Source organism: Camelus ferus, chromosome 10, assembly GCF_009834535.1.
Source record: "Camelus ferus isolate YT-003-E chromosome 10, BCGSAC_Cfer_1.0, whole genome shotgun sequence".
Lineage (NCBI taxonomy): Eukaryota > Metazoa > Chordata > Mammalia > Artiodactyla > Camelidae > Camelus > Camelus ferus.
In genome coordinates, this window is record NC_045705.1 from 63687230 (window position 1) to 63809005 (window position 121776).

The 121776-nt window shown below is 50.5% G+C and overlaps 17 protein-coding genes and 2 non-coding genes across 38 annotated transcripts; 5 read left to right on the forward strand and 14 right to left on the reverse strand.

The window, feature by feature from the left end:
- Window positions 1–3285: 3285 nt before the first annotated feature.
- EEF1G (eukaryotic translation elongation factor 1 gamma) lies at window positions 3286–12420 on the reverse strand. The gene is made up of 10 exons (XM_006181760.3): window positions 12269–12420; window positions 11009–11167; window positions 10307–10370; window positions 10006–10148; window positions 9331–9474; window positions 7410–7539; window positions 6823–7027; window positions 3981–4153; window positions 3761–3885; window positions 3286–3523 (listed from the first exon to the last, which is right to left on the reverse strand). Exons 1-10 carry the CDS (start codon window positions 12278–12280, stop codon window positions 3365–3367), a joined length of 1314 nt encoding a protein of 437 aa, XP_006181822.1. The 5' UTR covers window positions 12281–12420; the 3' UTR covers window positions 3286–3364.
- Window positions 12421–13408: 988 nt separating this feature from the next.
- TUT1 (terminal uridylyl transferase 1, U6 snRNA-specific) lies at window positions 13409–26628 on the reverse strand. The gene is made up of 9 exons (XM_006181761.2): window positions 26469–26628; window positions 24852–25042; window positions 18241–18556; window positions 17958–18058; window positions 16267–16736; window positions 15569–15678; window positions 15294–15404; window positions 15024–15116; window positions 13409–14621 (listed from the first exon to the last, which is right to left on the reverse strand). The coding sequence occupies exons 1-9, from the start codon at window positions 26548–26550 to the stop codon at window positions 13471–13473; spliced, it is 2625 nt and encodes an 874-aa protein (XP_006181823.1). The 5' UTR covers window positions 26551–26628; the 3' UTR covers window positions 13409–13470.
- Window positions 26629–28248: 1620 nt separating this feature from the next.
- MTA2 (metastasis associated 1 family member 2) lies at window positions 28249–36660 on the reverse strand. Of its 2 annotated transcripts, none has more exons than XM_032489592.1 (18): window positions 36172–36660; window positions 35358–35425; window positions 34893–34986; window positions 33209–33326; window positions 33020–33083; window positions 32717–32834; window positions 32324–32426; window positions 32025–32124; window positions 31680–31868; window positions 31507–31581; window positions 31330–31388; window positions 31061–31158; window positions 30800–30939; window positions 30306–30534; window positions 30021–30110; window positions 29542–29660; window positions 29307–29449; window positions 28249–29089 (listed from the first exon to the last, which is right to left on the reverse strand). In XM_032489592.1, exons 1-18 carry the CDS (start codon window positions 36197–36199, stop codon window positions 28924–28926), a joined length of 2001 nt encoding a protein of 666 aa, XP_032345483.1. In that variant the 5' UTR covers window positions 36200–36660; the 3' UTR covers window positions 28249–28923. The 2 variants fall into 2 exon arrangements, with proteins under 2 accessions (XP_032345483.1, XP_006181824.1); XM_006181762.3 differs by lacking the exon at window positions 36172–36660 and adding an exon at window positions 35778–35843.
- Window positions 36661–36969: 309 nt separating this feature from the next.
- EML3 (EMAP like 3) lies at window positions 36970–46576 on the reverse strand. 4 transcript variants are annotated; one of them, XM_032489590.1, is made up of 22 exons: window positions 46054–46576; window positions 45059–45230; window positions 44720–44980; window positions 44515–44625; window positions 43386–43453; window positions 43091–43214; window positions 42698–42868; window positions 42436–42505; window positions 42239–42349; window positions 41897–41992; window positions 41372–41527; window positions 41062–41203; window positions 40474–40625; window positions 40261–40386; window positions 40041–40172; window positions 39519–39586; window positions 38895–38983; window positions 38726–38823; window positions 38519–38606; window positions 37915–38013; window positions 37507–37637; window positions 36970–37420 (listed from the first exon to the last, which is right to left on the reverse strand). In XM_032489590.1, the coding sequence occupies exons 1-22, from the start codon at window positions 46073–46075 to the stop codon at window positions 37217–37219; spliced, it is 2691 nt and encodes an 896-aa protein (XP_032345481.1). In that variant the 5' UTR covers window positions 46076–46576; the 3' UTR covers window positions 36970–37216. The 4 variants fall into 4 exon arrangements, with proteins under 4 accessions (XP_032345481.1, XP_032345482.1, XP_032345480.1 ...); XM_032489591.1 differs by having other exon boundaries at window positions 44720–44977; window positions 46054–46575; XM_032489589.1 differs by having other exon boundaries at window positions 43386–43456; window positions 44720–44977; window positions 46054–46575.
- On the forward strand, window positions 45424–48744 carry ROM1 (retinal outer segment membrane protein 1). 4 transcript variants are annotated; one of them, XM_032489593.1, is made up of 4 exons: window positions 45424–45555; window positions 46890–47488; window positions 47863–48109; window positions 48216–48744. In XM_032489593.1, the coding sequence occupies exons 2-4, from the start codon at window positions 46899–46901 to the stop codon at window positions 48432–48434; spliced, it is 1056 nt and encodes a 351-aa protein (XP_032345484.1). In that variant the 5' UTR covers window positions 45424–45555; window positions 46890–46898; the 3' UTR covers window positions 48435–48744. The 4 variants fall into 4 exon arrangements, with proteins under 4 accessions (XP_032345484.1, XP_032345487.1, XP_032345486.1 ...); XM_032489596.1 differs by lacking the exon at window positions 45424–45555 and adding an exon at window positions 46477–46583; XM_032489595.1 differs by lacking the exon at window positions 45424–45555 and adding an exon at window positions 46572–46711.
- A 144-nt stretch (window positions 48745–48888) lies between these two features.
- B3GAT3 (beta-1,3-glucuronyltransferase 3) lies at window positions 48889–53443 on the reverse strand. The gene is made up of 5 exons (XM_032489597.1): window positions 53240–53443; window positions 51927–52101; window positions 50253–50613; window positions 49798–50088; window positions 48889–49394 (listed from the first exon to the last, which is right to left on the reverse strand). The coding sequence occupies exons 1-5, from the start codon at window positions 53319–53321 to the stop codon at window positions 49296–49298; spliced, it is 1008 nt and encodes a 335-aa protein (XP_032345488.1). The 5' UTR covers window positions 53322–53443; the 3' UTR covers window positions 48889–49295.
- A 1218-nt stretch (window positions 53444–54661) lies between these two features.
- Window positions 54662–69480, reverse strand: GANAB (glucosidase II alpha subunit). Of its 4 annotated transcripts, XM_006181763.3 has the most exons (25): window positions 69383–69423; window positions 66643–66747; window positions 66386–66494; window positions 66046–66173; window positions 63343–63522; window positions 62780–62845; window positions 61908–61977; window positions 61646–61733; window positions 61463–61559; window positions 61032–61212; window positions 60287–60440; window positions 59844–60079; window positions 59635–59761; window positions 59452–59531; window positions 59057–59200; window positions 58860–58956; window positions 58486–58587; window positions 58067–58310; window positions 57120–57184; window positions 56841–56917; window positions 56656–56730; window positions 56366–56479; window positions 56131–56243; window positions 55867–55967; window positions 54662–55750 (listed from the first exon to the last, which is right to left on the reverse strand). In XM_006181763.3, the coding sequence occupies exons 1-25, from the start codon at window positions 69418–69420 to the stop codon at window positions 55644–55646; spliced, it is 2898 nt and encodes a 965-aa protein (XP_006181825.1). In that variant the 5' UTR covers window positions 69421–69423; the 3' UTR covers window positions 54662–55643. The 4 variants fall into 4 exon arrangements, with proteins under 4 accessions (XP_006181825.1, XP_006181826.1, XP_032345489.1 ...); XM_006181764.3 differs by lacking the exon at window positions 62780–62845 and having other exon boundaries at window positions 54665–55750; window positions 69383–69480; XM_032489598.1 differs by lacking the exons at window positions 66386–66494; window positions 69383–69423 and having other exon boundaries at window positions 54665–55750.
- Window positions 69481–69668: 188 nt separating this feature from the next.
- On the reverse strand, window positions 69669–74329 carry INTS5 (integrator complex subunit 5). Its single transcript, XM_006181767.2, has 2 exons — window positions 74172–74329; window positions 69669–72817 (listed from the first exon to the last, which is right to left on the reverse strand). The coding sequence occupies exons 1-2, from the start codon at window positions 74303–74305 to the stop codon at window positions 69838–69840; spliced, it is 3114 nt and encodes a 1037-aa protein (XP_006181829.2). The 5' UTR covers window positions 74306–74329; the 3' UTR covers window positions 69669–69837.
- A 4037-nt stretch (window positions 74330–78366) lies between these two features.
- Window positions 78367–81064, reverse strand: C10H11orf98 (chromosome 10 C11orf98 homolog). Its single transcript, XM_006181769.3, has 4 exons — window positions 80935–81064; window positions 80654–80778; window positions 79135–79232; window positions 78367–79051 (listed from the first exon to the last, which is right to left on the reverse strand). The coding sequence occupies exons 1-4, from the start codon at window positions 80971–80973 to the stop codon at window positions 78942–78944; spliced, it is 372 nt and encodes a 123-aa protein (XP_006181831.1). The 5' UTR covers window positions 80974–81064; the 3' UTR covers window positions 78367–78941.
- Window positions 81065–81108: 44 nt separating this feature from the next.
- On the forward strand, window positions 81109–82549 carry CSKMT (citrate synthase lysine methyltransferase). Its single transcript, XM_032489600.1, has 3 exons — window positions 81109–81141; window positions 81432–81707; window positions 81877–82549. The coding sequence occupies exons 2-3, from the start codon at window positions 81641–81643 to the stop codon at window positions 82530–82532; spliced, it is 723 nt and encodes a 240-aa protein (XP_032345491.1). The 5' UTR covers window positions 81109–81141; window positions 81432–81640; the 3' UTR covers window positions 82533–82549.
- On the forward strand, window positions 81206–81356 carry LOC116666773. The gene has a single exon (XR_004323667.1). It is a non-coding gene; the product is annotated as a small nucleolar RNA SNORA57 (small nucleolar RNA).
- A 264-nt stretch (window positions 82550–82813) lies between the features above and the next one.
- On the reverse strand, window positions 82814–84364 carry LBHD1 (LBH domain containing 1). The gene is made up of 3 exons (XM_006181802.3): window positions 84044–84364; window positions 83803–83965; window positions 82814–83196 (listed from the first exon to the last, which is right to left on the reverse strand). The coding sequence occupies exons 1-3, from the start codon at window positions 84191–84193 to the stop codon at window positions 82814–82816; spliced, it is 696 nt and encodes a 231-aa protein (XP_006181864.1). The 5' UTR covers window positions 84194–84364.
- Window positions 84365–85320: 956 nt separating this feature from the next.
- LOC102506044 (ubiquinol-cytochrome-c reductase complex assembly factor 3) lies at window positions 85321–86273 on the forward strand. The gene is made up of 2 exons (XM_006181803.3): window positions 85321–85517; window positions 85608–86273. The coding sequence occupies exons 1-2, from the start codon at window positions 85398–85400 to the stop codon at window positions 85755–85757; spliced, it is 270 nt and encodes an 89-aa protein (XP_006181865.2). The 5' UTR covers window positions 85321–85397; the 3' UTR covers window positions 85758–86273.
- Window positions 86274–87844: 1571 nt separating this feature from the next.
- Window positions 87845–90487, reverse strand: UBXN1 (UBX domain protein 1). 2 transcript variants are annotated; one of them, XM_014556800.2, is made up of 10 exons: window positions 90411–90487; window positions 90223–90310; window positions 90043–90096; window positions 89860–89954; window positions 89692–89761; window positions 89261–89452; window positions 89115–89166; window positions 88881–88997; window positions 88166–88358; window positions 87845–87984 (listed from the first exon to the last, which is right to left on the reverse strand). In XM_014556800.2, exons 2-10 carry the CDS (start codon window positions 90279–90281, stop codon window positions 87935–87937), a joined length of 882 nt encoding a protein of 293 aa, XP_014412286.1. In that variant the 5' UTR covers window positions 90282–90310; window positions 90411–90487; the 3' UTR covers window positions 87845–87934. The 2 variants fall into 2 exon arrangements, with proteins under 2 accessions (XP_014412286.1, XP_006181833.1); XM_006181771.3 differs by having other exon boundaries at window positions 89848–89954.
- Window positions 90488–91408: 921 nt separating this feature from the next.
- Window positions 91409–94951, reverse strand: LRRN4CL (LRRN4 C-terminal like). The gene is made up of 2 exons (XM_032489601.1): window positions 94394–94951; window positions 91409–93864 (listed from the first exon to the last, which is right to left on the reverse strand). The coding sequence occupies exon 2, from the start codon at window positions 93857–93859 to the stop codon at window positions 93158–93160; it is 702 nt and encodes a 233-aa protein (XP_032345492.1). The 5' UTR covers window positions 93860–93864; window positions 94394–94951; the 3' UTR covers window positions 91409–93157.
- A 262-nt stretch (window positions 94952–95213) lies between these two features.
- On the reverse strand, window positions 95214–106723 carry BSCL2 (BSCL2 lipid droplet biogenesis associated, seipin). Of its 7 annotated transcripts, none has more exons than XM_032489620.1 (12): window positions 106295–106723; window positions 104247–104466; window positions 102493–102809; window positions 101259–101340; window positions 98253–98396; window positions 97106–97240; window positions 96810–96907; window positions 96240–96381; window positions 96028–96094; window positions 95767–95856; window positions 95586–95666; window positions 95214–95443 (listed from the first exon to the last, which is right to left on the reverse strand). In XM_032489620.1, exons 2-12 carry the CDS (start codon window positions 104337–104339, stop codon window positions 95307–95309), a joined length of 1386 nt encoding a protein of 461 aa, XP_032345511.1. In that variant the 5' UTR covers window positions 104340–104466; window positions 106295–106723; the 3' UTR covers window positions 95214–95306. The 7 variants fall into 7 exon arrangements, with proteins under 7 accessions (XP_032345511.1, XP_014412285.1, XP_014412284.1 ...); XM_014556799.2 differs by having other exon boundaries at window positions 95214–95449; window positions 95767–95847; window positions 106295–106721; XM_014556798.2 differs by having other exon boundaries at window positions 95214–95449; window positions 95767–95853; window positions 106295–106721.
- On the forward strand, window positions 103644–106286 carry GNG3 (G protein subunit gamma 3). Of its 2 annotated transcripts, XM_032489629.1 has the most exons (4): window positions 103644–103873; window positions 104855–105075; window positions 105464–105563; window positions 105841–106286. In XM_032489629.1, the coding sequence occupies exons 3-4, from the start codon at window positions 105465–105467 to the stop codon at window positions 105967–105969; spliced, it is 228 nt and encodes a 75-aa protein (XP_032345520.1). In that variant the 5' UTR covers window positions 103644–103873; window positions 104855–105075; window position 105464; the 3' UTR covers window positions 105970–106286. The 2 variants fall into 2 exon arrangements, with proteins under 2 accessions (XP_032345520.1, XP_006181835.1); XM_006181773.3 differs by lacking the exon at window positions 103644–103873 and having other exon boundaries at window positions 104800–105075; window positions 105841–106048.
- Window positions 106724–108378: 1655 nt separating the features above from the next.
- Window positions 108379–108480, reverse strand: LOC116666756. Its single transcript, XR_004323650.1, has one exon. It is a non-coding gene; the product is annotated as a U6 spliceosomal RNA (small nuclear RNA).
- Window positions 108481–109246: 766 nt separating this feature from the next.
- On the reverse strand, window positions 109247–121506 carry HNRNPUL2 (heterogeneous nuclear ribonucleoprotein U like 2). Of its 2 annotated transcripts, XM_032489602.1 has the most exons (14): window positions 120529–121496; window positions 118487–118622; window positions 118113–118189; window positions 117783–117922; window positions 117386–117476; window positions 117187–117299; window positions 116691–116954; window positions 116402–116524; window positions 115900–116028; window positions 115201–115369; window positions 113580–113780; window positions 112458–112531; window positions 112086–112193; window positions 109247–111972 (listed from the first exon to the last, which is right to left on the reverse strand). In XM_032489602.1, the coding sequence occupies exons 1-14, from the start codon at window positions 121067–121069 to the stop codon at window positions 111892–111894; spliced, it is 2247 nt and encodes a 748-aa protein (XP_032345493.1). In that variant the 5' UTR covers window positions 121070–121496; the 3' UTR covers window positions 109247–111891. The 2 variants fall into 2 exon arrangements, 1 of the variants encoding a protein (XP_032345493.1); XR_004323404.1 differs by lacking the exon at window positions 112458–112531 and having other exon boundaries at window positions 111931–111972; window positions 120529–121506.
- Window positions 121507–121776: the final 270 nt, after the last annotated feature.

The following is a 121776-nucleotide window of genomic DNA, read 5'->3' on the forward strand; positions in this document are numbered from 1 at the left end:
CACCATGGATACCTTTGCCATTGAACCAGCCCCACCTAGCCAAGGTATTCTCTGTCTGATGAGAGATTCAAGTGAATTTAAGGGCTCTCTCCAGGAACTGCCATTATCCCCCACTCCACCCATCCCTTGGGTGCCGAGGCACTGGGACACCCCAGTCATTGCACTGGAGTAAACCAACAGCCTCTCCTCCGGGAGCCATGCCAGCCTGATTAGAGCAAACAGACAAGAGCAGGTGGCATAGTTTCTCTAACCTTTCAGGAGCGCCAATATTTTAGCTCCCTAGTGTTAGGGAAAGAATAAAGAGGGTGAGTACCCCAGAATTACATTCAAACCCACAGAGAACCAAAGCAAGTTGGGGGAAGTTACAGTGCCCTGTAGGTAACACTGATGGGGTGAGCTAGGGAAGCCACAGCCCCCCAGGAAAACCCATCAGATGGGGGGTGGGGGGAAGTTTTGGGTTCTGAGGACAGAGTGCTGGTTGCCATGAAAACCACAGTATTAATTTCAGAAATGACTGGGTGGAGTCTGCAAAGCACTTCATTCCTCTCCAGTCAACATTCTAGACACTTCCCCCCCCCCCCCACCGTTCAAAAGGGGAAGTGGCACATTTGGGGCATGTGGGCAGCTGGTGGGATGGGTCTGACCCAGTGTGCAGCTGTCCAGCTCTGGCTCCGGCTCCACACAGGACATGAAGAAAAGACAATCTAGGTCTTTCTCGGAAGAACGTTGAAGGCTTCTGATTTTTTAATAAGTGACTTAAGCAGAAGCGCCAACAAAGCTAAAATAAATAGCTGCTTATAACCAGTATCTACTGGTTTATCTCTAAGCTAAACCAAGTCCCCGCCTCCCATTCACACTTCAGCCTCTGTAAAGATGTTATCAGCAATCGAATGCACCTCTGAGCCCCGGCCCTCTCACCAGTTTCTCATCCTCCCTTTCTGGAGACTCTGAGATTTTTGCCCCGTAAGTGGATGAAATAGCCTCCTCCTTCCCCCAACCTACCCCATTGCTCCAAGATCAAGCCTTGTCCTCAGCCCTCGACCACAGCACCCCTTCCCCTTCTTCCCCGCGACCCCAGCCCCTGCCCGCCCGCGCCGCACGGCGGGCGCGGGGATGCCAGCTCTAGGTGGCTCGCAAGTGGCACGAGCCTCCGCGGCACGTCGGGAAAACTGCCCAGCTTCGGGAGAGGTCCCCACGGCGCAGGCTCTCACTGGCTGCCTGTGGCGAGCTGGGCGGGGCCGGGAGCGCCCCCGCCCCGCGCCGGGAGGAGCGGGGAAGGGGGCGGGGCTCCAGCGAGCAGCGCGGGGCCCCAGCCGGATCCTGGAGGGCTCGAGTCCCCAGCCTGTGGCGGTTCGGTGACTCAGGGCTCCCCAGGGCAGGGCGGGGACCGAACCCGCTCCAGAAGTACTCCCTCTTTCCCCGCCCCACATCTGCCGCTAGAAACTCCGGCTGTTAACCTTTTTCTGCCCACCCCACACCCCCGCTCCCCGCTGGGTAGGGGCCCTCCCATCTCACCCCTCTGCCTTTGGAGGGCAACAGCAAGCCTTCCTGAGGCAGCAGCGCTCTCCCCTTGGGCCTCCCACCCCACCTCCGGTTTGTGGGTCCTGGCCCTCCCCCAAGACCAGGCCTGGCCTCATCCAACCTGGCCACACTCCTCGGCATCAAACCGCCAGAGCTAGAGGCACAAGAGGCAGGACGTGTGGATGAGTCACTCTTCCTGCAGAGGGAGGCTAGGAGGCGGTCCAGGCCCCCCAGGCCAGACCCCAGTCCACATGGGCTGCCAGGCCCGCTGCTGCCCACCCCGCAGGACCACCCTCCTTTTCCTGGGCCTCTCAGGCCTCCCTCTCAAACCTACTTTGCACAGCTTGCTCTCTCCTGCCTCAATCTTCAGCTACTGGAAAGATTAAGGATACCAGGAAGGGAGCGATTACACAAGCTAAGGAGCAAAAGGCGGGTGAGAAATGGAATCCGGGAGGGGAGCTTGGCAGATTCTGAGGCCCCAGCAGCCAGCTCAGGGCACACCCATCCAGCACCTAGCATTTTTAAATCAGATCCTATCCAAGAGCAGCCCAAACGCTCAGAAGCAAGACAGGTAACAAGTTTGGATCCAACTCAAGACACAACCACCAGGGAGCAAACTCTCAGCAAGAAATCAAACCCCCCCCCCAGCTGGATTTCAAACCACAACTCTCCCCAGCAGTCAAGGTACCAGCTAGATTACAGCCCTGCCCCCTCATGAGCTACCAGCCACCAACCTGTACCTAGGAAGATCTTCTTCCTCTCCCTGGCCGAGACCCCACTCACTTTCTGCTTGGACTAAGGGGGTGGGAGAAAATAACCACAGAAAACCATAACCTGGAGACCAAACACACACAAGCCTAGCAAACATACTTAGGCTGCGGGTGGGGAATGACTGTTTCTGCATTTGCCTCAAAATGCAAATCAAACTAGGTTTCCAACCTCACTTGAGCTGTTCAATTTACAGGGAGATCTTCCATGCTCTTCAGAAAAGACAGAGTAGGGGCAAGGATTTCTTAAAAGGGTATAATAAAAATTAAGCTCAAAGGAGAAAACAGCAACCATTGGCCTGAGTAGGGTTGTTAAATGTCGTTCATGACCGCTCTACATTCCAGGAGCAGCAGGGCGTGTTTAGTGTACAGGCTGCAGTGACACCCACTGGGTTCAAAACTCTGCCTCCACCCCCCAAGCTGTACGGTCACAGGCAAGCTACTTACATTCCGAACCCCACTGCCTTGTTAGAAAGTAGGGACACCCCAGGTTAAGGCCCATAGGCCAGTGTGTGTTCTAAGGAGCCTGTGCCTAGTCTTGCTGCTTGTCTGAAGGACTGAAACTCTGACTTGGGTACTGCCGCTGACCCCCTTCACAGCACAGCTGTGGGAAGTCAAGTTAAGTCGCTCTGCATTGCTGGCTCTCATCTCAGCCCATCAGCAGGTACTTTCTCCCTTCACAGGGGAGGTCTGGAATCTGGTCCCTAGGGAAGAGGTAGAAGATGGTGACACAGACCTCCTGTCACCATCTCCTATCTGCATCCAATTTTCCCCAGCTAGGCTAGAAGACAGTCATCACAGTGGAGGTAGGGCAATTTAAAAAAAAAAAAAAAAAAAAAAAAAAACTCAAAACCGAGAAGAGGGCTTTCTTTCTGCTCTTCTGAAGACTTCTCTCCTGCACAGGAAGGCTCTGCAGGTACAGACGATATCCTGCTCCAACACATCTACTCCCCTTTGAAGAAGCCGTCACCCACAAAGGAGGCTGGACAGGAAAGGGTTCAATGTTCAGTTTCCTTTAATGACCCCCATTCTCCCTGAAGGGCAGGTGCAGACAGCTAGGCGATGGCAAGAAATGTTCACTTGAAGATCTTGCCCTGATTGAAGGCTTTGCCCACATGCTGGAAGTCCCCCTCCCAGGAAAAGTATTCTCGAACCAGCGTCTGGGTTTCCTCACTTCCAGGATCCAGTTTCCGCCATGTGTACGACTCATAGTCCACCTGCCAATCTGGACTCAGCTGGGGAGAAAAAGCCAGGTAAGAAGCATGTGGTCAGGTTATTGGACACTGCCCCACACCTGTTACTTCCAGCTCAGACATTGGTGATCAGATGCCAGGACTCCTGTGAACAGGACAGCTTCTTATGGACACACTCCTTGAACTCTCCACAATGCCCATAGGTTCAGGAATCCAAGTGTACTCCCCGTATCCTCACCCACACTAAAGAGACGGATTCCTTCCCTGCACCTTCCTCACCGGAAAAGCAAGCTCCTGGCCTCGGAAGACCCAGACCCCAGAAATGGAGCTGCTATTGTTGGTTCCAAAGAGAATGACACTGGCAAAGGCATTCTTCCTCAGCTTGTCCAATCGCTGGAACATTCCTGAAGAGCAAGGAAGAACATTCAGCCTTTGAAATCAGATCACCCACTACCTAGTTTGTCCTCCCTGCATCTTCCCAGAGCCACCCTCTTCTCACCAGTGATGAGGTTGCAGCTCATGAAGGTCTGAGTGAGCTCTTCAGGGAAGCGGTACTCGGAGTACCACAGGGACCAGCCATCCTTATCGAAGTGCTCCCAAAAGTACGGCAGCGCCACAGAGAGCGTGTCCTCGTTGGAGTACTTGCGCTTAAATTCATCCAACACAAAGGTACTGAATGGAGGGGGAAAAGCCAGGAGATCAAGGTGGAGAAGATCATACTGAGGCAACAAAAGGGTTGCCAGGCTAACAGAAGCTAAGGGCGTTTTTGCTCAAATGTACTGCTTTAAAGAGTCACTGGACTGGCAGGTATACATCACCGCTGGAGGAAGGAGAGCTGGGGGGTATGAACAGGGGCCCAGGGCATTCCCCACAGCCTAAGTATGTATGCTAGGCAGTGGAGGGTAGGACCCAGGAGGGCTGGAAGATCTGCCACATGAAAGACATAGTGAGCTGCTGCCCCCTGGTGGAGACACAGTGAGGACTCTTTTTCCTGGCCGGCCCCTCCTGGGGCTCTTTTCCATGAGTCACACTCAGTTCCTGACTCACCCAAGTTAAGTCTCTGTCCCCATCACAGGGGCCTCTTCAGGTTACACACACTACAATATGACAGCAATGTAAGCGGGTGGGCATTTTCAAAGGGCCTCCGCCCCAAATCCTACACCCATGTCCTTTAGTCACTCTGCCCAGAAGCATGTTCAGATGTTGAAAAACCCTCAGGTTCAGGTTATCTTTGATGCAATCTGGCACACTGAACCAAGACCTCCAGCACCAACATAGGAGAAGCTCCCCCACCATGGTAGGGGTACTGTTTTTTCTTTCTTTCCAATTATAAAAACACACGCTAATTGAAGAAAATCATTCACAATGCCAGAAAACAAGATAACTAATATTTTAGTGTATTTCCCACTGTTGATTATCCAAAGATGATACATATAGTTCTGTGCTTTACCCATTTGCTCATTTAATACTGTGTCTGCCTACCGAGAATGTTTTGCAAATGGTTTAATGACTACTCTCCTATTGCATGAATGTGCCATAAATCTAATAAATCCCCTTCCTGAATGTTTAATTGATTCAATTATTCATTAATATAAATAATGCCAAACCCTAAAGTCAGGCTGTTACCTTCCTTCCCTTTACAGATAAGGTTAAGTGGTGTGACCTGCTTACTGTTACGATGTAGCAGAGAACCTACCCATGAATTCTGTCCTAGGTTCCTTCCCAAGTGTACATCAGAAACCTCTCCTGAAGAGATGTGACACCTCAACCACCCAAAGAGTGGGACTGGGATTTTTGCTTCACTCCCCTCCTGAACTGTTTGAACTTTATTATTCATGACCATGTGTCCATTTTTAACTCCAAAACCAACCACAGGCTCTAAACAGCTCCTGAAACAAATGTAGCTGGAAGGCCTTAAAAGAACTACAATTAACTCTGGGCAAGTGATAGTCTTGTCTTTGAAGGCATTACCTTGTGTCATTAAGAATCCTGGGGAGAATAATCTAGGCAGCCTAGGAGAGCACCACAGTAATGCAACCAGTAATAAACATTCCCAAAACCATATAAAAAATGCAGTTTGTTAAAGATTTTAAGTTTACTGCCTGATTTATTTGTTGCCCAGAGTATACAGACCTAAAATACATGAAAATCTCTAACTAATAATGAACTTGTCTACGTTACAACAGCATATATAATTTGGGTTGGTTATCACAGCTTACTTACACATACCAAAAATCCTGCTCAACGTTGACCCGACCCTGTGCTAGGTTCAAGGTAAATCACTTCAGTTCAGAAAGAAATACATTTTTAAAGAGCAGTGGCGTTGGGAGCCTCTTGTATGAACTGCCTGGGAGTAAGAGCTCTCAGCTACGCCCCAAGCTGCTCCCAAAACAGGGAAGCAGCGTTTCCTAATGGTAACATCCAGTACTGTGATGCTTCGCCATTTACAACTGAGCACACTTATGCCCACCACCAATGCCTGCTCCTTCATCCCACATACAAATCACTCCAAAATGGGGAGGTCAAACACTGCTGAACCCCAAGAGACCAACGAATGAAAGGGTGGACAGCATTGGGAAAGGCAGAGTGAGTGGACAAAAAAAAGTAGAGTGAAGAGAGAAGTGACATGACCATGGAAAAGACATTTCTCATAGTGCTTGAAATTCTAGTAAGGTGACCTGGGGCAGTGACTGAAGATAGTAGAGAACTGGGCAAGTACTGGGTGTCCCCCACTTTTTTCACACTAAAATCCTCCCCTTTACTATATGCTTTCTTCCAAGAACCCTCTACAGTGATTGGAAAGAGGAAACAAATGACCACACCATCTATTTCCTTCTCCTTGATGGGTGTAACTCTCCCAGTCTGGGACACGAAGCAGACAGGCACTATGTAACTACGGTCATCATCCTTTCTCTTAGCAATTCCTATATAGTCTGATGCATCAAAACAACAATCAGAGGATACTGATGTGGTGTCTGCTGCCTCAGCAAAGCCGGCCCAGCAGCGCAGAAGCAAGATCTTATCAAGCGTGCGCAAGACCAATCAATTCACCATCAATTCACCTCCACACGGAACTCTGGGCCAGTCTGCTTTCCTTGCTAGAAAGGGAGCTCTGATATTCCCAAATATCGATGCATTTGGAACCTGCTACCCGCTTCCAAAATTTACCCAATTCTTGATGATAAATTCAGGAAGTTGCTTTATTTACAACTAAAATGCATCTTTCAATTTTGTACGGACAACCTAAAATTCTAGTTAGGCTCTAGCAGTGTGAGGGGGACACACATAGGTGAGCACAGGCCTTCCTGGGTCCCATGCCCCCTACATTCTGACACCCTTACCTCTTTGGCAGGTGAGCAAAGGGATCCTTGGCCTTTGGCTCAGCAGCCAGCGCCTGCTCACATTCATCCATCTCCTCCTCAGGAGCAGGGGCAGCTGCCTTTTTCTCTTCTTTCCGCTCAGCCTGGGGCTTCTGCTTCTCTTCTCGAGAACCCTTCTCTTTCCGTGGGGTGTCCTTTTTAGGCTGGCTCTCCGCAAACTTTTTAGCTGGTGCAGAGGAAGGGAGAAAAGTCCATGTCTGGCCTCTTTCCATATCCCTTCAAAACCAGGCACCAGCAGGGTAATAGAGAACTGCTGGGTGGGACGACCGAGGGACCCAGACTCCACTGCCCCTGCCACCAGTCAACTTACGTCCTTGAGCAAGTACACAAACCTCAGCAACAAATACACAAGCATCATAGTTCTACACGAATGAATGAGACTACGTGTGCGTATAGGACAAGTGTCATAAAATATTAGTTGCTATATGTGATACCCCACATTCCGTGGGTCCACATAACCCAAAAGCTAGACAGGAAATCAAGGCGTTAAGACTGAGCAAACCAGCCCCTGACTCTGGCCACATCCTCCTCTACCTCCTCCAACTTACCATCAAATTGAGCCATCTTCTCACAGAGCTTCACCTCCCCCAAGACAGCCCGGAACTGGGGCTGGTTAATGCAGGTTAGAAACCAGCGGTTGGTGTTGGGGAAGGCCTGGCGGAAAGAAGGTTCCAGGACCTGCCAGGAGGGAAGAGTGGAAACAAAGTCAGTGGACGAAAAGATCCAGATGAGCTTCCGGCCAGAAACTAGACTCTTGTTTCTTTCTACACCAAAGCTCTAGCGTCCTCTCAGCCCCCAGAAAGCACCTCCGAGACACCATCTTTCCCCGGAGGGCTACTGCCCATTTACCTTCCAAATCTTTCTTGCAGTCCGGTCCAATGTAACAAATGCCTGGTCCCATCCTCCATTTACTATGAATCAACCTGGTAGGAGTATTTATATGGTGCCTAACTACTTTTACAAAGCCACTTCACACCTACAATTTCATGTGTCAATAAAACTTTAAAAGGTTGGGACCAGCGGAGGGCTATCAACTACTCATTTTGCCAAATAATGAAAATGATCTACACGAACTACATGGTACGTGATATACAGATGTCACCAAATTTCAGAAAGTAAATATTCAACAGCAATGAAGTTTATTTCAGAATAACGGTCAGCCCTTTAACTTAAATTTAGCTTTGTGAAATATTCATTGACCATTTTTTAGTTTGCCAAGATCAGAGGGAAAATAATCCTGACACGAGTACACAGCAGTGAGTTCTGTAATGTTGGTTCTACAGCGCGAGGGCTCAAATTCTACTCCACGGCTTTCAAGCTACATGCTCTTGGACAGGTCACATTTCTCTCACCCACACAACAGGCAGAGACTCACTGAGATGGTCCCTGTGTGGCCCTGGCACAGGCTCTGCCACGAAGTGGGTGCTTTTCCCTTTGCTGTCATCACATTACTGTTCTGGAGCAGCATTACTCCCAGGGCTGCTGTTTACGAATCAGCAATGTGTCATCTTCTTTAATCAATAACCTCAACAACGATTATTACTACCCTGGTTTTACAGCTTCCAGAGGGAAAAATCAGGACTAAAGGAATTCACACACACACAGCCCCCTTCTACCTACAACCGGTAAGTAATGAAGCCAGGAACTAACCCTAGTTCTGCCTCCAAAGATCTACTACCCCTACCTCTGTCTTCACAATTAAGCACAACCGGGCTTCCGTAGAAATGAGAACAAACTAATCATCTTAGCTTCCAAACAGAAACTAAGGGCAACAGAACAGTATTAAACTTCTCAGAAGGAAGGAAAGCAGTCATGGCGTAAGCAGATAGGGAAGGGGGTCCTCGAAGGAGAACCAGGCATGACTTTCTTAACGTAAGAGAAGCCATTTTTCAGCCTAAGACATTTTGCGGGTCTGAAACTGGCTGTAATGCTTGTTCTTTAACAGGTCTTAGTAAGTAATGAACTTAAGGAAACAGAAAAATGCAGGAACGAACTTACCAGGCAAGAGAAGTAACAACAGCAAAGATAGTAAAGACTAGCCTGAAGCGCTCAGTCACCAGATGGCCTGGAACCTAAGGGATGATCATAATGACGACCTTTCCTGACCCTCCTGACTTAGATCAGCCAAAGCATGGACTCTGGCATCACCCAAGTCCCACCAGGAGTATGCATGTACCCTCAGCAAAAGGTCCCCAGCTTTGCTGTTGCGTAAGATCTCCAGTGTTTTCCTTACTTGCTCCAAGTAATACTCTTTTCTGATCTTTGGTTCAGTTGTGTCTTTTGGCTCAACACTCACCATGAGGAGAGTCGTTTTCAGGTAACAGTAGTACGCAATCCTGGAATTCCCACAAACTAGCTGTTACCTCAGACTCCCTCTCATCAGCCAAATAGAGGGTAACCTGGCAGACTTGTTACTTTGTTTCTAATGCCCACCTACCCTCTGCCAACCAGATTCTTTATAAACTTCACCTGTTTATAGAGCCACAAGAGGGTGCAGACAACTGTGATGTCAGCCAGCGTCACACGTTCGCCCACAAGAAAAGTCCTCGTCTTCAAGTGAGCATCCAGCAGCCCCAGAATCCGCCTCACCTCCTCCTTTGCATTCTCTGTGGCCTATTGATTTAAAATGATAAGACTTAGCGGTGGTTACCAATCCCTGTCCCCATCCTCCTCCTCCAACAATATAACTAAGGTAGCTGAGTCCTGAGTCCTGACTCACCCCAACCCTTTCAATGGAGTCAGATTCAAGGATCATTCCAAATGTATCACAAACGAAGCTCTCAATGTTACACTTCTTGGTGCAGTCTGCCTGCATCTCCCGCTGTACTGACTGTAGTCAAATATCTTTGAATTTTAGAAAGAACTTTAGAGGCCATCTGGTCTAACCACTCTCCTACCATTTGGTGTAAACTTTCTACAGCAGATATCTCTCGTCAGACCTCCCACCTCCACTGGATCCGTCTGACAAAGAATTCAGATACCATCAACAGCCCAGCGCTCCAAACTTACACCCCAAAGATTAGGTATTTATTATCCATATATTCTGGCATTGCTTTTCCTCAACACTTTCTATCTCTCACTCCCTGATACGCAGAAGCTGAGGCCATCCCTGCCCTTGGCTTCTCCCTGAGTTTCAAGGCTCACCTGCTTGTTGTAGTGCATGATGCCCAAGGTGGGAAACACCCAGGTACTGGCTGGGGGCACTATGTCGCTATCAGCAAAGCTCACCCACTGCACCACCTGGGCTGCTGCCTCTGGAGTACTTCCCCGCAGCTCCTCATTGCTCACTGCAGAGGCAGAACATAAAGGTCAGAATGCTGGGGTTATGCCAAAACCAAACTAGGTCCCTGAAAATTCCTCTCCCTGTTCACTCCAGCTCACCTTCACCCTCTCCCACACCGCACCACCTCCAGACCCACCCATCCCCACATCCACGGCAAATTACCATAGTAGGCAATGGCATTGCTCTCAAACACACAGAATCCATCATCACCCTCAAATGCTGGAACCTGTGGACAAGGCAGTCAAAAGAAAACACACAGTAATTTCTCACTAGTCAGCCAAGGAACTGAACTGTTTCGAATAAAAGTTTTTATATCAAGCTGACAACCCTTGCTAACCAAACTCTTGATACTATCTGAAACTCAGGAACCAAAACTGAGTAACTTGCTATCCCTTACATAAGGGACCCAAAAGATTCAGACATTATTAGATATTTGTAGAAAATCCCTCAACCAAAGGAGCAAAGGCAAGAAACCAAGTCTTACATCTGCCTACATCATTCACAGTACTATGGTGTTCCCCACACTGCACTTGACATCTCTGCGCCTAGCACAGATATTTATCTATCTCCGGAAGCCCCTTGGGGCAAGAATCACCCTCACGGTAAATATTTGATATATTTCCACTGAAACCATTTAGTCAAAACTCATTCTCTCCCACAAATACAAAACCTGTGAATTTTACAGGATGTTACAACTGTCTCAGAGTAAGTTGTTGTTAAATCTCTGAAATGTGAGGGGGAAGAAAAAAAAGAAACATGAAAAGCTAGGTCCCTTTTAAAGATGGAGGTCATCTTCAGAGTGATAGAATCTCAGGGCTCCTTCGGTTCTCAGGATCAAAGGCCTCTCTCCACTTCCCTACTCACCTTGCCCGCAGGAAATTTACGGAGAAATTCGGGGGTGCGGTTCGTTTGGCCAAAATGGAAGTGGGGTGGTGCGGAGAGCACGCGGACCTGAGCCCCGCTGTACTGAGAGGCAATGAGGGCCTTGAAAGCCCTCCAGTTTTCAGGATATGTGTACAGGGTCTGTGGGGAAAAGACAGGGATTAAAATATTAATGACTAGAAGGGTCCCGGTCCTCAATGTTCCCAGGGGATGACTTCCCTGAGTAATCCCAAGCTGTTTCAACTCACTTTTACTCCCTCTGGTGAATCAAGTTCTTCAGTATCTGTTGTCATGTGTAACCAGAGTCCTCCAACATACCGAGGACAGAACTACACACCAACTGCTAAATAAAGCTTGCTGACAGATTTGACCTTCCATAAGGACGTCTCTAGAAGCATCCTCTTCCTCTCCACTACATCTTCAAAAAATCCAGAACTTCTAGCTCCCTCAGACTCCATCTGCCGACACACACACACCCCTCCCTTCCCAGATCCCTTGTTCATTCATTCATGGTTACCGAGCGCCTGCCTGCTCTACTGCTGAGCCGCTCACCCTTCAAAAGTATCAGCCCTGTTTCCAAGACACACACACCGACCAAGCCATTTCCAAGTTACCTTCGGAATAGCCACGGAGAGACCGAATGACATCTTCTCTTCCTAAGTCAACTCGGTCTCCCTAAAAAACCTTTCATTCCTTGTCAAGCATACCATCCCTCCGGTCCTGTCCCGCAGTGAGTTCCCTGGTGTTGCCTTCTCTCCTTCTATTAACGTGGCCAGCGGGGCCCGACTGGGCTGACTCCACCGTCCGAAGGCTCCTCTCGCTCCCACACCTCCCTGCCGGACGACCCTTAACCATGGCCAGCCGTACCTGCCCACAAAGACCCTCCTCTTCACCCTGTGCCTGCTGCTGCCCCACAAAACGATCGCAAAAGTTCTGTCAACCTGCCCGGACCCCACATCTCGACTCAGCAATGAACCCGAACCCCTTACTCAGGCTCCAGACGCTCAGGATCCGGCATCTCTTTCTCCTCCACCCCAGACCCTTCCACCTTTTTGGCCTCTGAGAGCCCCAGACTCAGTTCCCCTCCGGGGCCTGGAAGCCCTACTCTCCAACAGTACGGTCTCCAGACCCCGGATCAGTTCCCCACTCGGCTCCAGAATCCCTCTGACGCCGACTGGCCCTCCTCGGGCAGAGGATGGCCTCGGATAGGGTGACCTGGGTCGCCAGAGCCGGCAAACTTACCCCAGCCGCCATGGTGATTCCGCAGAGAAAGGGGGTGGGGCTCTCCGCGCTGCCGCAAAGTAAGCCGTCAGGGAGAGAAGGGAGGGGGGAAGGGGAGAGCCGTGGAGAAACAGCAGCCGGAAAGCGAGGACGGCATAGACGGCATACGCACGACAGTTCGGTATCCCTCGGCGGCCGAATGGAAAAAGAAGGGGGTGGGGCCTGCTGGCCGGCGCGGAAAGAGCTCGCGCCTGCGCGGTGGGGCATGGCCAATCGGAGTCTGTCTGTGGAGGTGGAAGACGGGGAGGGAAGGAAGACTGTGAGAACTAGCCGGAAAGCCGCCCCTCTGTAGCTACGTGGCACAACTGCCAGTCTGGCATAGCGCCGGGTCCCAGAGGCGTTTCCCTCAGGCTCGCGGGGCCCACGGTGATTTGATGGCGGTCCTGCTGGACCCCTAACATCATGATGTGGGACACGCACAGGAGCGGAAACAACTGCATGAAGGTGGTGGGGTGCCAAGTTCCTTTTCTTCCCGTTCTAGAGAGGTGATACATCTAATCAGAGTCCGAGTCTGAAGCCCCCTGTAAAAGTGAGGGTTTTTTCCCCATTAAACCACTCTGCAACTTCGGGATGCTGTTCTGCGAGAAGGGCACTAGTCCCAGGGCCTGCAACAGGGGAGGGGCTGAGGGAGAACACAGCCACATCCTTTCCACCTCCTGTCACCCTTTAGGGGCTGACAGTTCAATTGATGGGTTGCCTTTTACCCACGCTTGGATCTGAAAATCTTTTACCCAATTTAAGAACAGGATGAATTCTCCTGTTAGGTGAGAGAATGGAGAACCCTGACCCCAAATTTCAAGCACTGTCTTCATTCATAAATTTGGGCAACAAGATAGATGTGGAAGCAAACTTGGCTCTCCTGACAGGTGCGTTTCAAGCCACCACCCAGCACTCCATCTTTGGAGTACTCGACTGCGTGGGATCCAGGTGCCAGACACACTCATCCTGGGCACTCCCTGCAAACTGTGGTAAACGTTCTGGACACAAGCTGAGAGAACCTGTTTTACGGTGGCCAGAGAAGGCACCTCTGAGAAGGCTGCAGTAAGGTCTGGGGAAGGGGAGGACCGGACAGAAGGAGGATGATTGATTACCAGGTGGAAATCAGGAAACTATAGCGTTTATTAATAAACTATCAGCTTTATTGCCCTTTAGGGCCCCCATCTTCACTTGAGGAGATTCCGAAGTGCTTGAGGGAGGAAAACCTGTAAGAAATGATGGAGATCGGGGAACAGGCCTTGAGAATCCTGGAGTGGGGTCACAGTGAGAGTCTGGTCAGCCTGGGAGGCAGATGCCACAAAGGTCAGGAGCGGCTCAGCCTCTGGCCTCTGTTCAGCACTGCTCAGTCCTCTCAGCTCCCGAGTTACCCGCGCCTCAGTTGCCAGCCATCCTGCTCCTGTGCCAGCACTGCCTCCATCTCCCTCCTTGGTTTGCTGCTGCAAACGTCTCCGGGCACGCCGCCGCCCCTGCCATACTCGGTGCCACAAGGCACAGCGCCAGCTCACTGAGGAAAGCGAAGCCCCCTTCTCTGTCTCGCCCTCAGACCCTTCTTGGGTGGCCTCAGGTCTTTTGGGCCCCTGCTCAGCCAGCGCTGCAGGGCCTGACTGCCCCTCTTCTCCAGTGGCTGGATGCTTTCTGGTTGTCAGGGGCAGCTCCCCTGGCTGCCCAGGGCTCCGCATGGCCCAGTCCTGCACTGTCTCCCCAACCTCTATCACCATTTCTTCCACCCCATCTTCACCGTGGTCCCCTGCACATCCCTGCTGCTCCTCCTGCCCCTCCTCACAGCTATTTTTCTCACTGTCTAGTTTCAATCGTTTGCTTGTTCCTCCCTGGGGAGATTCCCCAGTTCCAACTCCCTCTGACCGCAGTCTCTTGGTTCCCTGTTCTATATGGCACCCCAGTGCTTCCCTTAACACCTGGACCAGGGCAGCAGTGAGCTGGGTGAAGGGAGCCGGGGGTAAAGGGATGGGTGTTGCAGACAGCAGGGAGCTAGGGGAGCTGGGCTGCAGAAGGGGAAGCAGCCCCCAGTCCCGACCCCGGGAGGAACGGCGCTGGTACTGGAGGCTTCGGCAGTAATTGGCTGCTGCTCGGCAGCAGTTCTGTAGCCGCCCAGCCACCCGGCTGGTCACATTGGCTGCCACATTGTGACTCAGGTCAAAAGGGTCCTGGAGATTCATGGGGCCAAGGCGCAGGCCCTCCCAGAGATTAGAGGGCAGGCCCCCTGCCACAGGCAATGCCTGACCCTCCCGCAGGGACAGCAGTGAGCCACGAAGATCCCAACAAGAGACGCAGGAGAAGAACTGGGCCAGCAGGGAACCTGGAGGAGGAGGAAGACCAGGGAAAAGGGGTCATTTAGAGGCCAGAACTGAGGTCAGCCCTGCACCAGAGCCATTCCCTTCTTTTTCTCGCCCAAGTGGCTGAGAAGAGTGCCAGAGCCAGGCTCCTCCAATCCCTATAAACAAGAAGTCAAACCTGTCTCCCATGCCTCCCAGTACTGCTCCTTCCCCTTACTGGCCTTGACAACCTTGGTAACCTTGGGCAAGCCACTTAATTACTCCAAGGCATGGTTTCTTTATCTGTAAAGTGGCAAGAACAATATTAGCTATCCCACGAGGCTGCTGTGAGAACCAGGCCTGGCACACAGTAACTGTGTGATGTATGTTACCCACTGTTGTGATTAGCATCATTTATTAGTTTCTAACAGGCTCCCCAAACTCACTCAGGGGCTCTTTGTTGGTGCTGGGCTCCAGTCTTGAGGCATCCCTGGGGAAACTACAGTCCCAGCCATCAACCTCCACCTGTTCGCCCTCACCTACGAAAGTGAAAATGGTGAGGGTCAGCCTGCAAGCAGGAAGACTGAGAAGGAAGGGTGTGGAAATGGGGGTGATAGCAGAGATCTCATTCCCAGGGAAGCTCAGTGTGTCTAAGTGAGATGAAGAAGACAGATGAAGCTAAGGAGATAGGGCGGGTAGAAGTTGGGTTGCTGTACCTGCTTTCTGGGTGAGCTGGGACACTGTGGGCAACACAGGAGGGTCCCTGGTCTGAAGGAAATAGATCACGAGCAAGGTCAAAGCGTAGTTATTGAGAAGTGGGCCACTCCCTGGGTAAATAATTAATAATTCCAGTTAGATTAGAGGTGTTTCTGCTCTCTTCATAGGCAGCTTTCTGAACCCCAGCTCCTGGACCTACCTTCCTCCTCTCCCTGAATCCCTGCCTTTGCCCCGACACCAACACTGCCCCAAGCCTGTCCTGACTCATTCTCACCTGACAGTCCTCGACCCTGAGCCCAGCAGCGCAGAGTGTACACAAGGGGCCGTACTCGCCCATCCAGCTCAGAGCAGAGACTCAGGAAGCGGGAGTTATGCAGCGCCAGCCTGGGACAGAGAGGAGTCAAGGGTGTTAGGGCTCAGGATCCTATCACCCCTACCCCAGCTCTTATTCCAGACTTGTGTAATGGGGGCCAGCTGGAATAAGGCCAAAAGAGGGTTTCCCACAGTGTCTTCTGACATGGTCTGGCCAGAGTGTGTACAAAAGAATGTCAAATGTGTTTGGGAAACACTACATCCTACAAATGTCTTGGACAGTCACAGAGCATGTTATTACAAGACTGATCAGAGCCTTCACTATGCAAAGAAACAAAGATAGGAAGAGGGGAGAAAGGAAGGAAAGGAGAAAGAGGGGGTAAGAGGAAGTGGGGGAGAGGGAGGAAAGGGAGAAACCCGTCGTGTTTAACTTAGCATTTCCCAAACTATCCAACCACGGAACTCTTTCCTAAATCCTTAAAAACAGTATCCCAAGAAACACACATTCTGAACATTGAAATGAAAGCCAGACATGAGATGAGTGTCAAAAAGACAGGACCAAACAAGGACAACCTCAAGACTCAGTGGGTGCAGGGGTCCCTCCTCACCCACCCTAGAGTGCCCAGCTTGCCCACCTCCCCACCTCCTAAACAGAGGTACCGATTACTGAAGGAGATGTCACCATGGAGACCCGAAGGACGATGGCAGAACTTGACCACAGGGCGTCGGGCAGAGGGCACAGTGTGGACTCGGTACACTCCAGGGACACAGCCCCGAAGAATGGATCCCACCAGCTCCAGCATGCCCCCCACTTCTGATTTCTCCCCCTTCAGGGCCTCTGCCAGTTCCACGGCCTTCCCCAGGTCCCCCTCTCCTGGGTCCTCCAGCAGTGGTGAGGCTGGAGGCAGGGAATGGGGAGACGCGACGGTCTCAGAGGCCAAAGCAGAGTCTGGGGTCCGGGGTGCCCGGGAGGAAGAAGGAACTTCAAAGTCCAGGGCTTCTGAGTCTTGGGGAGAAGCTGGAGGCTGTGAGTCTGGAGGAGAGGTTGGGGTGCAGGCCAGGGCTTGAGGGTCCAGTGGAGATGCCAGGGCTGAGTCCAAGGATGGAGACTGTGGAGCCTTGGGGGCTGGCTGGGGATGGAAACAAGCTGAGTAAATGCCTCTCCTGCTGTCGCCTAACTGGGGAACATTCCAGCCCCAAGATATATCTATTACTGACTCTTATGGGCCAGGCCCTATTCTAAAGGCCTTAGAGTATTAATTCATTTAATCCTCATGAGCCCTTTTTAAAATTAACCTTTTTATGCCATGAAATAAATGGTCTGTATTCTACAAAAATATTATGTCATGAAAAATTAAAAAAAGCAGTGGAACTCTTTCAGATTGAAGAAGACTAAAAAGACGACACAGCTATCCACTGTCAGGGTAGCTGACAAAACAAGTATGGAACGTAGATTCATTTTGTAAAGCGCTTTTATATTTTACCACTGTAACATTTCCTCAACTCGAGCGTTGTAATGTGGTTATACACTGGAGTACCTTTGTTCTTAGGTAATACACACAAGAACATTAAGGACCAAAGGGGCATGATGTATGCAACCTACTGTCAAATGATTCAGAAAATATAAACTGTGAGTGTGTGTGTGTGTGTGTGTGTGGAGGGAGAGAGAGAATGAAAAAAGAAATAAAAAAAAAAAACCTTTTGTGGGAGGGGTAAATGGGAACCCTGTACATTCTGCTCAATTTAGCTGTGAACCTGCAAATAGTGTATTTAAAAACTTGGGCTTAGCATGCACAAGGTCCTAGATTCAACCTCCAGTACTTCCATTAAAAATAAATGGATAAATCAATAAACCCTATTAGCTCCCCCCACCACCAAGAACCAAAACAAAACAAAACAAAATAACCCTTTCCTATTCCCAAGGCAGAATCTGTACATTAGATGTTAGAAAAATACAGATAAGCAAAAACATGGGGGGGGGGTGTATATGTATACATACATATACACACACATACAATAATGGGTTATGTATATGTTATAATATCTTATTGGAGATTTATATATATATATATGTATGTATATGTATATATTCCACCCACCCCAATAAGATATGATACACGCCATTTTGAAATCTGGCTTTCTTCCTGTTACAAGTGCCATCTATCTCATGTCAATTTATTTCATCCTATCCAATACCCACACACATTCACATCTCTCCAGTTACAATAACACTTTCAGGCAGGTCCTATCCCCATTCTACAGATGAGGAACTAAGGCATGAGATAAGTGCTTGCCAAGAGTCACATGGCCATTCCCACTGCCTCTTCACAGCTGCCGCCCTGGTCACATACCTGGGGCTCTTCCAAGTCCCCCAGATCCAGGAAGAGGTCAAGATCACAGCCATGGACATCAAAGCTGTTTATGGAAGAGCCAAAAGGATGGACCACACAGCCTGGGTGCAAAGCAGAGAAGAAAGGTCAAGAGACACTGCAGGGACTAACTAGTGGAAGAACATAACAGGGCACAGAGATGGAAAAGCAAGTAAATGAACACTGCTGGCTGAGGGAGGACAGGGGATGCAGACAGCGAAGGAAGGACAGGGAGGGCTCAGACACGATGAGGGAGGCGACTCACCAGGGAAGAACTCTGTGAAGACCTCCTGCATCAGGGCCACCACGAGGCTCCGAAGCTGCCGCTCAGCCTCGGAGAGCTCCCTCAGCCCCACCAGCTTCACCATCTGTGCCCCCACGTCCGGAGCCTCAGCTAGTGCTTTAGCCAGCTGGTGACTATCGGGGGCGGCTCCTTTAGGGGACTTGGAGGCTGGGCTCTGAAACTCTTTCTGCTCCCGTGGCCGGACCCTCAGGCGATGGCCCCCCAGGCTGTGCTGAGGCTGTGACAGGACAGCTTCCCGGGTAGCCACGTCCCCCATCTCCACGATGGCAAACACTCCCTGTCAAACCACAACAGGGACAGGGATGATGGTTCTGGAACCAAGAATCCAAACACATGGTCTAACCGTGGGTGAGAATCTTTAAAATGGGGACCACCCTATAAATTGGGAATGTCTGTTTGCTGTTTCCATAACAACAGGGAACATATTTGGGGAAACAATTATCTCCCTCACTCCTATCCCACACATTTTATTCTCTACCAGGTCTGCTTCTGAAAACCTCATTTTACCTATTTCATCATCCCCTACTCTTCCCAATGACATTTCACTGCTTATACTATGACTCATCCCCTAACTTTTCCTGCTTTAATAAGACTCTTTTAATATTAAGAATCCATGTAATGATCACTGTGTTAGGCATAAATATAAACACGTAAGTTCTATCTTCAACAAACTTACTATTTAGGAGTAACAGCAATATGACAGCAGTGTTGCTATTTGGTTGAATTTAATGATACTCATTGGACCATTTTTTTAAGGTAAAATGTTAGCAGGAGCACAAAAAAATATGACTACTTTGGGACAGAAGTCTGTATTATTTTATATTCTCTTCAGTGGTAAAGCTAGAACCTTATCCTGCTTATAAAAAGGTACCCACTATGGTAATCAAGACAGTGTGGTAGTACTGACAAACCTTTAGCTAGATTCACCAAGAAAAAAGAGAGAAGGCTCTGATAAATGAAATAAGAAGCAAAAGAGAAAAAATAGCAATGGATACCACAGAAAACAAACAGTAAGAGAATATTATAAACAGCTATACACCAACAAATTGGACAACCTAGAAGGGACAAATTCTTAAAATCACACAACCTTCCAAGACTAAATCATGGAGAAATGGAAAATCTGAATAGACTGATCACTAGCAAGAAGACTGAAACAGTCCTTGAAAAGCTCCCCCGCAAAAAGAGTCCAGGACCAGACAGTTTCACAGGTGAATTCAACCAAACAAAGATTTACTATCTATCCTTCTCAAACTATTCCCAAAAATTGAAGAGGAGGGAACTTTTCCTAACTTATTTTTCAAGGCCAACATCACCCATACCAAAACCAAAGAACACACACACAAAAAATTAGAGGCTAATATCTCTGAGTAACGTAGATGCAAAAATCTTCAACAAAATATTACCAAATTGAATATAATAGTACATTGAAAGGATCATACACCAGAATCACACGGGATTTATTTCAGGGATGCAGGGATAGTTCAACATCCACAAATCAATCAACATGACACATACTTTAACAAACTGAAACGTAAAAATTATATGGTCACCTCAACAGATGCAGAAAAAGCATTTGATAAGATTCAACACCCATTTATGATTAAAAACTCTTAGTAAAGTGGGTACAGAAGGAATGTACCTCAGCGTAATAAAGGTCATATATGACAAAACCACAGCTAACATCATACTCAATGGTGAAAAACTGAAAGGTATCCCTCTAAAATCAAGAATAAGACAAGGATGCCCACTCTTATTCAACATAGTATTGGAAGTCCTAGCCAGAGCAATTAGGCAAGAAAAAGAAATAAAAAGTATCCAACTGGAAAGGAGAAGCAAAACTGTCACTATTTGTGGATGACATGACTTTACATATAGAAAACCTTAAAGACTCCACCAAAAAAATTAGAAATAATAAATGGCTACAGTAAAGGTGCAGAGTACAAAAGTCAACGTATAAAAATCTGTTGTGCTTCTATATGCTAACAATGAGCCAGCAGAAAGAGAAATTAAGAAAATAATCCCATTGACAATCACAAAAAAAAGAATAAAACACCTAGGAATAAATTTAACCAAGTAGGTGAAAGACCTGTACACTGAAAACTATAAGAGTATTAAAAGAAACTGAACACACAAATAAGTGGAAAGACATTCCATGCTCATGGATCGCAAGAATTAACATTGTTAAAAATCCTAAAGCAATCTACAGATTCAATGCAATCCTTATCAAAATCTCAAGGAGATTTTTCACAAAAACAGAACAAAAAATTCTAAAATGTACATGGAACCACAAATGACCTCAAATAGCCAAAGCAATTCTGGAAAATAAAAAAAAAGAAGAACAAAGCTGGAAGCATCACACTCCCTGATTTTGCACTATATTACAAAGTCATAGTAGGCAAAAAAAAAAAAAAATCCTATTAGCAGAAAAACAGGCACATAGATCAATGGAACAGAATTGAGGACCCAGAAATAAACCCATGTGTATATGGACAATTAATTTACAACAAGGAGCAAAGAACATATAACGAAGAAAGAATAGTCTCTTCAATAAATGGCTGTTGTGAAAACTTGACAGCCACATGCAAAAAAAATGAAACTAGACCACTATCTCACACCATACACAAAAATCAACTCAAAATAGATTAAACACTTGAATGTAACACCTGAAACCATAAAACTCCTAGAAGAAAACAAAGGCAGTATACTCTTTGACATTGGTCTTAACAATATCTTTCTAGATATGTCTCCTTGGGCAAGGGAAACAAAAGCAAAAACAAACAAATGGGACTACATCAAACTAAAAAGCTTCTACAGAGCAAAGGAAACCATCAACAAAATAAAAAGACAACCCAGCAAATGGGAAAAGGTATTTGCAAATGATATATCTGATAAAGGATTAATATCTCGCTGGGAAAGGTATATAGCTCAGTGGTAGAGCACATGCTTAGCATGCACAAGGTTCTGGGTTCAATCCCCAGTACCTCCATTTAAATAAATAAACCTTATTACCCCCCACCAAAAAAAAAACAAAAACAAACAAACAAAAAAAAACCTAAACATCTCAATTGAAAAATAAGCAGAGGTGGGGGGGGAAAGTTAAAAAAAAAAAAAAGCAAGAGAGGCAGAAGAGACATTTTTCCAAAGACATACAGATGGCCAACAGTTACATGAAAATATATTCAATGTCACTAATCATCAAGGAAATGCAAGTGTAAACTACAATGAGATATCACCTCATGCCTATTAGAATGGCTACTATAAAAAAAAAAAGGCAAGAATTAAATGTGGGTGAGGATGTGGAGAAAAGAGAACCCTCGTGCACTGTTGGTAATATAAAAGTAGTGCAGCCACTATGGAAGACAACATAGAGATTCCTCAAAAATTTAAAATAAACCTACTATACAATCCAGCAATTCCACTCCTGGGTATTATCCAAAGAAAGCAAAAACACTAATTCGAAAACATATATGCAATCCTATGTTAGCATTATTTACAATATCCAACATATGGAAACAACCTATGTGCCATTTAATGGATGAATGGATAAAGAAGATGAGTATATATACAATGGAATACTACTCAGCTATTAAAAAAAAAAAGAAACAAATCTTGCCATTTGCAGTAACGTGGATGGACCTTGATCTCACCCTAAATGAAATAAGACAGAGATAGACGAATACTGTATGACTTCACTCCTATGTGGAATATAAAAACAAACAAACAAAATTAATGAAAAAACAAAAACAAACACATAGATACAGAGAAGAGTACTGATTACCAGAGGGGAAGGAGGTACAAAATGGGTAAAGGGAATCAACTGTATACTGATGGATGGAGGTACAAAATGGGTAAAGGGAATCAACTGTATACTGATGGATGGAAACTAAATTTTTGGTGGTGATCATGCTGTAGGGTACACAAAAATAGAAATAAATAGAAATATAATGTTGGAGGAGGGTATAGCTCAGTGGTTGAGCACATGCTTAGCATGCACAAGGTCCTGGGTTCAATCCCCAGTACCTCCATTAAAAAAAAATTTTTTTTAATAAATTAAAAAAAAGAAATACAATGTTGTACATGTAAAACATATAATGTTATAAACCAATGTTACCTCAATTTTTAAAATTTTAATTAAAAATTATGACTGTGGTACAGGCATAAAGACAGACATTCAGATGACAGGAATGTAACTGAGACTCCAGAAATAAACCCATACATGTATGACCAACTGATTTTCAACAAAGGTGCTAAGACCATTCAAATGGGGAACGAATAGTCTCCTCAAAACGTGGTGCTGGGACAACTGGATCATCACGTGCAAAAGAATGATGTTGGACCCCTACGTCACACCATATACAAAAAATTAACCAGGTGACAGCTTCGCCAGCACCCAGTCCTCAATCTCATGTGGAGAATGACAGATAATGGGTATGCAGTTTCTTTTGGGGGTGCTAAAAGACATTCTGGAATCATACCACATGAGGGTTGCCGAACCTTGTACATATACTAACCACCACCAAATTGTACACTTTATTATTTTAATTTATGCTGTGTAAGTCATGTCTCAATTGAAAATAAAAGGGAGGGTACCCTTTCTACCCTTACTTCTACCCTATGCCAAATAGCACAAAGAACCACAGGGAACCTAAGGAGAAGGGCAGCCACCTGAACCCTCCCAGGCCAATTTTCTGACTCTGAGGAATCACACAGCTCACCATATTGCAGTACTACACCAAGTTTGCAGCCAAAGCCTTAGCTAGAAATTAAGTGTCTCTTTGCTTGGCCTTGTCTTTGTGCACATATTTCTCTCAAGAATCGCAAAGAAGGCATCAGGGAGGGCAAGATTAGCAGATTCAGGAGCTTGTGCCCCAGACATTTTTCTCGTCTCAACAGCAGCATCCCCAGGTAGAGCCACCATTTAATGAGGGCCTATTACAAACCAAGTTCATACAAGCTATTTCCAAGTCTCATAAGACTCCTACAACAAAGTATGTATTATTGTTCCCTTTTTACAAATTAAAAAATTACAAATTACTAAAATTCAGAGAGGTTAAGTAACTTGTGACTGCCCCCCAAGTAGGGATTCCCCCAAATCTCCAACTTCCCAGTGATGATCTCGAGGAAATGTTGTGGAGACTAAGTAAGATAGTGTATGTAAAGTACTTGCCACATAATTGGTGCATAATTGCTTAATAAAAATTGTAGTCATTATTGTCACAATCAGAAGCCTCAAAAACTTGAGCTTTAAGTTCAGGAAAAGTTCTTTCTTTACAACTGAAATAAATTTGAGCAAAAATGGGGGCACTGAGCTTTCTGAAGAAGTCACCTGGGACAGCCACTGCCAACTGCTCACCAATATATATTCTCCCATTTTTCCCTTACTAACAGAACCCTAATTTTTGTTCAGAGGGGCAAAGTGCCCTGCTAAAAAAACTTCATTTCCCAGACTTCCCTGTAGCTAGGAGTAACCATGTGATAGTTCTGGCCAATGAAATATAAGGAGACAGCTGCTGAAAAGGCCTCTGGAAAAGGTATTTTCCTGGGAAATAAAGTAAAGAGGGGTGGGTGTCAGACTCAGCTGACACTAGCCTTTTATACCCTGCCCTTCAACCTTCTCCTTCTTCTTGCCTGAAGATATGGAAGCAGCATTATCACAACTATGAAGTGAGAGCCAATGCCAATAATGACAGAGCAGGAGAACGGTAAAACCCTGGATGGCCCAGGTCTGGACTTCTTGTTGTAAGAGAACAATTAAGCCCTTTTTGTTTGAGCCACTGTAGGTCAGTTGATGAATGCAGTCCCTAAGAAAAACAGACCCCACCCCATCCCAAGAGAAGACCTGGGCTGCTAAGTAGATTTGGGATCACCTAAGCCACACCTACAAAACCAGAGTGTAGCCTCAGAATTATAATACGACCACAGAGCACAGACCCACAACAGTGAACTTTTTCCAGGGGACTAAAGAGACTCCGACAAAAGGTCAGCATGGAAGCAAAACAAAAGGATCACAAAGAATAAGTCTGTTTGTCTTGCACTGTCCAGAGGACACGCTGTTCTAACCAGATAACTCAGTACCTCTCAGCATAAGTTAAACTGCTGGCTGGATTATCACCAGTCTCTTATAAGGTTAGGCTAGATCTCCTGATAATGTGGTCTTAAAGCACCCACTTCACTGCAGTAGCTATTCATTTAATTGTCTACTTTCTTCATTGGACTGTAAGGCATGTGCAAGCAGGGACCATGTCTATCCTCTTCACTACTCAGAATGCAGCTCTAAGCACAGTTCACAGTACAAAGTTAGCAGTTCATTAAGTATTTGGCAAATAAAAGATTGAATAAATAAATGACCAACAAGTTCCCCAATAACTAATTCTGGTGAACTGATAACATCCAAACAGGGGTAGGGGGTGAGGGTGAGAGACTCACAGAGCCAGACTAGCCCAAGTACTGGGGTATCCATCAAGGGCAATCCAGATTAGGAACCAGCAGAAACAAGCTACAGTTTCTCTCTTGTTTCTTTTGGTATGCAGGACACCTGACTCATTCTTTGCCCCCAGAGCCATTCATTCTACCTTATCCTTGTCCATGACAACACTGGCCACAGGTCCAAATGCCTGGAAGTACTCAGAGAGCTGAGTAGAATCCACATCCCGGGGAAAGCCACTGACAAACACACTTCGAAGTCCCTGGGCTTTTCGGGCAGCTCGTAATTCCACCAGGTGCCGGTGCTTCCGACCTCCCAGGTGGGCATCTAGGCTGGGTCCTGCAAAGACAAGCATGAGACAAAAACATCCAAATGGCTCTTCAGCACACCTGCATAGCCATATCCTACGGATTCTTCCAAGCCATAGAAAGTGTGACCTTTGAATAACAAAGTCCTGGCTCTTCAGCTTCCTCTCTTGTCCGTCCATTCGTCTGCATGGTGCATTGTTAGTGATTCCCAGGAGAACTGGCTATACACGAGGGTATTTCTTTTTTTTTCTTGGGGGGGTGGTAATTAGTTTTTTTTTTTTAACAAAGGCACTGAGGATTGAACCCAGGACTTCATGCATGCTAAGCACACACTACCATTGAGCTATATACCCTCTCTCCCTTTTATCCCCAAGTATTTATTTCTTAAACCATCTATAAGTGCTAAGTAAAGCAACACCTGCACATTGTAAAGAAATTAACAGATAACTTATCCAGGTCATATAAAAAAGAACTAAATACATCAAGACCCTAGACTAGTTCCCATTTATCATTTCTGGGTATAGTATAGAGATTACATATGCAAGATCAGAAGTCACACTACCCCAAAATCAAATCCCAGCTCTTTCAAGCTATGTGAGATTTGGGGAAGTTACTTAACCTCAATGTGTATGTCTCCTCAGATATAAAAGCAGACAACAATAGTACCTACCACGTAAGTATTATTCATATATAGCCCTTTGCAAGAAGTCTGATACATGGTGAATGTGGGAAAACTTAGCTGCTATTTATTTTTTATTACACTTTGGGTCAGCTGCTTGATATCATCAATGTGTATGTGGGGCCAGGGAAGACTATCCTGGATTTCTGGCCTGCCCGACTGGACAATGGTAGTGCCATTCACAAAGGAAAAGAATAGAAGAGCATGTTTAGGGGAGATTATGATTCCAGACTTCAAAAGCGGAATTTGAGGTTTCACTAAGCCCCTCGCGCTGTCATAAAAAGACCTTGTCTCCTTTACCAAACCCACGTTCCGGACATGCATACCATGCTTCTTCACCAATCTCTGCCTTTGGGAAGCTCTTCTGTAGGGCTTCCCTCAACTACTATCTTCTCTGTGATTCCGCAGCTTTCCAAACTCATCTATTGGGCATTGGAATTGCCGTCTAGATGGTGAGCTCCTTCATCTCTAAATCCCCTTTCCCCACCCGGAGCCCAGCGGAGTACCAGGCGCAAAGGGGATGTCCAATAGATGACAATTAAAGAGGGAATAAAATAACGAAACTTTCGTCGTGGAGATTTCGAATACCAAGAAGATGGAGCGTAAGGTGGTGGGACTCTCCCCAGTCTGTAATTCCGTTGGACGGCGGAGTGAAAAGAGAGGTGAGACCCTACCAACAGACTTGACAAGAACTATGACCTACAACCCTAACTTTTCGCTAGGACCCAAAGACGAAAGCCCACAAACACACACCCCCCCCTCACTAGCCACCGCTTACGGTTGGCTGTAGTGACGTGGCAGAGGCAGCAGCGGAAACCCCCACGAGGCAGCGGTTCGACATCCGAATCCACCGCAGCCATCGCGACCCTTCGGCACTAACAAAATGCAACCACTTCGGCCACGACCGGAACTCACTCCTACAAATTGCCAAGCGCTGGAAAGCAACTTCCGCCCGTCCAATAGGAAGTGACGTAGAAGTCGGCCAATCGCGCGGCACACTCTTCCGAAAACCGACTTCTTTCCACTCAGGGTTCCGCTTCCAGCCCGTGCTAAATATCTGCCGGCTTTAGGAAGACGGTCTACGGTGCTTATCTGCATTCGGCAAGCCAGTTGGTGTGCTCTGAGCTGTTCAGGCGTTGATTGGCTCAAAGAGCATGAATATTCATAAAGCAGCCGCAAAGGCAGGCGCCGGGTTCTGTGCGCGGCCCGCTCCTTTGACAGCCGGCTGTTTCGTTGCTAGGTAGTGGTGGGCAGTCTGTGCCCCTCCTTCAAGGGGCAATAGAGACCCATGCGGCTGTATCAACCCCATATTAACTTGGCGAATAAAGGCGGAGGATGAGCAGCCTCCACGAAGCACGGGCTGTCCCTAGACTCCCAACCTCCTCAAGGCTGTTACTTTCTCCTTCAGCCGTCGGTCCTCTCCCAGAATGGGTGTTCTGCGACCTCTTTCTAGCCCTGGTTGAAGAGCTCTGCCCCCATCTGGCACCTTCCGGGCTCCACGGGGCCACAGCCAGTTGGCTTTCTTTCTGCGATAGCGTGCTGCATGGAGTGTACTCACCAGGCGCAAGAACCACTGGCCCACTTAAAATGCATGCGGCGGAAACTATGATGGCAACTGAATGAAGACGTTGGAGTGTGCTGCTTTCCCCAAGACTGTTATAGTGGCCAGTTCCTCCCACACTACCGAGGTGCTGGCTGAGGCCCTAGGGACAGGGACCGTGAGATAGAAGGGCCTATCAGCTGGGCTAAGTAGTAGCTCTTGGTGTGTTTGATCAGCCCACAGCTTTGGACTGTGGAACGAGCAACTGACTTAAGGCAGACATCTCAAGGTCTGTAACCTTGAGTAAGTCACAATTGCTGAGGCTGTTCCCCATCTCTAAAGAAAGTGCTCAAGGAGAACAAAGTCGGCCTAACTTCTTGTTCTCTCTCCTAAGGTACTCCTCCTGTTGAGACTGGTTTAAGCGTCTAATCTGTCTCCCACACCTAAAAAAGCAGGAAACAGCACTAGACTGAGCCCCTATATCAAGGCAGTTGCTGAAGCTGGCCTTGGGGATACTTGAAGCAGTAGTCTCTGCAAATACACCACAGAGCTAGATGGTGTGATCCTACATTATCCCCAAAGTGGGCTACATCTTGCTCTGGCCTCTAGCAACTCCCAGAATCCCCTACATAAAATTTACGGAGAGGGGAGTGAGAGTTGGGAAATAAAGAAGCACCTTCACACACACTCCTATGGAAGCCGTCAGCCATTCTGAGAACCAGCTCATCCCAACTGGTTTTAATGAATCTGAGCCACGATGGTGCTTGGGCACCAGTACCATAGGGAGCTGGGGAGCAGTTTGGATCCAACAAGAAAGCAAGATGGAGCAGGTCACATGTCCAGGCTGCATATCTCATAAACCTGTACTCAGGGCAAGCCCCATCTGTACCTTCTCTACCGTCCTTTGTTCTTTATTTTCCCAAAAACACATGCCTCCAGCACACACACACACACACACACACACAAACACACACACACACAACACACACACACAGCAGAGAATAGCTGAGCCAGGAAGAGCTGAAGAAAACAGCTTTTTATTTGTTACTATAAGAACCAGTTACAGAATCCAAGGTTAAAAAAAACGGACAAAAGATCTTTATTTCTGAGAATTGGCGTACAAAAGGCAGAAGGGGCAAGGGGAGGGAAGGAAAGAGTGAGCATAGGCTGGGATTGATGCCAGCTTAGGGGTCTCAAACTCCAATTAGGAAGGTCCGGACACCGGACAGGAAGAAAAACCCCCAATTAGAAAAAAAAACCAAAAAGACAGACATGGCAGTCATGGCAGTGCACGCCCCCCTCCCTCAGCCAGATACCACCACCTGATATCTGTTTACTCTTCCCCTCTCCCATCCCCTTTCACAAAGGGAGGCAAAACTTTTTAAAAATTTTAAAAAACCCTCCCCCCAAAACTGTCCAAGACAACTGTGGGTCCTACCCCCCAAAACAGGCTAGGTTCCCACAATGGGCCAAGTTCTGGTTGTCTGCCCTCCATCACTAGGCATGGAGAAGCACTGGAAGGGGACAAGCCTCGAAGTGGTAACACTAGAGGGCGCCCAACCCCTCCAAAGACACACTACTTGCTCCCTCCCTCCCTCCTTCCTTCTTCCCTTTGATGCTAGAGGGAAGGGAGGCTGGGTGCCCTGTGCACCCACCCTCTAGCTTTCAGCCCACCTCCCTTCCCCACAGATGCTCAATCCTCCAGGACAATGGGCTCGTTGGTGCTGGCAGGATGTGAGGATGGAGGAAGAGGGACTGGGGCCCGCACTGCAATCAGCGGTGGCTTCACCTTCAGAGGCAGGTTGGGCCGGCGGGCAGCTCGCCGCATTTCCAGGTGGGTCAGAGCCTTCCGTAGGGCTCTGGCCAGGAAAAGAAGAGGGCAACAGAGAAAGCAAAGACCTTCAAGGTGAAATTCCACATTCCACACTGCAATTCCACCTTCCAGCCCATTCTTTCGGAGCATCCCCACCCTGCACCGAGTCTTCCTGGAGCTGGTCTTGCTCAGATACTCCTATTTCCCATAGCCACCAATCTGGCTTGTCAACCTCTCCACCCCTCCCATGGTGGGCTCCCTACCTGGTATCTTTTGTGGCCACAAACACCACAGGATTGGGGGCATCAGCTGGGTTGAGTTTCTGTCGCTTGGCTGCTGGCTGTGAGCTTGAGCGAATCCCTGAGGCCAGAGGCCTTCCATTGGCAGAGAAGGGGACTCCTGCCATCTGGAAAAGGGCGAGAGAGGGGATTCTCAGACACCTAGCATAAATAAAAGCCCACCCAACTCAACTTGGCCCACTCCAGTCTGTCAACTCACAGTCTCATAGGCCCGTTTCACCATAATGCCCCCCAGGCCCCGGTTCTGGGTCAGCTGGTTTCTGTTGATCGGTGTCTTAGTACCTCGAGGTGTTTTTGGTTTCAGAGGTGCCTGGGCCACTGTCAGAAAAACATAAAGGCAACCTTAGAGAACTTTCATACCTCTTCTTCTCTATGCAGTTTCCCTGGGCATCCCCAAAAGTAGTGATGGGAGAGGGATCTAGCAAGCAATTACCAGTACTACAAAAGTCATATGAGTATGATCTTATTAATCAGTATATAGTTATACTGGAGAGCTTATCAAAAAACATTTTAACCTACAAAAGTACAGTCTATTAGACTAAATCTTTTTGGACTTAATGGGAAAGAAAAAAGCAGGGGAAGAGAAGGGTCTTGATAATAATAGGACTGATATCTGTTACTTTAGCCAGACACCACCCTATACGCACCCTGTATCCAGTCTAGTTCTCCTTCCCTTACCCAGATCTTTGACGATAGTTGCCAAGGGGAGCCGCACCAGAGGGTGAATCTTCAATGGAGTCTTGGCAGCCTTAGGAAGTCGAATGGAGCCTGGAGAACAAAGATGAAAGCATTTGAAGGGGGCTTCACTATTCAGGTCTCTTTTGGGGCCAGGAGCCATGTCTAATCTCCTGGACAAACCCTTGTGGCCTACTATCCCTACTGTCATTACACATCCAGAGAAACACCGGTCTCTGGCCAAAGCAACCCCAAACCTGCCACTAGCCCCGGCACTCCTGCCCTTACACTCTGCCTTGATGGCATTGGCATTGATAGGGGCGTAGGGGCGTCGGGCAGCCCTCCTCGGCTGTAACAGGTCCCTGCACATGCGTCTGGCAAGACGGGTCAGCTTCGTGGTCTGGAGCAGGAATGTTTGCCTGTTCTTAGCCAGCAGCTTGGCCCGGTTGGCGCTGGTTGTATAAGGGGAGAGACTTTGGGCTTCGGGTCTGGACAAATGACCTCTTGAGTGTGGCTCCTGTAAGGACAGAGGTAAAAAGGAGAACACAGATAGACACCCAGGCTTCCTTCTTCCATTCTCTGCAGAGGGCATTTTATTCCTGCCTGATCTCTTTGTTGCCGTCCTGACCCACCTGGCTCCCTGACTTCTATCAAGTACCACCTCCCCCTACCCCTAGGCAAACAAACCATCACCTTATTGGAGTTGGGTGTTCTGGCCTTCGCCCAAAGCTCACATCAATAAGCTTACTGCTCTCCCCGGCCTATCCCCCATCAATCCTTACTGTGGTGCCCCGAGCAGCCCCCTCAAGCTGGGTTGGAGTCTTCAGTCCCCCGTACTTCTTCCAGTAGATCCAACAGGAAGCACACAGGCGACACTGCATGTTGGGTGGGCCCCAGGCGTACCACTGGGCAGACTGTGTGGCTGCAAGAGCATGGAGAGAAGGAAAGGTTGAGGGTAAATGCCACTGGAGCCTCTCAGGTTCTCGGGCCAGAGAAAACACCCTGCTCACCCCCCAGTATCCCTTTCCCACCCTGGAACTCACTGTGGCAACTCTCGCAAGTCAGGCCCTTCTGGAATCCAGCCCCATTCATGCCAGGTTTTGAGCCCACAGAGATGATCTGGTTAGGGTTTGGTTTGGTGCTAAAAGGGGAAGCAGAGGGGGAGAAACCAGGAACTGGTCAAGGAGAAGAATCCATTTCTACTTTGTCTCTATAACAATTTGACCCCATCTCCTGCCCACCTCCAATCACTAAGGAAAGCACAGGTTAGGGGCAGAGAAGGGAAACACGCCTCTCTCCCCATCACACTCACTAGGTGGGTATGTAGACTTGTTTTAGCTTGCTGTCTGCTTCAGCAGCTTTCAATCTTTTCTGCAGGAAGGAGAAAAATTAAAAATAGCTCAGATTATCTCAGCAGGGAGGATGTCATCAACTTCAAAGACAGAGGTGAGCAGGAGGTCTCTGGTCCAGCCTCCCCAGCCAACCTTACCTGCTGAATATAGCGGTCTGTGGTCTTCCACATGTAGTAAAACTGAACTATGCTGGCCAGTGACTTCCAGGGTAGCTAAGGACGTAGAGGGAAGGATGAGCTCTATCTGCCCCAGGTCCTGGTTCCCTCACCTGTCATCTCTTCCACTGCTCCTCCCAGCGCCATCCACTTACAAAGTCCTGGCGAATATCATTGAAATCCTTCCCGTACTTCTCCAGGGCCTCCTCAAACAGCATGGCCTCTGAGGCTGACCATTCCTCCATCTCATCCCGACACAGCACTGGACCCCCCTGGGGCACCAGGGTTGACATGGCCTTAGCCAGGTCATAGCCATTCCTCTGCAGTGTATCCATTGCGTGAAACTACAGGAGAGGCGGCAAACAATGGTGATGACCTGAAACCCTCAGCACCACTCTCCTGCTGCTCTTTAAACATTCCCACTCCCCCAGAGACACCCTCCTCTCTGCAAAGTCCCCACAGAGCCCAGCCTTCCCAACTACCCACCAACTTCTGCTCACCAGGGTGATATCTCGGGAGGCGGCAGCTGCACTCATGTGCAAGCTTGGCTGCCGAATGGAGCTGCTGCAATCTAGGGCTCTTGCGAAGGTCCCCACAGCTCTGAGGGAGAGAGTGAGAAGTCAAGAGGGAAAGAAGAAAGCGCGAGTGGGCTGAGGAGCTAAGCCAGATGAGAAAAAAAAAAAAAAAAAGGAAAACATCCATGCCAAAAATAAGTAAATAAAGTCCATCTTGAAGAACATGACTCAGAACTATGTCCACACCTCCCCCGGCCCATCTCCCCCATCCACCCACCCCTCACCGGGCCACCACGAGAAACTGATCAATCTGCCGGTCTGTGAGAGGGTTGTCTGGGTCCCAGACTTTCATCTCCATCTTTTGTTGGTTCCGATTATCAGATTCCCCTAGGGAACAGGGAAATGGTATCATGAGGGAGAATAAAAGGTGTCTTTGACACTCACAGTAACACCTCACTCTTCCTCGACTCCTCCTTGGATTCTATCAGCCACCTTCAACTCTCAGCCTTCTCTACCCAACGTGCCCATCCACCTCTTTCAGGTTCCTAAGGTCCCACCCTGTCACGGTCACAGCAAAAAGGCATGCAGACTGCACCACAAAACTTCAGGGCACACCATGCAGAGACTATGATGTTAGACAACCCAGTAGCTATGAATAAGTCTGTCACGTTGCATACCCTCTGCCAGGCGATCTGGGATCTCAGCTTGGTATTTGCAACCAACTCGGATCTCCCCTTGGTCAGCTAGAAGCGTCTTCTGCACAGGGTCAAACACCAGTGAGTAAAAAAAGCAGTCCTGGAGATGGAGAAGAGAGAAGGTAAGCAGAGTAGCAATCCTCAGAGGCAGGGGGCAGTAGGGTGTATCCAGAGTCCCCGAGACGGGCACTCTGTCAACCTGTACCTCACCACAGCCTGACTTTCTTCCTACCTCTTGGGGCAATACCCACTCCCCTCCCTCTTCTCCGTACACCTCTTTCTCACCTCCTTTTCCAGGTACTGGCTCAAGATATCTGTCTCATTCAAGAGGGTCACACTGCATTTCCCCCTACAGGAGAGAAGTCAAGAAAACCCTGGTGAGCTCCTCCTTACCTCTGCGCAGCATCGCCAGTACACTAGGGCCTCCTTCTAAGTAAGTGCACGTAGGCCACAGTGGCCCTGATTAGACTTTACCTTATGTGGGTAGCTGGTAACGACTCAAATTGGCGAGAAAGAAAAAGCTCCCGGTGCTTCAGTTGATGTCGCTGCTGTTCCGACACCCCTGGCTGCTTTGATTCCTCCTCAAACTCCCCTGGGATATTAAGGAGAAAGAAACGGAGTCAGAAACCAATTCAGAAAGAAGCCACTTTAGAATCTCTAACCCAGGGAAAACATTTCCTATCTCACTTGTTTTCCTCACATTTCCCAGGCACCTGCCTTCATACCCTTACCTTTCCTGCTTAGCCTTCTCCCCGTTACAGATGCTCCCAACTCTCCATCACTAGTGCTCTTAGAGAAGAGCTGCTGAGAGTACAACGAATGCCACAGAAATACACCCCAGTCCCAGGTGCCAATGCTCAGACACCACTCATACAGCACAAAACTGCCCATACCAGGCCCAGCAAGAGTATCACACTTCTCTCTTTTTAGCTCAACTAGGCTGGGGTCGAGAAATCCAGTAAGATGAAAATGCACCACACAAGACTGTGTTTACCAGTTCCTCTGCAAATTTCAGGAGACTCTGCTCTTAAACATCGCATGCAAGCCTAACTATCCCTTGTCTTCTACTTGGCTAATAACTGTTTGTGGGGGCTTTCAAGGACAGTATCTCATAAGACAGCACCAACACCTTCCTCCCCAAGGAGCTGCAACTTGCCTTGAAACCCTGGTGAAAAGGGTTAACTTTGGCTGGGTGCCAACCAAACAGGGAGGGGGCAGAAAAGCCACAAGCCCAGGCTCATTGGTGCATTGTTCCCAACCTCAGGGAGAAAGGGGGGTCAGGGGTGTGCCTTAGGCTCCACCCCTTGCCTGTGTGCTCCGGAAACCCTGTGCTAGGGACCACACCCCCTACACCCTTTCTGATTGGACAAGGCCAAGGTCAGCCCCTGCCAGATGGGACTAGAAACCCCAGTGGGCCAGAGAACTTGGTAGGCTCAGCTCCTCGTTAACCCCTTCATGCCCAAATGCAAAGCCTAACTTGCCCAAAGGAAGATAATTTAGGAAGGAAGAATAAGAGGAGGAAAGTCAAAGCAGTAAAGGAAAAAGAAACTAAGGAAAACTGAAGGATATATATTTAAAAAGAAGATGAAAGTGGAAAGAGAAGAAGGAGAGGGTAAAAGGGAAAAATGTAGAATGGAGTAGCAAGGAAGCCAGGATAGGTGAGAAAGAGGAAAAGCGCTAAACTTACCTAGCTTCCTGTTCTTTCCCATCAATACATTCTTATCACCTCGTGATCACAAAATAACACTGCTTCCCTATTATTCAACCTTCTAAGTACATTCTTTTCCTCTCACTTTGACATCATGGTCACCACCCATTATCCTAACATACCCAAAACTGTCCCCCAAGAATCCTGCTTCTCTAAAGCTCTTCCTCATCCCCTATTTAAATACTATCATCTCTTTTATATACACCAGTTCACATAGACACACTCACACACAAACCAAATTCTGGCTTTCCTTATCATGGTCTCTCCACCCTGCTTCCAAACCAACATGTAAAAACAGGCCTCCCTCTGCAGACCAGGCATTTCCCACCCCAAAACTCACATCTCTTCCTTGGGCATGCTACCAAGAGAAACACCTGCGGGGACATGCCCAGGCCTCAGATCATGGGCAAGGGGAGACAGAGGCCGAGGGTAGGGTACGAAGATACTCACTGGCATTACTATCAGCCAGGCTGTTGAGGCTACTAGAAATGTCCCTTCGCCGGAAAAGGCACACAACCTTTGCTTCCACATTTCCATTTGCAGTCTAAGGGGAGAAAAAATGGTGGTGAAAACTATTCATTTGAAAGTGGAAATGAATAAGAAAAAACTAACAACGGTGAACAAATTTCTAAGGGATGTAAGAAAAACCCAAAAAAGTATGAATAAAAAGATTTACACTTAAGGACAGACTTCCAAATCCCTTTCCTTAGCCCCCAAGAAATAGAACAGTAAAGTTCCTACTAAGCTCTCAGTAGCCTTTCCTGAATACGTGGAATGAATGAATGAATATGAATGGGTACTCCTATAGGATAGGGTTGGTGTTCTTTCTCTCTCTCTCTCTCTCTCTCCTTGAAGTTAGAGACCTCCGAAGAAACAGACCACGGGGTGGGGGGGGCAGGACTCTGCTCCACTCACCTTGTTGAGCTCTTCAATCCTTCTAACCAGGTAAGGATTGCTGGAGGAGTTCTCAAAATAGACGTAATCTGTAGGAGGGGGTGGGGAAGAACCGGGAAGATCAGAGGAGTAGGTGGGAGAGCCGTGCACCAGGGTAGGAGGAGCGAAAGTAGGCCTGAGAGTGGACCAAAACTAGATAAGGGTCTGGGTAGAGAGGACGCTGAAATGTGGAAGTGGAGAGAGTAACAGAAATTAAGGGAGAGATGCCCCACCCCCACCCTTAACCACCTAGTTCTAAAATCAGATACTTCACTAAACAGTGAGCCGTAAGAAGGAGACAAGAAGCAGGGGGATCCCAGGCAGTTCCCTTAACTCAGCGATGAAGTCGCACCCTGGTCTCGGGCAAGAGAGAGGTTGCTCACTCTAGCGCAGGGCCCCCACCTTTGCGAAATGAGGCGCACAGTAACGCCTGGGGAGAGGAAACCTCCGGCGGCTCCCCCGCAGGTGGCAAAGCGGTCTCCCCGGCCCTTCGCGCCCACTGCCTGCCCTGTCAGCTCCTTCGGAACCACTTTCCCAAGTCCACTCCCCGACCCCGGCGGCCCCAGATGCAGCCGAGAGTGCCGTCGGGCTGCCCGAAGCCTCTCCCGGAGTCGGAGCTCGGCCGCGTCGCGGTCCCTGCGCCCCCGCTCCCTGTGCTCCTGGTTCCGGTTCCGGTCCGCGCTCGGGACCACGCCGCCCCACAGGCGGCTCCCCACGCCGCCCGCTGCAGAGCGTCTCCGGTCCCGGCCCCAACCTCTCCTGCCCCAGGCCCCCAGCCCCTACACCCAGTACTTACCCCCCACTCGGTACATGTTGGCCGCCATGGCCGTTCCCGCCGCCGCCTCCGGCCGCACAAAGGAGTCCGGGAGGCTCGCGGGGGCAGGGCTCCAAGAGAAGCCCCGAGCGAGGGGCTGGCGCTTCGCCGAAGTCTCGGTCGGGCCCGCTCAGCCGGCACCTCCGCAGCCTCAGCCGTCGCGGTTCATCCCGGCCCGCGCTGTCGCCGCCGCCTCTACAGCCTCACGCCCGGGACGCAGGGGCCGGCGCCGGTCCGCTCGGCTTCTTCCGGAACGAGCTCGGGTCCCGCCGGACCGGAGCCAGGCTTCAGCTCCCCCCGCCCTCGTCGAGCCCCACCAGACGTTGGGCTCTGCCGGCAGCCGCGAAAGCTTGCCCTGCCCGCTTCGGCGTTCGCCTCCTTCCGGTACACCTTCGCCGGATCCGGAGAACAAGGCCCAGCGGTCGGCTCCAGTCGGAGAGCGAGACCCCAAAGTTCGGCTACTTCCGGAAACAGTTCGGCTCCCTCCGCCCGACAGCTGCCCGGCGCTCGGTTATTTCCGTTGTTGCTCGGCCCCGCCTCTGAGGGCCGGAGGGGAGTTGGGCTTAACTCTCTCCTGGCCCGAGCCCTGCAGCTCTAGCTGCGGCCCCAAAAGACTCCAAGCGCTTTTGCGCTTCGCAGGGTTATTTGCAAGTGGCTTCACCTGTTATTTGCATGAAAGGTCTACGCTCCCTCACCCTTTCCGCTTTCCCCTTTTCCTTCATCCCCACCCGTACAGAGCCCCGAGGCGCCCAGCCGCGCGCCCCACAAAAGGACCGGGAGGAGACTTTGCTTTTGGTTTATTGCCCCTCAGCAGGCAGCGGGAGTCAGGGCCCAGGCTGGGGCTGCCCGGCTCAGCCACCGGGTCTATACAGTGTGTGCAGGGGTGCCGTTCGCCCCCTCCAGGGAAATGCATTTTCGGGAATGTCTCGAAGTCGAGGACAGAGTCGGCCCCGGTCCTGGGGGATTTGGGTGGGGCGGCGCCACGCTGCAAGGCCGGTGGGTCCCGTCGGGTCCCGTTCGGCAGCGGTCAGACGTCGAGAGAGGAGGCGGGGGACAGGGAGGGGGTTCGAGAAGGCGTGGCGGGCGCCGGCCCCGCGCCCCCAGCACCCAGCACTCGCCACTGGAAGATGCTGGCGTCCTTGCCGCCCAGCGAGACGAGGTGCGAATCGTCGTGCGTGAACCGGACGCTGGTCACGTGGCTGCCGTGACCACCGTACACGAGGCTCGGCGCCTGGGCAGGAGGGAAGGTCGAGCTGCAGCAACTGCGGGAGACCCCAGGCCCCACCACCTGACCCCGGAGGCCCCGGGAGGCCTCACCTTGGCGCGCGCGCACGGGTACTGGAAGAGGTGCACTTTGCAGAAGTCGTCGGCCACAGCCACCACGCGCTCGTTGTGAGAGCGGCACAGGGAGTTGATGTCCGTTCCATCCGAGCCATCCGGCCACACACCTACCACAGCGGCTGGCCTCAGCTCGGCCTCCCCCACTTCCCGCCACCCACCGCCCAGAGCTGCACCACTTCCGGCGCTCAGGCAGCCCAGCCACCCACCCGCTGCGTTCCAGGCAATCTTTCCCAGTCCCCAAGGCCGGCCTGAAGGGCCTCCTGGGCTGGACCTGCCGGTTTCTTGACGCCCACCCCACTAACACATGCCCAGCATTCCGAGCCCGAGGCGGGCTGCACCTTGCCCCTCCCAACGGCTCCCGCAGGGTTCCGAGGCCCTGCTCACCGTAGACGTGGAAGCCTAGCACGCAGGTGTACGTAGCCCACTCCCGGTCTCGGCTCTCATAGCGATTCCTCAGCAGCTTACAGCCTCCAGCCACGTCCCCTGGGGAGAGGGAGCCCACCCAGCTCAGCTCTCACCCTGCCCTCAGTCGGGAAGATGCCAAGTTGGAAGAACTGGCTTGAGACAGTAGCATGTGATCTCATCACCATGGTAGTCCTCAGCCCAGGGAAAAACCTAGCCCCATGTACTCAGCAGAAGTTCTCCTAACAGTTTCTCATCAGTGCCTCCTTCCTAGATTAGCCAGTCCCTCCACACCTGTCCTGAGAAACTTTTCCAAAACAATCTTCTCAGTGCATTTTTCAACTCCCCCAAGGCCTTGTGGGAACAAGACATAGTGTAAAACTGTGTGGGTTTTTTTGTCCAAATGACAAAATTTCTCCTGTGTAGAATTCTGACTCCACTTCAACTCATCTCTACCTCCCTCTCTGACAGCACCTCCCCCTGAAGCTCCCCCACATCTTCTCCTTCACCCCTCCTAACCAGGGAACACACACACACAAATAAAACCCACCCCAGTTACCCTCTCCCCTCTCCTACTGTCACTCACAATAAAGGATCTCATAGTCCCCAGAATTGGACATGATGAAGTTCCCATCCTTGGACCAGTCAAGGTGCGTGATGAAGCTGGAGTGACCCTGGGAGCAAGGGTCAAGAGACTAAAAATGTAGCCACCATTTCCCATCCCCTGACCCTCCTAAAGTGCATTAGTTTACCTGCTATGGCAATGCCCCACCCTCCACCCCAGCTTCCTCACCACACAGCGGCCAAAGCGGCTGGACTTGGCACCATCACTGGAAACACTATAGATGTAGATCATGTTGTCATGGGAACCGATGGCCAGGTACAACCCATCTACAAAGACAGTCACTCAGAGAGGGAAGGGCCAGGGACAAGGCTAGGTCCAGGGTAGGGGTGGCTCCCACCTGGGCTGTATCGGACCACTGAGAGCTGCTCATTGCCATCAGTGATGTCGGACACGATCTCTCTGGTCTCTGTGTCCAAAACCAGCCACCTGGAAGGGGGGTGGGTGGTGGAAAGCAGGTGTAAGGACACCTGTCCTGAGCAGGGTGGGGGCTGGCAATGCAGAGACACCCACAGAAAGGCTATCACGTAGACAGAGAGGTTGCCATTGCATTCTGCCAGGAAATGGGAAGGGGCTAAGAGCAGATAAAAGCTGAGGGCTCCTGACGCTGTCTGAAAAGGAGTAGAGGGACCCAACTACAAGGGCCTTGTGGAGCCTGTGAGCTTGTCACTTCCCTGTGTTAGTCTCCCCTTTGCTCCTCCCATCCCCATTGTGTTTCTCTCCCAAACTGCCTCCTCCTCCACTCCCAGGCTTGGAAGGGAGAGTGGATGGGGGAGGGTGTGATGACAGTTGCCACAGGAGAGCAGGGGAGACCCGAGCTGCAGGGAAAGCACTGAGAAGTGGAAGGTGCAGGTGGGGCTCCTGAGCAGGCAGCGATCACACTCCTCCACCCGCCCCCACCATCACCAGAATCCCTTCCCATACCTTCTGCTTTCCCCTCCCAGGAGTCCTGGCTCCCTCTCACCTCCCCGTGTTCAGTCCTACGGCCACAACTGCCCCACTGGGGTGGAAGTCAGCACAGAGACCAGTCTCCTGGGAGGGGGGAGAAGGTGAATTCAAGAAGATGCCTTTCTAGTGAGAGAACCAATATGGATACCTTGTCATCTTGGTAACAACGGCAGAGCCTCCTCCTCCCAAGGAGGAGAGAGACAGAAGACCTGGGATGGAGGTAGGGTGTCACTGGAGCCTACACAGAGGTGCTACTCAAAATACTTAACAACCAGAACTGACACCTCCAGCTGTGCCAGAGATCAACCATTAGTTGCTGGATCCAGGGGAGGTCTGAGGGTTGTGGGGAGGGCAGTGCTCAGGGGGCACTAGAGGCATCACTGTACAGAAGAATGAGTATTTCAGCAGCCAGTGCAGCCACGCCAGTACAAACTGGCTGCCTCTGGGAGCAGAAGGGAAGGGGATGTTGGGGAAGGAGTGGCGGCCACAGGAGTCACAGTGGATGTGACGTTGAGGGTCCAGGGACACAGAGCTCTACCTTGAGGTCAATGCTCCAGGCCAGTGCATGGCCCTCCCCATCCCATAGGCAGAGCTGCCGGTCATGGCCACAGGTGAGGAAACGGTTCTGGAAGGGATGTGTGCAGAGCCCCCAGAGCTCATCCGTGTGACCCTGCAGCAGAGCATGGACTGTCACCTCTGCCCCTCCCCAACCTCCCTTCCCCTCCTGTTCCCCCGCAGCCCTTGCCTCTCCCTCCAACCTGGATTACAGGGGAGAAGCCCTGGGCCAGATCTCCCCTCAGCAATGCATTCTTCGTGGTTCCCACCAGCAGCTCAGAGCCAGGTCCCTCTGCGATGGCCCGCACGGCCCCAAAGTGTTCGGGAATCTGAGGAGTGGTGGCAGAAAGTCAGGGGCCCAGGGACCATTCCTCTTCCGTTCCCCCTCCTTCCCTTGGGCCCCACCCAGCCCTCACCTCAGCCTCCTGGAGGGCCACCAGCCCTGGCCCCCACTGGACCAGCCGGCGGTCCCGCCCACCACCACTCAGCACAGTCCCGTCCCGCCGGAGACACAGGGCGAAGATGGAACCTTCGTGAGCATGGGCCTGGGCCACAATCCCGTAGGTCTCTGTTGGCAAAGCCTTGGGTGGGTCATGCTTTTGGGATGCAGGGAAGTAGGGAACAGGAACAGCCTAGGCTGTCATAATAGAGTCATAACCCCCAGCTGTTGAGTGCCCACTTAATTCTGTCTCTGACTCTCAGCTCTTTTTCTTTCCAGTTTACAGACTGGACAACCAAGACTTAAAGATGTGAGATAACTTCCTAAAGGCCAGACAACTAGAGGCAACACTGGGATTTGAACCCAGGATCTGGCAGACTCCAAAGCCCTTGCCCTTTCCCTTTGCTGAGCTACCCCCTACCCTTCTAGACTGGACCCCCAGAGGACCCCACCCTCCAATAGAGCACTATCATCTCTCAAGGTAAAAAGATGGGAAATCCTCTCCTCTGTTTCCACAGACCCTCTGGAGAACTAGCCTTCCCAGATGCCATACCCAGCCACATACCTTTGGCCCCGCCCCGGCCTGGGGTCCTGGAATCTGAGAGGCTCCGCCCCCAGGTGAGAATGTTCCCCTCAGAGTCCCCAGTGAGAATATCTCCATCCAGGAGGAACACAAAGCAGGGAATAAACTTGGGTTTCTTGTATTTCTAGGGGGCGAGGTGAGCAGAGAGCAGAAGTCAAAGGGTAGGGTGAAGACTAAAAGTCCAGGGACTTTTAGTTGGGAGTTGGGTCGCATTAGGGTCTGTGGTCCTCAGACCAATACTTCCATGTGCACTCTGCCCACGCGCACCACCCTGCACCCATCCATGCCTCACCCCAAAGACACCCTGCTTCCTGGTGAGGGTCCCACTCCCAGGAAGCCCTGCTCCGCCACTCCAGGTCCAGAAGTGGACGTGGGACTTCCCGCTGGTGACGATGCAGCTGCTGTCCCGAGGGCTGAAGCCAACGGCCAGGACGGAGTCATTCGTGCTCTAAAAGGAGGATACTAGATTCAGCCACCCTGAGCCCTGCACACCTTCATTCTACCTGCCTCTCTTCAACTGGCATCCTGACAAATGGTTGGCGGAAGTCCAGAAACCCCAAGACAACACTTTCCAAGGCCCCAGTCCCCTAGAAGCGCCACTCCCAGTCACTCATGATTAATCACTCGTGCCTGACATGCTTTCTCTCCCAAAGTCAGAACTTCTGCCATCCCCACTTCACAGCCTCAGAGAGGCCAGGAGGCTTGCTCTGGGGGACTCAGCCAGAAAGGAAGTCCTTACGGGGAACCAGGAGCTCTCAGCACACTCTACTCCCAGCTCCCCATCCTCAGTGCCCTCCAGGCCACCAGGTAGCCTCACCTTGATCTCAGCCAGCTTCGTGCCCCGGCTGCAGTCCCACACTGACAGCATGTGCTCATTGGAATCATCCACCACACAGAGGAAAGCACCCTGATCCTGAGGAGAGAGGACACATCAGAGGGACTGAGTTGGGGCTGGAGGCCACAGGGTTCACGGTCTGAATCAGGCAAGGGGCGCCATGACAGGCCAGACTGAGGGAGGAGAGGTGGCCACATGTCTCTTAGGAGAACCGGCCAGGCAGGGCTCAGGAGGACCAGAACCTCTGAGGCTTCCTGGTGAAGGGCAACAAGGGGGTTCCCAGACAAGGAAGATGGGGGCCTCAAGGCTCTGGGGCCAGCTCACCGCAACTGAGAAGGCCAGGGCCCCTACACCCCGTTCGAAGGCCCCCAGTCCGATCTCTTGCAGCTTCAGCAGCGTCTCTGAGTCCCAAACGTGAACCACAGGCTGCAGGGGCTGGTGGAGGAGAAGGGGTCAGGGGTGTGAGGGAAAGCTGGGCTGGGAAGTTGTCCTGTCTTCCTGGTGTTTGCCTGGGGCCTTACCTTTCCATCCTTATCCACTCCAGCTGTCTGTCCTGAGGCTACACGCACACCATCAGGGTGAACAGCCAGGCTAAGTAGGGGAGGAGACACTCTAGGGAAGGGGGTCAGTCACTCAAGACCACCCGGAACACCTTCTCTACGCTTGCAGAGCAGCAAGGCCACTCTCCTCTCCTGCTCCTCCACACCCCTCCGGACCCTCTCCCTGTCAGGCCCACCATCCCCATGCCTTGAGCTGCCGGCTCCCAAGCCCCAGGACCCTCACCATCGAACGCAGTCCGTGTGCCCCCGGTAATGTCTCTGGCCGCCACCTCCAGGACCCCCTGGGCCTCCCCCAGGCCGGTATAGCACCACCACACAGGCGATAAAGTAGACCACCTCCCCAGAGCGCAGCACAAACAGATTAGAGCGGGAGTCACGACCCCTGTACCCATAACTGGAGTGGGGCTCGTGGTCAAGGAAAGGGTCAGATCAAGGGCAGGATGAGGAAAAAGGGAGGACAGAGCCTCTGGCTGGCAGCACCAATGTCCTAGGAGGTTAGAGAAGGATTCAGGGGCTCCGTCTCCTTGCAGACCCAGGAGAAAACCATAAAGAAGTGGGGGAGGGAGGTCCCAAGACGGGAAAGGTGGTTCCCATGGGACTGGAGGGGGCAGGATACACCCAGTCAAGGCTGAGGGTCTCCGGGGGTGGGCCGCTGGGCAGCTCCTCAAGGCTGCGGATGCCAGACGGGATGTACATGGTAATGGGGCGACCACGAAGGAACATCTTCACTGAGATGCCTTCTACAGAGAAAAGGAGGGGGTGTCAACCACCACCCTGGAGCTTCCCTTCCAGGGAAGCCAGAGCAGAACTCGACCCACCACACCTCATGAGTCCCCCCAAATAGCTCCTGGGACTGTAGCCCAAATCCTAACCCCATCGTCCAAGTTCTCCCAGCTCCCTCTGTAACATACCTAAATTGTAATTGCTCCTCCGAGATCCAGGACCCCCAGGGCTGGAGAGGGGGTCTTTTCCCCCGCGGCTGCTGGGAAGAGAGAAAAGCACAGGGACCGAGGTCAGGTCCCAAGACGTAAGCGGGGAGGGGGGAGGGGCAGGACACAGGGAAGGAGACTACTCTAGAGATCACAGTCACCCCTGCAGGCTTTCAGTTTGCATCGTGAGCAATCAGGGCTCGAAAGTAGATGGGGACTTTGAGCTCCATTTAAGAGATAAGAAGACTGAGTGAGGCCTAAGGAGCTGCGTGCACAGTACAAAAGCCTGTAAGAGGCAGTGTGGAGTGACGCTTTCCTCTAGACTACCAGGACTCTGGCTAGCAACCTTTCCATTTCCCCATCTGTAAAATGGGACCTAAGTGAATTCAGAACACACATCAGCCCTGCCTTTCAGAAATCTGAGAGGGAAGCAAGAAAGTCCTTGTCTCTCAAGAGGAAGGTGACAAGTGAATTCCAGAGATGACTGTCACTAGATGGTAATAAGGTGACAATCTCTCTTCAGAGAACAAAGGAGAGGCCGAGAATAGGGCAAGAAGGAACATTCAGGTGTCCTGGGGCCTGTACACACTAAGAGACAACTGGTCTGGGCCACTAGGATTCCCCCTTGCTCTCTAGAAGTCAACTCTGGTAGATTGGGGTGAGAGAAGAGGGCTGAAACTCTGAGGTCAGTCATCCAGAAAAATCATGGGAGCTTCTGGAAAAGTTTCCTGGAATCTTGTAAGGTATGCTGATATGGTGGAAAAGGGCAGGGGGATTGGAGTCAGGAAGAGTAGGGTGGGAATCCTGACTCTAGCTGTGTGACCCCAGGCAAGTGACTTACCCTCTCTGAGCCTGCTTCCTCACCTGGACAATGAACAGCATGAGACCACCTACCCCCCAAGGATGTCACGGGGACTGAATGAGATGGAGGAGGTCGAGGGTTTAGCACAGTGCCGGGTACAAAACAGGCGCCCCAGGAGTGCTTGTTCCTTTCTTTCTGTTGGGCAATGAGGTCCCCCCACCCCACCCAGGGAAGTGAAGTGAGGGATGCGGAAAGTCAAGAGCCTGAGCCTGGGGCGGCGGGGCGAGTTGGTGGGGGAGCCTCGCCCACCTCTCTGTGCTCCCTGACCGCAATAACAGGTTGGCCGAGGAAGCTGCCTTCCGGGAGAGTTTCTGTCGAGGCCGCTCTGAGGGGGATGAGGAGGAAGAATTTCTCCGTGGCCTGTTAGGAGTACAGTGAGCAGGTGAAAGTCATTCCCTTTAAACGTGCTCCTCAATCCTCCCTCCCCTTCCAGTCTCTGCCACAGGACGCTTACGTGTCAGTGCGCTGTGGGGGCTGCACCAGCCTGAGGATCCCCGGGGGGCCGGGGGAGCCAGTGCCACTGCTGCTGCTGCCCCCTCCTTCAGACTGGGTCCCACTAGGCTCTTCACTGCCCCCCCGAGGGGCTGGGGGCCCATTGCTCAGGCCGGGGGGTCCAAGGGATGGCTCCATCTCCACCTCTGTCTCCGTCTGGGTGCCTCGGCTCACCAGGGAGGGGCTGCATGTTGGTGGCAGTCCTGGGGGGGCTGCAGGGCTGCTGGGGAGACAGTGCATCAATCTGATGCCCCAAGAGGCCCTGACAAGGAGTAGGAAGGGGGTGTGACAACATGCATACCTGTCCCTAGTAGGGGTTGGTGTACCAAGGTCCTGCAGGGAGGTGGGGGGCACCTGCAGCCGCAGCAGGCGAAGGGCTTCGGCCAAGGCTGCCTTTACCAGCTCCATCTCCTTCTCCTGCACCTGAAGGCGTCGGCTCAAGGATTGCAGGGCCTCCTGAGCAGGACCCTCACCTGGCAAGGGGGCAAGAAGCACTCAGAATGTACCCACTACCTGGGGAAAGGGTTGAGGGGATTCTGATTTCCCTCAACTTTTCATCTGTCCAGTAGGACTGCCTCCTTCAAGCAGCCCCAGGCTTGGAAGCTCTCCCAGAGGGGAGGAGACCGGTGGTGGAGGATCAAGGGCCTCCTTCTGGCAGGGCAGGCGAGGAACCTGGCAGAGCTCCCTCCCTGCTGCCGTCCCAGCCTCCGCAAAGACAGGGAGTACCATGGAGTACCAAGGGGAAAATATGGAGTACTGCCGAGGAACGTGGGAACCACAGACGGAGTTGCAGTACTGGTGAGGGATGACAGGGCCCAGCCCAGAGACAAGCTCAGGTCTCCAGGGAAGGCAGAGAAACTGAGAAGGGGCACCAGGAGAGAAGGGGGCCACAAGAGTACAGTCACCCTGAGGACTCAGAGGAGAAGAGATCGAGAGTGACAGGAGAGGGTATCAGTGGAGAGCAGAATCATAGTGAAGGTCCCAGGGTAACAGTGGGGGTCAGAAGTAAAAAGACCCAAAATACCAGGAAAAGAGGCCCAGAGTAACACTGGAGGCAGAGCAACTTCGAGGGGCCCAGAGTAACATAGGGGGTAGGATGACGTCGGGCAAGTTCGAAATGATAGCAGGAGGACCCAAGTAACTAGGGAGAGCGACCGGAGGAACAGTGGAGGATGCTCAGAGCCCCCGGGCCCGAGGAGCACGCGGGGACGCTCCAGACAACCGTCGGGCAATGGCAGCGCCCGACCGGCCGGCGCTCCGGGAAGGGGCACGCCGCCCGCCCTGCCCCGTACTCACCGGGCCCCCCGGCCCCGTCCATCCGGCCCCCGGCTTGCTCCGAGCGGCGGCGGCGGAGGAGGCGTCTAAGCCGCGGGGGCCATGGCCAGGGAGAGGGGAAGGGGAAGCACCCCGGGGCGCGCGCGCAGGGGTGCCGTGCCACCCCCCGGGGGCGCTGTCGGGCGCGGGGAAAGGGCCTGGAGGGGGCGCTGTGGGGCGGGGGCCCCAGGCTCCAGGGCCCGCCGGGGCCTTGGACTCTCCCGGGACCGTTCTCGGCTCCCGGGGGTGGGGTGGCGGGGCCGTCCCGGGCCCCAGCGCCGCAGCACAAACAGGCGCCGGACGCGGAGCCGCCAGGAAGCGCGGGAGGGGGGGCGGGACGAGGGGGGGCCGGGCCGCCTGGTAACCCCTCCCTGTCCGGGTCTCGCGGCTCAGTACGGGGGCGGGGCCAACCCTCTGACCCCCTGGCCCACTCTGGCCTCCGCCCTCTGGGCCCTTCCGGGATCCTGACCCTCGGACTCCCTGGGGACCTGGGAAGGAGCGCAGGCCCTAAGGTCTCCGCCCCCAGTCTTTCTGGGCACAACCCGCCAGCCCCTCCCCACTTCCGCGAGGGGGCAGGGGCGGGGTCACGAAATAGGCCCTTCGCCCGGGGGCGGGGCTTTTCCTAAGGGGCAAAGCCAAGGTATCCCGAATTGCGACTGGTAGGGGACAGGACGTCGGGTTATTAAGGCTGGGGGCGGGAGGATGCCCAGGGTATTGGGGTCAGGGTGGCATTAGCCCAGCTCAAGCCGGGCTGGGCTGACGCAGCATCCTGCCTCGGCCAACCCCTGTCCCTGACAGCTCTTCTCTCCCTTGGGCAGAGATGGGAGATGGCGCCGGTGCTGCCCGTGGTGCTGCCCCTCCAGCCCCGCATCCGTCTGGCACAGGGGCTCTGGCTCCTCTCCTGGCTGCTGGCACTGGTCGGTGGCCTCACCCTCTTCTGTAGCGGGCACCTCCTGGTCCAGCTGCGGCACCTTGGCACATTCTTGGCTCCCTCCTGCCCGTTCGCTACCCTGCCCCAGGTTGCCCTGGCAGCCAGTGCAGTGGCTCTGGGCACAGGACTGGTGGGTTCAGGAGCCAGCAGGGCCAGTCTAGATGCAGCTCAGTACCCTCCCTGGCGTGGGGTCCTGGGCCCGCTGCTGGTGTCTGGCACAGCTGGTGGCGGGGGTCTCCTGGTCCTTGCCCTAGGGCTAGCCCTGGTTTTACCTGGAACTCTGGACACAGGACTGGAGGAGGGCCTGGGTACTGCCTTGGCCCACTACAAGGACACAGAGGTGCCCGGACGCTGTCAAGCCAAACGGCTGTTGGATGAGCTGCAGATAAAGCACCAGTGCTGCGGGCGCCATGGATACAAGGATTGGTTTGGGATCCAGTGGGTCAGCAGCCGTTACCTGGACCCCAATGACCAAGACGTGGTTGAGTGAGTGATTTGCTTCTCCCCTCTTCTTCCTCCTCCTCCTTCTCCTCCTTCTCCCTCAAAACCCCACCTCACCCGGATGGGCAATAGAGTCAAGTGATTGAGAGAATGGGGTACCACTCAGCCATGTATTAGCTGTGTGACCCAAGGTGTGTTACTAAACTGCTCTGGGCCCATTTCCTCATCTGTAGGTTGGAGATGATAATAGAACCGATCTTCCAGAGTTGTGAAGATAAGTGAATTATGCAAGCCTAGTACATACTAAAGCAGTCAGTAAATGTCTCCTTATTTTTCCCTTTTGAACTCCTGTGCCCTGCAGCTCTTCCCCAAGGCGTCTCTCTCCAGACATCCTAACCCGCCCACCTCTCCCTTTGCAGCCGGATCCAGAGCAATGTGGAAGGCCTATATCTGATTGATGGGGTCCCTTTCTCCTGCTGCAACCCCCACTCACCCAGGCCTTGCCTGCAAAGCCAGCTCTCAGACCCCCACGCCCACCCTCTCTATGATCCCCGACAACCCAACCTAAACCTCTGGGCCCAAGGATGCCATGGGGTGCTCCTGGGGTACCTGCAGGGGCTGGCAAGCACACTGGGCAACCTGCTGGCTGTTACCTTCCTGCTGCAGGTGAGTCAGCAAAGTGTCTGAGGCCTCCTCCTCAGGAGGCCTCTGACCCAGGGGCCCCTGGAACTGCTGACCCTCACTGACCTTTTGCCCCTTGCTTTTCCCACAGGCTTTGGTGCTCCTGGGCCTGCGGTACCTCCAGACAGCACTGGAGGGCCTTGGAGGAGTTATGGATGGGGAGGGAGAGGCTCAGGGCTATCTCTTTCCCGGTGGGCTGAAAGACATGCTGAAAACAGTATGGCTACAGGGTGGGGTGGCCCACCGGCCAGCACCTGAGGAGGCCCCACTAGAAGAGGCACCTCCCAAGGAGGGTCCATCTGAGGTCTAGTGGCCTGGAGGTTGGGGTGGGGATGAGGGGTGGGGGGAAGGGGAGGGATGGACAATTCTGGAAACCTCACACCTCCCTACCAGGCTCCAGGTTAGGGAGGGGGGAATCTCTGGGATTAGAAGGGTTAAGGATAGTCACTGAGCCAGACTTGGGTAGGGGAGAAAACAAGGTATCCTAGGGCCTAATACATGGGCAAAACCACCAGGGAACAGAAAAAACAAAAACCAAAAAACAGGGTGGTAAGAAAGTAATATGGGACGGACTGGAGACTGCTTCTGGTGCACAGACTTAATAAAGCTTTTGGACTGAAGCCACTGACCTTTCTCTTCAAGGGGGTGGGGGCTCCTGAGAGAACCGATGCCTGTCTGTTAGGGGAGCCAGGACTCTGGGGTTTTGACTCTGGTAAGGATCAAATGCAAGCAGCAGATGTGGGAAGTGAAGGAAAACAGGAACCTCCAGGTTGAGAGTTTTTATTCTGGAGGTAGCAAGGGGGGGGGTCTGCATGCTCAGGTGGGGAGGGTCCAGTCCAGCTCCTCCAGCCCCCCAGTGCATGCCCAGCCCCAATAAGTTACCCAGTTACTCAGCCACCCTCCCCCCTGAGTCTGTCTGTCCTTCTGCTCCACCTCAGACAGAGCCCATCTGGCTCAATACAAGGACTACTTGTCCCTAGCCTGTGGGCAGTGCCACCTGGCAGGCTGGGGGAGGGGAGAAGCAGCTGGGCCACGCCCTAGGGCTGAAGGGGCAGAGGAGCCACCCCTGGCTCTGAGGGACTGAGACTGGGAAAACCACATCCTGGGCAGGCCAGGGGCCCAGTCCCACAGGTCTGTGCCTGATGAGGTGGTGGGCAGGGGAGGACCACCGTCACACCTCAACAGCTGGGTCTGAGCCTCGGCCCTGCCGCTGTAGCTGCTCCTCCTGCTTCATCTTGGGTTTCTCTGTCCGCGTATGCCACACCAGAACCTGTCCCAGGAAAGGTTCAGTTAGAGCCAGGCCCAGCCACAGCCAGGCCTCTGGTGTGCACTCAGTGCAGAGCAGATTCTCCAACCCCATCTACACACACCATGTTGGCTGCCAAGTCTGAAGGGCAGGGTGGAGGGAGGCTTTAGTGCCTCTAAAATGCGACTTAATCCCTTACTCTCTCTGTGCCACATGGGTGCCCCAGAGACAGTGGCAGGAGACCACTTTCCTTCTCTGGCTCCCAGCTTGCCCTTCAGTAGAGTGAGCAAGGTTGAATCTGAGCTCTGAAGGGTCTCTCCTGGTTCAAACACCCATCCATGATCCTGCTCCCCAGGGCCTCACTCCATTTCTCCCATCACCATCCATCCCAGAGGCAGATTTCTTTTGCCCACCTCCATCCCCTTACCCGAGTGCAGTTAGCAGCCCGTGGTTCCAGGTCCTTGGGATCTACAAGGTGGCTCAGGAGACTGCTCTCCAGGTGGCCCCGAGGAGCCGTAGCATCAAAGCGGGCATTGGGCTTAGCCAATAGCAAGGGCAGGGCGACAGCAAATCCTGCCATATCCACTGGGAAGGGCCTGTTGGGCTCCCACGCTGTGTGGAATCCCACCACCCGGCCATCCTGTACTCGAGGGCCCTCGAATCGTAGGCCGCCCACCAGCCCCACGGGCCACACTGAGACTCCACGGGTCCAGCGCATCTAACAGAATTCAGGAGAGAAGAAACAGACAGGAGGTGGCCCAGGGGAACGGGAGGAAAGACCACTTGAGTCACTCTGCCCTGCTGCTCCCCACTCCTTACCCGGAGAAAAAGATGAAGCTGGCCCCACCCAGCCTGTTTCCCCATCCCCATCCCAGTGCTCACCTCTTCAAAGAGTTCTCGGCTGTAGGTGTTGTCATCGTCAGCAAAGTACACGACTCCCCGGGTCCCTGGTGGGGGTGGGTCCTTCTCTCCCCCCACAGCGCCCTCTCCACTCCGGAGCCAATCCAGGGCCCTGTTCCGTTGCTCTACACCTCGGGGCCGAACCCAGCCTGGCTCGCCCTCCCGAAGCCGCTGGGCCTTGGGGGTGAGGACCGCCAGGTGTGTGAAGAGGAGGCCAGAGGCAGCAAGTAGCCCTGAGACCAATGGGGTGGGGCCCTCAGCATCCTCCACTAGCAGCCAATGCAGCCGGGGCACCAGGCTCAGGGTCTGGGACAGCCGCACCAGCTCCGCCTTCTGCACCAGCCTGCAGGGGGAAAGATGCAGCAGGAGGGAAAGCGGTAGGCATTAATTGCCCACTCCAGCAGGTACATATAGCTTCTCCTGGGTCACTCCGAGCACCCCCCATGACCTTTCCCTCACCACTACCCAAACTTCCTTTCATGCTGTCAGTTTCACTCTGACACTCACCCGCCCTGTTCTTCTAATCCATATCTGTCACTCACCTCTGTCAACCCCCAGGGCTGTGACTGTGGAAGATTATAAATTAAGGGCACAAGCTTTGAAATCAGATCTGGGTTTGAATGCCAGCTTTGTAACTTACTAGGTGAGACACCTGGGGAAATGGTGCCATTCCCCCAAGCCTCAGTTTCCCTGGCTATAAAATGGGAATAATAATGCTTTACAACACTACAGTTTTAAAGATTAAATAAGATCATAACTTTTTAGAATATCAGTAAGACCAGGTACTTTGCCTCCTGTGCTTGGGTTTCCAGGTAGTGGAGTATTAGAGGAGCCCCTTGACTCATTGCTCTTCATGGGAGGAAGATTTATCCAAGTTTAGACAAAGAACTGGGAAGGTGGGGCCCAATCTCTTGTAGGCTTCTTTATCTTTCAGATAGGCCTGCCCACCCCACCATTGGTGGTGAGTGTGAGGAGGGGCAGGGGGTCTAGAGATGGGTCAGCCATCTGATTACAGGGAGGTGTTAGCAAGCTCTTTTGGCTACAGATCCAAAACCACTGTTCCCCAGGTGGTTTGTATCAGTAATAAAGCTACATTTTATCTTAAAAAAAAAAAAGGAACACACTTAGCACAGTGTGTGGCAGAGAGTAAACACTGTAAATAGCTGGTGTAACTATTGCTAGACCCTGGTATGACTATAGAGCCAAACCCTTTTCTACTTCAGTTTAGTCAGAGGTTCTCAAACTTTCTCACCAAAGGATCCCAAGGAGAGTGAACTCACTGGCAAGCGCAGGATTTCTTTGCAACTTTATTGTTCTATCTTAAAATTTCTCAGGGATTTTGTGTTCATAGCACATCCTTGTCTATTTTATTTTATTGACTTATTTTAATGGTGGTACTGGGGATTGAACCCAGGATCTCATGCATGTTAAGCACACGCTCTACCACTCTACCACTGAGCTATTACCACCCTATCCCTCTCTATTTTAATAGGAAAACATTTTCCTATCAATCTTTCAGTAACGATAGGGTTCAGTTAGCCTGTCGTTCAGCATGCCCTAGTTTGAGGAATATCCCCTGGCCCAGCACCTCCCCAAACTCATCATCAACCACGACCTCTTGGTCCATGCAGGTCTTGGGTGCACCAGAGACCATACCTGGCATAGGTGGGGGTAACAACATAGATAGTAGGCAGAGCCTCGGGTTCAGGGGGCTGGGCAGGGGCAGGGGGTGGGCGACGGAGATCGGCTTGTAGCTGGGAAATCCTCAGATCCTTCTGCCGAAGCTGCTCTGCTGCTGCCCGCAAGGGAGGGAGGCAGTCGCACGGCTGGCCTGGTCCCGGGAAGCAGGGATGGGGGCAGAGAACCACAGCATGTTCAGCATCCCAAAGGGCCATAACCTTCTCATTCAACTAGCTAATGCAGGACTCTCCTTACAACTTCTCTAACAGGCTTTCTACATGTACTCTGGTGGTAGGGAACTTCATGTTTCAATTAGCAGCCTCCCTCCAACTTTAATAATTTCATCCATTACCATTTTCATTTGGCTATTGAGCTGATTATCTGCCTCCATCCCTTCTACCCTCTGGTCCTTAATTTTGCCTTCTGGAGCTGTAAAGAACAAGTTGATCTCCTAAAACAGGACAGTATCTGAAATACCTGAGGATCATGAAGTGGCCCAGTCTCTAAATCCCTGTATAAGAGGCAGGGTTCAATCTGTTCCATTGGCTATATGACCAAAGACTCATTAAATTCACTGATTCCATTATTGGATAAATATTTATTGAATGCTCCTCCTGGGAGGCACTGCCTTACATGCCCCGGATGTAGCAGGAAACCAAACAGACATGGTCCCTGCCCTCATGGAGGTTTCAGTTTAGTGGAGGAGGTAGACACTAAGCAAAGAAACAAATTAATAAAAATCATTAGAAACTATGGTAAGGGCCAGGAAGAAAACAAACAGGAGAGAGACTAGAAGAGAATCCAGAAAAACAAGAGTTACTTTAGCTAAGGTGGTCAGGGAAGGCCACTGTGAGGCGGTGACATTTGGGCTGAGACCTGAAGAATGAGAAAGAGGCAGCTGGGAAAGACCTGGGAGAGAAGCACTACAGGCAGACGGAACAGGTTAAGTGCTTAAGAATAATGAGCGTGGGGGTTTCAAGAAACTGTCATGAAGCCAATGTGGCCAGAGCAGAGCGAGCAGGAGGGGAAGGAAAAGGGGTTGGACAGGCAGAAGGAGGCAGGATCATGCGGGGCCTTGCAGGCTCTGGGAAGGAGTCTGATTTCACCCGAGGTGCCGCGGGCAGCTGCGGTGCGTTCTAGAGAGGGGAGTGCGCCCGGAGGCCGCAGAGAGCTGCGAGAGGGCCGTGCCGGATGAATGGGGTCTACGCGGGGGTTCATCCCCAGGGCGGGATGCACGGCGGCGGGTGACCTCGGGCCGGCCCGCCGCACCCCTGCCCCGCCCCGCTCACCGAGCTGCACCAGCGCGTAGAGGAGGCCGGCGATCGACACCAGGAAGTAGGCGAGGAACACGTTCTTCAGCTTCAGCTTCATGGCCGCGCCGCCGCCGGCGCCTGGGCAGGCGGGGTCCCGCGGGGACTAGGGGTCCCCGCCCCACGCCCGCCAGCCTGCAAGCCCCGCCCCTGCAGCGGCCCCGCCCCGTGCCCCGCCCTCCACACGCTCCTCTTGGCCAGCTCCCGGCAGCTGGGGGCTGGCGTCGCCCGTCCGGGCCCACTTCCGGTCAGTTTGCACACCCCCTCCCTCCGGGTTAATTTCCGGTCCCACCACCTAGTTCTGGGAACCACGGGAGTGGGTGATGTCATATCCGGCGTGTCAGGCGCGCGTGGCCGGCGGTCAGAAGCCAGGTAGGGGACTTGGGAGTGGTTTTGAGACCCTCCCCTTGAACTCCAGCCCCTGTGCGGATTTTCTCCTTATATTCATTCACTCATTCATCAATCACTGCACGCAGTAACAGTTGCTCAATAAGTAACTTGTTAAACGAGTGAGTGAAATCTAGGGTCTATCATGTGCCAAGCCTGTGCTGTGTGTCTCATACAATCCTCACCATAGTTCTTTGAGATAGATGGTATTGTCCCCATTTTATAGGTAAGTAACTAAGGTTTCCCAAAATTGTGTTCTTATTGTGCAGTTTTCTACGTCCCTTCTAGATACCTGACTCCAGGACTGTTTCCTCTGACCCACATTTCTTAAACAGATGACGAGACGGGTGGGGGAGGATGCGAAGGCAATGCCGTATCTCCCAGGGAATTAACTGGAAACATCTATTTTTCGTTTAGTGGGATTTTTGTTTTGTTTTCTGAGGGGGAGGTAGTTAGATATTTTAAAATTTATTTTTAATGGAGGTACTGGGATTGAACCTAGGACCTCATGCATGCTAGTCATGCACTCTGCTTCTGAGCTATACACTCCCCCGAACTTTAAGTATTTCTTGAGCTGCAGGCATAAGCCATCCTGAGCAGTCATCTTTCTTAAAAAACAAAAACTAGTTTCTTGTAAAATAATCTCTAGGACTTGTGTTCAGTCTACAAAATGGAAACTACTTCCTATCACAAAGCATTTTCCTAAAACATTAGGAAAAATTTTTTTATTACTACTAGCTAAAGAGACGCAGTCTTCAGTTTGAGAACATCTGATACACAGCTATTACTATTCAAGAGGGACCCAACAGCTCTGGTGACCACTATCAACTAGGCTACTAAAATCTGCTCACCTTGCTGGGCTCCTCTATGAAAATAGCGTCCAGCAAGCTGAAGAAGGCTTGCACTCACTCATTTTACTGAATTGAGGCTTACACTGAAGCTAAGTGAAAATGTCAGGCCCTCCAGCTTCTAAGTCTGTGGTTCAGGCCAGAACTAGAATCCAGACCCCAACAGTTATTTATGGTTTATTTCTTTATTGTTTCTCCTTTTATCAAAACCTGTCACAGCTGGGGGCCAAGAGGAAGTAAAAAAAACCTCCCACAAATATTCCCCCTCGTCCCCAGTTAGTCCTCCCCCATCCCCCACCCAGGGCTTTGGGCCAGCCCTGGGCACACATGATCATCTCCCCCCACCCTCAGCCTTCGCCCAGCAATAAATACAGGTGATCCTGATTTGATGAAACCACAACTGATTTCTCCATCTTGAATGCCCCTCAGAGGGACAAAATTTTAGGAGGCAAAAGAAGTTTTGCCCATCCCCTCTTAAGGAGTGGAAACTTCTTTTCCCCCAAGGGACAGGGGGAGGTAGAACTGCCCCTGTCAGAACTGCAGCAGCTCTAGAAAGAAGCAGGGAGTGGAAAGGTTGGGAGGCCAGGGAAGAGGATGTTTTCCAGCAACCTCACTCCTTTGATCCATTTGTCCCTTAGCAGGGTAAGGGGTGGTCCCAGTGTATCAGTGGGGCATAAAAAGGGGAGGGCTGACAGAGAAGAGCCAGGAAGAAGAAATAAAGCAGTTTGGTGGGGAGGGAAGAGGAAGGCGAAAGGAGCCCTAAAGCTCACTGCCCTATCTTCTTCCAAGAAATGGCATCAACACACACAAGACATGAATGGAGACGGTCTGGAGGAGATTCAGGGCCTCCAAAAGAAAAGAGAAGGGAGCAAGGGCCCTGTGGTCCCCAGGTCTTCACAGGTCAATGTGCTCCAGTTAGAGCAACAGAGTACTGGGGGATGAAGGGGGATTTGGTGTCAGTGGGGTGGGAGAGGTCAGGAGATCACAAAAGGAATTCAGAGCCCAGGGACAGCCCTCTCATCCTGCCCAGATGTTGGCAGAATCTGGATCATGGTATAAGAAAGGTGAAGTCTGGGGAAAGCCAAATTCCAAGGCAGAAGGAAGAGTAACTCTCATCACCACTGCATCCCACCCCCACATCCCTTGGGTTATCGCAGGTGAATACTCCAGTCGGATGCCACATTGACACCAGGCTTGCGCAGGATCAACACAGAGGTCTCAGGGTCATGCTGGAAGGACAGGCGGCTTTCAGATCCTGGCAGAGGAAGAAGAAAGAGTGCCATAGCCATAGCAACTACTTTCCTACAGGCAGGGGGTCCCCGACCCTGTTCCTGCTTCCCCTCCTTCCCTACTCAGGGGCAGACCACTCACCTTCTGTCTGGAGTACCACACTTGCTGGCTTTCCAGCCCCTATTATCACCACCCGCTCAATCCAGATTGGTGTCTCAAAGTGGCCTTTAGGGTCTGCTGAGCTGGAGGAAGCAAAAATGGATACCCATCAGGAAAAAATATGTCAGAGAAGAAAGGAGGAGAGCAGAGCAAAACCATGATACAAGAAAAGGGCACAGGAGCTGTAAGCATCCCTGAGGCCCAGCCTCCTCCTCCTCCAGAGGCTGCCAAGGAATACCTCTTTACCTGGAGACAAGGGTGTTGCCAGAGAATGAGAATCGACGCAGCAGGAACTCATGGCGAGTCTCATAGTTGAATGTGTGCCCATCATCTAGAAAGAGCTCTCCTTGGGCTGTACCCTGAGCAGGAAGTGGGATAGGTGAGAGCCTGAGCCCAAGAGGGAGTGAGGAGCACATCCCCAGGGGACTGAATCCAGGAAGGTAAGCAGTTGGTTGAGGAGGCTCCCTGCCTATGTGCTCACCTGGAGGCTGAGTGCAACAAAAAGAGTGATGGGGTCATTCTTCATACAGTCTGAAGAACGCCGCACTCGCATCCATCTTGGCACTATTGTCCCTCCACGCTGAAACACGGGGATCTAGGGCAAGAGCAGTGCTGGGATGAAGTAGCCCTGCTGTTGGATCCTGGGCCCTGCACCATCTTCTGCTCTTGCACATCTGTGCCCCTTAGGAACTAGACTCCAAAGTATACACTCTCTCCCCTTCTGGAAACCTACAGGCAGATGGAGCTGGTAGCTAAACCAGGCATACTCACACTGCTTAGAGTTACAGGCAGGTACAGGGTCTGGGGGCCATGATGCTTCTGGTAGCTCTGAATGTCATACCACACCTGTGGGTGGCAGGGGATATATTTGGTCACTCACTGCACAGAGGACTCCTATCCTATTTACCCTCCTTGACCTCCACCATCTTTCCCCACCACACCCTTCCTTAACTCACCTCCCCTTGGCCAGGCAGATAGACCTGCACGCCATGAGCCCCAGAGTCTGATACAGGGTGAACCAGCAATGCATCCCCTAAAACATAGCAGAATCAACTCTGATTCGGGGAGATCAGTTCCTGGAGAGGGAGCCCCAAAGCGCCCACCCTCTTGCACCAGCTGGCCTCACTCCTCCCTCCCTGGGCATCCACAGACATATCTCCACAAACAATGCTTGCTTCTTCCTGGCCCTATCCCAACCCACCACCAACTGTCCCCCTGTCCTCCCCGTTTCTCACCGAGCAGGAACTGATCATCTATACTGAAGGTGGTCACATCCTGAGGATAATGCACCCATAGGGGCCTAGGAAGGAAGCAAGACAAGAAAGGAAGACCCTTGCTGTTTTGGCAGAAGTCAGAGATGCTGCCCCCAAGAACTGGCAATAAGAACTGCACAGGAGTAAGCACCCCAGAGCTGGCAGCCTGACAGCCCAGCAGGTTTAAGGTCTCAGCTACACAACCTCACTTTGGTCTAGTCATTTAACTTCCTAACCCATCTCCCTGCCTCCTCCTCCCCTGCCCCATCTGGAAAAACAGCGACCTTCAAATGGCCACTTCGTTATTCTGGTCTGAAGAGCCCTCCAGGATCAGGTCGAATTTTCCACTCCACCTCATCCCCTACCTCTCCCTCTGGTTCCTTACCCCCGAGACACACTGGGTTTTTTTCCTACTCCTGGAACACAACAAGACTCATTTCCATTTCATAATTTTTGTACTTGCGGTCTCCCCTGCTTGGAACATTCTTCCTCCAGATTATAAAAGTCTGTCTTACTCATCAGTCAGGCCTCATCTCTACATGGCCTGTTGGTGGAACCTAATTTCATTACCCTGTTCCATTTTTTTTCAAAGAACTTGTCGGTGTTGGCAGTTTTCTTATTTACATATTTGTTTACATGTCTCTGTCTTCCTCCCAACAATGTACGTTCCATAAGGATAGGACACTTGTCTGAACCGTTTCAAGCTTTCAGGATAGTGATGGATAATGCCTGGTATGTCATAAGCACTCAGTAACACTTACTGCTGTTCACCCCTATTGGTCTCTTCTTATTCTTGACCTTTAAATCAGATTGGCCTACTTTAAAAGGCCCTGATGAGTGAAGAAAGAATCCCAGAGACGGAGCCCAGGCCCCACTGTCTCCCAGCGACCCCAGCCCACACTCTACACACACCCAACTGAATGCCTTACCTCATGACGGGAATCCCTTCACGATGAGACTGATAGAAGAGGGTGTACCAGAAGGGCAGCAAAGAATATCGCTGGCCCAAGGCATCTCGGATTATGTCATGGTACTGAGATGGTAACAGCCACGGCTCTCGCCGGCCAGTGTCCAAGTGGGCATGTGCCCGGAAGAATGGCTGGTAGGCACCCATCTGGTACCAGCGCACAAGCAGCTCTGGCTCTGGATTTTTGAAGAAGCCGCCCACATCCGCTGGAGAGGGGAGGGAGGAAGCAGGTTGGAAAAGAAGGGGAAGGAGGGCTACTGCCTCAGGAGCCCTCCAAGGCCCTACCCTTGACTCTCCGCTCTCTGCTCATGCCTCAGTTTTGTACCCTCTACCTTGCTCCTCTCTCGTCAAACCAAGACCCCAAATTCCTCCCCTTCTCACCCCCACAGAAGGAAAGTCCGACCAGCGCCAAGCTGAGACACATAGGGATAGAGATCTTCAGATGCTCCCATTCAGCAGTGTTGTCCCCTGTCCACACGGCTCCTGAGGAAGACAAGAGGAAGGACGCTTGCAAACAGTTAAGGGGCTCAGTCTTTTATACAGTTGACCTCTCTGACCTGCCACATCTGCTCTGGGGCCCCCAAGGTCCCGATGAAGATGGGAGAGTTGACAAGAGCACTAGAATGGGGACTAGCCCTCCCACTCCTTGCTTCCCTTCAAGCACACAGCTGGAAGAGGTGCACACCTCTCTGGGACGGATTTCTCCAAAAACCAGGCCCAGGTCCCTCTGTCACGGCTCTATTCTCCAATCTTACCAAAGCGCTGGGAGCCAGCGAAGAAAGCCCTACTCAGGACAAAGGGGCGTTCTATGCCCCCAGAGCGCAGCACCAGCCCATCAGCAGTCGCCATGTGCTGCGTGGGAAGAGGAAAGAGGATGCACAGTGAGGAGCAAAAGCCAGCTGTCACTGATGCAAGTTCCCGGCCCCTGGTCTTTCCTCTCCCAGCCCCTTACCACGTAGAGGCCATAGAGGTTATGCACGTCTCGGTGCTCCCAGCCCCCATGATGCTGGGCATCTTTGAGCATGGTAACCTCAGGACCATTGAACACGGATGGTTCGTTCATGTCATTCCAGATATAGAGGTTGGGAGCTGAGCCCTGAGAAGAGACAGAAAATGGGGACAGAGGACAGCAGGGAGGAAGAAGGCAAACTGTGAGCAGAGAGCTCCTAGGAATCCAGAAAGATTCATTTTTCAGGGCCCTCCCAGGATCATCAAGGCCCCCTATTGCATAAGCCCCCCTATCTTATAAGCAACCAACCATACATAGCAGGGTTGGTGGGCAGAGAATGACTGATCCCAGGAGGCAGCAGGGAAACACAGAGGCAGGTCGGGGAGGTGCTGCCATACCTCATAATTGTCAAAGCTGAACATGTTAGCCCACCAGGCCCTCATCCTGGGATTGGTGAAATCAGGGTAACCAGCTGAGCCTAGAAAAAGTCAAGGGTGGCTTTCAACTCCCAAGGGGCAAAATGGCCTCCATTCTACCTCCTGGGTCTCCCAACAGCCTTCCTCAATTATGAGCCCACCTACCTGGCCAGCACCAGCCCTCGTAGTCAGAGCCATCCCGGGTTTTAACATACAGACCCAGGCTCTGCAACTCTTCATGTACACGGTAGCCAGCAGCCACCTTGATGTGGGGGTCCACAATGGCCACCAGCTGGGGGAAAGGAATATGGGTGGTCAGAGTTCTCCAAGGCTATTATGCCTGAGAAAACCAACCACAGCTTCAGCTCTCTTACCTTCCGTCTCTTGGAGGCCAAATGCTCAAGCATGGAGAGGGGCTGGGGGAAACGGCTGGGGTCCCAGGTGAAGTACCGCTTGCCATCGGCATGCTCAATGTCCAGCCAGATGACATCGCAGGGCATGTTGTGATCATCGAAGCCCTGATTGACTTCCAGAACATCAGCCTCGTCCCGGTAGTTCCAGCGGCTCTGGTGGTAGCCGAGGGAGAAGAGCGGGGGCAATGCCTGGGTGCCTGCAGGTTCAGTGAGGGACGGGAGTCACAGTGGGGTCAGGCTCAACATGCGGCCAATGGGGATGCCCAGAAATCAAGGGAGGTGAAAGGGCGTGAGACTAGAGATCAGGCCGAGGCAAGGGACTTCTGAAAATGCAGTCACCCCTCTCAAGAAGACAAGGGCCAGCAAAGGAGGCTGTAGGTTGATAGAGTAGGGACGCCACGTACCTGTGAGACTAGCGTACTGCCGGAAGACGTCAGAGATGGAGGGCCCAAGCAGCAGGAAGACATCGATGATGCCACTCTCCGACATCCAGCGAACATCTGTCTGTGGGGTCTCCCCAGAGCCCTGGAGGTAGTCTAGCATCTTCCCAAACAGGGTCTGTAGAGGGAACCAGACAGAGCTCCCACACCACCCTCTCACTTCCCAACCCAAAGACAAAGTAGCAGTGTTCTCCGCAGAGGCCCCACACAGCTGGCTCCTTGAGTCATTTTGGGCTGAGATTAAATGAGGTTTTCCTGGACCCCATCATAAGCAGCACTGCCCCCATTCCCAGCATGTGAGTGCTGCACTTCCTTCTTAAACACTTACCACCACTGAACTAATTTTGCCCTCTTTGTCACCTGTTCAACCTCTGTCTTCCTCCTTGAGAGTGAGGACCTTTCCTACCTCACTAAGCAATACATCCCCAGCACCTAGAAAAGTGTCTAGCTCACAGTGCATACTCAATAATAAACATACTGATAATAAATGCAGAAATGAACCTTCGCCAGGAGTGTGTGTCTTCTGGGAGCGACTAGGAAACTCATATGCTGCTCACCAGGCCCAGGGCTCCTCTCTCACCCAATCCTTAAACAGGTATCTAAACAGACCACCCTGCCAGCCACTTCAAAGCACATGCCCCTAACGAACTCCTTTGTCTCAAGGCCTGACAACTCCCTCCCTTATTGCTCCCCATGGCCTGGCTCTCACCTTCCCTGCGGTGTTGGAGGATATGTCAACCCAGGTCTCCGCAGCGTTGAGCCAGAAGATGCCCAGGTCCCGATGAGGGCTGTGTGCCAAGAGCACAGGCACAGACCCGTACAGGGCCATGGGGTTGTACAGCTCATACTGGAATACATCCAAATTGTAGAGGCGATACGGCTCCCCACCCCTGCAGGCAGAAAGACAGACTGGCACCGGGCCATGACACAAACAGCCCTCAACCCACAGACACGGACGAGGGCTAAGAACTGGCCCCTCTGCCCTTTCTCCAAGCAGAATTTCCTGATCGCCAAAGGTGCTCTGGGCACAGGAAGTGATCCGTGCCTTTCTAGAGTAGCCAATCTGTGTGCACATCTCCCACAGCCCTGACTTGTGACCCCTTTCCTCCCCCCATATCCTGATGTCACCGTGGGACTCACTCAGTGACCTTCAGCCTCAGGTTGTCTGCATGCTCGGGGATCCCATACACATGCTCCATGCCTGGCAGAGAGAAGTCCAAACCCACAGAAGTGGGGCCTGGAAGAAAAGCACAAGATGAGCTCCAGAGCTTCTGCTTGGCGAGGACTCCCTGCACCCCTGCCCAAGGCTCCCCAGCCCCTCACCATAGGGCTTGCTGTCAGAGTGAGTTTTGAATGTCTCTTCCCAGGCTCCTGGCTCATCTTTCTCTGCCTTCCCCTGGGTCTCCTCTGGCTGGAAGGAGGAAAGCAGACCACTACCCAATCACATACCAGTCCTCTCTCTTTCCCCATCTGTTTTCTAAATCCCATCCCTGATAGCCAGACTAAGCTCAAATTTCTCATGGGCCTTTCCCCTCCAGCCTCCCAGCCAGCCCTGTGCTCCAACCACCCACCCCCATCAACTTGCCTTGTCACCATCCCCAGGTGTTTCCTCGGGCTGGGCCCCATCGCCCTCAGCTGGGTCTTTTGATCCTTGCCTGGAAGGTAGGAGAGCTGTCTGCTCCAATCCAGAGAGGGCAGGGATGAGGGGCTAGTGGAAGGAGGGGTGAGGGAATAGAGAGCCAAGGGTCCAAAGGAACGAAGGCATTGGAGGAAGGGACTGAATGTTAAAGCTTGGAGGGGGAACCCCAGTGTGCAAAGGACAGGAAAAGAAATGAGAAAGGGAAGTGAGGAGTAAATGCCACCAGGAGGTGCCTTCCACACACAGGCCGAACCACCAGCCTCTGCCAGCATTCCAGGAGGACAGGCAGGCAGGTTCAAGGGCCTGGGTTTGGAATGCCAGTCCTGGCCCTGCTGCCTCCACCAAGGGACTCTGGCCCCAACTTCCCTCACTGGGCCTCAGCCTCTTGGCCGTCACAGGGTTTTGCAAAGGCAGGTGGATTATAACTATGGTCAAGCCTCTACAGATATACAAGGGACACAAACAAAAGGTTCTGCCAAAGAATGCTTTCAAGGGCAGCTGGCAAGCAGCTCTGCCCAGGGCCTCAGCGCACCCCAGCTGAGAGCCAGGAACCCCAGTAATAGGCAGCATCTCCCCGCCCCTTGGCAAAGCAAGAAGCTCCCTACACTCCTCAAGGATTTCCAACATTTCATTTTCCTTCTCTCAGGGTGCTCCCAGCCAGAGGAACAGGGAATAGTGACCAGAGGCCATACAGCTGGGGAAAGAGGAGTGAATGAAGGGCACGGCATGGAAGGGTCTGGGGCATCTTCCCTGGGGGCCAGAGTGAAGGGCGGGTAAGGGCAGAGGAACAGATACAGTACCAGTGGCCATGGATTTACCTAGAGAAAAGGTTCTTGATCTTATCCCAAATGCTACCGAGCGTGAGACTAACTTTATCCGAGAAACTGGGGCAGGAGGAAATGGGTAAGGGAGGGGAAAAGGAGGCACAAAACCAACACAAAAACAGAAACATAAAAGTGAGTTTCAGTCGACAAACTTCCAGAGATGGGGTGGGGGGAGAAATTAAAAACAAAAAACAAAACAAAAACAAAAAAACAACAACAACAAAAAAAAAAAAAAAAAAGGAAGAAAATAAATCCGGGAAATGTGATGGTGTGAAAGGGGGAAGAGGGAAAGGCAGACCCAGGCAGGCCTCCCAGAGGAGGTGCCCAGGGTACAGCTCAGGGACAAAAGTGACTGCCTCCTGATCTGTACAGGAAATGGAGAAAACTGCAACCCAGGTCTGCTTCCTGCCCTCCCTGACGGTCAGCGTCTCCCAGCACCCAACCCCTACCTGGCTGTACTGCCACCCTGACTCCTCCAGGGGGCCCAGTGCCAGGCCCTGCGACACCCCTAGGTTCCTTCACACTAGGTCTCCTTCAGTCCTGACCCCTGTACTCACGAGACCCTGGGGGCCCTCTGGTGCTCAAACTCTAAGAGTCCTCGGGCATTGACACTGAGCAGAAGGCTGCGGTCCTCCAGCAGATCGAGGCGGAATGGCCGTGCTGTCAAGATGATTTTGTAGGGTCCCTCAGCCATGGTTAGCTCCACACTGTTGTCATCCTGGCCAGAGACAGAAAGCCTGGGAAAGATATCAAAAGGGACATAAAGCAGTGCAAAGGGCCAGGAATAGTCACAACACTTCTGAAGAGACCGGACCTGCTAAAAGCTATACAGGCAGTGTGGTGATAGTACAGGGATAGACAAGCTGACCAAAGGAACCAAATACAGAGCCTGGAAACAGACCCACACATACTTAGAACTTTGAAATGTAACAGGTAGCATGGCTGTTCAGTGAAGTCAGGAGGACTATCCAATAATGGAGAGGAAACACAGATTTTCTGTTTAAGAAAAAAATGGTATCACATTCCTACCTCATACCAAAAACAAGTATCAACTCCAGACAGATTATGACAAAATTTAGAAGTAAATCTTTAGAAGAAAATACAAAGAAAATATTTTTCTGACTCTGAGGTAGAGAAGGATTATTTAAACACAACTTAGAAGACGCTAACAACAGAAGGTAAGAGACTGATATACCAGACAACATAAAATTCAGAATAAAATTCAGAATTTCTATTTATTGAAAGATATCTTTAAGGGTATCAAACAGGAAAAAATCTGAGAACATGTTCTAATCTTAAGGAAAGAGACTAAGGAAATATGACAGCTAAATATAAAATGGTATCCTGGATGGGATCATGAAGAAAAAAAAGGACATTAGGTAAAACCTAAAGAAATCTGAATAAAATATGGACTTTAAGCTACACGGGTAACGTTGTATAACACAGGAAATATAGCCAATATTTCATAATACCTGTAAGTGGAGTATAACCTTTAAAAATTGTGAATCATTAAGTTGTACACCTATAACTTACATAATATTGTACATCAACTATACTTCAATTAACAAAATAAGGACTTCAGTTATTAACAAGGTATCAGTTCACCAGGTACGACACATATACCACAATAATGTCAACAAGTAGGGGAAAACAACTGTACAGGGCCTACAATAACTCTCATAATATTCTTGAAACTTTCCTATAAATCGAAAACAATTCTAAAATAAGAAAATTTTTCTCAAGACACCTTTAGGAAAGTAAAAAAATAAGCTACAACCTGGGAAAGGACAGCTGCAATACATGTAAGTGATAAAGAGTTGGTATCAAGACTAATGAATTTCTACAAATCAGCAAGGGTAAGTAACATAAAAGGAAAACGAACAGAGCTGTGAATTTCCATTTCACAGAACAGTAAACCACAATGACAGATAAACATAGACATGCTCAATCTCATCAATCAACTGGGAAAGACAAGCACACCAAGACCACCACATGATATCATCCTATAGCCATTCCACTGACAAAAATTAAGTCCAGTAGTACCAACAGCTGGAGAGGATGCAGTTCAACAAACCCCTTGTATATTGGTAGTGGAAGTGTAAATTGGTAAGCCACTTTGGCTTTATCTTAGAAAGTTGATTATTTCCATATTTTACAACCCTGCAGCTCTCCTAGCTGTATAGCAAAGAGAAACTCCTGCACAGGGACACCAGAGACATGGACAAGAATGTTCACGCCAACGCTCTGAATAGCAAAACACTGGAAACCACCCAAATGCCCATCAACACAGAAATGGAAAAATAAGTTGGGATATACTCATATAACATAATATTACACAGCAGTAAAAATGAATTTCTAAAGCTACACGCAACAGATTTATACATAATTAGGTGAAAAAAGAAAATCCCAAAAGGCCATATTCGCTGAGATACTTTTCCTATAAAGCTCAAAAACACATAATTTATTGCTTAGGCACATGTACACAAGTATGTGTACGTTATGTATGTGCTTATATATATATACACATGATACTGTAAGAATAAAACAGAAAAATAAGAGAATAAACAAGTTCAGAATAACAATCACCTCTGAAGTCAGGGGTACAGGATATTGACAAGTACATGCTTGGGTTGGGTGAAGGGTTTATGTTATTTTCTAAATTAAATTCTTAACAGAGTCATGCATGGTATAATGATGACAATGTGTCATGACCCAAGAATTTGAGTAGTTCTACTCTGAAAATCTGAGAAGAGAGAAAGAAGGGAGGGGAGGGAGGGAAGGAAGGAGAAATACAGGGGAAAAAAGAAAAAGAAAAGAAAGAAGAAAAGGAAAGGTAAGGAAGGAAGGAAGAAAGAAGAAGAAAGACAAAAAGAAAGGAAGAAAGAAAGAAGGAAAGAAAGAAAAGAAAGATGAGAGGAGACAAGACAAGAAAGGGAGACGGGAAGGGAAGGGAAGGGACCCAGCCACAGAGACACAATTCCTGGAGGGCAAGCTCCATGGCCTTGTTTATTTCCTCTTATATAGCCAACACCTCGGCCAGGCCTGGCCCAGAAGAGGAAGCAACATGTGTTTGCTAAATAAATGATGATAAAGGGTGAGAGAGAAAATCAGTGAAACAGGAGACAGAGATGGGGGAAGGCTGGGGAGAGCGGCAAGGTACTAGTCAGCTTTATCCCAATGTGGAAAAGAGAATCAGTTGTCAAATAAAGGCTCATTAGGAAGCAGAAAAGAGCCATGGATATGTCTCAGGAAAAATTTACCGAGCTGTGGGGGGATCAGCCACCAAGACGTCTGGCACACGGTATCGGGGCCGCCGGGGCTCTAGTTCGTCAATCCTGATCCGGGTCATGTTCTTTTGAAGCCCCTGGAGCTCCAGTACCAGCAGCACCTGTGGAGGCAGAGATGTGACATCCCCATGGAATGTCCTCTGAAGCCATTTCCCTCCTGAGGGGTCTCCTCCTTCTAGCCTTTTGCCTAAGGGATCTGAGATCTGAATTCCTTACAGAGTAAATATTAGATGTTGGCTACCTGTTCCCCCTTACCGAATTACCCCTCAGCCATCTCCCCACCCCTACCAGATTCTTCCTTTTCTCCCCTGACCTTGGTGACCTCGTTGATCAGATGAACTGTGAGGGCATCAGGACCAAGCTGCAGAGAGTCCAGCAAGGCTCGGTATGGAGAGTGGCCTGGCCGTATGCTTCGCTGTCTCCTGCCAAGTGAAATGACTGAGAAGGTGGGAGGGTACCCCAAGGCCCCTAAGCCCTTCTATCAGTTGCAGTGCCCCAGGCTACCTCACCTGCCATGGACACCTCCCACATTACTCTACTTCCCATTCCAGCCTCCCAGAAATATCATACTTGCAGAAGGAGCTCTCTTCACAGGTCTTAAAGTTGCTTCTATCCACAGCAAGGGTAATTCCCAGGAAGACCCCCAAACAAGCCAGTACCAAACCTGTCCAAGACCTAAGGGGAAAAAAGACAAAGAGGGAACAATCAGCAGAGTTGGAAAGGGCCGCAGATTCAGAGGTGGCGGCCTCTTCCCACCACAACCCTAAGAGGGGAGAAGGATGGAGTCCCCATTAAACAAAAGAAGGCAGAGTGGACATGGGGTTAAGTGTCAGGCCTGAGGAGTTGGCTCACTTACACCTTCCCTTCAAAAGGCAGAGGAAGTGGACAAAGTATCTTTGGCCTTCAGAGGCCCTGGTATTGACTCAGGTTACATCAGTCTCTCAGAGGAAAGGAACAGTAACAGCCAGTCCCAGGGGAACTGGTGGTACCATGTGTGTGGAACAGAGAAACAAAGTAAACTATGTCTTTCCAGCAGTAAGACATTGGGTGGAGCTACAGGGAAAAAGTTAAAAGATGTGCCCTTAGTTAGCCGGCTGGTCACAGTTCCTAGGGTCCTAACATCCCTAAAACCCTAGCCATCCTGTTCCTCTGATCTCTGCTCCGTTATCTTTGACATAAGGCACCATCATCACTACCAAAACTTGAAAAGAATATAAGAGCTAACTTGTACTGAGTTCTAATGTACCCCAAGGTCCTGGCTAACCACTTTAAAACCCAAATTTCCAGCTCCACCTGCAGTTTTCAATACTGTCAATGCCCAGGTCTCTCCCCTATATTCTGATGTAATTGGTCTAAAGTGGGACCTGGACATCAATTTTTAAGAAGCTCCCCTAAACAATTCTAATGGGCAACCAGTGTTCCGAACCAATTCTTTATACACACTCTTTTTCCTTTCTTTCACTGTTTTCCTGGTGAATACAGGATTGGTTTTTTCCCAGATGGGAAAATTGAGGTATAAAAGGTTCAATAATTCATCCAAGATTGAACAGCCTGTATAAGGAGAAACTGGGACTGAACTCAGCTCTGCCTGACTCCGGAGCCCACGCACTTCATGATGCACAACACAGAGCACTAACCACTAGCAGGGCCTGCCTCATTGAGGACCATCACCCTGAGTTACTACAGACTTGTCACTTCTCCAACATGACACTAAATGACAGACAAGGGGCTAACAGGCTTTACTTTGGAGGCTCTATTCATCCATTCTGAGTAAATCCTAAACAGGGGTTCTCAAATATTAATGTCTGTTAAGAATTACGTGCAGTGTTTATTACATGAAGATTCCCAGGCCCCAGGGAACCTGCATGTTAAACATGAGTGCCCAGTGACTGATGTAGGTAGTCTAGGAGAACACTCTGAGAAGTGTTTCCAACAGGGGAGAAAAAAACCAAAACACAGGCTGCTCAGCATTAAAACTCTGCATTCTCCTAACAGGGTAACTAAAGAGAGGGCCTACTATACACATTGTATCCAGCATTAGCCTCAGTATCTGCTTGAAAGCTAATCACCAGAAAGGAGATGACAGAACACAGTAAGCCCTCCAGTACCAGAAGAATGCACTAGGCAAGCCAGGCCAGACAGAAAGGTGAGGAAAACATCACACTTTGTAGTTTAATAGGCCAAGCAGGAACAAACAGTAGCAAGACAAGAAGAAATGCTACTAGAAAACTCAAAAGGTAGGCATGTGGCCCAGGTCCTGAGTGACTGCAGCAGACACCCTGAGCCTCTGACCCCATGTCCACCCGCCCGAAGCAGCAGTAATCAAAGTACAGTGAGTTAAATACCCTCTGGAGTCCTATTTGCACAATAAAATGGGTTTGGAGAGATGCCAATGGGGATAGGATTTCTAAAAATCTTTCAAAAGTGACCTGCTGGAAGGCCCTAGGAACTCAGGGATGCCTTGAACGCTCCTGAGCAAGAGGTGGTCACAAGCCAGTCAGGAATGAGTCGAAGGGCAAGGTGCACCCGTTTATTGTTTCAGATCACAGGCATCCAGAGAGTCGAATTTACGATCCACGCTTTTTTCACCGACAGTACACGCCTCTCCCACCCCAGCACATCCGTTAGATCCTGGTAAACACTTTGTGGCGCTGGTGACTGTTCCGAACCGTTTTTCCAGTAATATATAAACTCGAGAACGTAGACCAAACCATCGCTGTGTTTGAGCAACATCATCCAGGCCGACTGTGAACTTATGGGATCCTGCCCTAGCCGTGCCCAACGACCGTGAACACCGAACAATCCTGGTGTCCACGTGAAGACAAGGGCAGGGCAGGGTCCGGGGTTCTCGGGGGGAAGGCAAGAAAGGCCGTGCAGACGAGACCTCCGGCCGCGGTGCTTTCAGCCCGGCGGAGGGGCCGCAGGGCAGCAGGCTGCGTTCCTGGAGGCCAGGCCGCGTCTCGTCCCCCGCCCAGATGGCCCCGCGCACTGCAGGAAAGAGGCGGCAGCGTTAACCGCCACAAGCAGCGGGGGAGGGCGGCGGCTGAGAGCGGCCAAAACCAAGAGCGCACGGCTGCGGCCTTCTTGAGCCACCGGGCCGGAGTAGAGAATCCCAGGAACAAGGGCCCCCAACGCCGCGCGGATCTACCGCGAAGAGTCTGGGGGCACCTGAGGCCGCCTTCAGAGAAACAGAGGGTTCTCCCGAGGCCAGGGATGACAAAGCCTCAAGAGAACATACAGGAAAGAGAGATAACGGGGTCTGGGGGTCTGGGGGCGTCCCGGGTGCGCCCCCGGGATCCGGGCTCCTCACCGCCTCCTACGCGCCTCCACTGCCGCTACCGCCGCCATCTTGTGCCGGGTTTGCTCCCTGACCCGTAGCTTCCCCTCCCCCAGGGCGCGTTTAGCCACGTATCTTAGCGCCCGCCCCTTCCGCCCTCCTGATTGGTCCGGCCAGACAGCTGCCGGGCGTCTGTCCCATTGGCGGAGGGCGTACTCTAAATTGCCGCAGGGGCGGGGCTTGAGGGAGGGGCAGGACTGTTCAGAGCCAGTCGCTGTCCGACTTTGCCGGCTCTAAGCATCAGACAGAGGCATTGGACTCTGTTTTCTTAAACTCGGCAAATTTTATTTAGAAAAAAAGGTGGGGGAGGAAAAAGTGACAGCGCTCTGTTTGGCCAAGGTCTCAGAAGAGAAGCCTCCACCTGTCTGCAGCACCTTGGCCCCCTTTCTCATGGCTCAACCTCCCACGGCTTCTGGAGTATAGAAAGGCTATGTCCCCTGCCGAAGGAGAGTGGACGGCGAAGGTGCCTGGAAACGGCCAGAGAAAAGTCCCAGGCGGTCAATGTTGCGGTGGAGGACACTGTGCAGCACAGCCAGATGGGGTCCACCCTCACCCCCACCCTCCCTGGAGAAGTCCCGGATGAAGCGGCCACGCTCTGACTGGAAGATGAACTTCTGGGGCAAGGGCCCATGCTCCCGGAGAAAGCCCCAGACACTAAGCAGCAGCAGACGCACTTCAAAAGGTGCCAGTTGGCTAAATACCTCGTGCATATTACCCAGGGCTGGTGGCAGGAGGCTTCCCTCGGCCATGACAGCCACTAGGGTGCAGGATGCCTCCAGGTGCCAGGGGGAGTGGGCTGTATCAGGGTGGCGAGAGGCTTCCCAATGGCCCAAGAGGGCAGCCAGCAGCCCCCGCAGCAGCACGGAGCAGTAGCACAGGGCTGGAGGAGCAGCTGCTACCAGCTTTAACAGCTCAAAGAGCAGAGGCTGTTCCCGGAAGCGCCGGCCAATGCGGAGATCCCGCTCCACGGTGGCCCGGGCATGCTCCTCAGGAGGCCAGGCTAGCTCAGCACCAGCTGCGTCAGGACACACACTCTCCACCAAGGTCACTGCCACTGCTTTGGCTGCCTCTGGGCTCAGGGTGGGAGCCCCCCAGCAACCCACACATTCAGTGCCCCCAGGGGCACTGCAGCAGTGCACCAAGAGGCTGAGGAGGCTCTGGGTGTTACAGATCACTTCCTGTTGATCGCGTATTCGGACAAACTTGGGTGGCTTTAGGCCACGGCCAATGACTCCAGCGTGGAAAACAGACCAAATCCCTCCAGGACCTGGCACAGCTGCAGTGTGCCGCCGGTTTGTGTCCAAGAGGGAGGCAGAAGCCAAAGGAGCTGAAACAACTGAGAGAGTCTCATTGTCCCCATCCACTTCCCCGCCAAACAGTTCTGTGTTGCCCCGATGTAAGGCTCCCTCAACTAGCAGCTGCAGGACAGCCTTGAGCCCAGCCGGGGAGGTCTGGGAGAGGCGGGTAAGAAGCTGGGAGGCTGAAGCCACGCCTGGGGGGCCATGCAGCCTCAGAGAGGCAAAGAAGCGATGCACTCCAGCTCTCACCAGTCCCAGGAGTTGGGAAGGGGACAGGGCTTCCGGAGGAAAGGGACAAATGGCCAGGAGGGAGGCAGCAGCTTCAGCTACTTCCTCCTCAGGATGGAGCAGGAGAGGAGCCAGGTCAGACAGATGGGCTGAGGCAGACTCCCCAAATCGGGCCCCTAGGGCTGCAGGGCCCTCACCACCCTGCTGTTCCCACCCCACAAGCAGTGCCAAGTTACGCAGGAACCGGGCCGTAAAGGGAGGTTGCAAAGTCCCTGCATGTACCCTAGACAGGCAGCTTCGGAAGGCCAGGGGCAGGAGGCCAGACAGACTGACCACCAGCCCTGCATATAACTGAGTGGCCAGACTCAACTCTTCAGGGCTTCGGGCCCGGCTCAGGAGATGGCCCAAGGCCTCAGGTCCACAGCTAGGCCGAGTATAGACAGAGAGCAGGCCAAGGAGCTGGTGTTGCCAGAGGAAGCGCTTCCGTTCCAATCGTAATGTCTCTCCACACAGCTCTCCAACGTGGTTTCTGAGTGCATCTAGAAAGGGCACAGGGTGGGGGGGAGGGGGTGGGCCCAGCACCCCTTCCCCAGGAGACCCTCCCCGGTGATGAACCAGTTTTTGCAGGTGCAGCAGCAGCAGCTGGATCAGCCGGTCACAGGCTTCGCGAACCGTGTCTGGCACAGCCAGGCCCTGGGTGGTAATGACTGAGGCCGGCATGGCTGTGTCCACCAGGAACTGCAACAGGCGGTAGGCACCTGCCCCAGATGCCTGGCTCACCAGGTGCACAGCCAGGTTCAGCATGTTGTCCAGCTCCTCTCGAGGGAATCCCTGCAGGTGTTGTTGCAGCTGGCTCAGCACAGCTGGGGGCTTGAGACAGTCCACCAGCTCTCCAGAGACTGTGCCCAGCAAAGCTGGTGACATGACTGCCAGCTGTAGGAGGAAGGGAACAGTGGCCTGAAGGGAGGGGTCCCCACTCCGGCCGCCAGTGCCCCCTGCCAGGCTATCATGAAACATTCGCAGGAGCTCCCGTCGAATGCTGTCTCCGTGGCGGGAGGCCAGGTGCCCTAGGATGCCTACAACTGAGGTGATCTTGGGCACCCGTTTCTCACCAGGGATAGCAGGAGATCCAGGGAAGGGGTCTGAAGAGGAGGTTTGAGAAGAGCTTCCTCCACTGCCACCAGCTCCACCTCCAGCCCCACCGTGAACACAGAAGTCCTTAAGGCCACAGGAGAGAACTCGAGAGATGATGGTGCCAGGAAAAGAAGAGCCAATATGGGCCACCACCCAGTCGAAGTGTGGAGAATGCTGGACAGAGGTATCCAGCAAGGCATCCACGCAGGCATCTGGGCAACTACCAATGAGAGCCGAGAGGCACTGAACATAGATGTCCATTAATGTGCGTGTGGCCCGACAGCCCATCCACAGCTGTAGCAATTCATTCAGAGAGCCAGTGGCATGGGGCACACGCTGGTGCTGGCCTGAGTAAGTGCTGCTCAGTTGCCCCATGAGGTCAATGGACCATGCACTAATCACAGGTGCCCAGGCCTTCGGGTTGGCCCGGATAAACTCAGATAGCACCTGCTGCACTTCCTGCACCACATCCTCTAGACCAGGTCCCCCAGCAGGGACATGGGAGGGTGGGGGTGGACGGAGGTGAGGTGGGCCAGCCACAGGGCTTTCATCCAGAGCAGCCAGGTGGGCCCGGACGCTCTCATCAAAGACACCTCGCAAGTGGTCAAGCACGGCAGCCCGAGCAGGTGGCAAAGAGCGGAGCAGGAGGAGACCACAGCGAGCGTGTTCCCGAGCTGAGAGTTGGTGGCCCAGAATAGGGTCTACACCAGTCAGAAAAGCCTTGATTTCCTGGGACAGCTCCTGAGCGCTGTAAGAAACAAGAGAAGCAGAGTTAGAGTACTGGGAGCTGTTGTGCAAGTTACATTCCTCTGGGAGCTTCAGTTTCTTTCTATGTAAAATAGGGATAACTGTACCTCCCTCATAAGATTATGTTCGTAAAGCACTTAAGCACTATATCTAGTTCACAGTCACAGTCATCATTCAGTAAGTGCTAGCTATTTTTCTTTTAATAATAGTGTCAATATTAGATAACTCTTGGAATATGTCAACTTCTCTTTTAAATACTTTACATGTATCATTTTAATCCAGACAATAGCCCAGTAAGGTAGGTACCATTATGATCCCATTTTACAGATAAGGAAACCAAAGTTAAGTAATCAGTCTATAAACTCCAAGAGGGTAGTTAACATTTCTATGCTCTTCAACACCAGATTCCCTTCTGTTGAGGTGCCTAGAATATGAAAAATGCTCAATAAATATTTGTTGAATTGAATAAGTATATTTTGTGTTCCTATAACATCTGCTTTGAACACACCTTTCCAGGTTCACTGCACTACCTCCTACACACAACAGAAGAACCCTGGATTTTGTTCTTAATGAAATGAAAATCCTAACTTTAAACTTGCCCCTAATTAAGGGCTCTTTCCCCAAACCTGTTTCTTCCCATATTCTGCAAACATCCTAATCACCCATCACTTGGACTCCACCACATCAACAACACCAACTTCCAGAACCCTCAGTATGCCCCAGGAATCAGGGTGTCCCAGGGCAGACAAGGTAATGTCTTTCACCCTTCCGCTTCCAAAACGTATGGGTTCAGTGTTCTGAGTTCAGAAGCCAGTATTATGGGAAGAGGCAAAATCCCCTTTTCCGCCAAAGAAGGAAGAATGCTCTAGGGGCTGATAAGGCTCTGACTGTGCCATTCCTCTCTGGTTCGTCCAAAAATAAACCCACCCTAAGGTGAGGGAAGTATCTCCGTTGGAGGGCAAGGGAAAGGCTAGAAGGAAGCATTCTGTGACTTGCTGGGCCTGAGTGCTCAGGGAGTCCCCATTAAGTCAGGGGACCCTGGGTTCCCTGGGATCTAAAAGGGACGGGGCAACTGGGTTCCCAAGAGTTCTAATATTCCCAACTCTTGGGAGAGCAAGGCCAGGATCTGGGGTAACTAGGCACTGGGTTTAGGGGGAGGTATTACCGAGATCTTGAGAGTGAGGGCACTGGAGCCCAGAGTTTTGATAAGGCAGTCCCTGAGTTCTGGGAAGACCCGACTAGGAATCTCAGAACCCTGACGCGAGTTTTCGAGGTAGGATCCGGGTTTCTGCCGAGAAGGCTGCGGATCGCCGCGGGGCCGCGGGGTGGGGGAAGATGCCAGGGGCTCTGACTACCTGAGCGGCGCGGGACCGTGGGTGACCGGGGCAGGCCCGGGAGGCCCTGGGGCCCCGGGAGGGTCGCACAACGCGGACATCCCGGAGCCCGAGCCCGAGCCCGAGGCGGGAGCGGCAGAGCGCAGGCAGCGCATGCGCGCTGACGGGAAACCCGAAAGGAACCAGCAATGAGGCCTCTCAGAAAAAGCAGTCCGGCGACGTCCACGACCCTCATACATCGGTTCCGCGCTGAGTCGGCGTCCCAAAACGGGACTGCGACTTGACAGCGGAAAGCCGACCACCCTCAATGCAACCATTTTATTATTTTTTCCTCCAAAGGGCCACTGACACAGACTAAAGGTAGCAGCGACCACTTAATTGGATTTAATTAATTTTCCTAAATCCCCAAATACAAATGTTCAACTCTCGACATTTTAAAAAATGAAGCATTAGGAAACATTTTAATCAATAACCAGTGACAATGTAAAAAGCAGTTAAAGGAGAGAAGAAAGGGAAGAGAGAAAGCGGGAAAAAGACAGAAAGATAGGAGAGAAGTCAGTAAGAGAAGATGAAAAGGGAAAAGGGAGGGAGAGGGAGTCCGGAATAAATTGGGCTGACTGGCCTGAAGGTGTCCTCCCAGTCCTAGTTTGGTCCTACAATCCTTGTCAGTCTCCCCAACCTCCCAGTGCAGGGACCTTCCTCAACCTCACATCACTGTAGCTGCAGAGAAAGCTTGGTAACCTTTTGTGGACCTAACACTCCTCATCAAGGGCCCCCACTCCAGCCAGTCTATTCAGATCAAGTTTCAAGATCTTCCACTAACCGGCTGTGTGCTTCACTTAACCTCTCAATGCCTGTTTCCTCTTCTGGAAACGGGGATGGTAATAGTACAGCTACGTCAGGGGGTTGTGAAAATTGAAATGAAACCAGGTAATACTGTATAGCACTTGGTGCCTGTGCCTGTGATGGTAGGTAAGCACTATATTAGCAATAGTTATTTTTCTTATATTTGTTGAATGAACTCCAGAAAATAAGATCTTTGACAACAGGGACTTTGCCTATTTTGGTAAAAGCGATATCCTCATCACATACAACACTGTCTGCCTGGCACATAGTAGGTTCTTAAGAGTTGGTTGGATGAATGAAAAGGAAAGTAGGTTCTGAGGCCTGAATTAACCAGAGGGCTTACTGTTCTCAAGGGAAGTGAGAGTTACAATAACACCAGATGATAGGTCCTGAAGATACCTTTAAAGTGACTGTGTTTTAAAAACTTAAGTGATTAATGATAGTGGTTCTATATTTGTTCTTAAATTTAGACATTCTATCAGTCATAAAGTGTATATGTTCTAGGACAGTAACTATGGGACAGTTTCTGCTCTTAGCTCTGCCTCAAACTTGGACCCATCACTTTTCTACTCTGGGCCTCAACTTTTAATCTGTAAAGGAGGCTTTTGAACCAGATAAATCCTTTCAGCTATGAGACTGTTTCGTGGTCCTTGCCCTTAAGGACTTCACAATTTAAGGGTGCTTGTTTTGGAGTAGGGCAGATCTGGGTTCATGTCTGCTATTTATTAGCAATGGAATCCTGAGCAAGTGACTCAGCTGTTTGGGGCCCCTTTCTTATCTGTAAAATGGTCATGCTGTCTCATATCTCACAAACATTTTGCAAAGATCACTTCAGATTATTTGTGTAAAGACCTCAGCACAGTTGGGGAGGGTATAGCTCAATAGTAGAGTGTATGCTTAGCATGCATGAGGTCCTGGGTTCAATGCTCAGTTCCTCCATTTAAAAAAATTAATAAATGTATAAATCTAATTACCTCCCCCCCCAAAAAAAAATTAAAAAAAAGAGCTTAGCATAAAGCCAGATACAGAAACTCTTCTTTGAACACAGTAAGTTCCTTCCTACCTTAGGCACAGGGAGTAGAGCAAAATTATAGAAAATGATGGGTATAATAAGATGTTGAAAATGTTCTTTCTTTTCCTCCAGCTTCTCCCCTCCTTTCCTTACTGCATCTGAATACAGTTCAGTTTCTGTACTCTTTCTCTTCTGTGTTCAAAACTGGCCATGATACTGTTTCCTAGAAAAATGGCTGATACCAAGTTTTAGCCCAGGGGAATTAGCAGGTGAGCCTTGAACATACTGTGCCAGAAAACAAGGAAGTGCTCAAATACTGATGGTGTTGTGTCAAAAGGCCACAGGGAGCTCCTAGAAGAGGCTCCTACTGGCCAAACTTGGTATGATTTTGAGCATGAAAAAGCAATAGTAATGGATTATAACCCATCAAAAAACAACCTAAATGAGATTTTAAGGAGGTAGGGGTTTCCTTTATAGAATGTGTCAAATGAATAACATGGATGAATGAATGATAGAATTAGACAAATCACCATTTTGCAGCAGTAACTAATTCAGGTAAGGATCATCATGGATGCTGAAACCATTGTTGAGAGATCTTTGGCAACAGGGTATTCATACAGTCTCAAAATATCACCTCATAGATTGCTTATTAATTACAAAGGGAAAGGATACCTTAACAGAGGAGAAATCTGACAGACACCCACTTAACACTGGGAATCACCAATAATTAAACAGTATTTCATATGTGGGTGAAAAATGTCACCTGCCATATCAGTAAAAAAAAGATGTTGCCACCACCAAGCCGTCAACAACTACAGCCGCCCAACAGTGAGCCCTGAAGCAACTCAGAATGGAGATAAACAGGCTGCCTGCCACCAAGTCAACCACTGCAGCTGTCCCCAGCGGTACACTCTGAGGGGATTCAGGATGGAAAAGAATAGGATACTGGCCCTAGATAGTTAAAGTGCATATCAAAGGAATGATTTTAAGGATCCCAGTCTCTTGCATCTTCCCATACCTAAAAAAGCACTTAATTCATTAACTTGAAATAACTGGTTTTCTTTAATTAACAATAATCTTTGATGTTCCGACTACCTGGTGTTTGTTGCAAAAACTCTTCTGTAACCTGGCTCCTCCCTTACTTCTTTAGAATACTCCCTCAGAACTACCTGAGAGGCTGTCTTCTGGGCTTAAGTCCTCAGCGAGTCTGCCAAATAAAACATAATTCTCAGACTCAGACATAGTAAGCAATCTTATGGTTACTGTGGGGGGGGGGGAAGGGCAGAAAGGGGTGGGAAGGGATAAATTGGGAGTTTGAGGTTTGCAAATATTAGCTACTATATATGCAAATAGATCTAAAATTTTCTTCTGTATAGCACAGGGAACTATTTATATTCTATATCTTGTAGTAACCTACAATGAAAAAGAATATGAAAACAAGTATATGTGTGTGTGTATATATATATATATATATATATGACTGAAACATTATGCTGTACACGAGAAATGGACACATTGTAACTGACCATACTTCAATTAAAAAAAAAAAACCATAATTCTCAACTTTTAGGTTGTGTATTTTTTTTCTCCATGAACACATACTTCCTGATGAAATGCAATGGGAAGTACAGTATCATCTCTGTAGAATTTTTCCCCCAAATGCTTAACCTACATCTAATTATGAGGAAACATATGGAAACAGGCAGATCCAAGTTATGAGATATTCTGAAATAAATAAATAATAAATGGATTAATTAATTAATTTGGGCTAGGCTCTTCAAAGACGCTGTCATCTAAGACAAGGTAGAGGTATTTTTCTGGATTGAAGGAGACTAAAGAGACATGACAATTAAATGCAATATGTGATCCTTAATTAGCTCCTGGATTGAGGAAACAATAAACAGCTATAAAGAATATTATTGGAACAACTGAGGAACTTTGAATATGAAAAATTGAATTTTAGCTATACCAGTGTTAAATGTCTTGGGTATTCTGGCTATATAGAAGCAGGTTTAGAGATAAAATTTCATCTGTAACTGACTTTCAAATGAGTCAGAAGGATAACACACATACATATACCCAAATAGGATATCAATTGTAGCAAAATGTTAAAAACTGCTAAGCCCAGGTAGAGTGCATATATAAGGGTTTATTTTACTAACCTCTTTACTGAGGGTTTGAAATTGTTCAAAATATAAAGGGGGAAGCAAACCCTCCCTCTTCCAGGAAGCCTGCACTGATTAAATACAGCAAGAAGAGAATATGTTTTTCACTCTCTGAGTACAGCTCTGCACAGGCAGCTTCTCACTTTAATTAACCACCCCAGCCCTGGCTTCCAACAAACAGACCTTCTGAATATTAAAGGGGAAAAATAATGTTCACTTTATTAAAAATACAGTCCAGCAAAGGAAACAGAGACAAACATGGTCCCTTGCCCACCCTGGTCAAACAGGGGAAGTGGCAGGGCTGGTATCAGGACCTTTACTTCCTCTGCCATCTCTACAGTAATCTTTATTTTGTCAGAAATGGAAAGCTGGAGTATCACTCACTAGGGAGAAAGGGCCATCATGGAGGTTGGCTGCTTGCTGTCTTTGCTCAAGTAAGCTCTGTGGGTCCTATTTCCCAATTGTCTTGTTTGCCCACTCACAGCCCCTTTTCAGGGCCCATGCCCATTCCAACATACAATCACGCATATCTCAGTGAGAATTCTAGGGCTTTATTGCAAATGGAGTGGACTGCTACAAGCCCACTCTCCAATCTTTCTTTTCTACCCTCTTCCTCTCAATACATCTCTCCAGGGCAGGTCACTAGGCTATTATGGAAGGGGAATCTGGGGAGAGTGAAAAGGAACAGTGCTTTCTCCAAAGTCTCCAGAAACAACCATTGAGTCATCCTAGCTCCAGATGAGCATCTTCTGGTGGAAGGGGTGAGATTTAGCTCTCATCTTCAACGTCCTCCATGACTACATCCTGGGGAGCTTTTGTCTTCTTTTTCGATTTGGGCTGTGATTCATTAGTCCTGGCTGGCTTGGCAGGGGCTTCCACTGAACAAAGGGAAAGAGGAAGCATTTAAGAACCCACATGAATCCAGGTTGCCCCCTCACCCAACTTCTGTGCCCAGCCTCACCTTCCATGGCTGCTTTCTCTTTCTGGGCAAGCCGGATCTGCTGGAGGAGTTTTCTGCGCTTCTTCCCAGACAGAGTGATGTTGGCACGGGCACTGGACCTGAAAGGTTGGTAGGAGCAAAGATATCCAGGTTAACCTGAACCAACCATAGGCCACACAGTGGTTCTGGTTATTGAAAAGGTCTTTAGATCCAAGTCAAAGAATTGTTTAAAACTCTGGGCTCTAAGGTAGCGAGTTAAATATCTCCACACTTAGATACCAACATACTTTACCTAAAACTAATCTCAACACATCCATAAAGTAACATTAATTGTTGAAATTTAGTATACAGTAGAAAGTTATGAGAGAATACTCTTCTTCTCCTCTTATTCTTGATACTTCTGACACCAGATGTGGTAGTAGGGGTCGGTTTCCCACATTAAGAAATTTGCCAAATCCTCAGTGGACATTGACTGGATGTCCTACAAATTTAACTCCATCTGGACACCATCTACCTGGAGATGGCATCAGATAACACAGGTTAAGGGCACCGTCCCACAAGGCTTCCTCCACTTTGGACACCAATCACAAATCCAGGTTGTCACCTGTACTTCTGATTGATTGGCCATAAATCAGGGTTCTCATGATCCCCTTCTCAGACTGGATGATTTCCTAGAGCAGCTCACAGAACTCAGGGAAACATTCACTTGCATTTACTGATTTATTTAAAATGACACAACTCAGGAATAGTCAGATGGAAGAGAAGCATAGGGCAAGGCATGGGGAAGGGGCCAGGAGTTTCTGTGCCATCTCCAGGTGAGCCAACCTCCCAGCACCCCAACCTGTTCGCAAATGCGGAGAGCTTGTTCAAGAATTTGTATAGAGCTTAATCTCCGCACCCAGCAACCTTCCAAGAGGTCAAGGGTGGGGCTTAATTTTCCAATCTTCTAATCACTTTATCTTTTGGTGACCAGCCTCACCCTGTCATCATTAGCATAAACTTAGGTGTGCTCAAAAGGGGATCCTTATGAAATAAAACTCTTATCACTCAGGAAATACTGAGAGTTTTAGGAGCTCTGCCAGAAACCAGAGACAAAGACTAAATATATTTATTATGCCATATTATAAACTGTAAGTATTTATACTAAATAAGTATAAAGGATGGGATGGGAACTCTTCCCCAAAACTCGGGTGGCCTTAAAACTTACATGCAAAATCCCACTTGCGTCTTTGTGAAAATTCATCAAATTGTTCACTGCACACTCATGCGCATGCTTTTAAATTTACTTACAAAAAACTATGTAAATGTACAATGTTCCTGGGGAGGTGGGGGAGTCCACAGGTCTCTTTAGATTCTCAGTGAGGTCCAAGACCCAAAGAAAGGCTGTGGGCTACCGGTACATTGAGAGGCCCTCGTATTTCCTTGCATAAACGTGAGCGCACAGGGAAAGCAGAGAGGTGTTAGCGGCCCGGGAGCTTGACAAGGAGAAGGGAAGGAGACTCCGTGGGGACGACCCAGGGGAAGAAGGTCTGGCACTCACGCCCGCTTCTTGAGGTGGTGACGAGTAATCAGCCCTTCGTCTATCACAGCCCCGACCACCCGGTGCTTCAGTCGGCGCTCCCGGTTCAACACCCGCCGTCGCTTGAACAGCTTCTTCTTCAGCTCCTATAGGGGAAGAAGATGCTATCAGACGGCGGCCGCACACCGCAACCCGGGTCGCGGGATCCCGCACCGGGCGATGGTGGCTCATTGGCTATCTCGGGCAAAATTAAAAGGCTCCAGGATGCTTGGGAAACAAATTCGGGACTCCCACACAATCACCGTTCGGGGCCGATTGATCTTTCCACCCGGAGCACCCATGGCTTCCTTGCGAGGCAGGCTACCGGGTTCACGTTTCCGCTCGGCGCAGGGTCAGCGTGGGCCCCGCCCCCTCAGCCCTCAACTACCCAATCGCAGCTCGGGGGCGGGCCCTAGGGATATATAAAGGAGTCCTGAGGGCGTTTCGGTCTTTTTAAGGGCGGCGACTGAGTGAGTGTGGGCTTGTTGTGATATCTGCAGGGCTGGGCGAGGGCTCTGGGCGGGGCCTGTGGACCCTCCTTTTCTTGGCGGGGGTCGGGCGTGCGGTCCCGGTCCCCGTAATGTACGGAGGTAGAGAGGGAAAGGGCTCTGGCCCCCTCGGCGTCATGTCTTCGGTACCGGCTGCTTCCAGTCCGCCGGTTCTATCCTCAAGCGCCGGGACACGGCTCCAAGGAGCCGGGCCGAACGAAGGTTCAGCAGGCTCCTCCCCAGGGTGCTTACGCCTTCTCCTTTGATTTCAGGTCTGTGGAGCCGCCCCACGAGTCGAAGCTGTCACATCCCCTCCACTTTAACTTCCCGTTGCAAACAATAAAGTCGTTCGTACCGTAGTAAGTTTGTGTCCGCGTTCATTTTTCGGAGGCTGCAGAGTTAGGGAGGCTGTACGCGTTATTCCTCAAAGCGGATTTTGCAGCTCTTCCCTTGGACCTCAGGACCTTCCCGGCAACTCCCGATGGCAGCCCTGCGCCGAACCCTCCACGTGGCGAGCCTGGCCGCGGGGGCGCGCCGCCCCTTGTCCGGTAGGGAAGGTGGACAGAGTGGGGAGGGCATGGTGGGTTCTTCGTGACCCAGGAGTCTAGTTCCTGAAATTGTTATTCTTAAAAAACTCCACGGCACATTGCGCCGATTTTGCAGCAGTTTGATGGAAATGGGCACACGGGGTGACGCATGTCTTCCACTCGTCCACAGGCTCCCTGGCTGGTAGCTGCCTGGCCGACTGCTGCCTCTGGGATAAGCTCCACGCCCAGCCCCGTCAGGGCAGCGTCCGCACCTTCGACTGGTTCTTCGGTTACGAGGAAGCCCAGGGGCTTCTACTGCCCCTGCTGCGGAAGGCAGGGGCTGCCTGTCCACCGCGGGTGTTGGACGTAGGCTGTGGGACCTCAAGCTTGTGTACGGGCCTCTACACCAAGTGCCCACACCCCGTGGACGTGCTGGGGGTGGACTTCTCTCCTGTGGCTGTGGCCCACATGAACAGCCTCCTGGAAGGCGGCCAAGGCCAAACACCCCTGTGCCCTGGGCACCCTGCCTCACGCCTCCACTTCATGAAAGCTGATGCCCAGAACCTGGACCCAGTGGCTTCCTCAGGCTCCTTCCAGCTAGTGCTAGACAAGGGCACCTGGGATGCTGTTGCCCGGGGTGGTCTTCCTGGAGCTTACCAGCTGCTGTCAGAATGCCTGAGGGTCCTAAGCCCCCAGGGGACCCTGATTCAGTTCTCAGATGAGGACCCTGATGTGCGGCTGCCCTGCCTGGAGCAAGAGTCCAAAGGGTGGACTGTGAATGTGCAGGAGCTGGGCCCTTTCAGGGGTATCACCTACTTTGCTTACTTGGTTCAAGGCTCTGATTAAAGACTTCTTAGACCTGACCATAGTGTTCCTGTTGGATGAGGAGAGAGTTGGAGAGAGCTTTATCTTTGCCAGATGACTGGAAAATGAGGATTTGAGTCCTGGCTTCCACATTTACTGTGCCCTAGTTTACTCATCTGCAAGGTTGGTATAATACCTGGAGTTACAGGGATTAAGTACAATGGTAAGTGAAACATTTGGCAGTGTCAGGCACGAGATGAGTGCTGAACAGGGAAGATACAAGTGGATCATTCCCCACCCCCAACTAACTAAAGCACAGATTCTTAATCCAATCCCAGCATTGGATATGACTTGTGTGACCCAGTGGCCTGAACTTTAAGCCTCATTTTTCTCACTTTTAAAAGGGGAAGATTGTGAAAGGATGGGTAGAAGGCATAAACCAAGCCGAAATATTTGTGGGAGACAAAGTGATACTTACCCTCAAAGCTCCTGGGAGGCAGGAAATGGGAATATTCCACAAAGCAGCTTCTGCAGACACGGGAGCCTGATGCTGGGTCCGAGAGAGGACAGGGATTGGGGGCTTCCTGACACTCGGTGTCCTCTGGAATCCAGGAGGTGTCTTGCTCTACTTGCTCCTGCCCCCAGCTGAGTTCTGGGTTAAGGGTTCTTAAGGGAGATCTAGGGTCCAGTGAACTCCAAGTCCAGCCTGGGGTGGTGCAGGGGTGGGAGTTAGCCCATTAAAGATAAAATAAATTCCTGTAACTTTTTTGCTTATAAAAATAATACAGTAATTACAAGGAAGAGCCTAACTTCACAGCCTCAGTTTCGTCATGAGGGAGAAAGTATCCTCCCTCACTGGGTTCTGAAAATCATGAGGGGAAAGTGTTTAGCACAGTGCCTGACACATAAATGTTCAAAAGAGAGAAAAGTAGCTTCTATAAGTTTATAGACTTGATGAAAAGTCTAGAAGAGAAAACATCCAAAATGTTAACTACCTCTGGGTAGTTGGATTTGGGGTGATTTTATTATCTTTTTCCCCTATAACAATTAAATATTTTAAAATATTAAAAGTACACATTAAAAATTCATATTAAAAGGTGTCACCTACCTGACATTGCAACTGCTCTTTAGAGTTCAACTTTGCCAACCACCATGACTTTTTTTTATCATGACTTTTATCTCCCACTTCTGTATTTACTGAACACCTACTGTGTGCTGCTTAATGCAGAGGACGCAACTAAGCTGTCCCTCTTAGTCCAGCTTAGAACATCCAAGTCACAACAGCCCCATTTGAATGAGCCACCTCCCTCACCTGCGTCTTCGCTTTGGTCCTGGAAGAAGACCTCGGCCTCCTCTTCCTCATCATCAGTGAGCAGCACCAGCTCCTCATGTGGCCACCGGAGCTCCCCACTTTCTTCACTCACCTCAGAGTCTTCCACCACAATGGAGGGGATGTGGGTCTTTTGAGAGACAACCTAAATTGGAACAGCAGGGAGCTTGGGCCAAATTAGAGGATGAGCAAACAGCAGGACACAGGGTGGGGAAGTACTAACCTGGACATCCTGGTGACCTTCAACTCTGCCAATTTCTCCTCTCTCCTTCCAGGGACGGTTGGTCAGCCTAGGACTACCTGGATGCTGAGAGGAGCCTGGGCTATCTCTGGGCCAAGGCCCATCCTCGCTGCTCCCTGGCACAAGGGCCATGGGTGCTGATTCTTAGAGTGCAGGGTGGTTGAACTTGGAGTAGAGTACCCCTGCCCAGTGCACCCCACAGATTGTTCCTTTAATCTTCTTTGGAGCCTGGCCCCTTAATCACTTGTGAAGAGAGGAGGCTGACATGCTAGGAGATTATGAGCCTTCCAAGGGAGGGGACAGTCCCCAGAGATGGGATAGGAATTTTATTTCTACTCTCTCCCTGGTGACACTGGGAAAGATGGAAGGGGTAAGAGTTAAGGGCATCTGGATTAAAGCCCTGTGAGTAAAGAGCTTTGATAACAGACTTGAAATTTCCCGATTCTTCTGCTTACTGGATTTCCCAAGTTGACATGTTTCTACCTTATTTAATGAATATTAATATGGTGTTTACTATTTGGCAGGAACTGTTTTAAATGCTTTACGTATAAACTTATTTAATTATCCTAAACCTAAGAGATAGATACTGTTAATAGTCTCATTTCCTGATGCAGAAACCGCGAGGCACAAAGATCTCAAATGACTTTCACAGAGTCACACAGCTAAGAGGTTTTTTCTTCTCCAAACTAGAATTCAGTATGTGACACAAAATCTAGTTTTCATGGTTGAAAAAAAAAAAATGCCAAGGGTATGCCATGAAGAGAAAACTAATGTTTACTTTTAACAAGTAAGATAAAAGGAAAATATATAAATATACCCTTCCCCCCACCCCCGGTACACTTGGCTTTGAGTTTTTGTTCAGGAGTTGAAGGGACTGAAGGGTGTCAATAGATGGATGTTTATAAGTACCTGGAAGTCCATTACGGACTGTACTGGAAAAGCACAAATTATTGCAGGAAACTACAGAGGACAGCCCTAGCCCTCTGTGGATCAAGACCTTTCAGAGCTGGGCAACTGTATAACCCACAGCAACCATGAAGACATGCACTCTCCCCTGAGCAGTCCCACTCAGGGTTTCATGACAGTGGGCCCTGTGCTCGGCTCTGGGTGCCAACACCTCTTGACGTGCTTAACCTTCTCAGCTAAATCTCATCTTAAGACTCGGGTGCTCCAGATTCGAAACGTTTCCCTGGCCAAGCCCTCTCTAGCCCGGCCCCGTCTCTATGGTTTCCTGTATGGGGCGCTCTAGCCCGCGCTGGGGGCAGTGAGACGTTGCGGCCGCCTTGCTAGGCTGCGGGAGACGCTGGAGGGCGCTTCGCTGGTCTCCCTGTCAGACATGGGGACCCTGCGCAAAGTGCTGATAGCGGGCGCGGTGCTAGGCGCGGGCGCTGGCGTGGGCTCGGCGCTCTTTGTCCTTGTGACCCCGGGAGAGCAGCAGAAGCAGGCGATGCTGAAGGTGGGAGTAATTGGGAAGCGGAGGTGGGGTGGGGGGGTGGAGAACCGCGGGCTGGGGACCCGCACTGCGAACCTCCCTTCCGGCCCGCAGGAGATGCCGGTGCAGGACCCACAGCGCAGGGACGAGGCGGCCAGGACCAAACAGCTACTGCTGGCCACTCTGCAGGAGGCAGCGGCCACGCAAGAGAACGTGGCCTGGAGGAAGAACTGGATGAGCCCCGGCGGCGGGAGGTCAGCCTGAGCCCGGACCTGCCCCCGTGAGCGCTGGGGCCTCCGCTCCAGCGCAGGAGCCCTAGGCGGCCTTTCCCCTGCATGGGCTGGCGGGAAGTCCAGACCCGGATGCCATGCGCCGGCCTGTCCGGGACCTGGGGAGATGCCGCCGGGTGAGCACGTTCCCCCTAAACCCTGCACTGACTGCGCTTTAACGTCCACATCGCGGGCTGGGGCGTCGGATGTGGCTAACTGAAGGAACCAATAAATCATGTTCCTCCATCCGGAGAGTGAACCCTTCGGTTGGACGCCCATAAAAGCCTAGAGCGTTCTGGGGGTCGGTGCTGCGGGAGAGGATGACTGTGGCTTGCGCCTGCTCCGCCCCCCGTGTGAGGCTGAAGCCCAATAGGCAGAGCGACCACGTTTTCAAAACACAAGTCAGGTCATGTGGTCTGTGTTTGTGTGTGCTTTCGGGGATAACCAAGTGACATTCTTGAAATCATAACTGTCCTGGAAACTCCTACGCAATAAATGCCCATAGAGGACACTTCGGGTTCCTGTCCTTCGAATGAGGTTGAGGTGGGGGCTTCTAGCAATTAACACGTGCCACAGTGCCTTCTATGGCCTAAATTTAACCTTTGGAGGCCACCATGCTAGGAGTAGTAAAAGGGGTGGGGCCTTCAGTCAGATCTTGTTTCAACTCCTGCATGTTCTAAAACCTCTCTGGGCCCCAGGTCTGCTCCGTAAAGGGTAATTATCACGAAGGTTCCTGTAAAACGGTGAACTTAGGAATGTAAAGTGCAGTGCCTGGCACGGAACAGCCTCTCACTAAGTGCAGTGGCGTTTTCCTCCTGCAAGGTGTTCACTGTAGTAGTTTTCAATCTCTGAATCCTGTCATAGGAGCTACTGGAGATGCCGCTGATAAAGCTATCAGTGGGGTGGCACCCCCACAACCAAGTCAACCAGTTCACTTCCCTTTTGTCTGTTTTATGTCCTGTGGTCCCAAACAAGATTACAATGTGTCAGAGGCAGCTGCTTTGATTAAATACAGCCAGAACACTAAATAAAGCTTGGTAACACAGGTGTTAACCCAGATAGGAGCTCTGATGCAGTTTTCAGCTGCCAGACGGTAAGGTCATAAGCTGAACACATTTGTCGTATGTGATCTTTGCAGTTTAATTGTGGCCTCTTTCCTAACCTGGGTATAAGAGGAAAGGGTCAGCATCCGTTACAGGGAGCACTAGGATGAGGTGCTCAGCACTAGCAAGAGGGGCTACGATGATGGAGCTTGACAGTTCAGAGCCCGAGCCCAAGTCAGGCTCCCAAGGTGTGTGTCCAGGGTCTACCACTTGCTACCTGTGTCAGTTTGGGCAAGTCATGAGCTTTGGTGTCCCAATCTCTAAAATGGGACTACACCTACAGCTAGTGCCTTCACATCCCAGTTAATACACAGAAAGCACTTAAAACTGTGGTCCATATTAAGTACTCAATACTTTTTAGTGTAAAGACATGCAGAGTTGTGAAGGTCACCAATGCTCCTATCAGTTTGTGAATGGCCACATTAAAAAATTACTCTTTGAGTAGCCAATACTTACTGAGGATTATTAGGTGCCAGGCACTGGGCTAAAGAATATTATATCAGCATTATATACCCACTGCCACCCAAACCCCAACAGGTACTATTATCCTGGTTTTACTAAAGAAGAAACTAGGCTTAGCAGGAAGGCTATAGCTCAAGCGGAAGAGCACATGCTTAGCATGCACAAGGTCCTGGGTTCAAATCCCAGGTACCTCCTCCAAAAAATAAATACATAAATAAGAAAACCTAACTCCCCCCCCCAAAAAAAAACTAGGCTTAAAAGAAGTCAAGGCACATAGCTAGTAAGGATTTCAGACTGAGGCACCGCCCTACCCACAGGTGCTATCCAGGGTACTCCCCACACTCTAGTGCCTCTCCCCCTCAGCCTCCCAAGCAACTAATCAGACACAGATTAGGAACAAGTTGCCCCTGGAGATTTAAGATAAGGAATAGGGTCTATTCTAAACGCCTTCCCTTTAGCTGCTTCCTCTGCCTCAGTTTTGTCCCTCCCGGCCTTCCAGGAAGGAGTCAGGCACATATAGAACTCAGAGGGTCTATTTATTAGGAAGGAGATGTCAGTGCTTTATCAAAGATGAGAGGTCAGAGAAAGATGGTGCGATAAAGGCTTCTCAGCCAGGACATTTCTTGGCCACAATGAGGACAGCAGAAGGCACAAGTCCTGAAGATGAAAGAAAACAGGTTTGAACCAAAAGATATTTGCCTTTTGCTCCTTCCCGCTCCCTACACCTCCCAATTCCTGGCCTCCCACCATCTCCACCAAGTCCCGTCTTTGCAACCCTTCCTTTCTCAGGCACGTCCCCTATTCCCCAAGTCCTGGTTTCTGATCCCACGTGTCATACCCAACTCCTGCAGAGGCCGCTCCATGTCAGCCTCTGAGAAGGCCCGCCGGGGGAAGCCACTGAGCAACTGCACAGGATCCTGGCCACCTCCTGGCTCCTCCCCACGGTGGAGCTCCACATAGAGCCTCACTGCTGCCAGCTGTTCCCGAGCCCGGAACGTCTGGGTCAGTGAAGTCCCATCTGGCAGCCTGACCTAGAGGGCAAGGGAGAGATCCAGTATTATGAGCGTCAAAACTGAGTGAGGTGCCTTAGTAACGAAAAGAAGAGAAAAGTTGGCTTCTCCTTCCTCTCAGAGAGACTGAACCAGCATAATTATTATTTAAAGGATCTAATGAACAACCATTTGTGCTTGGCTTTACTGAACATTGAAGAGAGAGGCCCCTGGCTCCCTCACAATTTAAGGTAAACAGGGACAAAACCATACAAAATATCTGGATAGACATTCCATCATGCAAACAGCTGTATAATAAACCAAATGAAAACATTACGAACAAGTAAAATGGCAACTGCTGAGAGAGCGGTATGGATTTAAATGAGACTAGGGCAAGTGAAATTGGATATCTTTCCTAAGAGCAGAAGAGGTAGGATTTCAAAAGTCATTTACGAAGAAGGGAGAGGTTTGGCAAAGGGAACATAACTGAAAAAAGCTCTGGATGGGGTGCCTTATATGCCAACTAAGGGGTCCCAGGAACGAGACAGGAATCAGAATCAGTACCTGTATGCGACACTGGTCATACTCCCGCTTCGTGGGAGGCTCCTGGCTGGGAGAGGAGGGAACAGGACCTGGCTCTGTTGCTGGTGGGGACGGCTGAGGACCCACAGTACCACCATACTGGAAGACAAAAGTGAAACCATCAGACGCTAAGCCCATCCTTTCCCTCTGCAGCTACAGATGGGGATTTACGAGCCCACCTACTTCATTACGCCCAGTCTCTTCTCCATAACCTACCTTCTTGGCTCTCTCTGCTTTGTCCCTCTCAATCTTTTCTCGGACTCTTTGTCTGGAACGCAGACAGGAAGAAAGTAGGTCAGACATTGACAATGTAAATCCTGACTCCCTTCTCATCTCTCAGCCAACACTCCCAGCATGCAGACCTGGCTGCTAACTCTTCAGCCTTTTCCCTCCTCCGCTCCTCAGCAGCCCGGCGCATCTCATCTTCCTGTAGCCGCTGTCGGGCAACTGTCAACTCTTGCCCTTGTCTCCTGCGCTGTCGTTCCCGTTCCAATGCCTCCCGCTCCTCTCTTTCTTCACGCTCCCGCTGCTTTTGGGCCACCAACTCCAACATCCTGTTTTGCAGAAAGGAAAGAGTTCAAGAGAAATGGACATAAATTGGGAAGGTGAGTTTGTAACAAGGGACTCAAAAAACAAAATCAGGAAACATGGTCCCCAAACAAATTAAAAAAACCAAAGTAACACCAAGAAAAAAGGCAGAGGGAATGTGGAAAGTTGCAGGTTCTTTGATCAGACTTGTGTACTGAGGAGAGGTGGAACGTGACCCTCAGAAATGTGAGATGGTTTCTTATACCTCTTAGTCTGTTCCTGTCTCTCCTCTTCACTCAAAACGGGTTTGCCTTCTCCCGCAGTAGGCCCTGGTCCTACAAACAAGCAGTCAGTATTATTACCCGTTTAACCTCCTCCTCAGGCCCTCCTGAATAATCACACTGTGTCCCTCAGTCAGGACCTTCAGGGCCACCTGGCTCCGAGGGGGTGGGTTCCCGTCCCAAGATATGTCCAAGGGGGGTCGCTAGTGGCTCGTCCACATCGGGGTCGTCTTCGTGCTCCATCAACCTAGCAAGGAAAGTCAGGAGAGAGGTTAAAGTTGAGGCTGCCCCTACTAGCAGTCCCCAGTCCCCTGCCACTCGGTCTGAGCGCTCACCAGTCCATCGCAGCCTCGATACCCTGGTTCCCTGTGAGGGTCAAAGCCTTCTCCCTGGGGGCAGAAACACCGTGAATAGCGCCCACGAGCCATGGCGATGGTCAGGCTGGGGCGTAGAACCTGAGGCCAGGCTGGGGTAAAGGCCTGGACAGGTCCCCCGGGGTTAGGGGGCTCCCTTACGCGCGTCCCCTGGGGAAGCCCATCTCGATGAGGCTCTCCAGAGCCGTCAGCTCCGCCATGACGCCGCCACCGCCGCTTCCGCGGGGACCTGGGGGTGGCAAGGAGAGCGGAGGGGGTCAGCGCGGGGTGCCCCCGGCCCGCACGCAATCCTGCCCCCGACGGCCCGGGCCCGGCGCTCCCTGACTCACCCGCTCCGGATCCGCCGCGGACACCGCGGAGAAGAAAGCCTAGGGGAAGCGGAAGTGGCCGAAACTGTTTGGGTCACGTGGAAGCGGACGTGGACGGGTGCCGCCGAGAGCCAGAAAACACAGGCCTGGCCCCTCTGTCCCGACCCCACGCGGACCCGGGCAGCCGCGCGTGGGGTCACAGGCGGGGAGGAGACCTCCCCCGACCCCAAGCCGGGGCGCCCGGCGGCGATGAAGAAGAAGGATGATGCCACCCTGAAACCCATGTCAGAATGAAGCCATCTGGCGGTATGGCCCCTTAGCGCAACCGGTTGGAAAGTTATTTAACGATGTTTATCAGGAGCCTTAGAACTGTGAGCACTCTGACCTGCTCAGCCTTTCAGGAGAATTGAGCCATCCTCCCCCTCACTGCCAAAGGAATCTTTGCAAAACACAGTATCTGATCCTGTCATCACCTCTCTGATTAAAACTTCTCCATGACATCCCAGTCACCCAGGAGGATACTTAAATGCTGGTAGTCTGGCTTCCTCCTACACTTTTTTTGTTAATGTCCCATCTGTAAAGTGAGGATAACAATAGCACCAGCCTTAGATGCCTAGCAAGACGACTATATTGTGTAATTGTTAGTGCGGAGTTCATCTCCCACCACTTCAGGGTAATCTGTGCAGATTGCAAAATAGGCCCTCTCCCTCTTCAGGGCCTTTGTATGTACCTGTCTGGGATGTCCCACCTCTTCTGTGGGCTTGCATAACTCCCATTTTGGGGGCTGGACTCCAGGTTTGTTTTCTAAGGGAAGCCTGCCTTGACCACCCCCTCTCCATCTCCCAGCTCCAGTGTTTACTCCATTAGCATTTATCCCCCTGCTGTGTAGTCTTGTTTATTACTTAGCTCTCCACCACTACCTAGGCTGTTAGGTCCCTTAAGTTAAAGCTCACTTTAAATGCTTATTAGGAGGCAGAGTAATAAGTTACTGATGATAATATACACATTAGAGACTGTTATGTGGTTAATGCATATTTAATCATCACAGCAATCCATATGATGTAGAAACTATTATTAGTCACAGGAAACAGAAAGATGAGATAATTTACTGAAAGTCACAGAGCTGGTAAGCAGCAGAGCTAGGATTCAAACCCATGCAGTGTGCATTCATCAGGCGGCTATGCTATGCTGCCTCTCCCTGGTAGAGTGAAGAGCATCAGTTTTGGAGTTAGGCAGTTTGGCTGAAATCCTTACTCAACTCCTTACTTGTAGCTTCAAACCATTCAGAACTTCAAACTTCTTATCTGCGAAAAGGTGAAACCATCTCTTGGAATCATTGTGATAGAGATTAAGTGAGAATGCATGTAAATCATATGATGAGAGAGTGGAGCCTCATTATTTGCAAATGAATAAATGCTGAGGAAATACAGAAATCAAAAGGCACAAAGTATTCACGGCAATGTGATGAGTGTATTCTAGATAACAAATGTATTCTTAATTTATTCTAGAGATCCAATAAAAGAATGTTTAAATTGTATAGTACTGCCTCTTTCACCTACTTCTGGGTAAGTACCCTATGGAAATACACACAATGTGAGGATACACCAATAAACAAGGATGTCCAGAGCAAACATGGAAGGCAACTTAAATGTTCCAACAAAGAGCTATGGCTACTCTCAGTTAAGGAGCATCCTACTATGCAAAGTTATGCAGCCTTTCACATAACTAAGGAGGCTATGATTTACCAACATGGAACATTGTCCATAATACAGTGAATGAAAAAGGAAAATATTTGCTTTGCATGGAGGAAGATTTACTTTGCTATAGGCAGTTACCTCTTGAGAAGGAGGGGAACTTTCATATTATCCTCTTCAGTTTTATTTGTATGTTACTTTTATAATTTAAAAAAGTTATAAGACCAGTAAGAGTGAGGAGTAAAGTCTGTTGCAATTTAGACTTTTCTACATCCAGTTAATTTAAAAATAAACTCAAAAGTATGTATACTACTCTGAAAAATAGGTATGTGGACAGGGAATTGAAAGGGATCATGAAAAATGAAAATATCTTCCTTTTCCTTTAATGTTGTTATAGTGGATGTACAATAAACACAAAGGGGGGCAGAGGGAACCCCTTATTGTATTATTATTGTTGTTGTTGTTGTTATATTTTTACTAGCAAAAATGCAAGCTTGTCCCTGACAGCAGCTTTCACCATCCTTCTCCACCCTAGGTCAGTCATTTATTTCTACCCTCCTTTGACACAGGTGGATTCTAACTCAGGCGTGCATATCCTCACCATCTAAACAAAAGGCAGGAGACGTCTCCCATCCCTCAGCAGCTTATTCTCAAACCCCACTGAAGCCACCCCTAGCGGTAGAGCTCTTTTGAGGGTGTAGGATAGGGGTCGACTAGCTGTAGCCAGCGGGCCAACTCTGGCTACAGTCTGATTTGTAAGGCCCAAGAGTTAAAATCATTTTTACATTTTCAAATGGGTTACATGATTATATAAGTACCCACAGGATAGCTTCGATTTTATCCCGTGGGACGGCAAAGCCTAGATCATTTACTATACGGTCCCTTAAGGAAAAATGTGCTGACCTTCTCTATGCCTCCTAAATACTCAGCTCACGAACTGAGCGTAAAGTCTGGAATGAACCAGCTCTTGGCCCAGCATTGACTCAGCGAGGGCCCGGCGCCCGGCCGTCCGGGCTGCGTGGGCCTCAGCGGGCGGCCACCTCCCCCCGCAGCGGCCTTGGGCTCGGCTTGGCCTCAGAGCCCCCTGCGGTTCTGGCGGCCTCGGCGGGGGCAGCCCCAGCGGTCGCGCAGGCAGAAGTGCCAGACCAGGGCGGAGCAGCTGAGCAGGGCCAGCGCCGAGCCCACGCCCACGGCCGCGTGCAGCACTGTGAGCGGCCGCGGCGGCACGGTCAGCCGGCCGCAGGGCCCGAAGGCTGGGCCGCCCGCGCTGTCGAGGCCCCGGCTCTGGGGCCCGGGCACGCTGCTTTCTCCGGCCGCGTTGGCAGCCACCACGCAGACGACGTACGCGCCCCCGGGCTTCAGGCCCTCCAGTTCTGCTTGGCGGACCGTCGAGTTGAGGTGGGGGCCCTTCTGCGGAGCCGCGCCGCCTTCCCAAAGCAGCAGCCAGTACTGGTGGACCGGGGAGAAGGGGGCGCACCAGTGCACCACGGCGCGGCCGACCTCGGCCTCCACGCGCACTTCGCCCAGGCGCGGCGGCTCGGGCGGCTGCGCTGCGCTGGAGAGGCCGGGGCACAGGCAGGCCGTCGGGCTGGCCCTCTGCAGCTCGTTGCAGGGCACCTGCAGGTGGCGGCAGCGGTCATAGTCACAGGGGACAGCCGGCAAAGGTGTCTTAGCTTTCTCGTCTTCTTCAGAGTCTCCGGCGGCCAAGGGCTGCGCCCTGGGAACCAAGGAGAAGGTGACAGCCAGGAGCCACAGAAGGCAGGGAGGGCGCGGCATGGAGTCTGGAAGGGAAGGAGATGAAGCGGTAAAGGCTGTTCAGCCCCCAAGCCTTGCAGGCCGCCTCCCTCAACAAAACCGCTAGGGACAGGGAAACACAAGGGGATGAGACAGACACCCATTTGGCTGCCAACTTGTGAACAGGAACAGCCTGTGTGCTTGGTTTCAAGCGAAAAAGAGTAAAATATGGTATGACCCGACAGAGAGAGGTGTGTGACCAGCAATGTGTGAAGCACTAGAAACAGTTAATGAATAAATAAAGGGCTGGGGGGGAGAAGAGGAGGAAATGATTTCTGCAGCCTAGGGAAGGAAGGTGGAATCGTTTTCAGTTGCCACACGGAATAGTGATCTAAGTAAAACAAGTACCAGTCCCAGGCACACGCAGAAACCCAGAAAGGAGATGGTAGTGAGAGAGGAGAGATGGAACACAGGGGCCCTGGAACCTTCCCTCCCTTCCCACCTGTTGAAGAAGTCCTGGTCCCTGCCAGTCCCCCACCTCCCTGTCTCCTCCCTGGCCCACGAGCCGTTCCTTACCAGCGGGTAGCCCTTGATGTAGTGAGGAGCAGGCTGAGGGTCCTGAGGGGTCTCCAGGAGCACAGGCTGCGTCCGCAGTCAGGTTTTGTCAGCGTCTTCAATTTCAGTTCTGTTTTGCTGAAAGCTTTTATACCCCTTAACTGTGATGTCACCACCTGGCCCCCCCTTCCTCTGCCCCCCTACCCCGTGAATGCCAAGAAGAGGGCTGGTCCATTTACAGGGCCTGAGTCACGGGGCCTGGGGTGGGGGAAGCCACATGCAGTGGTTTCAGCTGGAGGCCAGGATGCCTGGGTTCTGAAAGGAGAGTGGAATGTGGAAAGCAGCCAGGAGCTGAGAATCCAAAGGCTGAAGTCATGTGAGGGGATAAGGAGGGAAACATAAAGGACAGGGCTACCTGGCTGGTAACAGAGAGGAAAACAGCTGTGGACAGCACGGGGCCTGGTTTACAAAATGCTGTTTCGGTAAAAAAAAATCATACCACATCCATGGCAGTCATTTCCTGTCTTCTGCCTCCCAATGGACAGAGAAAGGGAGGGGTGCGGAGAATGATGTATCCCAGCTCTCCAGACCCGCCCTATGCTAGCTATCCCCCTCCCCAGAGGGAGATGAGAGTCACATGGATGCAGTGGGCAGGTTTCTGCTCCTTGGATTTCTTAGGCTGATGAATGGAAACAGCTGTGCCTAAACTATTCCAGGGTCAGGAGGCTTCCCCATTGGTAGCCCCTGACAAGACGAGCTCCTCCAATCAGGGGTCGGGGATGCCTGGGGAACACCAGATTTTCAGATGACCCTGAATCCGTTTCAAAGAGTCAGGGAAGCAGCTGGCACGAAAATAGTTTATTGGGGAAGCCACGGGAAGGGAAAGGGGTCAGGTGGGAAAGGGCTGGAATGTGGCCACTCTGCCCTGGTCCTTTCAGGAACTGGAGCAAATGGGGCGCTGTCGGACAGTGCCTGCAGAGGGTTCAGAACTGCCCACGGTCTCTGGGGCAAGGGCAGGGGCAGAAGCAGGCAGGTTGGCCTCCGTCAGCAGAGCTGCATCTTCCCAGGAGCCTGAACCTGGGCCAGGGGAGGGAAAAACAAAATCCCAAATGGGAAATTAGATCACCAGGGGCCCCTGCCCCAACCTGGTGTGGCCACCTCTCTACCCACATGCCACCCCCAGCCCACCCAGGTCCTGCTGTCCCGCACTCACCGTCACTGGCCTCGGGCTCTAGCTCCTCCTCTCCACTCAGGGGCTGCTGATCTGATTTCTCCTCCTCACACAGCTGGCCCTCTGCAGCCCCAGAGGGGAGGCACAGGTCAGACTGGAGGAGGCTGCAGGGGAGGGCTGAGGAGGAGTCAGGAGGGAGGGAGGGAGGGCTGCTGCCCCGTACCTGGCCCCGAAGGATCTGCCTGGTTCTCACCATCCTCTGTAACAGGTGACAGCTGAGTGGACTCCTCCTGGCCTTGGGGCCCTGTGCCTCCAAAGGGGTAGAGGACAGGGCAGGGCTAGGGTGGCTGTGCCTGGATGGCAGGGCCCACTTCACCCTGTTCAGCCCTTCCCTTGAACTTCAGCTCAGTATATGAGCTTCTGAAGCCTCATACTGGATGGCGCAGGAGCCCCCGCTCACCCAGCCCTGAACCATCACCTTTACCTGGCTGAGAGGCAGAGATCCTTCGCTGGCCTTCCTTTCGGGAACTGTCCCTTTTTCGGATGTTCACCTGTGGAGTGAAAACTCCTGAGCAGCAAGGACTGCTTTCCCTCACTAGTGATCAGGGCCCTTCTGCCCCAGCCCCCAACACGCCCCTGCCCACTCCCCAGTCAAAGAAAGATCATGAAGGGGAGAGGAAGGGGGTCCTTTGCGACCTGTAAAGAGAAGCGGTGCCGGGGCCAGATGCCCCCCCACACCCACTGCATGTAGCTGAAGAGCACGATGACGCTGAGGAAGGTGAAGTTGCTGGCGACGCCGATGAAGGCGCACGTCACTGGGAAGTTGTACAGCAGGTACCTGAGGCAGCAGTAGGGACAGGAAGGGAGCAGTAATTACCCTGTCACCGGAGAGCACCGGCCTTCTCATTTCCCAGAAATAACTTCCAGGGCAGGTCACAAGTTTGGTGTAGCCGGCCTCCACCCTCTGCCTCCCACCCACTAAGCAGTTATTCTCTACCCTGGCTGCGCATGACCTTTTCCCAGGGTGCTTTCAAAGAGTCTGCTGGCCAGAGATGAACCTAACAAATCCCAGTTCAGTCAGCCTGGGGGTGGGGCCCAGGCATCAGCATTTTTTAAAAGCTCCCCAGGGAGCTAATGTGCTGATATGTGGCCAGGGTTGAGAATCTGTGGCCTAAGGAAAACCTGCCGCCTCTGCTTAGGCCCCTCTAACACTTAAGCACAGGCCCCAGGAGAGCTGCCGGGGCCTGGTCGGCGGCGCTGCCTCACCTGAGCCCAGTGAAGTGGGCGTGGATGCGCAGGTAGGCTCCGTATAGCTGGATGCGCCTGCTGTGGATCTCGATGATGGCCCCGGTGGTCGGCACATACTGCGGGCGGGGAGGGGGCGCAGAGGTGGAGGGACAGCAGCGTCAGGCCTGGATCCTGCTGCTGTCACTCTTACGAGCCCAATCTGAGGCCCGCCTCCAGCCTCTGTTGCTGTCCTTCCTAACCAAGCCCAGAAGTTCCTCAGGTAAAATTCTGGGCTCATGGAGAGGGCTGTCTCCCAGTCCTCCTTCCCCCCTTACCGAGTTCTCTCTGTATTCTGGGTATAGTTCCACCTCCAGGACCTGCTTCTGCTCTGCAAAGCCAAACAGCAGGAGGCTGGAGAAGACCAGAGTGTCCAACATCTGGAGCAGGTCCGAGCGGTAATGCAGCATCACCTGCCAGGGCCAGGAGGGAGAGGCTAGGGCAGGGTACCCACCCCTCAACCACCCCTGAGCAGGCTGTGAAGGCTGATTCCTCCTCAGGGCCCCGGCTCTCCCACTTTCTTTTCCTCCCATGCCTCCAAACCCCAAATCTTTTTTTTAAATTGAACTATAGTCAATCTACAATGTTGTGTTAGTTTCAAGCATACAGCATAGTGATTCAGTTACACATACATACATACATACATATTCCTTTTCATATTCTTTTTCATTATAGGTTATTACTAGATATTGAATGTAGTTCCCTGTGCTATACAGTGGGTAGGAACTTGTTCCAAACCCCAAGTCTTGACCCAACCATTGCAAACTCTTGAGTGACATCCCTGCCCTGCCCTACCGGACCACTTATCTCCATACCAATACAACAAAGCCTTCTCTTCTGAGAAACCTTCCTAGGTGAAGCCCAACACTGTCTCTGATCTACCTTTCCCCCAAATGGTTCTGTAATCCAGAAGGGACTGTACGTCTCAGTGTACCATCTGAAGGCTTTATCCCATGTGGACATTCGGGGATTTGCTTCATGATATGGTTCTGTTGACAATTAAGAATGGAGTCTAACATTTATTAAACACCCACTATGTGCTAATAAGCACTTTACATTTCCTCATTGAATCCAAGCTAGTCTTGCTGTGAGTTACTAGTATACTATTTATAATATTTTATAACCAAGAGTTAAGTAAGTTGGCCCTCAGCTAGCATGTTTCCAAGTGAGGATTCAAGGCCAGGTCTGCCTGGTTCCAAATAAGCTCCTGTTTTCAGGGAGGCTCTATTCTTTAGACTTTACCCCAAAGCTGGACATGCTAATCAGGTATCTGGGGGCATCTGTCTGGTTTGGTAAACTGGCTCTTGCCTATCCCGATGTGCCCAAGACTTCAGAGCTAGGATGCTTTCTCCTGCAGCCCTACCCAGATACTCTGACATTGCTCATCATTCTCCACACCCTCCCAGACAGGCCGTGAATACTTACGGAGCGTGAAGAGGTGGAGATGATTCGGCCGCCTCTGGTGTAGCATGAAATGGTGACCAAGAACATGCCCAGATCTTGATTCACACGAGACTCTGGCAGCTCAAGCTCTAAGGTAATGCGGTATGGCTGGCCATACATCAGCACCTGCCCAAGATAGCCCCCATCTCTTTTCAAAAAAAGGTTTTTTTTAATGACACTGGCCCTGTTCCACCTCCCCCCATCCTTCCAAATACTCTGCCACAACCCTGGCCATTAGAAACACAGGCCTGTCAAACTCTCTCATCCCAAGAAGGTGCTGCCCTCTTCTGGTGGCTGGACTCCTCCCACTTCTGAACTCTTCCGTGTCCTGTCTGCTCTTCTGAGTCACTCTGTTCCAGAAAGTCTGTGCCACATTTCTTTTCCAAAAGTGAACTGTCATGTTGCCAACTGGGCCATCTGTGACTCAGGCCTCTGTCTCCGTGAGGCCATCCTCCCAGGTCCAGCCTGTCTTTACTCACATTGTTAATTAACCAAGTGCCAAAAGCACTCACCCTCTCTCTAGCCAGCTCTCGCACAATTTCTGTCGCTCCAGACCATCTTTATGTCATTCCAGGTCCCTTATCTTGGTTCTGTTGGTAGAACCCTGAGACACATAGTGGGAAGGCCTCTTCACTGAGATTAACCTCATAACGTTATCAATTTGCCACCAAACATATCCCAGTTTTTCCTGACCAGTCCTATATTCCTCTAATCCTATATTCAATCCTGCTTGTCCTGTAGCATGACCCCCTCAGGGTGATACCTAAGGATCACAGGGGTGATGGTGAAGCTTTTGGTTTTAACCAAAGAGGGAATGGATTACGAAAAAAAAGTTTAAAAACACTGCCATAACCCATATTGACCTGGCTCCAAAATCTGGATATGGCTATGAGGGTACTTTGAGCATTTTATCCCTAGTGTAAAAAAGAAAACCACTGATCAAAGTCTTTCTTTTCACAGATTCTTATTTTCAGTTTGAATTATCTCTTGGGAGAAAAATGGATTCCATGAGATTCCTACCCTCCTGTAGAGGCCAGGTGAATCTAAGCCAGTTGTTTCACTGAATTCTTTGAAACAGTGAAATAGGTATTTCTCTGGCTGGGCAGGAGGGATATGGGGAGTGACTGCTAGCTAGCATGGATTTCTTTTTGGGTGATGAAAATGTTCTAATATTGATTATGGTAATGGTTACTCAACTCTGAATATACTAAAAGTGACTGCACTAGGCATTTTGAATGGGTGACTTGTATAGTATGTGAATTCTATCTCAATAAGAATTTATATACATCTTTTCTTTTTAAGCCAGTAATTCTGTCCAAATAAACGTCATCTCCTCCAAGGGGATCTACAGACTCTTAACACCAGAACCTTGTGGCTGGCTCCTGCCTTTGTTCACACTTGTCTGTCTGCTGGGCAGATTTACCCTCTTCTTCTTATTCCCTGCACAGTACTCACTCTTCCTTACAGGATCCACTTTGAGCCTCACCATCTCCATAGTCTCACACTGATCCCTCTAATTCTTCAGATTCTTCTGAAATACAGAAGCTGCATCTTTGCTACTTCATGCAGTATATAGATTTCTGTAAATTCTGTAAGCTCCTTGAAAGCAGGACTACATCTTGTACTTCTAGCAAGGTGTTACACAGAGTGAACACACTACTTCATTCATTCAAAAATGTTCACTACAAATGACCAAATGATCAACCTGCTTTAATTATCAGGGACTTGGGCCTCATCCTTCATCTTTTCCTTCCTTCCTCATCCAGCAACCTGGCACCCGATTGTTCTGGCTCCTTGCATCACCATTATGATCTACAATGGGCAGCCACATAGCTGCATGCACCATCCCAGGTGCAGATGTACTGTGGCTTTGTTTCCAACTTTCTCTCAATATATTCCATTTATTATTATTATTATTATGACACAGAAACACGCTGAACCAGTGTTTTCATAGAACATACTGTAATCACCTCCAAGTTATTTTCCTGAGTAGCAGAACTAAAATGATAAATCTCTGCCTTGCAATGCCTAACATTCCACCTCACCACTTTGAAATCTCCATCTGGGACCCAATCATCCAACCAGTAAGTGTTCCTGATAGTGTATGGCTCCCTGGTGGTAAACTGGAAGATGTCGCAGGATACAGAGTCTCCCAGATTATTTATATTGTCAAGTAAGGCCAGTCTGCACACCAACCCAGGAGACCCCAGACTCTCCCTTCAGAGTGACCATTTATATCTATCCTATGTTTTCTATCTCTAGGTCAATATCCTCCCAGGTATGACTTTTTTTTCTTTCTGAGTTCGAGATTTGCAGATACTATTACCAAGGATGACTTTTGAAAAGTTATTTTCAAATGCTTTTTAAATTCTTAGTAAATCTGACCACTGATTACTTCTCATTGCATTGCTGACTGACAACTCAAAAAACCCTGGTGATAAGAAATACTGCTAATCCTTCAAGGTCCTTTTGAAGTGTTCTGGGATCCTACCCTTTCTCGGAGCCTCCACCAGCTTGCCTACTAGAGGATGCATTCCCATCCTGCATTTCCCAGGGTTTCCAGGTTTGCTGGTCATACTGGCATCTGGCCAGTCCTCTGGCACAGTACCCTGTGTAATGGCAGGTTACACATAACTGTCAACAGTTTCATAATTTAACATACTTTCAAAACTCTTGGGTGGATTCCATCCTGGTTCAGTGAAATAGCTGATCTGTTAATTTAGGTTCCTTTAGATCTAAAACATACCTCATCTAGTAGATATGGCCTGGCTGAAACAGTTTAAGAAGGAAAACACTGCTAACGTCTGCTGCAGTAAAGAATAATCCACACAATTCATTTGGACTTTAATTTTTCTGTAACCTCCCTTTTCTTGAAAGCCTTCCTCTTAGTCTCTATTACTCAGTCCCTTATCTCCAGGTCTTTCTTAAGCCTTCCTATTTCAAGTCATCAAAGCTCTAATGAAACTTCTCTTCAGCTCCCATACTCACCCGATCACGGCCACCCTTAACCAGTGAGACATTGGCAACAGGGAAGGAGCAAAGTAAGGAGGTGGAGGAATCACAGTCGGTCCTAAATGAGAATGGGGATGATACTCTGCTAAGTGGTCTGCATCGCTCCTTGGCCCCTGGGGCTCCCCTTCCTGCCACCATCCCTTCTTCCAGAACAGGCACCCTTCTCTCTGTTACAGAGAGAAATGGAGAAGAAATGCAGTCAGGAGATTCAAGATACCAAAATATTCTTTAATTCTCTTCCTGCTACTTGAGTTTATTTCCTCTCATTAGAGCAGACACTCTTAAATGGGAATTTATGGACACTTAGTTGAACAGTTTCAGACTCACTTGGGGCGCTTGATAAAAAATGCAGGTTTCTGGGTCCCACCCTACCAGATTCTGATTCAGTAGTTCTGGTCTGAGGCCTTGTTTGAGAAAATTCCTCCAAAGGGATCCACAGATTGTCTTTAAGAGGCTCATGAACCCTCTCAAATTGTAAGCAAAGTTGCACATGGGCATGTATATAGGTTTTTATGGCAGGAAGGGCCATAGTTTTCATGAGATCCATGCTTCCTTAAAGTTTAAGCAGCTCTGCCTTGGAAATTACAGCTCATGACCAGAGACACAGGATAGGAGAAAAAAAAACTCTGGGCCACTGATAATAGTGCCCTTGTCACCACCTCTTGATTGGTCCTGTAGTCATTATTATAAGGGGAGAGAATTTGGCAGGGTCTATAAAATGCGAAGGAATTGAGGCCCCAGGCAAGAAGTAGGACTCTGGGAGTTTATGTACCCAGTCACCTTGTTTTCATAATTTCTCTAGGAGTGGGAGGAAGTAATATAAAAGGTGAATTGCTGCTTTCCTAGTAACTCCTCTACTGAAGGCCAGGTTAGTTCTGAGATGACCCAAGGGGCTGGGTTGGCTCAGTAGTCTACCATGCCTTGAGAGAGGTCTGATCCAGCCTAAATAGAGCTGACCCTCATGATAGTCTAGGGGAGGGATTTTTCTCTTCTTTTTAACAAGATTTCAGTAACCAGAGATAGGACTAGCACCCTAGATCCCTACCAGCCCAGATCTGCCCCAAACTCAGGCTGTGAAAGAAGTCATATAAGCACACTGGGCTCAAGTTTCCTCCTCTGTAAATAAGGGGGTTGAACTGAATAAGCTCTAAGGGTCCTTGCAACAATTCTCTCACAGGATTCTTCTACCTTGATAGAAGACCCCTCTCACCTGTAGTAGAAATGCACAGGGCTGAGGTGGCTGACTGTCGGCATGTAGGAATAGTAGAAGGAGCCATAGAGGAAGACAGACACCCAGAGCAGGAGGAGGATGGTACAGAACAGCACCCCAAACTGCAGCAGCAGCTTGCGGGCACGGCCTGCCAGGACGTGGCCCATCTCCTGGGCCCACAGTAAGGCAGGTACTGGTGGGTCATTGACCATGTTGGGGAGTGCAGGGGGTCTGGCCCCGGGTTCAGGCCTTGAGTTCCTAGGTGTTCTGCCACCTGGACGCCACCCCTGGCCATGGGATGAAGCAGCTGGTGGTTCCTGGAAAAAGACAGAGATGGGGAAAGAATGGCTCCTTTCATGGGGCAGGTGAGGACAAACGGGACAATCTTACTGGACTGGCTTTGAGGAATCAGATAGCAAGACATAGCAAAGTCTTTGTTTCTGAGGGCCTTTCTCCAACTGATTGCGTTTCTCAGCCAGTTATCCCTTCCTTTTCCTTCACTGTGCTCTGTCCCAAGTGCTAGGGTTCCTCAGTTGAATTCGTCTTCCGGTTACCTGGTTCTGGAACAGACCACCTTAATACTCATTCATAGCAATATATAACATATAAAGAATGAGCACCTTAGTATTCTTCCAAGGCGGTTTTACACACACGACGACACTGATGCCACACTACGAGGTGGTTGCACGGAGAGAATGCGCGACTTGCCTAAGGTCGCATAGCCGGACTCAAAGCCTCAGCGGGGCCACAAATGCCTCCGCCTGGAGCTCCGCTCGCTCCTGCGCCCCACACCGGCCAGCGTGTCCTGCCGACAACTGCCGCCCCTCGCCAGCCTCCTCCGGCTCGGGGGTGGGCGCGGCGCCTAGAGCCCTCACCCAACAGCACCACCACAGAATCCTGCAAGCTGCCGCCGCAGCTCTGCAGACTCACCAGCCGCACGCGCTGCTGCGGCAACGGCGAGAAGACACTTCCGCTCCCCGGGAAGCACCACCCCTTCCGCCGGCCGCTTTTGTAGCCCTGGGGGCGGGGCCTCTCCGGGGCGGGGCCCGGCGCAGGGGGCAGGGCCTTCCAGGCCGCTGGGTTCCCACCTCCTCGCGCCGGGCACTGTCCCTACGGTCCGTTACCCTCCGGTTACCAAGACCAAAGGGGACAGGGGCCTCCCTCCAGCCCCCAAGATTTGCCCCAGGGCATGCTGTGAGTCAGCTGCATCTCCTCAGCCAGCTCCTCGAGACCCTCCGCCCAAACCTTCACTACCGGCCATTTAACCCCCGGAAAGGAGGAGAGGCCAGCATCCAGCAGGCGCTGCTTTTTATTGCCCACAGCTCCTTGAACCTGCAGGCGTCCAAGGCAGAGCGCATTCCCCCCAAGAACGTTGCAATCTGTGGGTACCTGTGTATCTTGCGCGTTGAGTCGGCTATTCTCAGGCCTGTGTTTTGACTCCAGCTTTTACAATGCGTGATTGACAGCCTCCGACCCTAATTAGAGTTTGGCTCAGAGTCCCCACAGCGCATTATCTAAACTAGGTCTTGGCAGGTGGCACCTTCTATTTTGTATATGTGTATTCACCCCAAATAAAATCCTTCAGAGGATAATGTCAATGTTGTGTACATCTTTGTATTCCCCACAGCACTAAGCACAATATTTCAGGCGTGGGAGGCAATCTCTCAAACCAACACACACACACACACACACACACACACACACACACCAGGAAGCCCATCTATTTCCAGAAACACCCACTGACTTTCCCCTACCTCTTCTTTGTCCGATTCTTTGATCTGGTCTCTGCATGTCTCTTTTCCTCCAGCTTCTCCTTCTTCTCTTTGGTCTACCATTTCTTTAGACATCTTCCTGATGGACCTCGTTGCCCCTGGATTTTCCACTTGTCACTTGTGGCTAGAATGTTAAGTGGTGATCTAGAAGCTGATACCTGTAGCCCATCATATTTTCCTGGATATGGAGAATGAAGGGTCCCTGGGAGAGAAACGAAGATTCAGACGCTAAATGCTGTGTCAGAGTAGCGGGAGGAGGGGAGGAGGGGGGCGACTGCCCAGCTGATGTCAGATTTTCAAATGAGCAGGGTCTCCCGCAGCCAGTACGGACTCCAATGCAGGGGCTGTCACAGGTCCAGACCACCCCATTTGAGGGGGTAGTCTGCCTGGGTCTCAGCTCCTTCCAGCTGCTTTGGGGAGGGCTCTAGCCCAGACTCAGGATGCCTGCAACACGGGAGGGACAGGTAGTGAGACAGTAACAGTGGGGGTGTGCACAGGGGCTGTAGGCAGCAGCCCAGCTCCCCCACTGGTCAGACAGTTGGTATGCTCCAGGATCTGAGCAGCTCCTTCTAGCATCCTTCATCCTTCAGGTACCAGCCATCTGGGCAGTGCTTGAGCTGCAGAAACTGGGACCAGCCCTGGATTCTACCTGACCCTCCCCAGTAGCCTTCTCTGTATTAGCTGCTTCTGCTGCTGCGTCAGATACTTTCAACTGCAACTCCCTGCAAGGTGGGGCACTCATCTCAGGCAGAAGGTTTTGGTGCACCCCACTGATCCTACTCCTGAGGGCTGCCGCTGCCTGTGGGCTCAGGTGAGTAGGGAGCATCTTGATTTTCTCCTTTTGGGGCTCAAGGGGGCAGATGGGGGTTTTGTGCCCTCAGCAGGGTGGGGCTCTTTCTAGCTGGGGTTTTCACAGCTGGGTACACACATGCCTTGAAGGGCTATAAAGCCTTAAATCATTTGGATGTTTAATGATCTGTGGCCCAGGCCATGTAGGAATTTGGGGAGCATCTCATCCCATCTTTCCATTTCCGTAGCTGAGGAAGACAGGGATGGAAAAGATCATAAGAGGGGGGTAAAATATTGGGGCACATGACCCAGCCTTGTGAAGGTTGGTAAGGAGTAAGCACGAAAAGGGGCCTTCAGCTGAGACTGTGCCCAGACCCCATAATGTTCTGAGCTGTCTCTCTTTTCTTCAGGATGAAAGGGGAGACCCCTGTGAACAGCACTATGAGTATTGGGCAAGCCCGCAAGATGGTGGAACAGCTTAAGATTGAGGCCAGCTTGTGCCGGATTAAGGTGGGTGGGATCCTGGATCACATCAGTTGGCCCAGGTGTATTGTAGGTTCCCAGACCTCGGGATAAGAGATACTTTCTTTCCTTGACTCCCTGAGATCAGGGGAGGAGTCTTGGGATCTATAAGGAGAGCTGGCCCCAGGCCTCTGTGGGTGATGAGGGAAGAGAAGACTGTCCTAAGGAGCCCGAGAGATGACAAAAGATAACCTATTTGGGGAGGGAGGCTGCAGTCCATTTTCAGGGTTTCTGCCTGACAATTCCCCTCCTGACTGTGCCCCAGGTGTCCAAGGCAGCAGCAGACCTGATGACTTATTGTGATGCCCACGCCTGTGAGGACCCCCTCATCACCCCTGTGCCCACTTCGGAGAACCCCTTCCGGGAGAAGAAATTCTTCTGTGCCCTCCTCTGAGCTGTCCTGTCCCTCCTCATAACTCTTCATCTTTCCCTCACCCCAGCCCTTCCTTACTTAGGTCAGTAGCTATAATGAGCTCCTGAGGGTCCCTGAATCCCATCCTTAGCCCTGGCCCAACCCTGTGAGGTTATCTGAAGCACAAAGCCCTCCCTCACCTATCTGCCGTCCCCATTTCCTCACCCACTAACCAGACCCAGAGCACCCCCTAACTCGGGGCACCCTTAGTTCCATCCCCAGAAGGGCTGTCAAACTGCCAGCATCCTGCCCGCTTCCCTCTGTGACCCGGTCAGACAATGGAGAGAGGGATGGCTCTCAGTCTCACCTGGAGCTATTGGAAGGGCAAAGCCATTTGAAGAATAAAGTCATACAGTCTCAGAGGACAGCTCCTGTGTTAGCGTTCTTGGGGGAGAGGATCATCAGTCAATAGATGTGGTGGTGGGTGCGGCAGGTAGAAAGGCTTGCCATAACCAGAGAGCAGGGCCAGTCAAAGCGGGTTAGGCACTGTCTAGGATCGGAGATCCGCGGGGTTGCAGGGGATGGCGGGCACGAGAGAGCGTCTCAAGTGGAAGAATTAAGTTACAACAGACACTTAGAGGCCACGGAGAGCATTCACGCCTTCACACGCACACACACTAGGAGAGCAATGAAGACAAGTGAAAATGAAAACAGATCGAACTGGGTGGATTTAGAGAGAGACTCGGGAAGACAGTCGCAGACTGAAGGAAACCAGGGAAAAGGGAGGAGCTTGGTTCCAGTTCCTGAAAAGGGGCCGGTTTTATTGCTAAGATGGCCGCGCCCACAGCAGTTCTCCTTCCAAGATGGCCGCCGCCATGGGACCCGCGCCAGTATGGTGGCCGCACGTCACTGAGTTTCACCGTACAGGGCTTCTCAGCCGGGCCCACACTTAAAATGGCGGCCCCAGGCATCCAGAGTTCTCAATATGGTCCCTTCCGTGCTCATCTGTCTCAAAATGGCTGCCCCTGGCCAACTCAATACCCACTCTTACCCACCCCGAAGGCTGGAAGCCGACGTCCACCCGACCGGGGTGAAAACACACGGGCGACTATAGCCAAGGATTATGGGGCAAGGGGGCCCCAGCAAGCACGCGGGTAGCAGGCACCGGTCGCGTGGATCTTAAGAGGGAATCTAGGTTTCTACAGTTGGCCTAGTAGAGGCCCCCTCTGGAGCGGAAACAGAAGTGTGAAGACAATGCCCTGCGCCGTTCGTCTCGGGGCGCTGTTCCTTGGTCGCGCCCTGCCCTCCCTAGGAGTTGGATAAGCCCGAAATTGTTCAATTTGGGCTTCCTGGAAAACCTGGGGCTGGCCGGTCTCGCACTTCCCATTCAGGCCCATTCTGTCACATCCGCCAGGAGCAACGTCCCCGCCCCCGGTGTGCCTATCACCATCGCAGTGGTCCAGCAAGCTGCCTGGCCAGAGGTTTCATGTCTCACGAGCGCCTCCCGGACTCCCTTCTGGAAGCCTTTTTCCTTCCAAGGGAAGGAAATATACATACGGAGGTGGGACCAGGCTGAGGCAGAGCAGGTAAGTCTCAGGACGTCTGCTTCTTATGGATTGTCAACATTCCTCCCACTCCCACCCCCCACCCGCCCCCAATTCAGGGGTACATCCTTCCGGGGGAATTCTCTATGTCCGCTCGTGCTTTATGCCGGGATACACTTGGAGGGGAGAAGGGCTGCCTCGTAGTAGGAAAGGGTGACCTGTATTAGAGGTAGCACATCATTTCGAGCTTCCCCACATCTTCCCACGGGAAGACTGCAAGGGAAGGAGAATAGAGACAAAACCAAGGGAATAAAGGGTGTTCTACCAGGAACTGAACTTAGTTTCCTGTGATGTTTCTACAGGTTCCAGGGGTACCCAATGAACTTGGGGCACTTTCAGGAATAGAAGCTTTTCAACTGTTGATGAATTCCTGAGCCCTAAAAGGTCCTGGAGATATTTCTCTCACTCCAGAGGAAGAAACAGTAAAAGTAACCTGGTGAAGCTCCTGAAAACAGTGAAAGTAACCTCCTGAAGTGGGGAGCTACCCCTGTTCTGTTCAGGAGCATGCTTAGTTCCTTCTTGGTGCCCATGAAAACTCCTGGGAAGATCAAGTCTGTTTTAACCCCCGCATCCTCAGTCTCTGGCATATAGCAGGCATTCAAATATCTAACGAATGTGTTGTACTATTTGTACTTAAATGGCAAGCAGGGCATAGAAGGCACTAAAATAACCTCTTCTACGGTATCACAGCGTTGGGCAAATTCCAGAGGAGTAAGTGAAAATTTCCAAGTCAGCTCAGACTTGGTAAACAGCTATAAGTGCTCAACAAAATGTAATCTTGGTATTAGGTTTAAGGGAGCAGGGGAGCTTTTGCTCAATTTTTCTACACACTCAATTCTTTATTATGTTCTTAAGGGAACACTTCACCCTTCTGCATGTCATCCTTGTGCAGGGACCATGTTTCCCCGTATTGTCCCAAATTTAGCATATGTGCTGCTGAAGGGAGCACTTAATTTTCATACTCATCAGATTGGGGGGAAAGGGGACTTAACGGTTACTAGAGACAAGGTGTGAGCTTTAAGTAACCATTTAAAATTAGCTGCAACACTGAGTAACTTTAAATATCCTAGCAGATGGGCAGACACTGAAATCAAGGACAGCCTTTGGGTCCAAAGCTGTAAGCCCCTGGGGTGGGAACCTGTGTCACATAGAGGGAAGAGTTAGAGCAGTATCTAGTTCTGCATCACTACTACTTCAAAACACTGACGTCTTGGGCCTGTGGCATCCCAGCCTTAATAAATCCCTCACCATTTATTAGAAGTTACAATCAAGATCAGTTCAGTGCTAGAAATGCAATAGTGCTTTTAATTATAGTTACCTTCTCATTCTACAAACTCACTAGGAAAGAATCCCCATCAAGTATCTTCTGTTGAATAAGTACCCTTTTCCTCTTAAGTGATTATTCATTAATAAACTTACTTGGCTTCTAAATGGAACCCTACATTTAACTTCAAGCATCCAAATGGTGTGAGTATAGGCCAAATACACAGAGGTCATGAGTTATAATTTTTCTTCTACTCCAGTGAGTCTTAGTAAAAGCATTAAGCCGGCAATCCCTGAGGGAAGGTATGGCAGAAGAGGAGGGGAATCAGCCATGAAAGAGGAAAGCCATTCTTGGTTGGAACCCAGGACCCTTGAGGAAGCAGCATCAGAAATCAATCAATCCCCAATGACACACTCCACCCAGTCAGTGCAGCCACAGGACATAGGGTGAATTCAATCCAAACGGTTATTTATTCTAAAACTGGAAGCTACCGTCGTGCCTACATTTTTGCCAGAATGTTGTAGTGACAACAGGGGAGGAAAAAGTTACAGGTGTAAACAATGACACAGTTACATTTTTTTTTTTTAATGATAAAACCCTTTTTTACTGGCCACTTCCAAGAATGCTTTACAGGTTGTGCAAAAACATTTACAGGCTCCATGTGGTGTTTGTTTTTCTCACAAGCTTTTCCATCTACAGTAACTACGACAGACGTCCGATTAAACACTAAACAAGCCTTCTAAGGAAAACAAGGCTAGAGATCCCTCCTGTTAATCCACATTTTCCCCCTTAACATTTTTTTTTCATAATAAAAAGACAAAAACAAAACCCAGACATCTACTGTTGTTTTGAGTGATCTCTTGGACTAAACTGACAAGGACGTGGCAGTTTCACTCTCCACCCACCTAGAAAAAGTTTTTTTTTTTTTTAAAGATGACTTTCTAGTGTCAAAAATTAACAGCAAGTACCTCCCCTAACCCTCCTCCCTCCAAACCCCAAAGCGGCTTAAACTTCGTCTCCCTGGCCCTGAGGGCCTAGCATCCCTAAACCACGTCATAACTATAAAAAGATGCTGTATGCTGAGGACTAAACATTTGAAAAGGGGTGGCAGCTTCTGCCTCAAATTCAATTTTCTGTTACAACATAATCTTGTCCTAAGGGAATTTCTTTGGGCTCCAGTTTTTATCTCCTTGCCCTGCTACTATGAGCAAAGCTTTCTCAAAAACTCCCTTAATAATAATGAAAAGTTAGTGGGTTACAGAAAAGTTCATGCAATCACTTCACCCACTGCCACACACAAATCCATTTGACAGCACCACACAAAAAGCAGGTGCCAAGAGAAAGGACACATCGTTAGGGGCAAGCAAACATTATCGCCTACTAGCCACCCATTCCAGCCTCCAGGTCAGAGGTACTTGTGGAGCAGAAGGGTGTGTCACTGACAGGGGCAACTGGAGGGCCAGGATGAGGGCCTGGGCACCCTCATGGGCGTGGAGTAACAGTGGGAGAAGGAGAGAAAGATCGAATCTCAGCGCAAAATTTTAAACAGAGAACTGCCCAGGTGAGGAAATGACAGTGAAGCATTTTCTAGTAGCACAACCCAGGGTTCTCGCTAGTGTGTGGTGTTCGCTGAGTAAGCTCTTGGCTGAACAATGCTGAGCAGGAAGGTGAATTAAAACTGAAGCTCAGTATTGAAAGAACATTCTCCTATCCCACCCATGTTCTTGAACCAGCAACCTGAAGTTGTCTTATCAAGAACTGGGAGGGTTTTTATGGTAAAGTTAACATACAAAAACTAGCCCAACTGAAGTCTCCTGGCTAGAGGCCTCTCTGGGGACACGCAGGGAAAGCACCCCAGGAGGAATCCTGTTTTGGGAAGTTGGGAAGGGGTGCTTCCTTTCATGCACACGCTACACACGCTCACACTCACGCTCTTCCCCCAAGTTTCAGCAGCCCCTCTGAGCTGCCTCCCACCCCCCACCCTCCCCTTTTCTACTCACTCTCTACCTGTGTATCAAAAAAGCCAGCAGGGCCCTGGCCCTCCGCACTGTATAAAATAGCTGCTATTCTCAGCACCCGGGCCTGGTTGCCCACACCACAGGATTCACCTATATACACATCCTGCTGCAGTGAAAAGAATCCTGCTTCGTTTCTGTGTGAGCTGAAACCCTGAGAAACGTTCCTTCTCTCGAACTATAAGAGGACAGATTCTCTAACAGAGATGATTTCAGAGACTTACCACCTGTCTCAATCTTGGAAGACAGAGTAGAGACTGGCAAATCACAATCTTCAGGCTGAGGGCTGCAATCCCAACTCTTCCCCAAGATTTTATGGAAATCCATTAACTGGCTGCAAGCTGTTCTGCTCTGCAATCAGGGACAGTCCCTGTGCCTCCCTGGCCTGGGATTCTATATAACAGAACCACCCAGGTGGCAGTATCCATGCCTCAGCCAAACAGCACAAAGGCACGGAACGTGGAGACAGGGACACTATGGCCTCCCAGCCCACCAGACCACTTATCCCAAGAGGGAAAGGTCAGTAAAGAAAATACAAACGGTTAGTTGGTGCAAGTGATTGATAAGAGCCAATCGTTTATTGTCACTGCCCCAGTCACAAGCTCTCCCTCCATCCCCACTCCTGCCTGCTATGGAGAGTGCCCTCACAGCTTCCTTCCCCGCCCTCTCCGACCACCTCACCATCACTCTCCCTCACTCGGCTGCCAGTCCAGCTGCCTTACAAAGTCAGAAGGGTGACATTTTCAGTTCTTTTCCTGGCTGACTGCAGGGTATAGGACAGGCAGCCCTAAGTGCTGCTTTCTGCGCAAATGTTTTTTGATTACAAATATCTAACTAGGTTTGAAATGTTTTATAGAATAAGACAATATTCTTTTCAACAAACTTTAAAAAAAATGTACAGTTTCGTTGTTTCCGCCTCCCCCCTCCCCCACCCCTGCTTGCGCACCCTCCCCCCACCGCCCCTCCCCGGCAGCTCAGCCCCACCCAGACAGCCCCTGTTTTCCTTGGTTGTGTTTTGGGGGGGTGCTTAGCACCCCCAGAGATTCAGCTTCATGGCTGACAGGCGACAATGGCAGGGGCTTCACCGATACCCTTGGTAACCGTAGTAGTTCCTGTAGTATCGGTCTCTGTCCTGGGGGTGGTGGTAGTAGTAATTCGGCCACTAGAAGAGAGGGGAAACCCCGTCACTCGGAGCCACAGCTGGTCGAGGAGAGGCATGACCCGCACTCCTCCGGTCCTGCCCCCCTTGCCTCGCTATCCCCAGGTGATACTTACATCCCGATTGTACTGTCTGTAATAGTCTCTGTATCTGTTGTAGTCATAATCTCGCCCATAATATCGATCATAGTCTCCCCTGTATCGATCGTAGAAATTACGGTAACCCTGAGAAAGGAGAAAGAGAAGGGGTGAGGATTTATGGGGTTTTCAGCATCAGAATCCACTGCTATCCCCCATCTTAAACGAGACACATCTTAGCTTCATATCATAAACAGGCTTAATCTTCCCATGATAAATTCTTCAGAGGAATAAATGAAATGGGCAAAACCCTAAGCCCTGAGAAAACAGCCCAAACCACTCTGCTCCCCCAAGCCAATAGGAATGGCTATCACGGCCCAGAGGGAGGAGCAGAAGGAGAGCTGCACTCACCCCTCTGTTTCCAGACTGCCCCCAGTACTGCTGCCCGTAGGCCCGGTTGTCGTAGCCTCGGCGCTGCCCGCCCACTGGAAGAGAAATGGAGAGCGCGCTCAGACAGCTGGCGTGGGGTCCTGGCTCCACATCTGAGTGGAAATCAAAAAGTCGGAGCCAAAGGCAATTCTGAGGGAATAGGAGGCCTGCTTCTGTCAGGCTTACACAATGTTAATTAAAGCACCAGCCAGGATCTTTTAAAAAGTCTGAGAGGGGAGGGCAGAGGAATAGAGACACAAGAAAACCAAGCCACCTTGCTTCTGAAGCTCCCCAATTCCTGCAAAACATTTAACATGGCTAAAGGATACATGGCAGAGTCAGAAACAGGAGTAAAAACTGCCATTCGTAAAGTCACAGACCTTCAGCCCTGGAAGGGATCTTGGACAGCATATAACCCAGACCCACCGTCTTAGACAAATGAGCCCAGTCTAAGTGATGAGCTCTTCCAGGGGAGGAACTGCTGGTATTCCCAGTGCCTAACACATAGCAGGCACTCAAAATTTTGTAGACTTAGACTTATAATAACACACACACACACACACACACACACACATTTTTAATGGGCAGTGAATGCACACTGGGGGTGGGGGTGTTAACTGGCAAACTAGACATTCAGGATGGAAAATAATTCCATTAATAGCCTAAGTTACTTTGTAATCTAAAAAATTACTGAATAATGCATTCACTTTCCGGTCAATACAGTTGGGATGATCCAATAGACAAAACAAGACAAGAAAACTTAAGATGAGGCCCTGACTGCACTGCAGAAGTCCTTCAAATAAACTACAATAGTGAAGGGGGAATCCGTATGTAAAAGTGAAAACTAGGCAAATGAGAAGACTCAAGCATTGCTTTTCAAGGAAACAAAGACTTCTGTTGAAAAATAACTACCTTCGGTTGAAGGGTGATGGGAAAAGCACCAGAAGCAGGCGGTAGAGTACACAGGAAGACATGAGCTCTGTAAAGCAGGGACTTCCTTACTGCCAGTGACTGGACATGGTCGGCCTGGCCTGTGCTTGTGGGGCTGGGCACTCAGCACAAAGAACAGACTGAGGCTGGGGCTGGCAGTGCTCCAGGACTCACCATAGCCTTGGCCTCGGCTTCGGTTCTGCCGGTTGCGCTTGTTTCGATTGTTTCGGCGGTTTGTCCGCTTCTCCGAGGGGGGCAGCAGCTTCCTTGCCTCCTCCTTGTACTTAGTGACAATGGGCTGAGCTTCCTCCTTCTCCAGCTCCCCGTATGTCACCTCATCCATATAGTCGCATTTTTCAGGCAGAGAGAAGTTGGCTGTAAGAGTGAGAGAGAAGCTTGTGGGCCTCCAAGTACATGGATGGGTAAGATCTCATTATGAAAAGTCCACTGCAGGAAGAATACAAACACATGCTGGGTTCACTCTATAAGTCTTCCCCAAACTGTAGCAGCCTTAGACAGACGGCTATCTGCAAACTGTAGATTTACAAGTTCTCAAGTGATCCATAATAAATTAAAAGTGAACTGAGTTAAGGTTTCTTATCAGGACAGAAACAGGCAGTCAGAGGCTAAAAGTAACTGAGAAACTTTGGTGTTGGTTAAATAAGATGCTAACAAATACACTTTTAAAAGAGACTTAATGAGGGAGGAGGGTATAACTCTGTGGTAGAGCACATGCTTAGCATGCATGAGGTCCTGGGTTCAGTCCCCAGTACCCCCATTAAAGGTAAAAAAGAGAGACTCAAAGAGAAACTGACCCAGGCCTAAAGGCACGTACTCATCTTTACAAGGAGAACAGAAAACAAGAGTACAGGGTCTCATTTACCACATGCGTATGATGGGCCAGCACATTCGCCAGTCTAGACACTAAGTTCAGAGGCTGAGTCCCACTGGAATTCAGTTCAGTGAGGGTCTCCTGATTCTTAGATGAATCAGTTAGAGCTCATTTTTACAAAACCGAACTTAATTCCTCCAACTGTCTGAGTATCAGTTATGGACTGGCACAGTTAATTCTGCATAAACTTGGAGACTCTGGCTCTTAGATGTGTAACAAGCTCCCGTGCCTGGGTGTTATCAGAATTCCAAGAGCTGGTAGTTGATAGGACAGGTAGGATGCCAGGAGCTGAAGGCAGCAAGGGGAAAAATCAAAACTCTGAGGTGAGCAGCAGGAAACTGGATCCAGATAGTTAGTTTCACCTTCTAGGGACCTTGCTGTAAGGCTTTGTATTGCACATACCAAAAACCGAAACAAACAGCAAAATCAAAAACAAGCCTAATGTGATACTAGAATTCAAAGTAAACTGATGAGATCATTCACTCCAACCACCACTGTATTTTAATTTGAACCACAAGAATCTCCCACCTCCAGAATACAAATTCAATGAAGGCAGAGCTCCATTTCATTTACTATTTCCCTACGTCTACAGCAGTACTGGACAAATGGAGACACCCCAAGTACTCACTAAATAAATGATTGACTCATTGAAGCCTCCACCCTGAGTTTTAATCATTCTGTGGTCTATCACCATTTCCCTTTTTGTATTTTATCAGAATGAGTCAAGGGGTTATTGCTTCTCCGTTCACTCTGCTCCTTCATTAATCTGTAAGTGATCACACCTATTAATTGACTCCTCAGATTTATACTTTAGATGTGGAGATTCACTCCAGGTGCTAAGAGGCCCTAGTAAGGGGTGCACTGACCAAGGACAGGATCCCGAACCTGTACAACTTAGCCCACCTTTCATCTCCAGCATTATAGACTCAGGCACATCATCTCCCTCCACTTCCTTCCTCAACTCCAGCCTCTTCTTCCAATCCTCCTCATTAGGGACAACCACCACCACTTTCCGAGAGAAAGTCTTGAACAGCAATAGCTTCCGCCGTTGGCCAGAGTTGTACACATTACACTAGGGACAGGAGGAACAGATGTTTTAGGAATAAAAATTAAACTCAAATTCAACCAACATTTATTGAGCACCTTCTACAAGTGAGGCCACCAGATTCAGGGTCTTATTTACACAATCTCTTTTAATTCTTTAAAAATCTACTTGTTATCCTATTTTGCACAACTTGAAAACTGAGACTCAGACAGGCCAAGACTTGTCCAAGGTCATAAACCTAGTAAGTGGTGGAACCATGAATCCAAATGAACTCCAACATTCTTTCATTGCCTCCAGTATGTTTTATAATCTGGATCCACATACTCTCTGATAAACACACTAAGTGCTGTATCTCTGAGTTCAAAAAAACATTACAACCATAATACACAACCACTTGGGTCATAATCAGGTAACCTGATTCTATTCCTCAATTTAGTCTTTCTCTACATAAGCACCCTATTTTGATTCCGAGCGATTTTATCAGATTAAATGGTTACCAAATTTTTCATCTTGGACCATCTGTTAAATTAGGTTTCTTTTGAATGTTTAAACAATACCTGATCAAGAATGAAGTTCCTCTTTGTCCGGGAAGCAATCTGGACCAGCTTACTAAGGCACTGGGAGGCTTGCTGAACTAAAAGGTCTCGGCTTTTGGGGTCCATCTCTGGCTCCTCGAGCCCCTTCATCTGATAAATTCGAGAGGAAGAGAAACACAAGAATTTATGCAGTCAAAGCCCAGGAGTCATTCGTAAATTCCACAAAATGCCACCACATCAGCTCACTGCCATTCCTCACTGCTGTGAGTGTTGTCCACTTCCTACAGGAGTCATTTCCAGTCTCAATCCGGACATATTCCAGATTTTATCAGCTTTCGGAAGTCTGACAACACAGCAAAGGGAAAAAACTCTACCTTCCATACATACTACAAAATCATTTCTTTATTTGTGGGGCCCTGGTTCTCAGACATTTGAAAGACCAATACCACTGGGAAAAGACTATGAGTTTCTTGGAACCTCAAGAGCAAATACCACAGCTGACTAACTTCTACCAGAAACTCACCCTCATTTGATTGAGCACAGTCTCAGCTCCCAGGACATTGTATCTTTTCTCAGGGTTTTCCTTTGCGTATTTCAGTGCCCACTGGGTCTTTCCAGATCCAGGCAATCCCACCATCAGAATCACCTGCAAGTAAACAGAATTGCTATGAAAAATGAGTGAGGGTCACGTTTATAAAGCCCAATTTAAGAATATCCTCCCATGACCAAGTTGGATAAAGCTTTGAGAAGAAAAGCTACCCACCCACTATTCCAACAATGAGCACCAAATTTCGGCATACTGTCTAGCATACCTCACATTCCTCTAGGGTCTTGGGAGGGACCACAGTGCGCACACGCTCCTCAACAGGCACAGCATGGATGAACACAAACTCGTCTGGTGGTGGGAAGAAGGGCTCCTCCTTCTGACCAAAATTTAATTCTACAACACAATTTTTGCAGAGGACATGGGGTAGGAGGGCCCGGTCTGCCAGGGATTCCTTGTTGATACGGAATGCCACACCTAGGTCTTCTCCATTCTTGGAAAAGGAAAGTTCTACTTCTTCTGCCTCAAAATTCTACAGTGACAAAAGATAAGAGCATTTATGGGCATACAGGGTTTGAGGCTGATTAAATCTTACAATTTAATCTTTTTCTTTCTTAAAAAAAAAAAAAAAAACAAAACAAAACTCTGCTGCACAACTATGCAAGCAATGCATCAAATACAAAAAAGACAGCAGTTGATGGGAAGCAAATTGAACTCCCAGTGCCCTCCTTGCTACAAACCCATAACTTTTCAGGAGCACTTACAGCAAAGCAGCCAATGACATCATTCTCCCCAAAAGTCTGGCCAAATTCCTCAAACTGCCCACTCTCTGCCTTGAGTCCTCGTCCATCAAAACCATAAGAGAATTCATCCTCACCTAAAACAGTCAGCAGATTAGTTACCTTCACCCAAACCTTCTGCGGAGTACCAAACACTGAAATGATTAAGTTAAAATAACTTTACCAAGTTGAGGATGGGAAAAATCAACAGACCATCCAACTCGAAGGAGAGAAACCTCTGTGCAGCCTTCTTTCATTGGGAGATTCTGGGTTACCTGGCCAAGTCAGAAAAGGAACTTTCAGATACCCTGACCAACTGGAGCAAAGTCTGAGTTAGAAAGACACGATTTCGATATAAACCAAACATGACAACCATCATGCCTCAACATCAGAAACACAACTGTCAATGTACTTAAACCAAAGCCATGGGGGTCAATTTCTTCGTTACTAGAGCTAAGGTTTTCGTTAAAGCATGGTGCCTTTTTCTGCACTAATAAAATACTGGTGGGCACAAGTCCAGTATGTAGTAGTTTAATGACTAACTTAATAAATGAACGGTCTTAATGAGCTGTGTATACTACCTTGGCCTCAAAGCAGACCTTCCCCTTTGTCACTCCATAAGTACTTCTTGCCCCAGACCAAAGGGTGGGGAACTTCTCTGAGAAAAGGGGCTGCCCTCCATAGCGGTCTTTGCTCACTTGAAAATGGAGATCCGAGGTATCTGTTAAGAAAGAAGCAATCTGTTTACTCCAATGCCCAACACTTGAAGTCACCAACACAACACAAATATACCCAGTTGCCAAGAATGGATACAAAGTCTAAATCTCTTAAAAATTGCAGGCCATTAAGTTTTAATCTCTAAAATCACTTCTGATTGGCTAGAAACCCCAACCTGTCTGCCTTATACATACATGTGTCCAGGTTCACAAGAGTCTGATCCTCCTCCTCATCTTTTGCTTCTTCTTCAGGGGGTGGTGGAGACTTTGAGCTATACACATGAGAGAAAAGCAAATACAATGTAACCAAATCCTCTAATTTGAGGGATGTCTGCATGGCATCACTTTTGTTTAAACTATCAGTGAATATAAAATTCCAGCAGACGGCTTCTTTCAACAAAAGAGAAAAGGGCAACGGGAACTTTCAGGGTAGATTCAATCTGAAACTTAGGCCTATAAAAACCTATTCCATTTTTAATCCACCCCTCTTTCCAGACTCTCCAGTCAGCATCAGGTATACCAAAATCAGAGCAGACACTCCCTTCAATGAAAGGGACTGTTTCCCTCACCGGCTGTGGTAAGCCTCCTCTCGGAATTCATAGTAAGCTCGGCCATGTTCATCCTTCTCATCCCGCTGTCTCTTTACCCCCCGCCGCTCACCATCTGAGCCTGCTGGTTTTGACTTTTCACTATCTTGGTCATCTCCTACAAAAAGGAGGGAAAGAAAATCAGCAGTTTTCATACTGGAGTGTAGAATAAGCTCAGAGCCAACAGAAACTAAAGGGGGACCTGGACATCTGTCTAATCAGAAGAGCCAGGTTATTCCCAGAGCATCCACAGAATGTTTTATTTCCAAAGATCATCTTCCTGTCATTGGTTGGGATTTTATTTTATTTTTTAAAAAAGGGGACAGTATAGGCTAATTACAGCCAAGCAGTAGATAAAAACCGGGTAATTTTTGCATTCTAAATTTATCTGCTTAAATCAGGTCAAACTTGCAGATTTTCCCACCAGTATGACATAAAAGAAATATTCCATAAGTCTTTTAAAGACTTCATAGGTTAATTTTGATTCTTGACTGTAGATCTGGATTTAAACTAGACAAAATGTACATATTTTCTAACACTCTTCCACAGCTTCCTGTTACAGAAGCCTCAACTTTTTTTTTCTTTATTGAAGAATTTGCCTTTCCAGCTTTAAACCCCACAACCAACCACGTCTTTACTTACATTGCAAATGGACTCAGGTGCATATACAGAGCTGAATTTTTATCATGCATTTTTAGTGAAACTTGCAAGAGCAAACCATTAAGTCACAAGAGACCCATAAATAATACTGCATCTTTACTGCACGTAATTTGGGGCAGAAAGATGTTGTCATATATTTAGCAACATTCTTTACAAGAGGGAAAAAAAAACCCTGAATTTTTCCTTGCATTTTGTGGTTTGCAACACTAAGGTTTTTAATAACTTATTTAAAGAAGTCCTTTATCTCTCAACCTTTTTTTATCTGCTATTTGGGGTACACATTAAGTCAAAGGTTATGTAATGGCATTTTTGTTTCAGGACATAGGGCAAACGATCTGCAAGTTGCGTGTGACTGTTGTAGAATGAGTTCCAATTATACCATCAGAGCAAATAGCAACTTAAAAAATGTATTATAAAAGGAATTTAGGCAGGTCACTTCATAGTAAGAATTGGAAGCAGCTCTGGTTTTCCTTCCTACTCTGACAGACAGTTATGCATCAGTTCTAACCATCCAATCACTTCAAAGGAAGAGAGCAAGGTCACTAACTCCCTGGGGTAACTATATGTTCTCTTCCACAAGGTTACTCAATGGGCCCACCAACAGCCCAATCATTTCAATTCAGGAAGTCAGGGACCTGAAATGTAAAAGGCCACCTAAGTGTCCAACAAATATACAAATTTGCCCATCCATCCACTCAGATGGAAGATTAAAATTTAATCATTAAAAATTCTGGCAAGGTAAAACTCCTAGCCAAGTAACGTTAACTAATTTATTCTAAATGCTCTAGATTAAGATTTTCTCTTCTGCAGTTAACTATTAAACTTGACACCTTCGCACCACAGGCTGCTGAAGCAGGAGCGAAGTTAGATTTCCAGACTTTCTGTGTGGCTCAAACTCTAGTAATGTGCTTTTGATGGAGCGAACCTTGACGAAATTCTATTATTGCTTAATATTTTTACAGCGAAAAAAGTCAATAGTCAGGTAGCCCAAAGGCCGAAACCTCCAACAATCGGTCTGGCTGTCCGTGTAATCAACAATTCCTCAGCGGATTCCCGGTTTAGGAAAAGATAACCAGCACCGCGGGAGGCTGCTCCACAGGTAGCTCGTAAGCAGTTCTCATGCAAAACCGCTTACTTCCATCCACTACCACCAAGCAACCAAGTTAGGCAGGAACCTCCCTCCTGCAGAGTGGGGCCACCAGAAGTGGCCAACTCCCCCCGAAAGGTGGGTAGAGAATAAAAGCCACCTCCCCTGGCGAGTCCCACCAATCGGCGAGGGGAATCGGACCCCGCTGTGCAAGGCTCAGTGCTGGGTCGGGGCGCACTCGGCAGGTTGGAGCCGGGCTCCGCTGCCAGCTCCTCACCCTGTTCCTCTGCGGCCTTGTCAGCCGGCGCCTCGGATCCCGGCGTCTCGTCCCCGCTGCGCTCCTCCGGCTCATCTTCCTCCCCTTTGCCGGTGCCCTGCTCTTCGCCACCATTTACCCCACCTGACCCGGCCGTGGCCTCCTCCGCGGGTTTCTCGGAAGCATCAGGCTCGGCCGCGGCCTCCATGGCTGCCGCCTCCGGGGGCTCCGGTGGCGGCTGCGCGGCCTGGCCCGAGGCCTGAGCAAGAGGTGGCTCTTCGTCTTCGTCCTCAAGCAGCGCCTCCTCGTCCTCCTCCTCCTCCTCTTCGTCCTCCTCCTCGTCCCCTCCCGGGCCGCCGCCCGACGCGGCCACAGGCCGAGGCTCCGCCTTGCAGGCCCCGCCGGGCCCGGCCCCGCCACCGCCGGCCTCGTCCTCGAGCATCTCGGCGTCCAGCGCCTCCTGCAGCCGCTGCGCCAGATCCACCTTGAGGCCGCGTGAGTCCAGGCCTCGCCGCTGCAGCTCCGACCGCAGCTCGGTCACTTTCAGCCGCTTCACCTCCATCGCCGCCGCCGCCTCCTCCGCCTCCCGCCGCCTCCTCCCCTGCGAACCGTCGACCGAGCCCGACCGCGCAGGCGCCGCCGCCGCCCGCCTCCGCCTCACGCGCCAGCACTGAGCCCGCGCGAGCGAGCGCACGCACGTACGCACGCAGGCAGTGAGGGCCGCGCGCAGCCTCCGCTACGTAGTGTTTGTTTCTCCCCGCTCCTCCCTCCCCTTTTCGGCCCAAACAACGCAGCGGGGAGCTGCTTCCCTTCCAGCGCCCTCGGTTCCCCTGTGGCGGGCGGGCGCGCGCCGAGGACGACAGACTTCCCTCCCTTTACCTCCCGCCCCCTCTCACCCCCTGGGCCAATCGCCGCCGGTAGCTTCACGGCGCAGCCGCACCGGAGCCGGAGACGGGAAAGGCTGGCTTCGGCTCAAGTGCCTCGTAGCACCGAGGCGTGTGCTCACCCGTCCCTCCGTACTTCCAGCCCGGGGCTCCGCGCAGCCGCCCGCAGCTCCCTCGCCACACGCCCCTCCCACCCCGTCACCAGCTTTACTCCCGTCTGACCCGATCGCGCTGTCGTCGTAGGGCTTGCTCGCTAGTCTCTGTTCCCTACTGTCTATACGTGCAACCACTTGAGACAGAAAGAAAAAAAGCCAGAAGGGAAGCAGGGAACTCTTACAACATGAACGCCTACTAGCAATTGTCTTTCTGTTTAGTCAACAAAAGG

Coding starts and splice junctions, on each gene's coding strand:
- CSKMT (XM_032489600.1), top strand. CDS start 81,641: ATGGCAGCCCTGCGCCGAACCCTCCACGTGGCGAGCCTGGCCGCGGGG. Junction 81,708..81,876: donor GGCGCGCCGCCCCTTGTCCG/GTAGGGAAGGTG, acceptor ACTCGTCCACAG/GCTCCCTGGCTGGTAGCTGC.
- INTS5 (XM_006181767.2), bottom strand. CDS start 74,305: ATGCGCTGCCTGCGCTCTGCCGCTCCCGCCTCGGGCTCGGGCTCGGGC. Junction 72,818..74,171: donor CACGGTCCCGCGCCGCTCAG/GTAGTCAGAGCC, acceptor TGTTTCTTACAG/CGCTCAGGAGCTGTCCCAGG.
- LBHD1 (XM_006181802.3), bottom strand. CDS start 84,193: ATGGCCCTTGTGCCAGGGAGCAGCGAGGATGGGCCTTGGCCCAGAGAT. Junction 83,966..84,043: donor AAGGTCACCAGGATGTCCAG/GTTAGTACTTCC, acceptor GTTCCAATTTAG/GTTGTCTCTCAAAAGACCCA. Junction 83,197..83,802: donor GGACCAAAGCGAAGACGCAG/GTGAGGGAGGTG, acceptor GCACCACCCCAG/GCTGGACTTGGAGTTCACTG.
- TUT1 (XM_006181761.2), bottom strand. CDS start 26,550: ATGGCTGCGGTGGATTCGGATGTCGAACCGCTGCCTCGTGGGGGTTTC. Junction 25,043..26,468: donor CCACGTCACTACAGCCAACC/GTAAGCGGTGGC, acceptor TTGTCTTTGCAG/GACCCAGCCTAGATGCCCAC. Junction 15,117..15,293: donor CCAGCTCACCCAGAAAGCAG/GTACAGCAACCC, acceptor TCACTTTCGTAG/GTGAGGGCGAACAGGTGGAG.
- LRRN4CL (XM_032489601.1), bottom strand. CDS start 93,859: ATGCCGCGCCCTCCCTGCCTTCTGTGGCTCCTGGCTGTCACCTTCTCC.
- UBXN1 (XM_006181771.3), bottom strand. CDS start 90,281: ATGGCGGAGCTGACGGCTCTGGAGAGCCTCATCGAGATGGGCTTCCCC. Junction 90,097..90,222: donor GGCTTCCCCAGGGGACGCGC/GTAAGGGAGCCC, acceptor TTCTGCCCCCAG/GGAGAAGGCTTTGACCCTCA. Junction 89,453..89,691: donor AGACAGGAACAGACTAAGAG/GTATAAGAAACC, acceptor TCTGCAAAACAG/GATGTTGGAGTTGGTGGCCC.
- B3GAT3 (XM_032489597.1), bottom strand. CDS start 53,321: ATGAAGCTGAAGCTGAAGAACGTGTTCCTCGCCTACTTCCTGGTGTCG. Junction 52,102..53,239: donor CTACGCGCTGGTGCAGCTCG/GTGAGCGGGGCG, acceptor TCCCGGGACCAG/GCCAGCCGTGCGACTGCCTC. Junction 50,089..50,252: donor GCCGAGAACTCTTTGAAGAG/GTGAGCACTGGG, acceptor GAATTCTGTTAG/ATGCGCTGGACCCGTGGAGT.
- LOC102506044 (XM_006181803.3), top strand. CDS start 85,398: ATGGGGACCCTGCGCAAAGTGCTGATAGCGGGCGCGGTGCTAGGCGCG. Junction 85,518..85,607: donor AGAAGCAGGCGATGCTGAAG/GTGGGAGTAATT, acceptor TCCGGCCCGCAG/GAGATGCCGGTGCAGGACCC.
- C10H11orf98 (XM_006181769.3), bottom strand. CDS start 80,973: ATGGGTGCTCCGGGTGGAAAGATCAATCGGCCCCGAACG. Junction 80,779..80,934: donor AGATCAATCGGCCCCGAACG/GTGATTGTGTGG, acceptor CTTCCCCTATAG/GAGCTGAAGAAGAAGCTGTT. Junction 79,233..80,653: donor CACCACCTCAAGAAGCGGGC/GTGAGTGCCAGA, acceptor CCAACCTTTCAG/GTCCAGTGCCCGTGCCAACA.
- EEF1G (XM_006181760.3), bottom strand. Junction 10,371..11,008: donor GTAAATTTCCTGCGGGCAAG/GTGAGTAGGGAA, acceptor CCTTGTCCACAG/GTTCCAGCATTTGAGGGTGA. Junction 9,475..10,005: donor TCATGCACTACAACAAGCAG/GTGAGCCTTGAA, acceptor TTAAATCAATAG/GCCACAGAGAATGCAAAGGA.
- GNG3 (XM_032489629.1), top strand. CDS start 105,465: ATGAAAGGGGAGACCCCTGTGAACAGCACTATGAGTATTGGGCAAGCC. Junction 105,564..105,840: donor CCAGCTTGTGCCGGATTAAG/GTGGGTGGGATC, acceptor ACTGTGCCCCAG/GTGTCCAAGGCAGCAGCAGA.
- ROM1 (XM_032489593.1), top strand. CDS start 46,899: ATGGCGCCGGTGCTGCCCGTGGTGCTGCCCCTCCAGCCCCGCATCCGT. Junction 47,489..47,862: donor AATGACCAAGACGTGGTTGA/GTGAGTGATTTG, acceptor CTCCCTTTGCAG/CCGGATCCAGAGCAATGTGG. Junction 48,110..48,215: donor CTGTTACCTTCCTGCTGCAG/GTGAGTCAGCAA, acceptor CTTTTCCCACAG/GCTTTGGTGCTCCTGGGCCT.
- GANAB (XM_006181763.3), bottom strand. CDS start 69,420: ATGGCGGCGGTAGCGGCAGTGGAGGCGCGTAGGAGGCG. Junction 61,734..61,907: donor CACCTGGGGATGGTGACAAG/GCAAGTTGATGG, acceptor TCCTCCTTCCAG/CCAGAGGAGACCCAGGGGAA. Junction 59,201..59,451: donor TCAGCTTTGACAATTATGAG/GTATGGCAGCAC, acceptor GTCTCTTCTCAG/GGCTCAGCTCCCAACCTCTA.
- MTA2 (XM_032489592.1), bottom strand. CDS start 36,199: ATGGCGGCCAACATGTACCGAGTGGGGG. Junction 30,111..30,305: donor CAATGCCATCAAGGCAGAGT/GTAAGGGCAGGA, acceptor TTTGTTCTCCAG/GCTCCATTCGACTTCCTAAG. Junction 29,450..29,541: donor TGAAACGGGCCTATGAGACT/GTGAGTTGACAG, acceptor GCCCTTTTCCAG/ATGGCAGGAGTCCCCTTCTC.
- HNRNPUL2 (XM_032489602.1), bottom strand. CDS start 121,069: ATGGAGGTGAAGCGGCTGAAAGTGACCGAGCTGCGGTCGGAGCTGCAG. Junction 118,190..118,486: donor GAGGAGGCTTACCACAGCCG/GTGAGGGAAACA, acceptor TCATGTGTATAG/CTCAAAGTCTCCACCACCCC. Junction 117,300..117,385: donor TTTTTCCCATCCTCAACTTG/GTAAAGTTATTT, acceptor TGACTGTTTTAG/GTGAGGATGAATTCTCTTAT.
- BSCL2 (XM_032489619.1), bottom strand. CDS start 104,339: ATGTCTAAAGAAATGGTAGACCAAAGAGAAGAAGGAGAAGCTGGAGGA. Junction 98,397..101,258: donor TTAAGGGTGGCCGTGATCGG/GTGAGTATGGGA, acceptor TATCTTGGGCAG/GTGCTGATGTATGGCCAGCC. Junction 96,382..96,809: donor GCCCACTTCACTGGGCTCAG/GTGAGGCAGCGC, acceptor CTGCTGCCTCAG/GTACCTGCTGTACAACTTCC.
- EML3 (XM_032489588.1), bottom strand. CDS start 46,075: ATGGACGGGGCCGGGGGGCCCG. Junction 44,626..44,719: donor CCCCCACAGCGCACTGACAC/GTAAGCGTCCTG, acceptor TACTCCTAACAG/GCCACGGAGAAATTCTTCCT. Junction 42,869..43,090: donor ACCCTCAGCCTTGACTGGGT/GTATCCTGCCCC, acceptor GCCCCACTCCAG/TTATGGGTACAGGGGTCGTG.